Here is a 112,393-nt window from a genome sequence, read left to right as displayed (position 1 = left end):
TTATGTTCCACTTAATGCTATTAATTCTGCACCATGCCCATTGTAGTTTGCAGCTGATGGATGGGTTCAGCTGGTGGTACTTCCCCTTTCTCCTGAAACCAAGCCCGCTTCCCCATACCAGCTCACAGAACAGCATATCCTGTGTGGAGCCCAAGTGCTTGTCTCTGTCCTCCTCCCCACCTAGCAGCCTGTCAGCAGAAGCATTTGTTGCATGGAGAAAGCACATTCCACATGGTCATGTGATACAGAGGAAACAGTTACATGAATTTTTTCATAAAGATAACAGTGCTTTGGGAGCCTAATTACCACTGATTTTCAATAGGATTTTGGCTCCTAAGTCTCTTAAGTGCTTTTGAAAGTTTTACTTTTAATGAAGAATGAAGATCAAATTTCATAAAGAAGAAACAAAACGATGGAAAACTCAATCAGTAGAAAGAGCCGAAGATAGAAATCATTAGGGACAGCATGCGGTACATTACACTCTATGCGTCGCTTGGCTATGCACATCCAGGGAAGCTTCACAGACTTCAGCAAAGTTAGACTGGATTTACAATGGACTAAATAAGGGCAGCAGAATTTGTCCATTTGTTTTCAATTAAATAACCTCCTGTGGGGTTGGAAGATGCGGAAGGTCTGAAGCATAGTTCATGAGGAGGGTTCATGTCTCTCATACAGTCCAGCCCAACACTATCAATTAAATTTTCAACATTATCAATTAAATGTATTTGTGGAGCACTTTACTCATAACAGATCACATTCTGTCCTCAGTTATACCTGTGCAACCCCTATTTGTAACACAGAGGCCTGTAGCTCTGACCCCAGCAGGATAGCCTGTCTAAAATATGGTAGAATTCCACTGTAATATCTAGGACCAACTTTTCCAGTCTAATTGACGCCACCATATATTTCAAATGATTGTCTGCTCAAAACATGCCGACCTGATCAGGACTGAAGTTCACTGATAGTGCTATGAGGGAGAGTTGGCACAGCATTAAAGCCGAGCCATTTTTCAGTGGCCAAAACAAATTTGTTTGGGTTGAACAAAAAGTTTCAAACATCATTTCGAAATGACATTTTTTAAACAAAATGTAGATTAAAAAAATATTGACATTTCTAAAAAAAAAAAAGTCGTCATATTTTTTTCAACTGAAATTATTCACTGAATTCAACCTGAACTCACAAATAGTTTAGATTCCTTGAAAAAATGCATTTTTTGGCAAATTTACTATTAGCCAAAATAAATTTGCCCAGCTATGCATGGCACCAACATGCACTGTACTTGTATCTAGTCAGTAATATCACTTTGTGCCTTAATATGCTCTAAAAATAACATTCTTCCAGAAAATAGTGTTTTTGAAAGATATAAGAATATGTTTTGTCATGTGACTGAAGGTCGAGGGCTATATCCTGTTCAGATCGGCTCTGAGAGGAGAAATGAATCAAAACAAATCCTGTTGTCCAGAGTAGAATTGAATAGGTATGCTAGGGAGAAGATTTGCCTCCATCGTTAAATATATACAAATAGGTATGTGTCTGGATCTGGATTTGCCTTGACTCTTAGATATATACAAATAGGTATATGTGTCCATGTGAAGTTTAAAGGCTACAGAATTTATACAACATAAGCAGTTTTTAATGCTTTTATACATTCACCGTCCTCCTTTGTACATGTCTACCTTGCATATCACATACCTAGCAAATACATCTGTACCCCAATATAACGCGACCTGATATAACAGGATGCAGCACACGAGCTGATTTTCAGTGGCATTCACACTGCCTGAGTCCTGGCCACCGGTCCGGGGGGCTCTGCATTTTAATTTAATTTTAAATGAAGCTTCTGAAACATTTTGAAACCTTATTTACTTTACATATAACAATTGTTTAGTTATATGTTATTGACTTATAGAAAGAGACCTTCTAAAAAGGTTAAAATGCATTACTGGTGCGCAAAACCATAAATTAGAGTGAATAAATGAAGACTCAGCACACCACTTTTGAAAGGTTGCCGACCCTTGTTTTATAATGTGCTGTCTTGGTGACTATTAAATAAATAGTTGTGATATTCTAGAGAATCTTAGTTTGCATTTTTGCTATTTGTTTCAATTTGATACTATTTCATTTTACTTCTGTGCCATACAAATGTTCCTCTAGATGGTGCTCCATAATCAAGAATTACATTTAATACTATCCCATTCTAAAGACTCCCGAGAAATAGTCTTAGTCAAGGAGACAGTCTCCTTTGTCTCTAAATTCTGTATTATAATAATTCCATCTGTATTGCAATTTACAGACTTCTGATTCAGTAAAATAGAAATACATTATTTATTGCTCTTGCAAATCTTAAAACCTAGGCACCATAACACAAAATGCCATCTGTGTGGAATAATATCATCTGATCCGCTGTGGACTGATCCATATCTCATATCTGTTATGGCAGCCATTAAGTGGTGTGAGCTGTTCAGTGTCCTGTTGAGCTGCTAGATGGTATGTATGTCATTGATTTAATATTGATAATTTTTATTTACAAAGGTCACAGATAATATAATTATCTCTCTAAATATGTAATACACACACATGTAGGTGCAAGTGTTTACACTGGATGTAGCGTATAAGAAAACAAGTAATTCTAACAACAGTGGTAATGTGTGTCCATATATGTACATGCAGATATAGAAATATATGTTGGAGACCAAGATAAATAATTTTACCATTTAATTAATATATGTATCACAACATTGCTGAGACAAAATGTATACAGGAAAACTCACAAGTTATTCATTTCTTTTCAAACTAGGAAAAAGCAGAATAGGTCCTAACTGACTGTCTAATTTTCATTATTTTTGGTATTAAAATTCTCCTTTTACACATCCATGTTTAAGGGCCTGATCCATCGTCAGGAGTCTTTCCATTGACTTCAGTGAGTTTTGGATTGGGCCCTGAATGTTCACACATCTTCTAATTCATGAGTTCTCAACCTTTTTCTTGCTGAGGCCCTCTTAACATGCTATAAAAATGCCGGGGCCCAGTGGGGGCAGGAAGGGGAACTTGGGGCTCCGGGCCGGGGGGGACCCTTGGGCATAGGCATAGTTTTACTTCTAGTTGTGGGTGGGGGTAAGGGCTGGCAGGGATCAACCCAGCTCCGCACAGCGGGGTCCAGGGAGGGAGCGCCACCTCCGCCCCATGACTTACTCAGGAGGCCACCGAGCCTGTCTGGGCTGTGGGGGGACACAGCCAAAAAATATAACTCAGAGGGGACTCAGTTCAAAAAGTTTGAAAACCACTCAGAGTGCAGGGAGAGGGTAGCTAGGGTCTGTGTGTGGGCAGGAGGGTAGTTCAGTGCATGGAGGGGGTAGCTAGGAGCTGTGTGCAGGCAGGGGTAGCTCAGGGTGCAGCGAGAGGGATAGCTAGGGGCTGTGTTCAGGCACGATGGTAGCTCAGGGTGCAGGGAGAGAGGTAGCTAGGGGCTGTGAGCAGGCAGGGGGTAGCTCAGTGCAGGGAGAGGGGTAGCTAGGGGCGGTGTGCAGGCAGGGGTAGCTCAGGGTGCAGGGAGAGAGGTAGCTTGGGGCTGTGTATGGGCAGGGGGTAGCTCAGAGTGCAGGGAGGGAGTAGCTAGGGGCTGTGTATGGATGGGGGGCGCTCCCAGTGTGTCTTCCACCTTCCAGCTTCAGCCTGTTGCTGCTCCTGGCTTGGGGAGGGAGGTTTGCCAGCTTAAGCCCCACGCTGCTCCCAGCTTCAAGGGTTTGAGGAGGGACCATTGGCTTCAGTCCCGTGCCGCTCTCAGCTTCGGCACTGGGGCTCGGGGCACTGGGTTTCAGCCACAGGGCTCTGCAGCCCCCGAAAGGGCTCGTGGACCCCTAGGGGGCCGTGGATCCCCAGTTGAGAACCGCTGCTCTAGTTAGCTAAGACATTTCTTCTCATGCAAATTGCTACCATTATAGCTTTAGCTCCAATTCTAGGAAGTTGACAGTGCCCAGAAGGGTGCTTACTCCTAGAAACAGTAATAACATTTCCTTGGTAAGGTACTTGGACAGCTGCAAACCTTAAAAATTGGATCCCTTTTTAAAGGCTAATCCGGTGTACCCTCAACTTCCACTGCAGTAAATAGGAGCTGAAGGCACTCCGTACCTTTCAGGACTGGACCGTTAGCACCTGAATATGTGACTCAGAGTATCTCTGTAGCAATGTCACTGTATTTACAAACCTTACTTTAATTTTAATAGAATAATGGATCTAGCTCAGGAGTTGGCAACCTTTCAGAAGTGAGGTGCCAAGTCTTCATTTATTCACTCTAATTTAAGGTTTTCATGCCAGCAATACATTTTAACATTTTTAGAAGGTCTCTTTCTATAAGTCTATAATATATAACTAAACTATTGTTGTATGTAAAGTAAATAAGGTTTTTAAACTGTTTAAGAAGCTTCATTTAAAAATAAATTAAAATGCAGAGCCCCCCAGACTGGTGGCCAGGACCTGGGCAGTGTGAGTGCCACTGAAAATCAGCTCAGGTGCCGCTTTTGGCACACGTGCTATAGGTTGCCTAACCCTGATCTAGCTAATAGTTATGTTGTGCTAAATATTGCCTGTTTTTTTCCCCTTTCTTAGATTAAGTGTTGAGGATTTTAAAAAATCATTTAGTTTTTGTGTATCATCTGTACCAGAATGATACAATGAGCTATTTTTGTTAAGGTGCCCAGGGGCTAGGGTGACCAGATGTCCCGATTGTATAGGGACAGTCACGATTTTTGAGTCTTTTTCTTAGATAGGCTCCTATTACCCCCCACCCTGTCCCAATTTTTAACACTTACCATCTGGTCACCCTACCAGGAGCCTTCATGATTGGCTGTCTAAAATGGTGTTATAATGGGTACCTAAAAGTGTGTTACCTTCATTTACTGAAATAAAATGATGCACCTGCCATACCCTCTCCTTTTTCCAATACACTTATTAGTTTATTGAAAGAGCCTTTAATAAGCATTACTTTTAAATGTTCTCCTCCTCCACCTCCATGCTGGATCTCCTACAGTCTGGCTTCTGCCCGCTGCACACCTAAACTGCTCTCACCAAAGTTTCTGACACCCTCCTCTTAGCCAAATCTAAGTGCCTCTCCTTCAGCCTCATTCTCCTGGATGTCTCTGCTGCTTTTAACACTCCCAATCACTTCCTCTCCCTCATGGCATTGTCCTCTCCAGGTTCTCCTTCTACCTCTCTGTTCACTCCTTCAGCATCTCCTTGGAGGGTCCTTTTCTACTCATTTTTGTGAGGGTTCCACATAGAGTGACCAGACAGCAAATGGAAAAAATCGGGATGGGGTGGGGGGTAATAGGAGCCTATATAAGAAAAAGACCCTAAAATCGAGACATCTGGTCACCCTAGTTCCACAGGGCTCTGTTCTTGGGGCCTTTTTCTTTTCTCCTTCTGCAGTCTCTCTTTGGATGATTTCATCTGTTCACTATAGCCCATAAGGTCAGTCAGCTAGTTGCTATCTTGTATAATGTGTTTTCTTCATTGGTTTGGTTGATTATATCGTTATTTTCTTGGGTTTTGTTTATGCTGAATTTCAGTATATGTTACTCATAATAGTTGGCTGTAATGCAAGGAACCTACAGGGCTGTATTCTGTATGATTAACTCGAGTAAGTTAGTATTAAGTGTTTTTAACCTTTGGCATAGATAAATGGTGTACCGGTTACCCCTTTTGACTTTGGGGAACTGAGTGTGGAACCAAACAAAGAACTGAATGTGTTTACCATAAGTCTGGAACAGACCGGTAACCACAGGGTACACCACAGAACATGGAAGTCATGATTTAGGCCAAAGGTAACAGTTTCGGGGATGAGATAATTGATATTAATACGTATGAATACATGTCATAATGTTAACCTATAAAGTAAGTGTACCCAAAGATTTATCTGGGTGAGGAAACAGGATTTGGGCATGATAGGTTGGGCCCTGATTAAGGCAGGGCCGGGACCCTGTAAGAGGATAAACAACCAAGCAGGAGATCACTCTTTCCTAGCTTCTATCAAGCTATCAACTCAGCTTTGCAGTATAGCTTAGCTACTCAACACTCGAGCCTGATCCCTACCAACTTGGGAAGCCTGGACCATCGAATTCATCAGGTATGCCAGAGATAAGGCTGGTCCTCTGTCTCCCACTACCAGGTCTTCAGGGAAGGGTTTGAGTATGTTAGTTTAGGTAGTCTTTTAGAACAGAAATGTTAGGACCCTGGGCCATAGAATTGTATTACTGCTTTTTGACTCGGTGTTTTATATCTTTGATTATTCTTTCATTCATTTTAATAAAGATCTTAACATTTTGGTATTATCCTCCATAGAAGTGTCCTTGCCACATAACCTGAGGGTCCTCTCACGGCGTTGAACTCTCTGAGTTTTCTAACCCTGTAGCCTGAAATGGGATAAGAACCTAAATATTTTCTGGCCAGATCATTGGCAAGCCATAATAAACTAGTCCATAAATTCAGGTCAACATCACACAGTTTCAGCTACCATCTCTTTGTTCCTCATTTAACTCTCACCATCCAATCCTGCATCCCAAAAGTGTCCTGCATCTCAGATTGTCTCTCTGACATCTGGCTGCCGCACTGGCAAGTTAAAATTAACAGGGCCAAAACTGCATTCCTAATCTGTTCTCCAAACCCCTCTCTTCTCCACCCTTTGTCACTGTTCTTCATTAATCTAACCAAGTCAGCCCCCGCCCATCCCATCTCTATCCCCATGTTAAGTCTAAACTTCTTGTCCTTGCTACAACCCTATCCTGGGATGATCCTGGAGTGGCACAGCAATGCAGCAGCATCCTGTGCTTATGGGATACAGTCTAGCTTTAAGAGAGGCATTATCAGCTCCTTTCAAAGAACCCAACCTCTCACCACAGACTTTTATTAGTAACCAACTTTTGCTTAATTCATAGGTGGTTGAGTAAAAATTTTGTCTGCACATTTAGAACTTCCATCCAGTAATTTGAATGAACCTCAGAGATAAAGTGGGAAATGAGCAGTGCAGACAAAGAACATCAGAAGTATGAGGCCTCTGTCTGTGGAGGAGGGCTGTGGTGGTATAGCATAGATTGCAGCACAGATGATTCTTTGATTCTCCCTGCTCTGACACAGTGTCCATCTCATCAGACAGACTACCAAGGGTCTAGTTCAGTAGTGCCCAACCTTATTACACAGGAGGACCACATAAATATAAGCAGGGGTGGCTCTTTCTTTATTGCCGCCCCAAGCACGGCAGGCAGACGGCTTTCGGTGGTGCGCCTGTGCACGGTCCACCGGTCGCACGGATTCAGTGGTGCGCCTGCAGGAGGTCCACCGGTGCCAGGCCATCGGCCTCCCCACTGCCGAATTGCCGTCGAAGCCACAGGACCGGCGGACCTCCTGCAGGCGTGCCACCAAAAGCCGCCTGCCTGCCACCGTCACGGCAACTGGCAGACTGCCCCCTGCGGCTTGCTGCCCCAAACACGCGCTTGGTGCGCTGGTGCCTGGAGCCACCCCTGAATATAAGCACAACCTTGTATGGGCCAAACAGATTCTACATACTCACCTCACCTATATTGATTTATATTTTAAGTTCAGCTTGTTTTGTATGTATTTAGATAGGTTGTTTCTATGTTCAATATTGTCTGTTTACACACTTGTGTAAATTAAAATGATATAAACATGATGACAAAATGCTAATAAATCAGCCATTAGTGTATTATGTTGAAGCAGGCCACGGGCCTCATGAAATGCTCTGGTAGACTATGTATGGTCCCCTGGTCTAGTTGATATTATCTGTCAAGTAGTTAGCTAACTTTTCGTTTGTTTTTCCATTTAAACCAAAATGTTTCAGCATAGCCACAACCATATAAGGAGACAACACATTCTATTAAGCTGCATTTTGCTGGAAATATTCATACCTTGCTCCTGAAAAACATACTGAGTAGGATTTTTCAGAAGCTTCCAAGTCATTTAGGAGCACAAGTTTCTAAGACACGTAGGTGCTTTTAAAAATCCCACCCTCAAATCCCATTGACTTTCTACAGGACTTACGTTCATGAGTCACTTAAGGAGCTTTGAAAATCATACCCTGTGCTGCTAACTACACTGTGTATATCAGTGGTTCTCAAACTTTTGTTCTGGTGACCCCTTTCACATAGCAAGCCTTTGAGTGCAACCCCCCCCCCCTTATAAATTAAAAACACTTTTTAATATATTTAACACCATTATAAATACTGGAGGCAAAGGGGGGTTTGGGGTGGAGGCTGACAGCTTGCAACCCCCCATGTAATAACCTCGTGACCCCCTGAGGAGTCCCGACCCCCAGTTTGAGAGCCCCTGGTGTATATTGATAGCATAAGAGAGTATCCCACTTGTGTAATTTAAAGAGAAGGCTGTAGATGAAGTTCTTGTAGGAAGTTTCTTCTTCCTCGTTTTTTTCTTAAATATTTGTTATTTCAGCCATCATCCATCTAAAGGCAAAAAGTTTGCTTTTCAGCCACATTGTATGAGCTCCAGGGAAAAGTCCTGTCTGGCAAGGGTGGTTTAGCAGCATTCAAAAAGGCAAACTTCACTGGAGTCATGAAAATCCTCTTCGCCCTCTCATGGTTCCATGCTATTATTTTAACAGCTGGCTCCTGGGAGCCCATCCATTGTATCGCTGAGGAACCTCAATGGAATTCCTCATTCTGAGAAATGTTCCTGTTTGTAATTTATTATTATAATGACTTGCAAATAGAATATGAGCTTCCTTAATCCTAAATAGTTACAGCAGCAAAGAGACCTGACCATAAATGGGGTGGGTATTTTTTATGTTTTGCTTTGGTTTTTGGCAATATGAATGGTATGAATAGGGTGCTTACCAGAGTAAACAATTTGCCTTGAATGGAGATGATGGGACATTTTCCAGTGAAGTGCTGCAACTCCCCGAGCACCATTATGAAATTCACAGACACAAGATAAAGTGACTGTATTAAGTAAGGCTTAGGAGGATTATGGAATTAAATTGGTTGCCCCCCTTTCACCCTTCCCCAATCAAAGAAATTAGAAATTTAAATACAAAAAAGGGTGTTAAAATAATACAAAGGATTTGACTGAAACGTATAAAAGCAAAGAAACTCAGTGTTAAGACTGCTGCTTTATTCTGGACTCCTAATGTGTTTAGACTTGTCATGTTATTTTAATAGCTTGTGTATTTAATTCCTTTTGCTTTTTAAAAATTTTGCAACATAACTGTTTACAGACCAATACTGTTGCCTTGAGGTTTAACCACCAAATTATTCTTATTCCATATTAGTTTCCTACTCAGTGTTACTATCCGTTGTACTTACCTATATAAGTGTTACTCAGTGTTACTATCCGTTGTACTTACCTATTTCACAGTGAGAACAATGCAAGCCTCCTATTCATTTCAATGAGAGTTTGGATAATGAAAGCTATACAGTCAGACTTGATTAATCTATGCTGGATTTATCCAGATGTCTGAATATCTGAAAGGCTTAAATGGATACCCGTCTTCTGCTACATGCACGTACCCTTGATTTGTTAATCTGAAAACGTTTTACTCTCAGTAAAATTTTAAAAAATAGACTTTCTAAACTGATTTACATTAATCAGTTCTGATTGTGTAGTGAAACAACTGGCACAAGTGCACCATGGTCTGATCATATAATAGGACACATACACACTATCTTTCAAGATGCTCTGCAACATACCTTTCATATTACAGTCAGTGGCAAAAGTGCCTTAATAACTGAAATGAAGCACAGAAAAGATAATTAAAAATAACACTTCTCACTTAAATGACTAGAGAAGTAGTTCTAACCAGGGGCTCTTTTTTTCCCCCGTATCTTTCTCTGTGCTATTACTGTGTCTTCCCATTCAAATCAGTGGTGAGGTTCTTGAAAGTCTTTATATTTAGAACAGTTTTCTCAATAACAGAATACATTTATAACACCAGCTAAACCCAGCCAGGGGCATAGGGAACAGTAGGAAGGTATCCTATTAATATTAACAGGATTTATTCAGATTGTAAGCTCTTTGAGGGCAGCGACTGCCTTTTTTATTATGTGTATGTGAAGCATCTCCTTGCCTGGGAAATTTGATGCTGTGGGAAAGCTTGTATGTTCCACTGACCCTGTGAGCTATGCTGGCATGTGTCTTAACTCCTGGTAAGGCCACCCAAGCTGGACAGGTCAAAGAGTAGGAACCAGATGAAAAGCAGACCACTGGTTCTCCAGTTGGAGGGCTGAGCCATAGACCAACAATCTATCTTCATGAAAGAGTTAGTTATAAAAACAAGAAGGTAGCCAATCCAGCAAACAGCATGATAGATGGGTGGAGGAGCCTTGTTTGTGCCCTAAATGACATCTGACAGTGCAACAAGGATTCAGATTTAGTGTAAAGTGTCTAGCCCAATGAGCCCTTGACTGAGGACTCTGAGCACTACAGCAGTACAAATAAATAATAATAAGTAAGACTGTCAATTAATTGCAGTTAACTGACACGATTAACTCAAACAATTAATCATGATTAAAGCAATCATGATTAATTGCTGTTTTAATCACACTGTTAAACAATAGAATACCAATTGAAATGTATTAAATATTTTTGGATGTTTTTCTACATTTTCAAATAAATTGACTTCAGTTACAGCTCAGAATTCAAAGTATACAGTATTTTATATTTTTATTTTTATTACAAATATTTGCACTGTAAAAATGATAAAAGAAATAGTAATTTTCAATTCACCTCGTACAAGTACTGTAGTGCAATCTCTTTACCATAAAAGTGCAATTTACAAATGTAGATTTTTTTTATTACATAACTGCACTGAAAAACAAAATTGTAAAACTTTAGAGCCTACAAGTCCACTCAGTCCTACTTCTTGTTCAGCCAACCTCTAAGACAAACAAGTTTGTTAACATTTACGGGAGATAACGCTGACTGCTTCTTATTTACAATGTCACCTGAAAGTGAGAACAGGCGTTCGCATGGCACTTTTGTAGTCGGCATTGCAAGGTATTTACATGCCAGATATGCTAAACATTCCTATGCCCCTTCACGCTTCAGCCGCCGTTTCAGAGGACCTGCTTCCATGCTGATGATGCCCGTTAAAAAAGAATGCGTTAATTAAATTAGTGACTGAACTCCTTCGGGGAGAATTGTATGTGCCTTGCTCTGTTTTACCTGTATTCTGCAATATATTTCATGTTAAAAGCAGTCTCGGATGATGACCCATCACTTGTTCTTCATTTTAAGAACACTTTCACTTCAGATCTGACAAAACACAAAGAAGGTACCTATGTGAGATTTCTAAGAATAGATAAAGCACTCAACCCAAGGTTGAAGACTCTAAATTGCCTTCCAAAGTCTGAGAAGGACAAGGTGTGGAGCATACTTTCAGATGTCTTAAAAGAGCAACACTCCCATGTGGAAACTGCAGAATCTGACTACCAAAAAAGAAAATCAACCTTCTGCTGGTGGCATCTGACTCAGATAAGGAAAATGAACATGCATGGTCTGCACTGTTTTGAATCATTATCGAGCAGAACCCATCATCAGCATGAATGCATGTTCTCTGGAATGGTGGTTGAAGCATGAAAAGACATACTAATCTTTAGCGCATCTGGCATATAAATATCTTGCAATGCTGGCTACAACAGTGCCATGTGAATGCCTTTTCTCACTTTCAGGTGATACTGTAAACAAGAAGCGGGCAGCATTATCTCCTGCAAATGTAAACAAACTTGTTTGTCTGAGCAATTGGCTGAACAAGAAATAGGACTCAGAGGACACGTAGGCTCTAAAGTTTTACATTGCTTTATTTTTGAATGCAGATTTTTTGTACGTAATTCTACATTTGTAAGTTCAACTTTCACGATAAAGAGATTTGACTCCAGAACTTGGAATTGGGGAATTGAAAAATACTACTACTTTTGTTTTTTTACAGTGCAAATATTTGTAATAAAAATAAATAGGAAGTGAGCACTGTACATCTTGTATTCTGTGTTGTAATTAAAATCCATATATTTGAAAATGTAGAAAACATCCAAAAATATTTAATTAAATGGTATTCTATTAGTGTTTAACAGCGTGATTAATCACAATTAATTATTGTAATCGCTTAACTGCCCTAATAATAAGTAATACAATTTACTAAACATATTGGGCTATGTTCAACATTGGTGTGACTCCACTGAAGTCAGCCAAATCATCTCTTGTGAAGGAAAAATTGGGGAAAGGGACAAGAAATGAAACGTGCAGAGCTATTGACAAATCATCCTTTGAGAGGATAAGGATGAAAAGGAACAGAGCTCGTGGCCTCAGCACACCGCTAGGAATTTAGGGAGAGCCATGAGTGCTCCCTGGGATACTCTGCATAGCAGGACAGGACTCAAAAAACAAATCAGAGAAAGAATTTTCTGAGGTTTTTTCCCCAGCTTTACTCAGCCCTAGCAGCCCATAGTTGACTGTGAATAGCTCATTTGCTTCTGCATTCTGTGTTTAGCAAAGACATTTGAGTATGAATCCTACAGATTCAAACTGAAGTTTTAAGGTATTTGCAACACTATGTAATACACATCAACAGGAAGTGACTTGGGATGACTGACTGTGACAGGTGTAGCCTAAAGGAAAACAAATATAACATTTTTGGATGGGAGCATTTTACTATGGCAACAAAAAAAACTTACCTTCAAAGTTTTCACAAAGCAAGGAAAAGTGCTCAGTATTCCAGCTGTTAAGGGAAACAGATACTACCATTTTTTAACTGATTTCTGAATTCTTGATCTGTTTACTAGAAGCTAACTCAGAAAAGAAAAATACCTTCTCTATGACAAATGAAGTGTGAACTGAACGCAACTGAAAGCTCCTCTGCTAGGAGAAGTCTTAAAATAATGCAATCCCCGTTCCAAAAATGATGATCTCACAAATGAAACCAGGGAATGTGACCTTAAAGAATGAAGATATTTTCTTTCAGAATTTCTAGTGTGACAGGTAGTTTTGGACTGTAATTTGGAACTGCAGCTGGGATTGAGATGAGCATCCAAACAGTCAAATAACTTTTCTAAGCAACTTGAATGTATTGAGGGCCCTGATAGGCAAGCCCCAGGAGCCTCAATCTTTATGCAACTTTCAAAGTGCTGGTTTTCAGTCCCATGTCGAAGCTTCCACAACTTCCACTGACTTCACTTGTTGTTGGGGCTGTCAAGCGATTAAAAAAATTAATTGCGTGATTAATCACACTGTTAAACAATAATAAAATACCATTTATTTAAATATTTTGGATGTTTTCTACATTTTCAAATAAATTGATTTCAGTTACAACACAGAACACAAAGTGTACAATGCTCACTTTATAGTTATCTTTGATTACAAATATTTGCACTGTAAAAATCAAAAGAAATAATATATTTCAATTCACCTTATACAACAACTGTAGTGCAATCTCTTTATAATTAAAGTTGAACTTACAAACGTAGAATTATGTACAAAAAAAACTGCATTCAAAAATAAAACAATGTAAAACTTTAGAACTACAAGTCCACTCAGTCCTACTTCAGCCAATTGCTCAGACAAACAAGTTTGGTTACAATTTGCAGGAGATAATGCTGCCCATGTCTTGGTTACGATGTCACCTGAAAGTGAGAACAGGCGTTCGCATAACACTGTTGTGGCCGGCATTGCAAGTTATTTACATGCCAGATGCGTTGAAGAGTCATATGTCCTTTCATGTTTCAACCACCATTCCAGAATATATGTGTCCGTGCTGATGATGGGTTCTGCTCGATAACAATCCAAAGCAGAGCAGACCGACGCAAGTTCATTTTCATCATCTGAGTCAGATGCCGCCAGCAGAAGGTTGATTTTCTTTTTTTGGTAGTTCGGATTCTGTAGTTTCCGCATCGGAGTGTTGCTCTTTCAAGACTTGTGAAAACATTCCCCACACCAGTTTTTCCTCCCATCTCCCCCACACCTCATCCCTCCCAGATTTTGAAAGGCACTTCAGATTCTTAAACCCTGGGTCAAGTGCTGTATCTATCCTTAGAAATCTCACATTGGTACCTTCTTTGTGTTTTGTCAAATCTGCTGTGAAAGCGTTCTTAAAACGAACACATGCTGGGTCATTATCCGAGACTGCTTTAACATGAAATATATAGCAGAATGTGGGTAAAACAGAACAGGAGACATACAATTCTCCCTCAAGGAGTTCAGTCACAAATTTAATCAATGCATTATTTTTTTAACGAGCATCATCAGCATGGAAACATATCCTCTGGAATGGTGACCGAAGCATGAAGGGGCATATGAATGTTTAGCATATCTGGCATGTAAATACCTTGCAATGCCGGCTACAAAAGTGCCATGCAAATGCCTGTTCTCACCTTCAGGTGACATTGTAAATAAGAAGCAGCCAGCAATATCTCCTGTAAATGTAAACAAACTTGTTTGTCTTAGAGGTTGGCTGAACAAGAAGTAGGACTGAGTGGACTTGTAGGCTCTAAAGTTTTACATTATTTTGTTTTTGAGTGCAGTTATGTAATAAAAAAATCCGTTGTAAGTTACACTTTCACGATAAAGAGATTGCACTACAGTACTTGGATGAGGTGAACTGAAAAATACTATTTCTTTTGTTTATTATTTTTACAGTGCAAATATTTGTAATAAAAAATAATACTATAAAATGAGCATTATATACTGTGTATTCTGTGTTATAATAGAAATCAATATATTTGAAAATGTAGAAAAACATCCAAAAATATTTAATAAATTTCAATTGGTATTCTATTGTTTAACAGTGCGATTAATTGTGATTAATTTTTTTAATTGCAGTTAATTTTTTTGAGTTAATTGCGTGAGTTGACTGTGATTAATTGACAGCCCTAATTGTAATGGCAGATGTTTCTGAAAATCAGGTCCTAACTGTGTCAAGCTGGGCACCTGAAAACAGAGGCAGCTAGAATCAGCGGCCTTTTTTGAAAATAGGGGATTCAATCGCAGAATACCTCCCTTTTCATGGGCATAATGCTACTAGCCTAATTCATAGGGGCATTGTGAGATAACTGTATTAATATGTGTAAGATGCTCTGAGATTCTATAGGCAGAAGGCATTGGGCCAGATCCTTGGGGCTGCCCAAGCCTGATTGGTACAGAAGCCCAGTAGAACAGTAAAGGTGGCTGGAAGCCACCTTGTGCTCTCCTGGGCCTGGCAGGGAGCCAATTTGTCCCTATTACTGCCATTTCAGGTATGCACTAACTCATGTGTTATCCACTTAGGCATTGCAGAACCCAAAGGTACAGAGAGATGCAAACAGGTGCAGACATGTCAAAATTATCCTCCCTTTCTTTAGAGTTAGACAAGAGGTGGTCCCAAATCTCTTGAGGAAGGGCAGTCCTGAAACTTTTCTGTGTTGTAACATGCAGTAATACTATGAAAAAAGTTGAGAACCATTGTTCTAACCTATGTAGTTCTGCCAGCGCTGGATTACCCCAACCACATGTCTCCAGTATAAGGACCATTCTGGGGAAGGAGTAGATTGCATAGAGCTGGCTACACCAACTGTATGCCTCTCAAGGATTCCCCTACAAAGGGGAATCTATCTACAGTTTTCCAGCCCCTTTGGTCCACCAGAACAAAGTATTTTGACTTTTTGATAATTATTGATTAGAACTGATCATAGAATATTAGGATTGGAAGAAACCTCAGGAGGTCATCTAGTCCAATCCCCTGCTCAAAGCAGGGCCAACTAAATCATCCCAGCCAGGGCTTTGGCAAGCCAGGCCTTAAAAACTTCTAAGAATGGAGATTCCACCACCTGCCTAGTAACCCATTCCATTGCCACACCCCTCTCCTAGTGAAATATTGTTTCCTAATATCCAGTCTAGGCCTCCCTCACTGCAACTTGAGACCATTGCTTCTTATTCTGTCATCTGCCACCACTGAGAACAGCCTAGCTCAAGAAATGTTTTTTTGTTCCAATGAACATTTTTGACAGAAAAAAGTTCTAATGTTCTTAGAAATGTTTCTGTGAAAGTTTTTGGGTGTTCTTTTTTTTAAAAAAGTCTGAGGGTCAGGTCAAAATATTTTGGGTTTTTGCAGCCAAAAGAAAAGGAGGGGGGAAGGGGGCTGGTTGTCAGCTGAATGCTTTCAGTTTTCAGCCATCAAAAAAATCTTCCATTTTCAGTTTTTTCAATAAAACTGTTGAAAATGGCTATTTCCATTTTGATTAAAAAGCCTTGTTGGGGGGAAAAAGAGAAAAAAAAAAAGAAAAATTTCTTTATTATTAATAATATCAAGAGTTGTATGTATAAATTCCTGGGCAGAGCAATGAAACTTTAGCATTAAGGGCCAGATTTTCAAAAATATTTAGGTGCCTAAAGATGCAGATAGGCACCTAGTGGGATTTCCTGAAGCACTTAAGCAGGTTAGGTGTCCGTGTCCTTGAAATCATTGGGTGTTAATCACCTAACCAGCTTAGGCACTTTTGAAACTAGGCACCAATTTGCATGTTTAGTACCTCTGGAAATCTGGCCCTAAGAGATGTGTACCTGTGCCAGGACCAGGCTGAGTCTAGACTGTTAGAAAGACACATCACAGGAGAGTCAGGTTTAGACACAAAAACCTCTGTATGTGGTTTTTGAGTAGTTGGAGAAGATCTTCACACACTTGACAAAAGTCGGTGGGTGCTGCATTCCAGCCATGGTGCATTACAGCCAGTAAATTCCAAACCAGAAAACACATACACACGTTAGTGAAAAACTCACTCCTCAGTTTTCCTAGCACTTCTTGCTTCTGGTTAGCAAGAGCCTTGTTTCTCTCTCCCATGGAAGTAACCCAGTCCCTCTTTATAGTGCTGAATTTAAATACCTCTCAGCTGGAATTGCATTAATGAGCTGACTTTGAACCTTGCTGGGCTGTTCCCCTCACCCCTAAAAATAAGGTCACACTGGGTATGTCTACACTAAATAAAAGACCCACGGCACAGCTGCAGCTGGTCCAAGTCAGCTGACTTGAGCTCATGGCCTTGGGCTGTGAAACTATAAAATTGCAGTATAGATATTTGCGTCAAGCAAGAGCTAGGGCTCTGAGACCTTGCAAGGGGAGAGAGTCTCAAGTCCAAATGTCTACACTACTATTTTTAATCCCACAGCCCAAGCCAGCTGACCCACGCTCTGAGGCTTGGTGCCACTGTTTTTTTATCATAGTGTAGACATGCCCTCTCTGGGGCTCCTAGAGAAACGATTGGGTGGGGATGTGGCAGGGTTGCATGATCCTCTCCAGGGGCCACTGAGGAACCTGGACACTCTGTCATGGGAGCCAACTGAGGAGCTCTTGAAGTGCTAATCCTGTTCCCATTAAAAATGTAACCATACCAACAGCAAATTGCGGCATTTTTCAATTTATATAAATGCAAGAGGAAGAAGATCAGCCATGCTCCTGTGTTTCTACAGGGCGGTTGTGTTTTCAAATAGAACTGGGTGGGAAATGATGTTCCTGTCCTCTGAAAGTCTGAGAGATTTTGAAAAAATTTGGCATCTTGAATCAGAGCTGAAAGTCAAAATCTTAAACATTTTTCAGGAACCAAAAATCCCCCCAAAAGTTTAGTTTTGTGTTCAGCCATTTTTCTTACTATAATTAGCTTACATTTCACACCAAAAAGTTATTTCACAGTGGAAAAGTGAAATTTGTCATTTAGAAAATGACAAAATAAAATGTTTTGACCATTTACAAACTAAATCTCAACATTTTTCAGTCGAAAAATTCATCAAAACTGACCTCTTCAGCAGAAACCAAATTATGACTTCAGTTGGGCCCTGTGTGTATGTAAAAAGTATTGCTATATGGGTCAGAAACCTGGACTGTCTTCCAGGCAGACTTGGAGTAGCTAGAGGCATTCTGTATGTGTTGTCAGCGCCAAATCCTGAGCTCTCAAACTCTCCATCAACACACAAAGAGGTGCACGCCCTGACCCTACCTAGCATTGCCTGTGAGGCTTCCTCAGAGAGTCGTGGATTCACATGGATTCACACAGTGCCTGGTGTGAGGCCATCAGCTGTGGTCAAATGTGCTCAGTTCACTATGTTTGCTCCTGTCTTAAAGACTGTGGCATACTGAAGAGACTTTTTTCTTAAAATCTTGTTGCAAGGTTGGTTCCTGAATCCAAAACATACAACTCACAGCCTCTGGTATTTGGGAAGAACCTTGGGACCCTTTAGGTATGACATGTCTTCTAGAAAACAAAATCTAAATGTGCTTCCTAGAATGGTGGGACCTGGGTGCAAACCTGACAAGACATTATTCACAGGTCTGACTCCATGCCAGGCTCACACTGTTCAGCATAGACCCTTTTTTTATTTTCTCTAGTGTATTTCATAAATCTTCAGTTCCTTCTGGACAACATATGGTCTCAGTGACTCTTTAAACAGGATGATGCTAAGAAGGAAATAGTGTTCTTTCAAAGGATATTAGCATTCTTTTTAAGAGTACAGGTCTGTCACATCTTACGCGCATTTAACATGCACAATTTCAGCTTTACGCGGTCGGAAAAACAAAAAAACAAACAAAAGAGAAAAAATAACAATTTTAATACTGTAACTGTAGTGCGGGCGATTCTGCCCACCATTCAACTTAATGTAATTTTGACTATACGCAGTTTTCACTTTATGCGCTAACCGTGGAACAGAACCCCCGCGTAAGATGAGACTCGCCTGTATGTCTTTTGTTATAAAGTTATAATCAAAACTGGTTACCGTGCATAAAATTACAGTAAAAGTTCAACTCTCCTTTAATTGTGATTTTAACATTTTGACTAAAATTTTAAGCCTCGTGAACCTCTCTTCACACAGCTATTGTTAGCTATACTCTGTGGGTCTGAATCACACGCCCTGCCTCTGCTAAAGCCAGAGTTATTGTAGAGTCTCAGCTAGAGCGGATGTACACTGAGGTTGGAGCTTATTGGTGTCCTTATGCGTAACCACACTCCAAAAAGTCATTTGTTTAAAACTAAATTATAGGGCTTGGATCTGACCTCATGAGTTTTACTGTCACCAGCCATGGCCACCACTGCTGTTGTCTATCTTGTCTACACTGGAGTTACTCCTAATTTACACTGAGTCCAAGAGATCCCCTTTTATTGTGGAGAAGGTGAATCAGGCTGAGTGCGGTTTTCCCAGTTTTCTCCTCCACTGGGGAGGGGGGAGCATTTATTTCTGAAAGGACCCTAGTTTTCAGGCAGTAGAGGTGGAGTCAGACTAGGAAAGGCCTCCCTTCTGGAATTAAAGAATTGAAGAGTATGGAGAATAGTTGTCGGAATTTTTTAACTGCCCTTATTAAGAGCTGAACTGATTTAAAATCTATACCTACAGAAATCTACACACCTGGTGCAGAGATGCAGAACTGAAAGAGTGAGCAACTAGAGTTTCTCTCTCATGGAGACTTTATATTTATTCTTTCTTTTCTATTTTCTTTAATCTGAAATAAAAGCCACTGAGATGAAAGAGTGTTTCCTTTGTGTATGGGGAACCATAATGCCTGCCATTTCTCTTCAGCAACGGTGAAGCAACATGGCCATGGAAAACAGCCCTACTTTCCACACTTATGGATCTGGGATGATTAAATGAGTTTTCCTTTGTATCTCAGGAGCAGGAGGCATGCTTGAGGTAGAGGAAATCATATGTTGAGGGTTATGCACCTCCTCAGGATGTCTCCCTCTGCATCACCATAATTCTGCTCTCCATCTATTGAGCTGGAAAGACAACCACCAAAGCATCCCCTCAAACATCTCCTAGAACAGAGTCAAATGGTGCAGGTCACCTCATATGTATCAACCTGTATTCCGCCACTGATGATATGCAGAAACCATCAGGCTTAGAAGAGCATCAGAGAAAACAAACTTGCATATTGCAATAAACTATTTCATTTAGGAGGATGGCCAAAATCAAGTAAAGTTTCCATCAATTAATGTTTAATTACAATGGAGTAAATGTAGCATATGGAAGTTCATGAAGCATTCACATGACTACCAAGTAAAATTTTAATGATGAGATATGCAGGGCACTCAGGGTCCATTCTCTCTCAAGTAAGCTAAAATGACATGAAAATCTGTCCATGTAAATTATGCAACAGTGAGATTCATTTATATGTGTTTTCACCAAATAATGAAATACCTGGCTCATACACGGTTGGGGGGGGAAAGGGGAAGAACTGGCACAGTTCCTCTCCTCCTTTAGCCCCAGCCGAGCAAACTAAAAATTAATTGACAAAAGCACTCAGAAATGGTGGATGCCTAGTTGGCCGAGGGAAGCAAGTCCTTACACTCAGCTGATTGTATTTCTCCGTTTGTCTGTCTGTTTGTAACATGGTAACTTTTGAAGGCCACATCCAATCAATTCCAAAATTTCAAGGAGTGTTCTAGGCAATAATGGGTATCATCGTACTGATTTTGGTGAAAAATTGGAAAGCCAGAAAAGCCTGATTTCTATTCGTGTAAGTGAGAAGAAAATCAGGCCCCCAGAATGCCCATTCAGTACTGTATGGAAAGGGATCTCCTTGGACCCTCCCATGCTGTTCTCTATACATATCACAGCTTAATATGCTACTCTCTCTCACTAGGAGTACAGCTCAGCTTATCTAAGCAATGAAGTGTGTAACCCTCTAGTTTAGACCATCACCTTTCCATCCCAGGCAGCACGGCCCTGTTTGGTCAATACTTACAGTACATAACGCCTAATACTAATATCAATTAACTATAGCATCAATAGTAGTAATAATTAATTAAAGGCATGGGTAAGAGTGGGAATCTAGCACTGAGAGGAACAGCACATTTTACACGGTACTGGAGAAATGTGCACAATGCTAGCCTTGCTTAATCCCACTGCCTCACTAAATGGCCTCAACACTGATTTGAAGGAGGCTATTTCTCCAATGAAATGGTTTAGCTCTTGGTCTCTGTGCTGACACAGATAGTGCCTACAAAGCTGAGAGTTACTGCAGGTTTTGTGACGTGTACTGAACACTTGTCTGCTCGTAACTGAATCAAGGCCACTACCTCATTCCACAAAGGCCACTGAACAGCCAACATATTTAGATTTTATTACCATCAAATGACATAAAACGTTTGCACATTTTGATTCTCAGCTGGCGTAAAACAGCATTGCTCCATTGAAGTCAAATGGAACCATGTTGTTTTACATGTGTTGAGATCTCAATAAACAGAGGCCCATTCGATTCCCTGCCTTATATCCAGAGCACTGGTAAATTTTCTCCTGTTTTTGTCTCTTAATGCTTCAGATTAACTTTCCTCACGAGAACTCATTTAAGTCAAGACTTGTGCCAATATAGGTTTTCCTACAGCACACCAGTTCCTTCAGATTTGTATATTCCATCTTTAATTACATGCATATTGAAGGACTTACCATTTTGCATGCCCAGCTTGCTCCAAACGGCATCTTGCTTTGCTTGTGCCTAAACCCAATCCTTCCTTTATTACTGGTTTATGTAGAGTTGTCTCCACACAAGGAGATACATTGTTTTCTGACATCAGACTGCAGCTGCTCAACAAAATTTAAGAAGGAAAAAGCACAGTTTGCATTCTTAAGGCACAATTTTCATCATATGTTAATAATTCAGTAATTTTATAATGTAGGTAGCTTAGCTTAGCATGGGGTGATTTTGCTTCCATAAAGCACTGTATTAAGCCAAGGTGGCCAAGGTACCTGGTAAGCAAGGGAATATGAAAGAGAAGATGTGTGTTTTTATTCACTGAGTATATAGCAAAAACTGAGTTCCTCAGAACAGAGGTTCTCAAACTGTGGTCCAGGTGGTACATGAGCTCCATTCAGGTGGTCCGCAGATAGTTCCCTCTAAGGTACGCACCTGGGCGGCAGCACACAAGAGAATGGAGGGCCACCCACCTAATTAGTGGAGCTGCGCAGGTGTGGCTCCACTAATTAGGTGCCTGGACCCTGGAGAAGACGCACATGTAAGATGAGGTGGTGGCCTTGGAGGGAATAGGCGGTAGGTGGGAGGGGAAAGTGGGGTGAGAAGAGGGGGTGGGGGGAATTTGGGACGTGCAGGGCTGCGGCGGCCAGAGAAAGGCAACTTTCCCCAGCTCCAGGGCTGCGGCTTCCAGGGAGAAAGAGTCCTCCTTCTCAGCCTCAGCTTTGTGGCTGCTGTGGCAGGAGAGAGACCCCCCTCCTTTCTAGCCCCAGCTCTGGGGCTGCCGTGGCGGGGAGAGAGGGCACATCCCCCACATTAGAAAGGTAAAACTACTGATATTAAAATATGAGTTGTGTGCTTTTATTTGTAGATCAATTTTTTTTAATTACTACGGTTTTTTATATAGCACTTTTATCCAAAGCGCTTTACAATAGTTAGCTAACAGTACAAACAATGTTTGGAAAGATCATTAAGTGGTCCGCCAAGACCCTCAGCAATTTTCAAGTGGTCCACGAAAAAAAAAGTTTCAGAACCACTGCCTTAGAACCAAATAAAACTAGGGCCATAATTTCCATTTTCACTTTGTTCCGACAAAGTCCAGAGTGAGTGTACATTTGTACATTGATGTGTGCAATCAAGGGTTTGTGCATATGCTTCAGAGTTTCACATACTTTGAACATCTGGCTCTGAATCCATAGTGTGCCCATAAGAGATGTTTTGTGCCTTAAACACAGTGAGAGAGTGTTGCTTAGTGAATATAACAAGGCACTGAGAATGAAGACTCCTGGATTCTCATCCTCAATCTGCAGCTGATTCTTTGTTTGATCTTGAGCAACTCACTTCACCTCTTTTAGATTTTAGATGTTGAAAAAATGAGCATGTAGAACTTCAGCAGGGAATTTTTCTAATTTGGACCTCTGAGAAATGACAATCAAAACAACAGCCATTATGTTTCGTGGAATGAGTGATACAGCCAATTGCTGTGTTTATAGGGCTAGATTGTGACTAGCCCTAACTCCTCCACGCAGGGAGTAAGAGCCATAGTAGGGCTTCCCCAATCTAAGGGAAGTACAGGGGCTGCTGGTTCTGTGGCAAGGAAGTAAGCTTCACCCTCAAATAGGCTATAACAAATTACTTCCCCACACAGTCTACAGTGCACCCCATGGTGTCTCCTGGGCCAGCGAAACAAGGTTGTGCATAAAATGCAGTTTAGCCCGTACTGGAGATTTGATGTTGTGGGTCTTTCTTTCTTTTAATCCTTACACATTCTAGGATCAAGGAATGGCGAAAATACGGTAATGACACTACGTCACAAAACACTGAGACCAAAATTGTGCTTCCCTGTTGTAAGATCAAGAAAGGGTAGAATAATAACAGGAAAGGCATTAAAGACACAAGACTTTCAGAGCACATCAGCTTACCTGTTATCCGAGTCTATCAACCTCTTTTCTTTCTTTATTCATGGATGTTTCAGATAATAGATTCTGCCCATGTTTACCACAAAGTACAGCTAATCTTACCTCATTGCATCCCTGGGATAACATTGAACATAAGATTCACATTGACAGCTCTAGCTGTACCTTAGGTTTCTTTTTCATTTGTTATAAAATAATTTTTGAAAGATTATTTTTTTTAAAAAAAAAACCCTACCTTTGATTTCTGATGTATTTCTCACCCATTTCTTCATGCTGTAATGATGGCACTGTTTTTACAGTTTATGTTTGGCATTAGCCTTCAATTATACTCAAAATCTTATGTTAAATCCTTTTTGTATACTAAATGAGCTTATCATACAGGGTGAAGGGGGTGGTCCTATTCAGCTGGAAGAGAAAGAGCCCACTCATCTGACTTAACTTACTGAGATTCTCTATTTTAGCAACTGAAATAAATCAGACTATTAACATCATTAGTAGCAGATGTACACTGCTTTACAAATACCAAAGACTTGCCCACATGCTATCCTTCCATCTGATGTATTAAATTCAGTTCATACAGTTATTACTAGTATAAATCTCTTTTTCTTTATTTCTTTTCTATTTTCTCTTTATTCTCTTGTAATAAGAACTTATAAGTACTGTTCAAGACAGAATTTAAAATATATTAATTATGGAATGATGAGAATACTGTACAGTAGAGATATGTTACTTGTAACTAAAAATAAAATCATAATATTTCTGACATAGAAATGAAGGGCAAACTTTAAAAATTTAAGGGAATTAGTTAGGGACGCAGACAGACTGAAGAATTCAAGGATCTGAATGAAGAGGAGGCTTGGAATTACTTTAAGTCAGTGTTTCCCAAACTTGGGACACTGCTTGTGTAGGGAAAGCCCCTGGTGGGCCAGGCCGGTTTGTTTACCTGCTGCATCCACAGGTTCAGCCAATTGCAGCTCCCACTGTCTGCAGTTTGCCATTCCAGGCCAGTGGGAACTCTTGGAAGCAGCGCGGGCCAAGGGACATACTGGCCGCCACTTCCAGCAGCTCCCATTAGCCTGGAGCAGTGAACCACGGCCACTGGGAGCCGCAATCGGCCGAACCTGCAGACACGGCAGGTAAACAAACCAGCCTGGCCCACCAGGGGCTTTCCCTAAGCAAGCAGCATCCGAAGTTTGGGAAACACTGCTTTAAGTCAAAGTTGCAGAATCTTTTTGAAGCCTGCATCCCAAGGGGAAAAAATTCATAGGGAAGTGTTGTAGACAAAGTGGGATGAGCAAGCATCTCAAACAGATTGTGATGGTGTCTTCATCTCTATACCTGCCCTGAAAGAGTTAATATAGGTGATGAAGGGGGCCAATTAATCAGACAGGCCACAGCTGAAGGGAACCAAGTGGTCCCTCATTGAATGAGGGGGCCCAACTGAGGAGGACCCAGTTGGGCTGGCTTTATAAAGGCAGGAAGCCGATAGCAGAAGAGTCTGCAGTCATTTGTTGGGAGAAGGAAAGTGTGTTTGGAGACCACAGAGGCAGGTAGTCTATGCCTACTCTCTGGGAGTTGGGATGCTGGCAAACCCAGAGTTGGGGAGAAGCCAGCCAAGTAGAAAAGGACAGGAAAAGTGGCAGCAAGGTTCAGGAGGGAATAGACTTTGTCTGCTGATTAGATGGTCTGTGAGCTGGAATGCGGAATAGAGTGTAGGCCATTGCTCCACCATGTGGCACATACTAGCTCTGATTACACCAAATGCCATGCTTTCATTGAGTTCAGCAGGATGATGCACATGCTTAACATTAAGCGCATACTTACCTGCTTTGCTGGATCAATGCTGAAGAGTGTGTACAACACCTTGCAGATCAAACGCTCAGATGAGTTTATTTTATTCTATATAGCTGTCCTCGTGTTTTTCAGGGGTATAATGTAGCTGTGGTTAACGTGCACCCTGTGAACATGGTGCATGGTATAATGGAAACCACGATTACTCTGTGGTAAGTTTCTGATATAAATAAATCCATTCATTCATCAAGTCAAGTTATGCTTTAAACAACTTTTGATGGGTATTCCAGCTGGAAGGCAGTGAACTGTGTGGGTTTGATTTCCTGATCATTCTGATATGCTGAAGGATGCTCCAGGATATGCTGAGATTTATTGGATTTACCCTTTGGTAAATGAGTAAGATAAAGACATGTACACAATGCACTGATAAAGTCCAGGATGTTTCTTTCATCATAAAGTGCGCAATCATTCTAGTTTAACAGCTGTAATCCCCAGTAGGAATTTCCAGCAGTAACAATAAGTCTAAACCTTACTTTTTTTAATAACTCCCTTTTCTCCCCAGCATAACGAGGGACTCCCTCGATATTTTACTTCCTCAGTCAGTAGTTCCCTGGGAAAAATAGTAAGATGATCTTGCCCCCAAGGCTTCCTCCAATTTAATACTTTCCTTCCCCCATGGTAATTTCACTAGTCATCTTTTTTCCCTCCCCGCCTGAAAATAAATCCTCCCTTGCACCCAAATCCATCAATCCTTCTAACTCTATTCAACTAACTGTATATCCCCTTTCCCATCACTCATGGAAATTCTGTCTGTGATTCCCCTACCTGACAGCTGTTCCTCACATCTACAGTGATGGTGGCAGCAGTGTGTGGGACACATGCTGATAATGGTGGTGTCAGGTCAGGAGCACCGGAACAGGGGCAGCCAAAGGGCCATGGCCCCATCACTTTTAGAAGTGGGAGGGTGGTCGTAGGGTGAGCAACTGAAGGTGGAGAGGAGCAGGGGGCGGAGCCTGAGAAGAAGAGGTGATGTGTGGGCAGGGCCTCGGGGGAAGGGATGTCATGAAGGCCCTTGTTAACTTATTAATAACAAATCCTTCTAGGCAAGATCAAGTAATATCCAAAGCAGAACATATATTTAATTTTTTCTTGGGAAGGCTTCAAAATGAATTAATGGGCTGGAAGGTTTTCATTCCTCTCACCTTTAATCTATTTTAATTTTTAATCCTCCATTTTGGTTTCCTAAAACTCCAGCAGATTACCTTTTGTATTGGGCCATGGTAAGCTGTTTAATATCCTTTGATAAGGAATATTCTTGTGAAATGCTGAATCGCAGTGCCTCCTCTTCCACCCCCTCCCCCACATTTTCAGAGCGCTTCTACCACTCCTGTGTCAAGGAGGTGTGCAACATGACTCATTCTCTCAATTTTGTTGTGCATCTCATGATATTTGGCGTTAAAGCCCCAGCTTCTGGAGTCCGTTGCTTTAGTTGAGAACATGAACTTTCATTTTAAAAGTGTTTCTAGTCTTCATGAGAGGGGAGGAAAAACTGGAAAACATGACCAGTCTGCACTACAAGGGCTTGGAAACCAGGGGGCAAACAAAAAGAACCTGGCATATAATAAATCACTAAACTTTAGAAAAATATATATATTTTTAAGGCAAAGTTATGACTTTTGTTGGCTGACTCGTGGCTTTTGAACACGTGGGGTTGGCAATAGTGGGTGTGACTCTTAGGGGTGGGGGGTGTCTCCCTTACGGTGATGTGGGGGTTCAGGTGAGGGAGTAAATATTCCATAGAAGGTAGTGGGGAATTGGAGCCCCTTCTCCCCCTGGTGTTCTTCCTAAGGGTGCTGGTGGGGGACACAGGAAGAGATTTCCTTTCGCAGCACTGTTGTCAGTGGCAGGCACCCCCATGGTGTAGTAGCAGTTGCTGAATCCCAGCCTCTGAGGACTGACCTCTTTAACGCACAGACATGGCTTTAGCATATTTGGGACTGGGCCTGTGAGCCAATTTGTTGCCATCTTTCCCCTCCCCCAGCACAATTCCTATCCACCATTATCATAGCACTAGGTGCAGGCCCAGTCTCGGGACTGTAGTGAGATCAGTGATTTGGGCTGACCTTTTATATTAAAAAATGTGGGGCAGAGGCTCTTAAGGGTGTTCATCAGCCTTCTGCTGTGGAAATATAGTCCAGCTGCTGTATCCTGTCAACCCTAGTGATTAGTTTACATTTCAAACTGCTTTCACAAAGCAAAGGGCTAGTAACTTACCACCCCCTGCCTGTTGTTGTTTTTAAATGAAAATTGAGATTCTGCTGCAATGAGCCCAAACCAGGTTGGTTATCCAGGTGATGGTCCCAGCCACTTGCAAAGCTTGCAGGTGGACAGATGTGAAGACATGGTACCCTTGTGAGGCTACTTGCAAAAAACAGTAGTGGGAAGAGAGTGAGAACTTGTGTGTGGTGTCTGCTTGGAAGAGGCTAGGGGAGAATTTACTAAGCACCAGGGATGTTACTTAGACTAGGATAGTAGCTAGAATCCACTTTCAAGCTGCAAGTATCTGAACAGGAGGGAAATCTGTAGCATGTAACCTAGTGGCAAAAACACTAGCTGCTGGATCGAATGCTCCCACACTGTTGCTGGCACTGGTAGAGCAGCAGTGGTGCTAGAATAACAGTGGGAGATGATTATTTTTTCACACACATACACAAAAGCCAAGTACATACAGCCATTGTGTAACAAGATTCAGATAGCTTGCCTCGTGTCTCCTCCTGCATTCATCTGATCTCACACATATCACACAGTTTCCTCTTGTATGCAGACACCAAACATCTGCCATGAAGCCTGAAATTGGATCCCAGATACTACAGGGGCCATGGGCGTTCCTATAATATAAATATTAACACTATTAATTCAGTCTTATTACATGTATCTTCCGAATCCAAAGAGAAAGCAAGAGCAAGATGGTTCCTCAAAGGCGCTCGCAAATTTATTTGGCGCAACTCTCTCCTTCATGAATCCTATCTGCTCTCCATGAGTGAAGTTTAGAGTCCAGTTTAAGGCCAGAAGGGACCACCAGACCATCCACACTGACTTCCTCACAAGCCGTTAACACCACCCAACTACCTGTGCACTAAACCCAAAAACTAGAACTACTCCAAAGTAGGAGAGCTCTCAGAAGACTAAACTACTGTATAATATAATTCAGCTGTGGTGCTGCCATATGTTGTATGACAATCTTACATTTTTTGATTAGCACTGGAATAAACTGGAAATTTCCTCAACTCGTCCCTTTTTCTTTATAAGGTAATCATGGCAGTTCTCATGTCTCAAAACAGGACAGCCAAGGTCAAGGGTTCTTTTGCTGTGTTGATAGCCAGCTTCAAGAGGTTTCATCAGAAGGTAGCTGTAAAGCTATCTAACATCTTCTGCACAGTCCAATGATACTGACTACATACATGCATAGCACACAGAAGTGCCTGTGCTCATAACCAGCAGTATATGCACAATTAATACAAGTATAAGTGGGTAGCGAGTAAGTTTTAAAGCCAGCTATCTAGCTTACCTGTCAAGTGACAAAGTGCTATGCAATCAAATTTATATAGAATAGAATCAAAACAAAGCATCACCTATGTCATTTCAAATCAGTAGAGGTTCTGCTCCGTTATCCCAGATGGTTCTCAAACTAATGTAGTTACACTGAATAGTTTAATAATGCTTTTGATATTTAACCCCGTAAATAACATACTGGGAAAAGTTAGGATCAAGACAATCTACTCAGGCAAAGTTCCATGTGGGCAGAATTATTCACGGATACCAGTGCAACCCTACTCTCTTTGCTATGGCTTTACTGTGTAATGTTGTGGCACTGGTGTAATGGAGAGGAAAATTTGCGTGAGTATGTTTTGAGTAAAGACAACAAGATTTGGCCCAGTAATTATTTGAATAAAGTAGCCCCTTATACCTCCAAAGTGCACACAGCACTTTACAGAAAACCCAGTGGAATAAAAATCTTAACATCCCAAAATATAAAATTAATTCAAACACAAAATAAAACCGTAGATCAGGAGGACACATTGCATTAAGTGCAAAGGAACACCAATATGATGTCACATGATGGAATTTCTGTGGTTTCGGTTTGGTTTTAAAATAATCCCTAGGAAATTACACACACAAGTACACTAAAAGACCGCTATTACAGCTGCAAAGTCACATACTCAAAAGTTAGGAAATGTCAGAACTAAGTTTGCTTGTGAAACCTTAACTCAGCCCCCTGGTATGTATACATTATGATAGTCTTCAATTGTTTGAGCGCATACTATTTTTTCCAAAGACCCACTTCCTCTTAGGGTGCACAGCATGGACCTGCTCTGGGGATGAATCAGGATGGTGTGGTGCAGGAGGCTGTTGTCCGTAGAAGCCCTGTGTCATTTCCTGCAGAAGTTGGAAGGTGTGTTGTGAAAGAGGCAAGGGAGTGCAGGAAGAGAAAGAATGATCTCATGGTTAAAGCAGTTGACTGCTGCCCTGGAGAACTGGATTCTCTTCTTGCCTCTGACATAGAGTTCCCATGTCATCCTTGACCAGGCATGTAAATGAGACTGTTCACAGGTGACCACTAACTGTGTGTTCCCTGTTTTAGGGGTGACCAATTTGAGACCCTAAGGCTGAGCACCCATAGCTGCAATTGAAGTTGCTGCTATGTAAAGCGAAGTGTTCTGAAAAATCAGGCCCTAGGCATCTCAAATTGGGCACCTGAAGTTAGTGGACACCTTTGACATTAATCTCTGTGTATCTCCATTCCCCATCTGTAAAAAGGGAATAAAAGCCACTCACCTCACAGAGGTGTTTTGAAGATATATTTGTTGATGTTTATGAAGCACTCATACTATAGTGAAGAGCACCATAGAAAAGCCCATAAGGAAATTAATAATTCTGTATTCACAGCAGGGTTGGAATAGTGTGCAGTAAATAAAGCCTAGACTAGAGCGACACATTGAACAATGAGGAGAAAACAAAATTTTGAATAACTGCCCATTAAGTGAGCACCATCCATTGGGAACTGAATGAGGCAGGGGTGGCCAGGGAAAAAAATATCATGTTACCACGTAATTAAAGCCTATTATAATGCATATGCACACGGGAGTTAAGTTAAGCATGCACAGGGAACCTTAATTCTGGCATTTCCTTACTTCTGAGTGCTCGACTTTGCAACCTTAGCATTCTTATAGCATAAGGTTTTTTTGTATATTATGTTATATAAATTTAATTGTAATACCTTTCTGTGCATTACACATTTTAGTGATGAACTCATGGCTTGTGAATTATGGGAATATTTGACTAATTCATCTTATTTTATAAAAGATATGGTTCACTTAAAGAAAAGCCAGATGGATGCCATCTCTTCAAAATGTTGTGTCCTATTATGAGACACCCAGATTCAGAAACAGAGTTGAACCACTGGCTTTGACTTGTGAGACCTTAGAGGCATTGTAGAGAGGGTAAATGTAATACTTAGCATGTATTGCCTCTACCTTCTCTATCACAGAAACACCCACACTGCTCAGTCACAGGAAAGCATTGAAGATTTTTCCCTAATTTCTTTCTGTCCAAAGAAGAAAGGAAAGGTATTGCCAGGTTAAACACAGTAAAGGAGCGAGGTCCCAGTCATGCTACAGGCTGCAGTGGGTTCCAGGTAGGGTACAGGTCAGATAGGGTACAGCTGTAACCATCCCATCAGCACAGTCTGTGAGCCTGCTGTCAAATGTTTGAACTGAGGAATACTTTGATTTTCCTGGCAGAATTAGGTACTGTTACAACTTTGTAACCTGCTGGAGACCAAAGGTGAGGTGTATGTCTATTTAATACAGTATATGAGAAGTTCTTAGAGGCAGGGTCTCTGGGGCAGATCCTCTGCTGGTGTTGATTGTTATAGCTCTACAATTCATGCCAGCTGAGGATCTGCCTCACGTCTTCATTTATGCTAGTAGAGTGCCTAGCACTGATCCTGACTGAAGCCTGTGAAGTCTATTGTAATAATAATAATAATAATTAATCATAATAGACAGCAAACTCCAAATATTAAGGAATTAATTTTGTCTTAGTAGTAGAAGAGCATTTTTCTTTCTGTTTATAAATGTATTCTTTTGTGTGTGGTGGTCTCTAACCATTTCAAAGGTAACCAAAACAATTCCGTTCAAATCATTCAGTTTCTTATCAAAATCAGGGGGAACTGGATCCAAAAAGTGAATCTTTGCTGCATGATGGGATGATCAGAAAAGGATGGTGAGGAGAAAAGAGGGTTAAAACTGCAGGCTGATTTAAGCAAATTCATTAAAAAGCTAGACACCCTAGCAATACTAAATGATTTAGAACTGCAGCAAATGTTAATTTCTTAACATGTTCTAATGTCATAACTATAGAAGCCAGACACTGCCTGTCACAATTCCCTTGCGATAGTCTGTTATTCCCTAATATAAAGCCTGTGTTCATTTATAAAACAACAAAATTGCCTTTTTTGGTTTGGTTGTTCCCTGAGAGGGCAGGAGTTCTTGGCTGTAATTAAAATGATATCTCAGAATTAAATATGTGGCTATATCAGCCATGTGCTATGAAAAGCACTTGGACTGCCTGGCACACTAAAAAAACCATCTGCCTCAAGTGCAGACCATTCATATGCACAAAGCCATGGATATTCAAAGGAAGGAAACAGGATGTGAGGCACTGGCACTCCTGTCTGCCGCAGTTTTTCTCTGTATAAACCTAGAGTGCGGTGCCTCTGCTCATTGAAGAAAAGTAATAGTTTTCCTCACCTCCAGTTTAATTACTCTCTGCTACTCAACCAATTAATATCATGGTCCATTCTGAGGTCAGAAATTGAACAAATGTTTCCGAGCTTGACCCCTCCCTACTTTCTTTGTGCCATCTGCCATTGCCATGACACTGGGCTTTGCTTTTCATGCTTCACTAGATATGCAGGGTAATGGGGCTATTTTCCCCCCGTAGGTCTTTTTGGAAGGGAAATAAAAAAATGAATGGATAAAACTGCTGTGTGCCGCCCTTTTCATTTTCACTTCTTTTAAAGCCTTTTAGCATACAGTTTTCAGCAATTTAAAGGAAAATTGCCCTGAAAGAAAGAAATCAAAATCTGTCTTGTTTTTTTTTAAACAAAACCCATCACACAACACAAGCAGCTGCAGAGAATTTCTGTTCCAAATGGATGATGTAATGGGTTTTGTCAGCCAATGCTGTAACGAATAAAAACTGAGACCCTAAAATCATTCCAGCTTTTGATGAAACTCATACACTTTCTGGTGCAAGTGATCACTAAAATGAACTTTAGCTTGCAGTTGTATAGTGCGGTTCTTGATTTTAAGTGAAACTGAGATTAAAATACTCTAATCGGGTAACAGCTAAAGCTGCTATGTCTTTCACTGTTTATCTGTTCAGCCAATCTCACCGAGTGAAAGAGAAATCATGCATGCTATACCATTTAACCAGAAATCTGCCACTCTTAACATTATGCATAAATATATTCTCATTCCATATTTCCTGGCATTGTAATACTTAGTACTGAGGCTTTTGTGTACTGTTATTACATTATTGAGGGGTGGAGAGAGAGGGATTGTGGTACCCAAATAAGCATTATAAAATATATAGACTAAAGAAGAGGTAGTAAATGCATAATATTAAAAGTATGTTTCTGGTTAAATGGCATAGAATGCACAAAGAGAGATATATATACATTCATGCAGAACAGGTGTATGAAGTAAATAGAAAATATGGATGATTTATACATAAACTCTGTACTGTGTATCTATTTTGTTTTCAAATAAATCATTAATTATAAGCATGCTAGTCAGAGAAAATAGTCACTCACTGTTGAGTAGTAAATGTGGGGGTATATATATATATTTATATATATATCATTTTAAATGGCATAGTTATATGATCATATTGTCAGCCTTAGGAGGTTAAGTATCCTAAAGTCTTCAGCATTTTGGTTATGTGCCAGCACTCTTCTGCATTACAAACAAGGTAGTTGTTGCTGGGGGTGTTTATAATCAGTCAGGAATCAAAAGCAAAATACTGGACTAGCCCAGTGGCCTGATGCGGTAACACTCCCCTGGGAGAAACAGCCATTTTCCTAGTCTTAGTAGCTGGGCCAGGAGGGGTTGGTGTTACTTTGGAGGCAGCCACTCACACCTGCTGGAGATAAGAAATGTCTGTGAATGCTAAGTGGTAACCGTGCCAGCTAATTCCAGACATCAAAGGGAGCCCTCTGCCTCTGGAGGGATGGTGGTTGAGTACCTGAAGGATGAAAGGTTGGGAAGGGGAACAGTGGAGGCTTGAGATGAGTGGTGAATCAGGGAATAATGAGGCTTCAGGGAAGTGGAAGGTCTCTTTGTGGGCAGAAGGAACTCTTTAAACATTGAAATACATGTAAGTTTGGTTTACGTATTGACCAATGAATGTCCAGCATTAGTCAAGGAGTGAGCCAGCTGCCTTGTGCCAGAAAGCCACTATACTGAAGGATGTAAGCCTCTGATTTTTCAAGGGGGTCATGTGTTTATTTCAGGACTCCTGCTATGAGCAGAAGCAAAACCCAGGGGTGATTGAGATCCAGTCCCCATTTTCTGAATGTTTTGGGGGTAGATAAGTTTATCAGTGGTTCTAGTTCTGGCCCAGCTATGATTAGGAGCAAGCAGACAGACAGGCTGTGTGCAGCTTATTTAGTATCTCTCTCTCTCATTCTCTCCTGTTTACATCAACAACCTCATAGCTCCTCTCCTCTCCTCCACTCCAAGCCAATGCCACAGTAGCTATAGCTCCCCTCACAAGTTCTGTCAGTGCAAAACTTCCCTCTGACATAGCAGTTCTACCTACATCGGGGAAATTTGCTTATTCAAGCTTCTGCTGTTTGGTTTTCCCAATGTGTCCCAGCAGTGCAGGCTCATTCATTTTTCATTGTAACAGCAAGGCTGAAAGACCAAAAGTTCTACTTTCATAACAAAACTCCTTACAGGGACCAGAAATGTAAAAGTGGCCTTCCCCACCTCCTCCCCAGCTGCACTGGTGAACTGTTTTTTGCAGTGGTAATTCACTATAAAATTACTTAATTGCTAACCAAATTATCCCCACTTCCTCTGATGCAGAAAAGTTAAAAACCCAGTGGGATCTGTTTATATGGCAATATACCCCTTCCCCAATCCCACAGAAGTTCCTCCAAGAGGTGTCCACAGGCATTGACTTCCACTGGGTGGGAGAGGTTGAGACTGGGAACCTCCCTCCGCCCCCACAGGAAATTAGTGCTAACTATAGAGAGAGGATGCATGGTATAGTGGTTGGAGTGCTAGCCTGGGATTTGGCAAATCCAGCTTCCCTGCTTTGTCACAAACTTTCTGTGTAACTGTTGGCAAGTCACAGTCTGTTTTGCCTCAGTTCCCCATCTGTAAAATGTGAGTAACAACACTTCCCTTTCTCACAGGGGTCTTGTGAGGATAATACATTAAAGATTGTGAGGCACTTGCATATGGTAACAGGGCCGTATAAGGATCTAAGATAAATAGAGAGACATCAGCATTAAGGCTTGAGTTCAGCAAGGCACTCACATTAGACTCACATTTAACCTTAAGCATGAATAGCCCTGTGACGGGTTAGACCCCCTTTTGGGGTGCCACAGGAGGTGCTGGGGTCCCACTGAGCCCACCTGTCCCACCAGCCTGGGTTTTCCTTGGCTTGTGCTGCTCTCAAGCCCCTTTCCAGCACACACACAGGCAGGGACACACTCAGCTGTATAATCACAGAGTCTGCAATTAGCTCTTTGTGGGATGGCTCAGCTAGGGGAATGCCCAGCTGTCCTGCGCACACACCCTCTGGAGTGTAAAGCCAACATTATATTGTCTTGCATTGTATAGAGATCTATATAGCGTAAGCTCATAAAAATTGCCCCCTCCTTCAAAGTGGAGGGAGATATGCACAGCTCTTTCCCCCCAGTTATGAATTGCACAAACTAGGTTTTGGAATAAACAACAAATACATTTATTAATTACAAAAGGTAAATTTTAAATAAGGGATAGCAAGCAGAACAATGCACACAACACACAACATAAGCTGAATTCACTAAAGAAACTGGTTACAAATAGTAATTTTTCATCCTAAATGTTGTTTTAGGCATGTTGCAGAGTTTCTGCAGCTTAGAGTTCCAGTTATTTCTCTTCATAGGTTAGACCTCTATCTCAGCCTGGACTCAGCTCTTGCTTTTCCCCAGCTTAGTTCCTTTGTTTCTTCAGGTGCATTAGGAAGTCTTCCTTCTTGGGCAGGGAGGCAATGGCGGAGAGCCCTGATTGACTCACTTCCCAGCCTTAAATTGGATTTACGTAAAAATTTGTTTCCAGTGCAGAAATACCAGCAGTGTCCAAGGTGGTACTCTAAACCAAGTGACATTATCACATGACCTTGCAGTGTTAAAGCCACCATGGGACAAGGTTTATTTGTAATGTCCACAGAAAAGAACTCCAGGAAGATGAGAGCGCAGCATCTTCAAAGACCCATTATATTGTCTTTCCTAATTGCCCACTCAGGCTGATTGCCTACTGTCTGGCGGGCATTACCCAAGTGCACATACAGTTGTAATTGTTACATAGTCAATATTCCGAACTTCAGATACAGAGCTGATATATGCATACAAATTGATACATGCACACATTCACCAAATCATAACCTTTCCAATGATACCTCACACGACCCACCTCACAGAAAACATATCTTAGTTATGCCATATTCATATTACAACAATATTTTTACGAAGAACATGAGGTGCAGTGTCACAAGCCCCATTGACTTCCATGCTTAAAGTTTAGCCTGTGTGTAAATGTTTTGCTGAAGTGGGGCCTATATTTCCTTCAGCGATGTGGAAATTCCACTGAGAGAAATACTGAGGGAGTAGCAGCTGCTTGGGGAGTCCTTGGCGGCGCAACTCCTCTAAAAGTCCTGCTACCAAGGATTGAAGAGGAAATGGGGGGAGCCATGTAATTGACCTCAGCAGAACCTCTGAGATCTGTTGGTTTTGGAGGCTGACTCCTTCCCTCACCTGTTTCTGACGTGTTGAGGAGCAAACTACACAGACCTTATGAAAGAACGTGAAGGAATCTCCCCATGTGCAAACTCGCTGAGATTCCTGTCTACTACATGGAAGGAGGCCCCACAGGAAAGGTTATGGTTCTTTACACTTATTAGAGCACAGCATATACTGTAATTAAATTCAAAATGCAACACAATCAAAATTAGGCAGAGGGAATGTTTAACATTATTACCACTCCTCTGACTAGCTCACACCAATTAGCTATACAAACCTATATCATCATTGCTCACTCGGATAGTAAAAGGCAGGTAATAGGCACAGCCCCTTTGCCGGGCATGAACCTCACAGACAGGCAGCCTGTATCTCTGTTCTTCAAGCTGCACTATAGCTTACATTTCCATGTCTATGTGGCTGTTAGGCAAATAATTATGCAGTCCCTTTGCTACTGACTGAATCTTTTCCCTTTGAGCATGCCCAGAAACCTTCAGTGTGTTCTTACGTAAAAGTAAGCCTAAGTTTTAACCAAGTTCAAAGCAACAGCTAACTGACGCTAGTGGCTCAACGTTTCCTTGGCTTCCTTGCTACAGCGATAACAGCATCTGTTAGAGGCACATGACATCAATGATAGGATCTGCCAAATCTCTGCATTTCTTCTCACAGCAGGGTCATAAAGCACCGTACACTAAGCACACTGTTTTTTTCTGGAACCCTAATTGATCGAGTTCCATTTGTATGCTTTATTTAACCAATAAAAACCTTAGCTAAGGAGCACTAGCCCCATCTAACTGCACCAAGTAGCAGCACAGCATTTTCTGCCCCCATGTAGGAAACCTCAAAAGAGTCCAACATCAAAAGCCAAAGGAAACAGAATACTGCTACCCTTGCCCCTTCTTTTGTTAGCCTTTTCGATACTTTCCAGGCAAACACTGAAAAAGGAGGGACTGGAGTGAGGGAAGTTAAATCGCTGAATCTCAGGTGAGAAATTACAGCTTCCTCTTTTAGTGCTAAATACGAGTTGTACAATTATAATTACAAAAAGAGAGAGAGAGAAAAAAAATATGTCTCTTTAGCCCACACCTCACATGATTTCTTCAATGACAACAAATCCCTTCAGAGCCTGACTCTTCACTGCCTTGCACCATATATATTCATTGACACCTGTTCAACTTTATTTCTGAACTCTATTTCTTGTTTATACAGGGTCTGAGGTGCCCACAATTCTTCACTACTCCTCCTGGTCCATGACATGGGTTCATAGATCTTGGAGTTTGTGATGGAGTGGGCACTCTGCCACTGGCCCTGAGAGGTTGAATTAGGACAGGCAGGCCCAATCAACCAATTAAGCAGTAAACAGGGGAGAGATTTACACTATGAGGAGGCTGCTAATTGGAAGCAAGGTCACCTATGAGGGAACAGGTGGGATTTACATAAACCCAAGAGACTGGAAACAAAGAAAGGTGGAAGAGTGGTAGTCACTCTCTCTGAGGGATAGGAATCGCTGAGAACTAGGAGAGAGGATCTGACTAGGAAGAGGGGAAGCATGATAGGCAGTAGTCCACTGGCAAGAGCAATAAGGGGAAGGAAGCTGCATGCCTTCACTGCTTGGTAAAGGGCCCTGGACTAGAACCCAGAGTTCCAGAGGGCAGGCCTGGGTACCCCACCAACCAGTGCCAAATGGTACTACCAGGAGCAATGAACTAGCAGACTGAGTCACAGCAGGAGTCAGGGTAGCGGGCGTCAGGACTGTTGAATACTGCTTATCCAGAGAAGCTTGCAAAGTATCCTATCTTGGAAGGGGAAAACACTTAGTGACCTGGCCAGTTGGTTGAGACACACAGAGGAAGCAGCACCTGCTGGAGCAAGACAGGAGGGTGCAGACAGAGAGGGATGAAGTCCAACTGCTGGAAAGGGGTGTTGGCCAAGCAGAACTAATCCCCAGAATTGCCCAAAGGGGGCATCACCTAACAGTAAGCAGAGCACCCTGTGACACAGTTCCAATCCTTTTCCCTTCAAACTTCTCTTGACACACTTTCCATTATATCTTCAGTCTTACAAATGCTGTTTTGCTGTCCTCTTCCACCCATGCTTTCTTTGCTGGTCATTTTACACCCAACTTGCACAGGTGTCAATGCTATCAGTGTATGGGAAAGCAATATAAGTTTGGAATGTGCCATACAGTATAACATCAGAGTTATGGACACCTTGGGAATGGAGGTTGTCCATAACACTGAAATGTTCATAACTCTAAACAAAGCGCAGTTAGGGCTCCAGATCCAGCAGCTAACACCAAGCAACCCCTAGGCACAGGGGCAGCCAGGGAAGTTCTAGGCACTGCCCCCGCCTTGAGCACCAGCTTCACAGCTCCCATTGGCCAGGAACTGTGGCCAATGGGAGCTGCAGGGGTGGCGCCTATGGGTGTGGGCAGTACACACCGTGCAGATCCACTGTCACATCTCTGCTTAGGGGCTGGACATGCTGGCCAATTTCAGGAGCAGTGTGGAGCCAGGGCAGGCAGGGAGCCTGCCTTAGCCCCGTGGTGCCACCGACTAGGAGCCACCTGAAGTAAATGCCGCCTAGGCAGAGCCCACACCCTGAACCCCCTGCCCTACATCAGAACCCCCTCCCACACCCTAACTCCCTCCCAGACCTCACACCCCAACCCTCTGCCTACGCCCTGAGCCTCACCCTCTGAGCCTGCAGCATGCACCCCTTCCTACAGCCCAACCTCTTATCCTATCCCTGAGGCCCCCCTCCCCGCACTCCAAACCCCTCAGCCCCAGCCTAGAGCCCACACCCCCAGCCAGAGCCCACACCCCCACTTACGTACTTATGTTTTCAAAAGTAATATCTAAAGTCAATGGCATAGCTTGTACAGCTAGGTAAGCAATGAAAATGTTTGAAATAACATTTGCATTCCTTGGTTTGTTTTTTCTCCCTCAAGAGATATAAGATCATAGGTTGCACAACTGCTTGGCTGGCTAGACAAAGATAAGTGAATGCGTTTGACTCTACAGTATGTGACAGACCCAGACCAGTGGGATACAGGAGTCTGGTCCTATTGGTATCCAGGAGGTGAACGGGCAAAGCCCACCCACTTCTAAAGGACCTCCCCCCAGCCTAAGGGGAGGATCCACAGGTCTGTGACACCAACTAATTCCGTGGGACAACTAATGAAAAAGCAGGATCAGGAGTGAGGTCACAAGGCTAAATGAAGGAAACCTGATGGGGACACCAAGCAGAGAACCCCGGACAATGCCCACCGCTCCTCGAAGGCATCAAGGGAGCTAGCGGACGCCGCCCAGAGGAACTCTGCCCTGATGCGTGAACGTACAGAGGAGCAGAAATAGGCCCCACAGTCGCAGGAAATCCCGTCAGCCAACCTCCTCTCCCTGGTTTTGTAGATGGCTAGTTTGGCCAGGGCCAAGAGGAGGTTGACAAGGAGATCCCGCGACTTGGTGGGGCCATGAACAGGGAGTGCATAGATAAACAAGTGAGGGGAAAAGTGCAACCAAAAATGCAACATAAGATTCAAGAGGAGCCAGAACAAGGGCTGCAATCGGCGCACTCTAAATAAATGTGCGCCAGGGTCTTCCATGCCACAAAAAGGGCAGGTGTTGGGGACAGGGGTAAACCGTGCCAAGTACACGCCCATGCTTATGGCCCCATGAAGGAGCCGACAACTGACATCCCCGGCAGGCCTCGGGACCAGGGCAGAGTATAAGCTGGTCCACCAGGGCCTCTCACTCTCGAGAGGTGGCAGGAGGTCCAGCCATTTGGTATCGGGGCGGGACATGAGGGTGAGGTAGTGGAGAGTGTGGAGCACGAGCGTGTACAGATGTTTCCTTAGCGCGGCCTGGAACAGAACCGGCTGCAGATCGTGGAGCTGGCTCACAGTGAAAGGGTGAGGGGGCCGATTGGGTCCACAGGGCGGGGACCCAATAAAAAGGTCCATGGGGCCTGGGGTGGAGGGTGGGCGGAGCATGCCCTCTCACAGGACCCGGTCGAGGTAGGCCTAAGCAGTGGGCAGTAAAGCGGCCTTCACCTCCTGAAGTACGCGCCGGGGAGTACGAGGTCTGGAGAGCCCCATGCGCTGAGCAAGTGTCAGGGGATCCAGCTAGTCTCACCGGTCGTAGTCCAGGAGGTCTCTGACCCTGGTGACTCTCACCAAGACCAGCCTCTGGCACACCGTGGGGGACTCCGCCACCTGCACACGAAGCTGGGGGTTGTGTAGAAGGGGCTCCGCGAGGAGATCAACCCCCACGATGGCCACCATGGACCTGGTCATTGAAAAGAGCTTCCAGGTCCGGATGAAGTCTTGGTAAAAGACCGGCAGCCCGGAGAAGTCTAGCGGAAGACCTCTCGGATGGAGGTAAAAGAGCTGCCAGTTGTATCGGAGCCCTCGGAAGCGGCGGAGGAAGGCGTGCGCCAATACGCTTCACGCCGGACTACCTGCACCATACAGGAGCATCTGCAGGGCCTGGAGGCGGAAGACATGGACCTGAGTCTATAGGCACTTCAGGCCCTCCCCCACCTCCTCCAGGGCATGCCTGGAGATTTATTGGTGGGCATGCGATGGAGGGCTTCCGAGAACTCGGCCAGAGTGAAAGGCAGCTCTAACCAGTCCCGGTCGCCTGTGCTGACCGTTGGGAGTCCATCCCAGAGCACTCTGCAAGCGTTAGGATCAGTCGGATCCAGGGAGAAAAGAGTCATGTAGAAGGCCCTGGCCCTCTCGCACATCTCTGCCGGATCCGTGAGGGGGGTGCTGTCCTCTGCCAGGAGGCAGGTGACATGCTTCTTGGTCCCCCTCCTTTTCTCCAGGGCGTAGAAGAAGCGAGAGCCACGATCCATCTCCTGAAGGAGGCGGATGTGGGATCGAACAAAGGCACCCCAGGCCCGATGATCTTTGAGGGCCCAGAGCTCCTCCCGCTTCTCCCAGCACGCTCCGCAGAGGGATGGATCCTCGGGGCTGGCAGCCTGATGCCTCCCCAGCTCCAAGACTTCCTGTTCCAACTGCCCTATCGCCGCATCCCTCCATCGGCTGGCGCCCTGAGTGTAATCATGGCAGAAGAGCTGGGCGCGCACCTTCCCCAGGTTCCACCACCGCCGCGCTGAGGGAAAGGCGCGCCTCTGCCCTCACCAGGCCTGCCAGAACTCCCGGAAGGACACCACGAAGCCCACATCCTCCAGCAATTATTATTAAAGTGCCAATAGGCTGGCCCCGGCCTCTCCGCACAGAGAGAGGCTGTCATGGTGGCAAGGAGGTGATCTGAAAAGGGGGCCGGCCGAACACTGGAAGAGTAGGCCCATGAAAGGTGGAAACGCGACAGGTAAATACGGTCCAGCTGGGAGTGACGCGACCGATGGGCCTCCACTCGGACGAAGGTGAACGTCGAGACATCGTCCAGCTGGTGGTCGCGCCAGATGTCCACCAGGGAGTGGCGATCGACGATCTCTCAGAGGACGTCCGCGGCAGCTGGGCACTGCTCAGTCCCCGAGCGGTCTCATTCCTCGAGGGTGGTGTTAAAGTCCTCGCCCAGGACCAGGCACTCACGGGGATCCAGGGAGCCGAGGAAGGCGGACGCCTGCTGATAAAAACGCAACCTCTCCGGGCTCAATGTCAGGGCGTAAACATTGACAAGATTAATCACAAGCCCCTTCATGTGGACCCAGAGGTGTAGCAGGCGCCCCGACACAGCCTCGGCGATCCCTAGCACCTCGGGCCATAGGTGGCTCTCCGAACCGAGAGGTGGCTAAAATAGACCCAGTCCCCCCACTCCAGCCACCAGCTAGCTTCAGCGGCCAGATCCATATGGGTCTCCTGCAGGAAAACCACAGAGTATCCCCCCTCCCGAGGAAGGAGAGCACCTGGCTCCTGCAGAGACCCATCCTACATCCTCGGGTGTTTAATGTGGCAAAGATGATTGGTGCCATGAGGAGGGCTGGGGGGGGATTCCTCACCAGCAGACATGCCCACGGCCTCCGTCGGGCCGCGCAGCAATCCGTGACCTACCCTGAAGGTGAATAAAGAGTCACAGAAGAGGTGGACCCGCTGGTAGGCTGCGGCGGCCTGCTTCCCGGTCCTCTTACCCTCCCCCATGAGGGCCCTCGCGGCCCAGAGGATCTGATGGAAATCCCCCCACCGCTGAAGCTCAAGTTGGACTTTGTTACGGGAGCCACGGACGTCCTCAAGGAACTCCCGCAGCTCCTCCCTCAGCGCATGGGGGGGTGGAGTCACTGATCTACGACCCCATCCGAGGCGGGCTGGCAGGGAGCAGACCCCCGACATGGCGTCCAATGGGTTGACGCCACGCGACCTGCCCCACTCCTCGGTTCAACAGGGGGCAGCGGAAGGAAAACAGCAGCCCCTGATGGGTCAGGACAGGGAAAAACTTCTAAAGCTGCTCCCTGGGGGGCATCTCCAGGGACGGCAATGACATCACGGGAGATGGAAGGGACAAGGACAGGGCTGGCATCAGGGATAGGGCAGGGGACAGGAGCAGGGCGGGGATTAGGAAGAGAATCGGGGAGGGGGGCAGACGTAGGATCCTGACCCTCAGTAGTCGGGCAGCTGGAAGGCGGCCTCTCCAGTTAGGCTCAGGGATCTGGGGAGTGGGAAGGGAACCCCTGACGATGCCTGGCTCAGCCACCATAGTTCGTGCGGCAGCCCCGGCATCCGGAGATAGATAGTCATCAATGGGGTCCCTGCCCAGGAAGAAGGTCGGGTGCTCCACACCCAAGAGGGACACCCCCTGGGAACTGGGTCCCAGCAGCGGGGCACCGGCCTTCGCCCCAGTGGGCTCAGTGGCCGTCAGCAGGGTGCCACCTGCAGCCGGGCTGATGGAAGATTCCAGGGGACCCTCAGAGGCAGGAGCAGAAGCAGTAGTTAGGGGAAGGGAACACGGGGACAAGGGAACCGGGGTGAGGTCACCCAGATCAAGGCCCGCCAGCAGAGGGTCGTCCTCCCCCTACGTGACCAGGGTCAGACCCAGGGCCTCGATCTCCTCGTAGATGGAAGGGAGATCACCGTCCACCACCCCAGGGCCCTCCCCGCCAGCATCCGAGGCGACGCCCACCTTGGCGCTCGCAGGGGCCTCGGATGGGAAGGGGGTGAAAGAGGCTCCCCCAGGGGCTTCCACAGGAAGGGACCCTGGAGGAGGGGCGATATCACCTTCTGGTGCTGCCACGGTATCCCCAGCCAGCAACACAGAACAGGAGTCATCAGGGGGCAAAGCGGAAGGCTCATCATTGCTGCGTCCCTTCCTGCTCTTCTGGGTACGGGTCTCCGAATCTAAAGGATGTAACGGCCTGAGCCTTCCACTTGCCCCACTTCCTCTGCACTAAGGACCAGCCCTCCCTGGCATCATCAGGGGGCTGGCTAACAGGGGTTGGGTTGGGGGGCAAGGACAATGGCTCAGGGACTCGGGGAGGCAATGGTGGGGTAGCAGGAATGAGGGAGGATTCCCCCTGGGGCGAGCCCTCTCCCAAGCCTGACGGTATCTCTGCCGCACCCTCCTCCACAGTAGTGGACCGAGAAGGAGGAGGGGCAGCTTCGGGTGCTGGGCAGCCAGGGGTATCGGCGGTGACAGGGCCGGCGCCTTGCCAGGGCTCAGGGGTCCCGGACACTCCTCCGTGCCGGGCCAAGTGGCAGTCTCTCCAGACGTGCCCCATCACCCAGCAGAGGTAGCACTGGGCCTCCCCCGTTGAATAAGGCACCCGGTAGTGGGCTCCCTGGTAGGGGACCAGAAAAGACCCCTCGAGTGCCTCTCCGCCACGCACCACCGATGGCAGTTGAAGCTGCACTTGCTGGCGGAACGAGAGGACGTGACGGAGGGCGGGGTCCTTGCAGCCCAACAGGAGAAGGCTGATGATGGAAATAGGGCACCCCAGGGCAGAAAGGGCGGGCAGCAGGGCGGCATGGGCAGGAAGGGAGGGACGGAGGTCAGGATCAAGCAGATCCCCAGGTCTTCTAACAGCTCCAGGGGGACAAACATGCCCCCCACCGCCAGGCCCATCTCTACCGCCTTCTGGGTGGCGGCCTCCGATGCTAGGAAGAAGACCACCCTCCCGTACATTTTGGAGGCCGCCACGATGGCCGTGGGCCACACCACCCTTGCCAACGCCCGCACGTGGGCAGGGCCGGCTTTAGGAAGTGCGAGGCCCAATTTGAACATTTTCAGTGGGGCCCTGGCAGGGATGACTTAAAAAAAAAGTGGAAAAAAAAGCCTCTCATTTCTTTCATGTATTATTTACTTTCCATAACTATATGAATAATAAAATTATATACATTGCATCATATATGCTGTTGATTGGCTATTAATGACCGCCGTTTCACATGTGTGGGTGTCCGCCACTCCCTGGGGGTGTGCACATGTGTTGGTCCCAGCTGCTCCCTGCCCCCTCATTGAAGCAGGCATGCAGGGTTAATGTCCTGGAAACTGCAGGGCAGCAGTGGACATGGGAATGGCTGGAGGCAGGGCAGGGGCTGACTGGAGGTAGAGTCTGGCTGCAGGTAGGGCAAGGGATGTGGGACTGGTTGGAAACAAGGGGTGTGGGGTGGGCTGGCTTCAGGCAGGGCTGCAGGGGGGTGCAGCAGGAGTTTGCAGGGCTGGAGACAGAGGAGTGTGGGATTGGCTGGCTTCAGGCAGTGGGGTGCAGCAGGGGTTGACTGGAGACAGGGCAGGTGGCGGTGCGGTGCTGGGCAGAGTGTGCAGGGCTGGTGCGGGCAGAAGTGTGTAGGGGGTGGCTGGCTTTTGGGCAGGACTGCAGGGGTGTGTGGCAGGGGTTGGCTGGAGACAGGAAAGGGGGTTTGGCAGGGTGGCTGTGGGCAAGCGGTGCAGAGCTGGCTGCAGGCAGCGGTGCCGGGACTGGTGTGGAGGTCACGGGGTGCAGCAGATGGCAGCTGGAACCCCAGTCCTTTAAGTAGTCCCCAAACCCCTTCTACCTCAGGGACCTTTTAAATAGCCGCGGGGAGTGGGGAATGCATGGGGAGGCGGGGCTCCGGCGGCTATTTGAAGGACCAGGGTGGAGGGAGGGCAGGCTGGAGCCCGGGCCCTTTAATAGCTCCCCCCACCCGAGCCCTCACTGCCCAGGGCTCGGGGGCTATCTAAAGGGCCAGAGCTCCAGGGGAAGCGGGGCTTGCCGTGATCTTGGCCGGAGCCGCATATGCCGGGCTTGCAGCATTCCCGTCGATGCGCAAGCAAAGCCCGTCCGCCCCCGCTCTCCCGGCTGGAGCCCCGGCCGGAGCGCGACAAGCCCCGCCGCCTCCGCTGGAGCTCTAGCTGGGAGAGTGGGGCCACGCTGCTCTCCCGCTGGCGCTTCACTCAAAGGAGCGGGACCATGAAGCAGACCACAGCCGGGGACCGGGGTAAGTTAAAAAAAAAAAAGATTAAAAAGGTGCCTAAGGCACGGGGCCCTCTTAGGCGCGGGACCCGATTCCCCAGAATCGGCCGAATCGGCCTAAAGCCGGCCCTGCACATGGGGCGAGGCAGGCACCAGGAGGCAACGGACACTGTGCTTCCTGGTCAAGGTGGGGAAGGGGCCCTGGACGCTATAGATGGTAGCGGAAGCAGCGGTCGAAGGAGCAGCAGCAGGCAGGGGGGCCGCTGCCACCTGGGCGTATGCCTTGGGGGCCGGGGGAGGGACACCCACAGAGCTGGTGGAGGGAGCAGCGGGGAGGGGTGCCACGGCCAGTAGCAGAGCTGTGGCAGCGGCGGCAGTCTCTACCATGGAGGACCTGGCCATTTTAGCAGGGCCCTTACCCTTTTTCCCACTCCAACCTTTCCCACCGGCTGGGGGGGGCTCCCCCTGAATAGGAAGGAGCGAGGGACATGACAGCAATGGAGGTCTCTCCGGTACTCGCCACCGCTGGTGCCTCAGCGAGGGCGGTAGCAGGTGGACTGGCAGCGGCGGTCAAGGTAGAGGCCTGGGGAAGGGACACAGGGGTAGGTGGAGGAGGGGCGGTGGGAGCATCATGAGGGGTCTCCCCCGCTGCATCCCCTGCCATAATGAGAGCAGGGAGGGGGACAAACAGCGAGGGGAGGGGAAGGAGAGCAGGCGACCACCCCTCCCCACTAGGCTGCAGGCAAGGGAGGAGGGTGCCAAAAAGGGAAGGCTAAAGGGGCCTGGGAAGCAACCAAGGACCTAGGGGCGGGAGGGTGTCAGGTCACCGATTCAGAGAGGATTCTGGCTCCTCCAGTTGCACTAGAGGATATGGGGGGCCAACGGCATAGGGGAGTGCAGTGAACAAGGGCAAACTCAAATGGGGGAAGGGCACAAGCACATGGGAGGAGGCATGGGCGCATGAGGGAAGGGACCAAACAGGGCTGGGAGATCACAGGGTGGGAGGGGTGACGGGCAAGCTGGGAATGGGATGGAGGGACCATGGGCTAGCTGCAGAGCTGGGGCAGGATTATCAGGGCCGCAGAGGGAAACAGGTGGGGTGGACAAATGTGGCAAAGGAAAGGGCATCAGTCCAGGGGGCGGGGGGAAGTGGTGCGCCCACGGGCACTTGTGCCAAAAAGTCAATGCTTGGCTGCTGCTGCTGCAGGCCGAAATGATGGAAGCGGGCGTGGTGAGCCAGACAAGCAGCTCAGTCCCAGACGCAGGAGGCCGAAGCAGAAGGAAAACAGCCAGCGGGGGTGGTGGAGGGGGCAACAATGGTGGTGGGGGCAAAGGGGGACACGGATGGACCAGGGGCAGGCTCCACGCCACACCCCTAGTGTCCCAACAAACACAGTCCAAACCCCCACCACAAGAGCACAGTTCAAAAAAGACTCAGTCCAGTAAAGCCCGCTCCACAGCAGTCCTCACGTGGTCTTCCAGCAGCAGGTGGTCCTCTTCTCCTCCTCCTCCTCCTCGGGGCTCCAACAGCTCCCCAGCAACAGCCACAGTAGTTCCGGAAGCTCCAGGAGGTGGTGGTCTGGTGTCCAGGCAGGGGGGACCCCGCTCAGATGGTGACCTCAGCAACAAGAGCTAGGGCCCCTCTCTTGCCTTCTTCTCTGGGAAACAAACCAGCAGACTTCCTCCCCCGCCCTCAGGGCTGTAGGTGGAGCAACAGCAACAGTTGGGGATGAGGGGATCAGCAGCCAGCCAACTAGAGGGTAGCAGAGAAGGGGGGAGGCAGGGATGGAAGTGGTGGTGTCCAGCCCAGCCAAGGGAGCAGCAGGAAGAGCAGCAGCAGCAGCGAGGGCCCAGTGCTCAGCAAGAACAGCAGCAGCCGCCCTCTCCCTCCTTCCCTCTACAGCAGAGAAATAGAAGGGAGATCCACTACTGGCCATAGGAGAAGCAGGTTTCTGTTCCCTGAGTGACCAGAGCAGGGGTTGCACTAGAGTAATCAGGAATCTGCTAGAACCAATTAAGGCAGACAGGCTGATTAGATCACCTGCAGCCAATCAAGGCAGGCTTGTCATGGTATAATTCCCCACTCTGAACCTTAGCGTCCAAGAGATGGGGTACCAGCATGAATTCCTCTAAGCTTAATTGCCAGCTTAGAACCTGTAGCACTGCCACCAACCAGGAATTCCAGTGCCTGGTACACTCTGGTTCCCCCAAAACCTTGCCTGGGGGACCCTCCAGGACCCAGACCCTCTGGGGATTCCTAATCCAGGAAAAGTAAACTTTTCCCTCACCGTTGCCTCTCCAGGGTTCCCCTCCCTGGGTTACCCTGGAAGGCTTCGCTGTGAGTTTCAACTCCTTGGAACTCTTTAAAACGGAGGGACAATTCAACCTCCTCCATCCTTCTCTTTCCCCTCAGGACTCTTTCCTGGAGAAGACACAGTAATTCTTTAACACAGAGAGATTTAGCCTCTCTCCCCCTCTTCCCTCCCTTTCTCCCCACAATCCTTGGTGTTGCCAGACCAGCGTTCTCCTGAGGGGTCTCACACCGAAATAAAAAAACAATCAGGCTCTTAAACAAGAAAACTTTTTAATTAATAGAGAGAAAACAGTTAAAATTATCTTTGTAAATTTAAAATGGAATAGGTACAGGGTCTGTCAGCTATAGACACTGGGAATACCCTCCCAGCCTACGTATACAAGTACAAATTAAAATCCTTTCAGCAAAATACAAATTTGAACTCCTTCCAGCCAAATACACATTTGCAAATAAAGAAAGCAAACATAAGCCTAACTCGCCTTATCTACCTAGTGCTCACTAATCTGAATTTATAAGAGCCTGTATCGGAGAGATTGGAGAGAAACCTGGTTGCACGTCTGAGCCCCCAGGGTGAACAACCACCAAAAACTAACGGCACATACAAAACTTCCCTCCCTCAAGATTTGAAAGTATCCTGTCCCCTGATTGGTCCTCTGGTCAGGTGACAGCCAGGCCTACTGAACTTGTTAACCCTTTATAGTCAAAGAGATATAAAGTACTTCTGTGCTATTAACTTCTACTATCTGTTTATGACAAGGCTAATCAAGGCACCTGGGTTTAAAAAGGAGCTCACTCCAGTCAGATGGGGGTAGGGGTGTGCAGAGGAGAGGAAGTGTGTGAGAGGCGCTGGGAGCAAGAGGTACAAGGAGCTGAGAGGGAGTGGGAGTGCTGCTGGAGGACTAAGGAGTACAAGTGTTATCAAACACCAGGAGGAAGGTCCTGTGGTGAGGATAAAGAAGGTGTTTGGAGGAGGCCATGGGGAAGTAGCCCAGGGAGTTGTAGCTGTGATGCAGCTGTTACAAGAGGCACTATAGACAGCTGCGATCCACAGGGCTCTGGGCTGGAACCCGGAGTAGAGAGTGGGCCCACATTCCCCTCAAACCTCCCAACTCCTGATCAGACACAGGAGGAGTTGACCCAGACTGTGGGGAAGATCACTGAGGTGAGCAAATCTGCCAATAAGTGCAGGACCCACCAAGACAGAGGAGGAACTTTGTCACAACTGGCAAATACAATCTTCCTAATTGTTTGAGATACTGTCACCCTCCAGAGGAACTTCACTATCCCACTCAAAACCAATATCTGATTCTGTACTGAGGTGGGTTACCTTTACACATGTCCTTTTTTGAATGTTGCTGTTGACATTTGTCATAAGGAGGTTTTATCTTGCAAAAATATCTGAAGTTCTGAGGCTTATGTATATAAACTATAAATGTCCTGTTATCTTATTTAGTCTTTTGCACTAGCATGTCCCTCAAAAGTTGCACCACTCCATGGGCATCCATCACCAGAGTGAGAAAATAGAAGTTTGCATTATTAGCCTGGTCTCTAATTTAACAAAGAAGGATACTCTGCAGTGTACTTTTTTCTCATTAGACTGAGAGGGATCATGCAAACTGCTGTAGGCTTGTTGAATTTGGAAATAAATTAGAAATTCTCTGCTCACTTCCATCTACTGAGGGCAATAGGATGGGACTAGAACTTTAAGAGTAATATCAGCACTATAAATCCTCATGGCCAAGAATCACAACAGCGGAGTAGGAACTTGGATATGTGACTAAAAAATGATGCAAGTAGAAGATTTTTCAGTTCCTGTGGCACTTAAATTCTTTATGAAATAGATCAATTTCAAACAGGTGGGGTTCCCTACATCTAAACAGTAGGCTCGCCAGAGTACTGGCTCAGAGAACGTAAATTAGAGCTGGGCACAAAATAGCGGGGGGTTCTTTCTCTGGAAATTTTCAACTGAACAAACTGAATTTCTTTGAGGAATGCGGACACTTCCTGCATAATAATAATAATAAAATAAAGTTTTTAAATGAAAAAAACAATTTTCTGTCAAAAACCAAATTATGATGGAAATTTTTCAGTCAACCCTAATGTAAATCAGTCTGTAAGAAGAAGGGACAAGCATTCAGGCAATTGTACAGCACCAGTGAAATATTTGGAAACAGCCCCCTTCTATAAGCAGATGGGGAACTGATAGGAAAGAGTATTAGTGAAAATTATAATATAGGCTGGGGTGCAGGGGCCCAAAGGAAAATATTTATAAGAGTTCAAATGGTGGTTGGGTAAAGAGTCTGTCTTCTCCCTCGTACACAGAGGCAAAGGTCAAGTACAATGGCCATCCTTGCACTGTCCTGAGCATCAGAACTGGTATTAGTCCACCTCTCTAGTGTGTCTCACTGAGCCACAATACTTCTGTGCTGAGCTAGTTTCTTTGCACTGCCACTTACTGTGAGTTTTCTCCAACTGGGATAATGTAGTTCACCAAAAGTAACAGAAACCCAAATACTGAGTGGGATTAGGGTCATTATAGATTGGGATTGGAATAAAGACAATAAAGGAAACATTGCACAAGATGAGATGAACTACAAAAACTATTTAAAGCACAAAATCAATGAGGCCCAGCCCAGGAAAGACAGGCCTCCAAAACTTGGCTTGGGTAATACATTAACAGGAACATTAGAGATTACTGAAATAATTAACTGAGTGTTATGCCTCAGAGGCCACAAAGGCTAATGGAGAACAGATGACTAAATAAACATTTTCCCATAAGAAGGAGGAAAAATACTGGAAGAAGCCAGGGAAGAAATCAGTAAACCAGAAAGCTCTGTGATCACTGACAGAACCCAGGCAAGACTCCTCCCAGAAACCAGATTGAACAGGGCAGGCGATGGAGGGAGTTGGAGAGAGAGACATTTTATTAAAAAAATCACTGGACACTGCTCACAGATTACAAACTTGAGAGAGGGTGGTGGTTAATTAGCGAAAGAGTAAAGTGAGACTAGTTATTGGCCCAAGATCTCTGCCAGTAAGACATATGATCTCTGTAGGTGAAGTTCTAATGTTAATGTGAGGAGCACAAATGAAAGCTGGATGCAGCAGGGTACCCAGATGAGGGCAGGGCACCTAACATGCCTGGATATTGTGTGCATGTAAGTAATTCTAATGGTGGTACAACTCCTGTGCATAAAGGTAAGCAATTCTTGTAGAATATGTTGCAGTCAAAGCCTGCTCTGCTGTGATCCTAATCTTGCTGTCACATTCTCACAGATAAACAGTTGCTTTCACTACTTGCTCTTTGTGCCCCCCTGCCAGAGGCGAATTACCGTTTTGTGGTGTAGCCCTAAAGTTTAATCTGCTTGCTTGCATAGATATATCTTTTCTTAGAAATTTGAGTATTTGATGTAATAGGTTTATAGATTTATATTAAAAATAAGTTTGGCTGTAATGCAAGAGACCTACAGGCCAAAACCCTGTATGTTAAGCTAAGGCAAAGTTAGCATATTTTGGGACCCTTTTCCTAGGAAAGTAAAGATGACGTATATTTGTTAACCAAATAGATAAAACACCTATGCAGATGTCTAGAGACCTTTATCTAAACCAATAGACAATGAAGGATGGCAAAGGGGATTTTTCAACGTTGTACCCACAGACTTAACAAGTATACCACAAGTGCGTACATATCTGTCATCCATACGCACATACATACTAGCCTATGGGGTAAATGTACCCTAACACTTCTGTGGGGGAAGGATGAAATTTGGGCATAAGAGGAAGGATTTCTGACCAATGCCCTATAAAATGGCGATTCATCTTGCTATTTGAGAGGCAATCTGTCCATCTATCTACTCTTCACTGTCTCCATCTTCAACAATGTATCGATGCTACCCATCTACAATGGCTATTAACTATTAATAGGCCGTACTTTGTTTCTTTTCAAACTTTAAGTTTTAAGGGGACTAGGCTAAGCTTGGTTTCCCTACACTTTATTTCAGTTTAAGGTTTAGTGAGTTTAGTTATAGAGTAAACAGCTTCAACACCTCTGCATTAGCTTCCTTTGCTAGAGGTGTGAAGTCGGAACTGCCAGAGGCGTGATCCCGTATCTTCCAACACCAGGTTATTAAAAAAGAGTCTGAGTATTAACCAAAGTTTGCAGCACATAATATTGTATTATCATATGTATCTCTTGAATAACAGTAATACAATTGTAATTCTAAAAAAAGAACAGGAGTACTTGTGGCACCTTAGAGACTAACAAATTTATTTAAGCATAGGCTTTCGTGGGCTACAGCTCACTTCTTCGGATGCATAGAGTAGAAGACACAGACAGAAGATATTTGTGCATACAGAGAACATGAAAAGGTGGAAGTACCCACTATTGATTGGACTCTTACAGTTGGTATGGGTATAGCTACTTCCACCTTTTCATGTTCTCTATATGTATAAATATCTTCTGTGTGTTCCACTCTGTGCATTCGAAGAAGTGAGCTGTAACCCACGAAAGCTCATGCTGAAATAAATTTGTTAGTCTCTAAGGTGCCACAAGTACTCCTGTTCTTTTTGCGGATACAGACTAACACGGCTGCTACTCTGAACATTGTAACTCTGTAATTCTAACTGTTTTTTTACCATTTGCTTACTATTTCACTGATTTTAATAAAAGGTCTTAGTGTGAGCTTCCTATCATACCCCTGAAGGTCCTTTTATAAACTCCGTGAAGCCTGATTCAGGACGAACTTTATCTTCTGATCAAACAAACTGATGAACCTAAACCCATACTAATGAATACCATAATAATAATTATTAATATATTAAAATTAATTACAATTAAATTAAGTGGATAAATTAAATCAACACTATTAACACACCCCAAATCAGGCTACAGTGGGGCCCTGGGCAAGGACAAGTGGGGGCCCCTCACCACCTCTTCCACTTGCAGTACCCACCTCCCCATCCGTCCCTGCTCCTGCTAGGGAAATGGGGTCGGGGCACAGGGGCTTGCCCTGCTCTGCCTGCCTGGTGCTAGTGCCAGGGAGCAGGGCACAGGGCTGCCCATTTTTCCATGGCCCCCAATTGCCCTGTCAGCCCAGTGGCTAATCCACCACTGCCCCTGGCCAAACATTATACTTACTCACTTACAGTCTCCTGCTAACTATGTGCAGGAAAATTGGTGCTTAACATCAGTTAATAGATCTTAAATCAAAAGGAACTAGGGATTTGCTGTGAAAAATGGACTTTCAAAATTATATTATTACACTTGCTACCATGCGCTGAACCTCTGTGCACTGAATACCATTGGGCTCACTACCTGCAAATGAACCTTGCTACAGTAACTTCTTGGTCACCTGAAAATCTACATTTCCCTTACAAATCAGAACTTAGTCCAAATAACAAAGATCAGATCCAGCTATGCACCTTTCCAAAGTACAGAAGTATTTGGATGAAGATTTTGATTTGATCAGTTCTAGAGAAAGTGGGCAGTTGTAGGGTTTGGATCTGAACTCAAGCTTTCCCAAAGTTTTATGGTCCTGTGATCCAAAATACAGGAGCCTTATTTTCTACATCTGTAAAAAAACAGGGAGACTAATGGCATGACTATATGGGAATTTAGTGCGTGGCAAGCTGGGTTGTAAATCTATAACACTAACCTGGCACACACAAAGTTCCATAGCAGTAGATCAAAGTGCACGATGGACCCAGTGTGCAGCAGCAGAGTCCATATGTCACTTAGCGTGCAGGGGGTTAGTGCACTGTAGATTTTTATACCCCAGCTTGCCATGCACTAAATTGCCACGTAGAGGAGACCTAACACTTTGTAAAGCACTGAACTTTATGGATGAAAAGCACTATCTAAGTGATGAGTATTATTATTCATTTAAACTATATTAAAGTTTTGTACCATTGGACAAGGATATTCAAATATGTATCATCAGTTCCTTCTTAATATGAAACAGTGATCTAAGACCAGAACAGTTCAAAATGAGGCCTATTGACACTGTAGATTGTAACTGGCTAGTCTCGCAAATATGTACATTAATCATGGAGTTGGTAAAACAAACGTTATTCATTTGCTCTCCTGTAGTAGCTGTAAGGTAAATTGTACTTCCGTCTGTTTAAACATTTATTTAGATAATTTTTAAAATGTGTATAATTTATTCCATACATTGTAAAACGTATATGGAGCAATTGCTATCGGTAGTGTAATGTTTATTTGATTTTTTTTAAAACATATCAAATAAATTTTGAGATTCATCTTGATTTATCATCTAAATTGTAATTAAATCCCTGATCTAACTTCATTAAAATCAATGGAAAGACTCCCATTGGCTTCAGTAGGAATTCATTCAGATTCTTAGGGTTTGCCTATGCAAACATTTCATCACTGCAAGTTGGGGTGTAAATTTACCTCACATTAGCCTGCCATGGACTAATTGTCCATGTGCACCCTGCTGGCACCCATTAACCAACTGCTAATGCATGTCAGCAAGGTACACACAGACAGTCAGTGGCAGGCTTGTGCGAGGTAGATTCACATCCCAGCATGCTATGAACTAAATGTTTGCATAGACAAGCCGTAGACAATTTTTATTGACTTCATCAGCAGCCTTGTGGTTCCCTAAATAAATAATAACGACAGACAGCTTTTAGACATTGATGTGGGTCACAAAATCCTTATTAAATGGTTACTTCTAAGTATCCCAGGTATTATAGAGTATTTTCAAAATTCCACAAAGGGTCAAATGCGCTGGGCTTAGCTGCTTGACAAAGGCCAGTACGATATGATCCATCCAACATAAATGAAGCTAGGGACTGAATACAGGCCAAATTATCTTTATGAAAAAATATATTTTTCTAACTACCAGAACACCAAAATTTCCAATACTTTCTGGGTTGAGTTAGAGGTAGCTTTTCTCCTGGTATTTCAGGACAGTACCTCCATTTCCAGCCATGTTTTACATCAAGAAGGACCTGATGTCATGTAAAACTGAGTTTCCAGCCTCCTGTAATTACAAGTGTAAATGCTGTTATTTAGACATCTGGCTACCTGACCTGCATGTACAAATCAAGTAGCTGGATCAGGGCCAGTGCAACCATTTAGGCAACCTAGATGGTTGCCTACGGCGCTAGGATTTGAGGGGTGGCATTTTCTTCGGCAGCGACCGTGGTGGCCGGATCTTCAGCTGCCCCGGTCACCACCGGCATTTAGGTGGAGGGAGCTGGGGCAGGAAAGCACGGGGAAGGCTGCCTACAGCAAGTAAGGGGGGGAGGGCGGCGGCACACAGAGGAACTCCCCGCCCCAGGTCACCCCTGCCCCACCTCCTCCCCAAGCATGATGTGGCTGTTTCACTTCTCCCGCCTCCCAGGCTTGCAGTACCTAAGCTGATTGGCGCCACAAGGCTGGGAGGTGGGAGAAGTGAAGTGGCAACGGCATTCTCGGAGTGGAGGCAGAGCAGGGGTGAGCTGGAGCAGGGGGGGTGCTTCAGGGTGGAGGGTGAGGGTGGGGAGCTGCCACGGGGGGATTCATAAGGGTGGAAGGGAGGAGCTGCCGTGGGGGGCGGCGCCTCAGGGTGGAGGTGGGGAGCTGCCGCCCAGGGGCCTCAGGGCGGGGGTTTGGGGATGGGGGAGGGTGAAAGGTGGAAGTTTCACCTAGGGTGTGAAACATCCTTCCACCGGCCCTGAGCTGGATTCCTTCATTCTTGGGTTTGTATCCACAGTTAACTGCAGACACAAAACTGGAGGTTAGGTTGAGGTTCCTTTAAAAATCAACCCTGAGAGGTCTAGCAGTTAGAGTGAATCTCTGCAGGTTTGCCCCAGCAATTAATTTGAAGCCAGGCTGATGACCAGTAAAGTTATTTAGCCATTAATACAGAGCTATCCCAGACTGTTCTATTCTATCTTGTTCTGTATAGGTTCTTATACTGTGCTCCTCACCATAGTATGCGAGTGCCTTCCAGTTTCACATTGAGCAACTTGACTATATATCAGTCACATCCATGTGCAGTGGAAGCATGTGCAGTGGAGTCCCTTGTTTTGGGAGAGTCTGGGTGGGGGAGGGAGATTTAAAAAAAAAAACGTGTATATGTTGCTATATATTCATAATTTTCACTGAGGCACAATACTTCCATGAAGAGGTGGTTTGTCTCTGCACAGCCACTTACTGTGGGTGTTCTTGTACTGGAACAATGTCGTTCATAGACAATGAGGGGAAGAGCAATACTGAGTGGGGTTAGGGTAACTGTAGATAGGGATAAAAACCTTAAGGAGAACAAGATAACAGAAAAGGAAATAGTGCATAAAATGTTGGGGTGGCTGGACACCTCATCAGGCAGAAAGGGGACTTGAACTTGTGGTTTTTTGCATCCCAGGTGAGTGCACTAATCACTCAGCTGTAAGGAAGGACCTCTCTTCTTTTGTGTGGAGTTAGGTGTCCTCTAAGAATCCCTACTAGATTGGGCCCTACACAGGAGACAGGGAGTGAACATCTCCCTTTCCATGGTTCATGGATTGCTCCTTGGGGCTTAGGCAGGCAATAGGTACCTAGAGGGAGGCAGCAGTGCTTATGCTCAGAGGCAGGAACTTAGGCACCTTGGTAACTAGTACTGCGAAAATGTAGGCACTGAGCAAGTTTAGGCACCTATGGGGATAGGCAGCAGCCAAACAGCAGTTTTGTGGATCACAGTGACACCTTAAAACAATGTGAGTCTTAGGTGCATCAGTACCTTTGTGGAGCCATACCTGGGACCTTGATCTTGATTCAAAATTCTGTGGGAAGTCCATGTGGAGAGGAGAGGACAGGAGTGATGTGTTCATAGGAGCCTGTGTTGCTGAGGAGATGTGCTGCAGTATTCTGTACTAGTTGGAGTTTCCTAACTGTTGAAAGCTTCATGCCCAGGTGTATTACATTGCTGTAATCTATCTGAGAAGTGACAAAGGTGTGGGTAACAGAGACCATGTTATCATCATCAGCCTATAAAAGAAGCAGAGTGTATGGTTTAGAGGAATGAGTGTGGTGGTGCAAACAGGACTGTCTCAGTTTTCATCCCAGTTCTGCTAGTGATTCCCTGCACTGGGCAAGTCATTTAGAATGGAATTTTTCAAAAGTGCCTAAGTGACTTAGGAGCACATGGCCCATTTCAACTTGTATAGGGAACATCAATGGGTGTTGTGCTTCTAAGACAGTTAGGTGATTTAGAAAATCCCACTCTGTCTCATATTCTCCATCTGTAAATTGAGGATAATAATAATTATCCTCACATAGCTGAAATGAGTCTGTCACGGGCTGACTGGCCCTTTGAGTAGGGTAACCAGATGTCCTGATTTTTATAGGGATAGTCTCGATATTTGGGGCTTTTTCTTGTATAGGGTCCTATTACACCCCACCACCTCCTCCTCCTGTCCTGATTTTTCACACTTGATATCTGGTCACCCTATCTTTGAGGCAAGTTAAGCTCAGCCTGACTTGCCATGATCAGCTAACCAGTCCGTAGCTGATCCTGATTGTCTGAGGATCAGATGGCTCAATTCAATTATCAGGCACAGCTGAGGAAGAGTTGAGTAACTTCCATAAAGGACTGGAAAAGCTCTGGGAAAGTAGCCCTGCAGGTTAGTGGTTTGGGTAAGAGATGGGCTTTCAGGAAGAAACTAGAGGGTCGGTGCTCTACAAGTGAGTGGAGTGGAAGGGCACCTCAAGAGAGGTGGAAGATGCTTTTGTTTTATGCTGTTTGTACTAGAGGCTGCTACTAGAGAGGGCTTCCTTGTGGGATGGTAGGACTATTGTTGGGACTCAGAGGGAAACAGAAGTGAAGCCATGACTGTTCCATGCCACAGCAGGCAGGGAGTGGGTGCTTTCCTAGGCTCTTAGGAGTATTCATTACTTATGCTTATACGATACTTTGAAGATGTAAACCACAGTACTATTCACAGAAACTGAAGTAAGTGTTTATCCATTTCATATCACTCATTTAAAGGAACAAGTCCTCATTCAGGCCAATCAAGGGGCATTTTTTTTTTTTTTTTTTTTTTTTTTTAAGAACTAACACCGAAACTGCATACCCAATAGATATATCTTATGAGTGTAGCATAAAACTAGTTCATGGCCAAAAATACATACTGTACAAGGTGCCCAAAAAGTCATGCTACTTCTAGCTGCCAAACAAGAGGCTTTATGTTATACAAAAGACACTGCTTGAATCTTGCAACAGAACAAATGGACTGTAAAGAAAACACACTCCGCAGCTGTCTGAGGATTTTTCTGTTATTTCCAACCTTCTGAACTTCATTTAAAAGAGAGAGGAAGTCATCTGTGATAAAGTATGACCATGAAACACAAATAAGTATTGCAGAGAAAATCCTATGCGTACCATGTGACTATATAGAATGAGGAAAGGAAAGTGACCCCACTCACAGTCCATGCTATGGCACCAGAAAGGCTGATTCAGTGGAGAGAATCTGATCAAGAGACAAATAAAACCCTGGCTCAAGTTAGTAGATGCTGCTGTACCTTACATATTTATACTGAACCATTAAATATAGCCCTTTTTTGTGGTATTTTGATGAGCAATGTGGGGGATACAAAATTCCTATTAATGAAAATGGTGAGGTGAAAAGAAGTGAATAGAGAGTAATGTTAAAAGTAAACCCAGTGATGTAAGACCCAGAAAGCTAGTACCCCTTGCCTCCTGCAGCATATGAATTATTTTAGATTTTCTTACTGGCAGTTTTTCGGTGGTTGTGCCTGATTATTACTTTTATTACAGAATTGCTTAGGGGCCCCAGCCATAGACCAGGACTCCACTGTGCTAGATGCTGTACAAAGACAGAACAATGAGATGGTCCCTGCCCCGATACGGTTGCAATCCAAGTATAAGAACAGAGACAAAAGGTAGGTGCAACCAGCAGATGGGAAGCATAAGAACATCATGTGTCAGTACAGGTCAACAAGGTAAGTCGAGGTCACAGTACACCAGCTGCCTAGCCATTGCCAAGTTTTTTGTCAATATCACAGCAGGTGTGGGTGGGGGAAGTGGGTGTAATTCCACCAGTCTCAGATAAATGGTTCCTCTTAAAGAACAGAATCTGTACCATTTAAACAGGCAATCGTAGTTGGGAGTCTTACACTGTATAGCTGTTAAATGTTTATTAGATAGCAGATATTTTAAAATAATATCTTGGAGCCTGAAATAAATGGACAAATGGGTTTCTATTGACTTCAACGAGCACTGGATATTCTTGTCCTTAACATTATTCTCCATCAACACATTTGGTAAACTTCAGGTTGTTACCTTTCCCAGGCCTTTTCTGGGGGTGATTAATTGGGGAGCTTGGTTGGGGTAATATTATTTGGAGTTGGGAAGTTGTAGGTGGCCTTTATTAAGATCTAGTGTTATAGCCTTGTTTGGGCACCCTAGTTTCTTAATATATTAAAGAAGCCTCTTTTATATAAAACCTAGAGTATAAATGAGGCACAGTAAATAAATGCAAATGACTAAATAAATTTTACCATGGTTACATGATTATCAGTTACTGTGATCCTTCCATGGCCATAAAATATTGACTAAAGAGCTTGACATTACAAAAGTTTAAATGCTGATGTCTTTATAGAGATCTACAGGATCAAGTTTTCTGCCTTGCCACTGTAGTAATTACAACTGATTATCAGGACTGGGGGAATGAAAGAACAAAGAAATCTATCTGCCCATTGTGTTTATAAATGAAAATTGTCTTTACATATAAGAACGCTACATTGTAGTTGGACTATATAAATGCAGTTAGACTATAATCTGAGAGGCAGCTCAGCCAAATTAGTTTTAGATAGCTGAAAATTGCAGAAGATATGCTGCAGACATGGTACATACATGATCCTACACTCGCATAACATGAAAATAGACCCTTAGCATTACTTACAGTCAGCTAAGAATAGGCTATATGAATGCTATATGCTGTTTCCAGCACAGGTATGCCATTGAATGTAACAAAAGGGTGAAATCCAGGCCCTATTTGAAATAATGGGAGTTTTTCCATTGACTTCAGTGGAGGCAAGGTTTCAACCAAAGTAACTGCGTTCTTTTGTGGTGATACAAATATGTTCTGCTATGGTGTCAACTATAATAAATTACTCTAGGAAATTCACTTTTGGTTTAATCCAGCAAGAGAAGGAAACTTCAAAGCAGAGGTTACCTGAGTAATGTTACACTCATCCAAGTGCTGTAGGAGTCTCTGAGGTACGGATTACGTTATACTAGGCTCAATGAAGAGTTAAGGATGTGGTGTAGCCTAATTTAGGAATTTCCTTGCTCTTCTGGGTTTGATATAGAGCCTTATCTCAGTGTGGAACTACATAGGAGTGACTCTTCATGCATCAAAGCACAAATAAATCCCATAATGTAACTGGAAAGTATGTACTATGTAAAATATATCATACTGCTGGGGAGGGAAATTTCTTGTTTAAAATTTAAAATTAATGTCTCTCTCCTGGAAGAGGCCGGAATGACTGACACCTCTGGAGTCCAAAGTCCTCTTTTATCCACATGTAGCAATTACTGCATACCTGGCAGCAGCAGTGCAAGCTTCCCCACTCCCTGCCTGTTACCACTTCCCAGTCCCACCCAGCTGATGTATCTCATCCTGGACCTTGAGGACCCCACCTCTACATGATGAGAGAGTATTTTAGTCTTCATGCCAATTTGTTCTTTTACCTCCCTACTAAGGCTACCAAGGGTTTTAGTTAGTGTAAGTTGTGGCACTGGTTTTTGCGATGTAGATCCCTGGACTGAGACCATTAACTCATTTTACATAGGCCACTGAACAGCCATCAGATGGGAACAACTTTCAGATACCACCCAACTAAGCCAGATTCAACCAAGTGACTTGCTGATGCCAGGCTCCTGTTCAATACCATTTTTGTGAGATACCCAGTCCCATTCCTTATGTGTTTTTTAATAGAATTTTTGTTAAATGATGAGGCGCTCAACTATGGACTCAGAGTTCAGGTTGTAGCAAACTGCAGCAGCTGAATTACAAACCTCTCGAAAAATTAAATGATAATGGAAGTGCTTTACTGTCCCTTAATGATAATATCAACCTGGGGAGACACTAATAATACTGTGGTACTGCAGGCAGAATTATAAAATACAGTAAATAAAACTTCCATACAGTACAAAGTGCACATAGGGTTTCTATGCTAAGTTAATGGTTTTAGTGAATTCCTAGTAAGGCTAATAGTCTTTCAAGTAATTTGGAATATTAATTTATGATTTATTAATCATTTTGACTTATACAGCACTCTAAGTATACATAGACACAGAGTGAAATCCTGACCATACTGAAGTCAATAGCAAAACTCTCTTTGACTTGAATGGGGCCAGGATTTCACCTACAGTATTGTTACCCACTTTGACCTGAATAGTTAGCCAAAATTCAGGGCCTTGTGGGTTGTTTCCATTAGGAGGAGAAATTGATGATGGAGTCGGGTATTCTTTGATACAATCCTATTCATTTACAAAGAATGAACTGATAGTTCTGTTTCCCTCTACACAGAAGGAATCAAACAGCAGGAGACAGGTTTTTTTTCTCACACTCCCAAGCATCTTTCCAACCAGTGTTTTACGCAAAAGTTCTCTTAACTTTTCTCAGAGTCATGCTGCAAGTGCATTTCACTCTGGCTATGCCCTTGGCTTTCTGCCGTTTCTCTGTCAGCTTCTCTGGTGTTTCTACTGCCTCTCACCCACATAGAGACACAGTTGTAATCAAATCAATCCCCTTCCCGTCAGCTTCTCTGGTGTTTCTGTTGCTTCTCTCCCACACAGACACACAGCTGTAATCAAATCAATCCCCTTCCCCTGCATTTATCAGACTCTTGGGAAACCCAGTGGACCAAATGGCCCAGCTACTCCTCAGGTTAGCCAGCAATCTGGTCTTTGGATGGTGGCTTTCCATTATTTCAACAAAGGAGTATTTAATTGTTCCTTGTTTAAGCTGAATGGAAGCTAGCTGTCACACCCAGGAGCCTCCGGGGGATGTGTGATTCCCCAACCTCAAGTGTAACAGTATGTAGTTGGATTTTTAAAAAGTCCTTTTGCCTTAAAGCTGATGTCCATTAAAATATGAACAGCTCATACAGATTAAACCAAACAGAACTTTCCTCGCCCTGTGTTCTCTCTGGATTTTTAAATATGACCAGGCCTTTAAAAAACCTGCAAACTCCTAGTCCACCCCTTTCTGGGAAACCTTAAAAATAGATAAAGCTTGTAGGGGTCCTGCTAGTCATCAGCCTTGGACTCTGTTGGATCAAGGAGGAAATCAAATTCCAGAGTTGAGGACACATCATGGAAAATGTGGCATCATGTAGCACCTTTTGATTATACTGGCAGTAAGTGTTTAAGAACATAAGAACGGCCATACTGGGTCAGAACAAAGGTCCATCTAGCCCAGTATCCTGTCTTCTGACAATGGCCAATGCCAGGTGCCCCAGAGGAAATGAACAGAACAGGTAATCAAGTGATCCATCCCCTATCGCCCATTCCCAGCTTCCGGCAAACAGAGGCTAGGGACACCATCCCTGCCCATCCTGGCTAATGGCCATTTTTGGACCTATCCTCCATGAACTTATTTAGTTCTTTTTCAAACCCTGTTATAGTCTTGGCCTTCACAACATCCTCTGGCAAGGAGTTCCACAGGTTGACTGTTTAGTGCAGACAGATCACGGGTTCTATTGACAAAGGGCTTAAAATCCAAAGGCAAAGCAAAACAAGTCAAGACAGGACAAGGCATACACAGAACGTGGTGTGGCCATTTTCTCCTTCAGTGCTGTTTTCTGGCACAGCTTCTCTGCAGCAGTTGAATGCAGTGGCCTGCCTTTGAAATGTTCTACAGAAGTGCTGGCACTTCAGAATGACATCCTTCCTATGCCCCAGAGTTTGTATTTTGCTTCACATCAGAGGAGCACTCAATGTCCCTGACTGTAGAGAAATCTCCATAGTTGTCCTAGCACCAGTGCAACTACACTGGTTCGAGTGCTACTTTAGGTAGAACATAGGTGTGTGTTTGCCACTGTTGTATCTGAAGTTGCTCAGAGATAGGTTAGAAGACATGGTGGTAAATACACCTATGCCCTGTCTACACTAGTTCTCCCACTCTGTTGCCACTACCCCTGGAGTTGCACTGGTGCTGGAGTAGTAGTGAGAGACTTCTTTCCAACCTGAAAGGCAGCTAATTGTTATCTGACACCACCTGATGATTGAATTTTTTACTCACAATGTCCTATGTGACTACTGAGTTAAACTTACACTGCAGTTATACAAGAATACTCAGACATGAACACCACCTAGAGGCAAGATAATAAATTAAACTATAAAGATTTATAGTTGAGAGAACCAAACTTGTGTCAACCATTTTGGCCTACCTCCAGCCACTGTGAAGCTGAGACCCCCAGTGTAAGCTGAATATTTTTGGCAACTTTGCTTCAAACTAATCCTTCTAGGAAAGAGACGACATCTGCCAACGATGACTGGAGGCTAACATGTCACTCCAGAGGCAATATGGTGTCCTCCTCCTCTTGTATACCCCTGACATTGGGAAGATATTTGCTGGGATACTCACTGGTAACTGAGTGAATCAGGTAATTCAGTTGTGATCCACTTCTATTTTTCCTTTCTTTATTTTAGTGGATATTAGATAAAATAAGGGTCCAAATGAATCAAAGGGATTGTTAGTTAAAGCTTTATTGAATGTGAGCTATGAGACCTGTGCACCGCATACCAACAGTTTGAGGGATGTCCGCCATTTCCAAGTTTTCAATGATCAGTTGTGACTCCTAAAATGCACCAATACACTCCCTTTCCCTTTAACTCTTACTATGATTTGTATTACCATAGTACCTAGGAGCCTTGTTGTGACAGGTGCTGTACAAACACAGAACAAAAAGATAGTCTCTGCCCCAAGAGTTTACAATCTAACAATTCTTACTTTGCTTCTATGACTACAAGGGCAATGAAATGTAAGAACCGTGCAAGCCTTGATTTAGCTCTGCCTTTCTCTCCCCTCATGGAAATCGCTGTGGGAAGAGGTTTGGGGGAGCTGGACTGGTAAAACTCCACAAAAATCTCCTTGCCAAATTTTCATTGGATTGTTTGATCTATACAAAGGTTGAGGTTCTGTACCCAGGTCCCATACTAAAGGGTCCCCCCACCTAAAATGCCCCAAGCTTCTGCCCTCAGAACCATGATCCCTGGAGGGGGGCACAGGAGACCAGGACCTTCCCAGTGCAATTCATCCTTGTGCAGAGGGGGAACACAAGGCTCATGCACCCTTAAGCTGTCTATTTCAAGGGCTTAAAGAATTTTTTAAGTGCTCCATAGATCTTGTGCTGGCCCCACTGCACATGGCTCCTTTGGTCACAGTGTTGCACTGGGAGCTTCAGTTCAACGGATTATCCACCATGACCCCCAAATCTCTGTCAGAGTCAACCCTTCCTCAGTTGTGACTTTTGGAGCATCTAGTAAAGTGTTCTTAAACTATTCACATTTATCGTTCACATTTTTCTGACTACATTCAGCTGATTTGTATCATAGCGGTTTTCAGCTTTGTGAAATTGGCCCCTTTAAAGCACAAAAGTATAGATAGCTCTGGTCTGGAGTCAATTCTGTTTGCATATTATAAATGTGATCAATTCATGATAATTTGTACTTACATTACATTAATTTATAGTTCTGTGATCAGTTTATCTTTATCTGTCAAGGCAAGATCTAATATAGAATTCAAGAGTAAGTGATGTGCATTGGGGAACTGTGGGATATTTTGAAGTGGGCCTCCCTTGATCTCTCCTGTTGAAGCTGTTTCACTGTGGATAAATAATGAAAGAATGAGTCCTTCCAGATAGGTGCCTAATCACTGGACCATAGTCATTCTTGCTCTCTCTCCTTTCCTCCTCCCCCTCAACATTCAGAGACAGAAAGTCATGCACTCAATATGTGCAATACTTTACTTTTTTCATTTAAGTACACATCTGAGTGTGATGCACCAAACATCCCTTTATTTAGCTATACAATCATAAAAGACAAGAGGCAGTTTGCACCTGGCAATCTTTCAGATTTGGAGATCATTCTGAAATTTAAATTTACATGCCATCTAAAGAGATTAGAAATTTTACTCTGGGTGAACGACACCCTTTATAATAACAACCATTCCCAGCGTTTCACTGTCTGTGCAGTGGTATGTTAAACATTCAAGCTAATGGCATGATGTTCTGATATTACCAAGATATTTATACATCCCAGAATGCATTTATTATAGGAGTTGCAATAAATTGCATTTGAAGGGACAGCAACTGCATGCTTGAAAACAGATGGTTTTAGTACTCTGAATAGGCCTGATCCTGTCTGTCAAAGTTAAGCAGATTTGAGTCTGGTTGTCTTTTAGGTTTGCTGTTTCTCTGTGATCGTAATGGTAAAGAATTTACATTAATCTGCATGTGCATGTATACACATATAGATAGAGATTACACCACATGTGTATCTCTGATAAATTGAAGTGTCATGTGATAAAACTGCATTTATACCCTATGCTCATCTCCCCTACACTCCACCCACACTACCTGGTGCACTCCAAACTTCTGATCAGCTTTCAGACAATTGATGCTTGAACACATCAATCAAATCCGTAGAAATGTTTCCTTCTTTCTTCACATGATGTGGAACTCCCTCCCCCCTCAAAATTGCATTGGCTAAAATGGTTAATATTCAGTGCTGGACAAGAAACAGGATGAAGTTTTTGATCTCTTCTGAGTTCTAGAGGCTAGAAACAGGAGCTGTGTAGTGTTAGAAGATAAGGAATCCCCTCTTCCTTTCTGGTGGGATTAAAGCTTTCATTTCTAACTGATTTGTGAAACACTGGAGCTTAAAGCAGTGATGTTCTGATCTATGGAAAAGCTAACTTAGGTAATATTTAAAGTTTTATAAAATGTATTGGATTTTATTATTCCCTCCCTTTAAGGCCTTTTTTAAGTGAATGAGTGGCCTGATTTCCATTATTGCCATAGATGGTGTCTAACATGTCCCCATTACAAACTGCGGTCAATGGGAGGAGTTACAAAGAGTAACCTTACACCGGTTGGTAAAATCAGTTATTACTTTTCTCAGAACTTTTTTTTTAATGTGATGTTTGTCAGTTGTAGGGAAGGGTGCTGTCTTATTTGAATCTCAGGAGAGTGGGTCTAAGCTAACCTAGGATATAACAACTTCTGCCCTACTCAATAAAAGAAGGGGCCACAGAGCTCAGAAATCAAATAAATATGTGGCTCAAATGATAGAGCAGGAAGAGAAATGAAGATAAAAGGTTTAAAATGAGGAAAGTGGATGGGAAACAGAGAACAGGGAAAGGTGCTGGCCTGTTTGAATTCTGGGAGGGGGGCCTTGGTCCACCCAGAATGAAAGCTCCACCTCTCAATCAAGGGGAGAGGCCACAGAACACAATAGATTAAAAACAAATGAAACAGGGATGGATGTAGCATCATAAGAGTGGCCATACTGGGTCAGACCAAAGGTGCACCTAGCCCAGTATCCTGTCTTTCGACAGTGGCCAATGCCAGCTGCCCCAGAGGGAATGAACAGAACAAGTAATCATTAAGTGATCCACCCCTGTCACCCATTCCCAGCTTCTGGCAAATAGTCTGGAGACACCATCCATGCCCATCCTAATAGCCATTGATGGACCTATCCTCCATGAACTTATCTAGCTATTTTTGAACCCTGTTATAGTCTTGGCCTTCACAACATCCTCTGCAAAGAGTTCCACAGACTGACTGTGCGTTGTGTGAAAAAATACTTCCTTGTGTTTGTTTTAAACCTGCTGCCTATTAATTTCATTTGGTGACCCCTAGTTCTTGTGTTATGAGAAGGAATAAATAACACTTCCTTATTTACTCTCTCCACATCAGTCATGATTTTATAGACTTCTGTCACAGGGTTTCTCAAACAGGGGTCGCTGCTTGTGTAGGGAAAGCCCCTAGCGAGCCGGGCCGGTATGTTTACCTGCCCCATCCACAGGTACGGCTGATCGCAGCTCCCACTGGCCGTGGATCGCTGCTCCAGCAGCTCCCATTGGCCTCGAGCAGCGATCCGCGGCCAGTGGGAGCCACGATCAGCCGGACCTTAGTCATCTCTTTTCCAAGCTGGAAAGTCCCAGTCTTATTAATCGCTCCTAATCTGGAAACCCTTCCATACCCCTAATAATTTTTGTTGCCCTTTTCTGAATCTTTTCCAATTCCATTATATCTTTTTTGAGATGGGGTGACCACATCTGCATGCAATCTACTAGAATTCTTTGAGGGGATCAACAAGCATGTGGACAAGGGAAAACAGTGTACTTTGATTTTTAGAAAGCCTTCTAAAAATCACACATTCAAGGTGTGAGTGTACCATGGATTTATATAGAGGCAATATGATATTTTCTGTCTTATTATCTATCCTTTTCTTAATGATTCTCAATATTCTTTTTGCCTTTTTGACTGCGCCTGCACACTGAGTGGATCTTTTCATAGAACTATGCACAATGACGCCAAATATCTTTTTCTTGAGTGGTAACAGCTAATTTAGACCCCATCAGTTTATATGTATAGTTGGGATTATGTTTTCTAATGTGCATTACTTCACATTTATCAACATTGAATTTCATCTGCCATTTTGTTGCATAGTCACCCAGTTTTGTGAGATCCTTTTGTAGCTTTTCACAGTCTGCCTGGGACTTAACTATCTTGAATAGTTTTATATCATCTGCAGATTTTTCCACCTCACTGTTTACCCCTATTTTCCTCTCTCCATTCTGAAAACTGACCATTTATTCCTACCCTTTGTTTCCTGTCTTTTAACCAGTTACCAATCCATGAGAGGACCTTCCCTCTTATCCCATGATAGTTTACTTTGCTTAAGAGCCTTTGGTGAGGGACCTTGTCAAAGGCTTTCTAAAAATCAAAGTACACTGTTTTCCCTTGTCCACATGCTTGTTGATCCCCTCAAAGAATTCTAGTAGATTGGTGAGGCATGATTTCCCTTTACAAAAACCATGTTGACTCTTCCAAATTATGTTCATCTGTATCTGACAATTTTGTTCTTTACTATATTTCAAAGATCCAAAGATTCTAAACAAGGATGTCGGATGAGGACCCCGAGCACAGGGGAAAGTGCTGAACTAACAAGTGTCAACACTTAAGTCCTCTGGTTTTCTATAGAATAGATGCAATATGGGCAGCAGCAACAATAATGCAAGCTTCCCCTTCCCTATCAATGTGCCAGAGGAACCTCCACTAGCCGTGAGATGGCAGTTTAGTCTGTCTTCAGACATATTTAGTTCTTAATATCCCTCCCAAGAATGCTTGTAGGAGTACCATTTGTGGTAGTGATTTGTGTGATGTGGAAATCTGACTGTGATCTGAATGGAGAGGATCAAATTCTGAGACTAACTGAAAAGCTATCAAATAATAACTTACAGCCACTACTACACTGGGTTCACACCAGCAGCTTGTATATTTCTGCTCCATATTATCAATCCCCAGAGCCATCTAGTCTCCTCCTCTGAAAACAATCATCACAAATTATATTTAACTTTTACCAATGAAATGGTTCAATATTGCCTCTATTCCTTAATTTTACATTTCACTGCTGTATAGTTATCTCCTTTTTATTTGTATTGTTCTCCAGATTGTCTGGAAACGTTGAAGATGAGTCCACCCTTAAGTGAAGGTGTCTTTATGGGTGTTAGGTTTCACCTTGATTTCTATTCTTTTGCAGTACAACTTTCTAACTTCAGATTTTTGTTTGTTTTGTTTTGCTAAATACTTGTCAGATATTGTCTGAGTCATAAATGTACACCACCATTTTCACCTACGAATTTCCATGACACACTAACTGTTTAAAGTAGCTTATCCACCTATAGCATTCAATACTCTGGAGATTCAATAACAAACTCTCATGGGATCCCTTACTAAAGCACCACATTGTCATCCCCTATTTCCACTGGCTAAGAAGAACTAAATGGGGAAGATTTGGAGTGGGTCGAACAACATGCTGTTTCCTTCCCTCCTTCATGCCAGAAGTCTGTAAAGTCAAGCCCCACCGTTGTGAAGGGCACTGGAGCCAGGACAGTAGGGGGCACAGCTGAGAGACTGACACACTTCCTCATATTGTCCTTACTCCATCCTTCAAACTCAGGGGATTTCAGTAGTGTAAGATACTGATGACTCCTTCATCCACCCTACTACCTTGTTATGACCTGGTCCCCTCTCACCTTCAGGGAGTTGGGACAGCAGTTGGCAGGAAGACCACAGTGGCATGGCGCTCTCATGAAATGTGAGGGGCTCCTGGCTAGACAATAGGCCTCCATGGATGTTCCAAGATCTGTGGAATACCCCCATGGGTCTCAAGCTACCTGCAAGTTTCAAGGTCCACATCCTGAGAAGCTCCATGGGAGGCAACACCACCAATGGGACATTTGAAAGAAACTCCATCATTTTCAACTCCTGGACACACATTTCTTCTTTCACCAGGTTTACACGGGTATAACTCTGTTAACTACATAGGAGCTATTTTTGATTTGAGTATAGAATCGGGCTAATCTAATTTCCTCATTCCTATGTAGTCTTTTCCCACAAAGGGGACAATATGGCCCTAAGAATGTAGCAACTCCCAAAAGCATTCCTTGTTTTCTGCCTTTTTTTAATCAATTAGTTCTGTATTCACTTTCCTTTCTTGTCATGGATCCTTCCTCATGGTCAGAGTGAACACACATCCCGAAAGACTTCAGTGAAAGGTTACTGAAGCACCATGAGAGTCCCTTGTGTGTTGTTACAATTGACTTTTATAGTAAAAAAAAGAGAGACTGTGGTTAAGCACCATCTACTTCAAAATTTGTGGGCCTTGTCTCGTGTGGTGATTGTACCCTACTTTCCTAACTGCCCCATTTGTAGAGTTCTAGAACTCTGCCACTAACAGACACCAGGAAGACAAGTCTGTGGTTCCTTTCTCCCATTTTTAAAATACCACCTCCAGAACTCAGAGCAGTGCTGAGCCATGGCCCATACTCTTTTTGGCTGTTCTGACTGCATGCCTCCAAAGTGACCAAAGAAACTTCTGTTTTCCCCATTTGGACGGATTCTGTTGAAAAACAACACATTAAGGGAAGGTTTAGAATATGGAAATTCCCAGCTAATCTTTCTCCTACAATATTATCAGATCACCTTGAAGTAAATTCACTACTACACTGCAGTTACATCCCCAGTCACATTATTATTTGAAAGGCAAAATACAAATAGTAATGTGGAACAAGCACATTGTCTAAAAATTGTTATTAAACGAAGCCATCTGATGGCTCTCCCTAGAAAGGCGATGGGGAGTCTGAACTGGTACCATGCTCGCTACAGACTTGCACTGAAATTGTTTTGCTGTCCTCTTGATATAGTAACACTTTTTCTCTAGATTGGTGCTGACAGTGTTTCGTTTTGACTCAGTAATGTAGCCACCACCACTGAGTTGCATCGGAAGCACTTTGCCGCCATCTTGACATTATGTCATTTCTCTAGACCTAGGGTGACCAGATGTCCTGTTTTTAAGCCCTTCTGCAGGTGTCCTGACTTTTTCTTTAAAATGGGCAAATTTTCCTGTATTTTCTGTTCCCCTCTCCCCGCATCAGTACTGGCATGTCCTGCTGATGGCCAGATCCCTGTTCGCCAGATGCCCGTGCACCAGTGGTGAATGGGGGGGTCCAATAGTGAACAATGGGGGTGGGGGTGCAAGGCTGGTGATGGGGCAAAACTGCAGCTTTTGGGGCTGGCCACTTCCCCTGCTGGTCCATCAGCACAACCCCACCCCCATCCCGTTTTTGCCCAGGAGTGACTGCGAGCTGCATTGGCTGGTGAGTATGGACAGGTGCCAGGTGGCAGCTAGTTGCCTGTCACCCCTGCTGACCACCCATCAGCCCTTTATGTGCTCCCCTTCTTGCTGTCCTTTCCCTGCTTTGCCCCTTCACCCCCCTTCAACCATGCTGCTCCTCCATATCCCCTCGGTGGGGCACGTCCCGCTCCCGGCACTGGGTGGAGAACCAGCCCCTGGCCAGAACACTCAGCTCACTAGCAGCCTGGCCAACAGGTTCCTTCCTTCCTCCACTGCCTCTGGCTGGGCCAGCACCCTAGAGAGCCCAAGACCCATTGGCCTGGGGCACTGGCCAGGAAGAGCCAAGCCCTGCATGTGCCAAAGCCCTGCCGAGCGCTGGCACGGGGAAGCCTCCTGCTCCTCAGCTAAGTTCTGGAGTGATGGGAGGGGAACGATTTCCAGCCTGTTTGTGCCCTGACCCTGCAGGATCCATAGCAGCCCTCCAGGCAGGGGCTTAGCACCCTCTTCACGCACCCTGAATCCTGCCCCCAGGGAGCACAGGGCTGCTCTGTCCCCTAGGCATCTTCTCCTGCTGAGCAACCTCTCTGGCCGGGTTTGCTGAAGCTCCTGCAGTCAGGTTCCCTGGGCCCTGGTGCACAATGCATCCTTAGGGCATAACCCCTTCCTGCCTGTGTTGTAGTTGGGGGGACAGGAGGCGGCTGGGTTATGTCGGTGGCCAGCAGCAGCCTGGAGGTGTTAGCTGCTTTTTGACACTGTGCGGGCAGGACAGGACAAGCTGCTTCTAGCCATGTGGGGAGGAGAAGAAATGAGCTCTGCAAAGACACAGGCCAGGTCATCCCTTCTCCTTCCCCTCCTCCCCTGTGGCTGGAAGCAGCTCTCCTCCCTTCCCTCCTGCACAGTGCACAAAGGCTGCTGCTGGCTAGTCTGGTTTGAACCCTGGCAGGAACCTAGGGAAGGGTGACATGTGACCTGCGTGCCCCCCCACGTGTTGCCTTGGGAAGACTCAGCACCAGGTAGCAGGGGAGGCAGGTCCATCCCAGGGGCTCAGCAAGTATGAATGGTGGAAAGCATCGGGCAGGGTGGGTTGGTCACCCCGTGTGAGAGAGATGTATGGCAATGTGTGTGTGAGGGGGAGTGGATTAGGAGTTTGTGTGTTACTTTTCCCCATGTGAACCCCTAAAGTCTTAGAAGGTCAATAAAAAGAATCCAGCTACACCGTATTTCTTTTTAACATGGGCTCAGTCAACTCAATGTTAATTTGAATGTTTGTACTGCACAGTTCTGATTGATTGCCATTGAACTTGCTTGAATATGAGTAATTTTACCAGGTGTCCTGTATTCAGCATAGGGAAGTATGGTCACCCTAGCTAGACCTGAATTGACACCCTTTCATCCTCACACCACATCATCTCCACAACCTCGTACGCACAATGCAGATGTGCTATCGTACCTAGACGAAACAGAATTTGCTAAGTACGTGGTGGCAGCCTTAATTCAGAAGTTTTCTTTAAATCTCAACCTTAATGTTTCAGAGGTTTTATGTTTATTAAATGAAAACATCAATAGCTGCTAGTTTTTGTGTTTACAAGGAATTGATTCTTGTCAAACCGTGCCTGACACTGATTAATATCTAAAATATTACATTCTGCTATTCTGCATTTACTGTTTCATTTTAAAATCCAAGTCCATACTTACTCTTATACACATCTTGTATAATAATTCAAGTGCTATAATGGCATTTTAGCACTGTAAATTGCTGCCAACCTGACTTTAAATCTATCCTGCTGGCTAACATTAACCACAACGCTTCAGAACTGTCACTGTACGTAGCCTCATGCATCCATTCATTACATCATATTTTTTTCTAAGATCTTTATTTTTAATAACAATAACTGAACTCCCACATGTTCCATTATTGCTGGCAACTCCGTGACTCTTTCTTAACAGACGTTAAAGACGCAACATCAAATTCTTTTTGCTCTGGGTATTGCAAAACTAAATCAATCCTCTACACCTATGGAAATAAGACTCATTAAAAAAAAACACAAATCACAATAAAAGGTAATGATTGTCTTCTCCTTGCATTCCTGCTGACCCATCATACTTGAATTTATTGCCACCAGTCTTTTCCATATAATAAAAAAATGTGTATCCATCTGATTGTCAGTTTAAAGACTTTCTTTCCCTTTGGACCTGATCTATATATACCATAAACCAATCAAGAAAGCTCTAGATGTCAAAGTGGTGTTTGCTTTTCAAATCAGTCAACCAGTGTCAAAATGGTAGGACCAACTAGGGATGAGGATTTGTTAGGAGAAAAGTAATGTTTACTTTGTGCAACTCCTCTTGAGTGCAAGTTTCTATAGCAAAGCCATGAATAACACACAAGGAGATTTTTCTGTAAAAATTCTCAAGCAATTTTCTTTATTTGTTGGAAACATGGAATCTGATGCTTGCTATTACTATAGAACCAAGAACAACTCTTACATTAGCACCAAATAGGAGGAAAGGTACAATACCAAACACACACAATAGCGCTGTAACAGTCTGGATATTGAAATGCAGAAATATGACTTGACATAGAATGACCATAACTAGCACATGTACACGCTGGCATATGAATGGGCCCTAACCTAGAATGAAAATATTATATTCTTTATGCCTACAATTATTTAGATCACAAGACTTGAAAGCACTTCACTGTAAGCAAATACAGGTTAAATGTGAAGGGAAAAGTTTGTGTTTTGGTTTGAAGAAACATCTTGTATTTCTAGCAAATCCAGTCCAGATATTTTAAGTTAATTTTAGAAGAAATAATCTCGTAAGATATATTGCATACATGGTACTATATTACTGTTTTTTCAGATGTGGATAAGAACATAGTAGATTTTCCTCTTACGGAATTCTGGTCCTGCTCCAGAGCCCACTGAAATCAATGGGAGTCTTTCCATTTAGAATGGAGTCTTTGGATCAGGTCCTATGTGACATGGGTTCATCCAAAGAATAGGCCACCCAGAACTGTGGTAGAACTTTACTCATTCAAAAATAGACTCAATTCAGAAAACATTTTTCATTTGTAAAATTGTAATGAATTATCTTCTGGCTGGTTATCACTTCTTAAATTTAAACACATACTTCCACTGACAAAGATAAAAATTAAAAGTATTCTATTATGTTCATCTAAGTATCTAGTATTCATCTAGTATTTGTCATGTACCCAATATCCTTTTATGAGAGTGCCATTTATGAAATACTATTTTGCAATAAGTTTGGAAAACTAGTAGCTATCACTGGAACCATTCCTTGAAATGAGAAAGATAATTAGTGTAATTTATTTATCTTTCTCCAAATAAATATTCTATGGTCCAGCCAAATATCTGTAGAATGAGACAGCAACATTTTTGGCAAACATTGAGGGTGTTTTTTAATTTATAAGGTAGTTCACAATATAGTCTGACCTATAAAGCACCTGGAATCTTTACCCCTCTCCCCATACCATACTGCTGCCATTTGAGATCAGCAAGAATGCTTGAGTTGGATCTGCCTTAGAATAAAAGGTGACCAGGCATTCTCTGTAAGGGTCTCTTTCCTTTGCAATATTCTCTCCTCAACCTGTTCCAAAACAACCCAAATATATTGACAGGCACACATAAAAAGTCCATCTGTTTCAGTGGGCACTTGTGGAAGACTGAGGCAACAGTGGGTGGGATTTTTCTGGTGGGGTGTTGGTGGTTAAAACCCTATTATAGGTCACATGACTGATCAGATGAGGTGTGATAGGGTGAAGGGAAGAACACTGCTGCCTTGATTGATGTTTGGTTACTTCTGTGTTATAGGTTTTGAAGTGTATGTATGGCTTCCCAGAGCTTTTGATAGGCACCCACTGGTATGGAGTTTCTTCTCAACTAAAATCAAAATAGTTTATAAAGATCCAAAAGACAACCCACTCCCCTCTTTCACCAACTAAATCTAGTAATATCCCTTGGCTGAGCTATTGGTGATTATCCAGTAACGAACAGGGGATATTTTGTCACTCACAGGAGTTCTGACCAATCAGTTGAGAGACATCAGCTTCTTCCCCTAGGCCATTATCACATACCTGAGGAGACAAAGTGGTGGACCAGCTGTGTTAGAAGAATAAAAACACAAGTATTCTTTCTCTTGGGAGTTTTTCCTATGGGAAGGAAAGCTCAGGTCCTAAACCATTTACAATCCTTCTTAGTAAAGTTGGGAGGATACTAAAATACTAGTGATTGAAGGTGATCTGGGGAAATTTCAACTATTCGTCTTGAAACTTAATGGTTTTAACTACTGGCTACCATTCTTTTAAGCCATTTCTACGCAACTGAACAGCTCTTTGGGGCAGGACCCATGACTATGTGTTATAAAGATCCTTTGGACAATACTGCAATACAAACCAAATAATAATGACATCAGATAAATGGGTTAAAAATCATGGACATTCCAAGGCTTGTATTGACATATAGGAAAAAGTTAAATTTTGTCTACAGCATTTACTTTTAAGAGTGACCTGGCAACACACATGAATTGGAGCTGTCTATATGGTTTGGCTGCTGTTGCTTCTTTATGATTCAGAAAGAAGCTCAAGAGGTTGTCTCTCTCTGACCACAACCTCACTCATTCTCTGGTCGGTTAGACAAAAATTGAATTTATAATGCAGAAAAGGCAAGGAATAGCACAAGCCCCATTCCTGCTAAATATCACTTCTAACTGTTGACACTTGGGTATAATGGTAATGTAAATGGGAACCCTGAGAACAAGAATGAGGAGGAGGAAGGAGGGAAATACTAACAAGTTCTGCAATTTATATGCAGTGTAGTAAAACAGGTTAGTCATGTAAATATCCAGTAAAGATTCTGTTTAGAGAGCTGCAACTTATTTATTTACTAAACACACCTAACACATCCGTTTGTTTGCAGTTCTGACTTTGCACACTAAGGGCCAAATTCACAAATCCTCATTTTGTCCTTTCCATCCCTTATAAAAATAAATCTAGAAGTGCAGAACATATTCTGTTCTCATAAGCTGTATGCTTTTATCTGTTTCTTTTTCTGCTGTACCTTCCTATACCAAACCTAGCATTTTCAAAGGCTTATATTAAAATGTATCATGTCAAGTAATTTCTTGTATTTAAAAAACAACAATACAAGCACATAGTATTTTGTGCCTCTGCTTGCTAGATTGTCTTATACAGTAACGGTTTTAAATTCTGCACTGCCAGTCATTTTGCTTCTGACTAAATATGATATCTGGCCAACTGTGTGAAATGAGCCTTTTGAATAAAAGGAAACTTTAGGAGGATAATTTAAAACATCTTTGATATAAAGTCACATGCATAAAATTAGGTAGAAAACTATTATTACTCCATACAAACCCTGGCCCTGAGCCTAGTTACTGGTTTCCAATTTTATGAGGCTGACACTAATCAGGAAGAGTGTTGCATTAATGGAAAACAATTTTTTGCACCTGTGCGCCTCCTACTAGAGGAGAGTAAAGGGGCTTATAAAAGAATATCATAAGTACACAATACATTTTTAAATAAGTAAATTATAAACAATTGTGAAAGTTCATAATTTTATCTAGTGCTATAGAATATTCCCCTAGCACTACAGAAAGCCCTTTCTTACCATTGAGGGTTTGAGTTAAACCGTTTAAGCCTCTATGCAGAAGCTTGTGCAATGGTCTTACAGCAAGGAGGACCTGAGAAAACATACCAGAGGGATAGGCAGGTTTAAGTTAAATAGGTTCTGCTCTTTAAATTTGGGAAGATTAATCATCCTAACTTCTAAAATGGTTATGCCATATATTTTAATAATGCCAAATACATCATCTTTGCTTAAATGATAGAAGTAGCTCACAAGCATTAGCATTTGTGAAATAGGATATAAATCTTCATGTGAAGACGTAGAACCAGATATGCTGATTTACACCAGAACTCCATAAAAACCAATGTAGCTATGCCAGCTCCACCAACTGAGGGTATGGTCCATAAAGTGGTGTTTGTCTACACAGCTGGAGAAAATGGCTTAGAGGCCCAAGCATTGATCATATTGTGAATTCAAGCTCATCACCTATATGTTTTTCAAGATAACGCATTGTGCTACTGACCACCTTTAGGAGACTTATTACTTTTCCAGCAATACAAGTTTACAGCACAAGCAACAAACCACAATCAACTTTCGAGGAGTCTTTTTTATTAAGATAAATCCAGCAAAATTCCTAACAGTGGGTACGTACAACCAACCTGCCCTTTTAAAAGAAATGTTTGTATTTCATTTAAAAACATGATTACACTTTATTTTTTTCTCCAAAACTGACAAAATAAAGTTACATTTGGGAAACAGATTTCCAGCTCCTAGGATTTTCATGAAAATATCTCACCTTCTTTATAAAAGCAACCCACAGAACCACTGGAATGTTTAACGCAGTTATTTGTTTTGAGACCTCCCCACTTTAAGAAACCATACAACACATACAAGGGTAAAATTAAAATCTGAAATCTGTAAGCATGACTTACACAAAAAGGGACACACTGACAGAAGTCGAAAGCTACCACCACTTATTCTTTCCATGTACCATACAAACTATTACAATCACAAAATTTAAAAACAATGATTTTTTTTTGTTTTGTTTTGTTAGGGATTTAATTCCCAAGTAACCGAGATGAAGATGTTCCATAATTAAATTCATGCTAAAAAAACCTGCATTTATAAAATAGTTGATAAAAATATTCCTCTCTGTTAACAATACAGCATGGAGGTATGGATACCAGATGATGGAGATATAGGGCAAGGTTAACATTACTCGGACTTGGCTTCCTTATCATCGGATGCTTCAGCAGCTGGTGCCTAAAAGTGTTTGGGAAGAACAGAAATATTACATTTTCACTCTAGAAAAGCCCCATTCTAACCTGCCTGCTGAACAGGTTAGTTTGCAAAAAACATACTTAACTAGAGATACAAAATTATTCAGGGAGATATAAATACACCGGAATCTTGGTAGACAAACGTTACAAATTTTAAAACAGGACTGATGCTGCAGTTAACACTGCAATATTAAGTTAAATCCAAACAGGTGGAGATTTGGAATATTTTTGAGAGTCACATCAACCATATGCTGGTGGCAGGATACAAGACCTCATTTCTATAGATCAGAAAGGAAATCTGAAATGTGTATGTAAAACTGCAGTCCAACTTTTTCAAATATAGTTCTTTCAACTGGTTTTCAAAAATGTTCTTACTGCAGAACAAACTTAGCTAAAAACAGATTGCACCTGCCCCTTAAAAAAATACTCACAGCCTTTGAAAGACACTTCTGCACATACTGCTCCAATATTCACTTTTTATCATATAGGCTGTTGAGTCAAAAAGTCATTTTCTTTAAAGGTATTAAACAATACAAAGATGTTCAAGACTTGAAGAGAGACCTTTTTGAACTGAAATCTTGTATACTAGAAGCAGCATGCTGGGAGAGCGGGGGAAGAGGGAGAGAGAAGAATCACCCACACATGATATCTATTCCACATCCCTCTTTCTCCTCCACTCCCAGCCCAGAATAAATTTCTGCACAGAAACAAACCTGCAATAGGCCCAACAGAGTGGAACCAGCATAACAGGATTCAGAGAGGCTGCACAGAGTATGCATATACCCTGCACAAAGCCCAGCTCAGGGTGGGTGAGGGAACACATCAGGGGAGCTGCAGCTACCTAGGTCCTCTGGTTTCCTTTCTCCCTGACCCAATGGCATGAGGCCACAGAGCAGATGTGTGTTTGAAGGAAAAGTTCTCTCACTGCTTCCAGAAAGAGGCCCTTATTGCCATTATCGCTGCTGGCCCTTACCCAATAGATATCAATTAATTATGCCACCCTCCGAAAGGTGAAAGGAATCCTTTGTCTCTGCAGCTGCAATAAAAACAAAGTTGTTGTGACTATGTTTTTTAATATATTCACTCACTGCTGTTAAGGTACCTCATTAGTTTTGGTATCTCCATTTTCAGAGTGGTTTTCTTCTTTAGCATCATCTTGCTTAGTTTCATCTTTGCCTTTGGCTCCCTTCTTCCCTTTTGCTGCTGCCTTTTTGTCCTCCTTTTTATCATTTGCTGCCTTCTCTTTCTGTTAATCACATGAACAAAAATGTATGATAGATGCACACAAAACTGGAGATTGCATTAAAGCATCAATATTTTCAAGTCTAAAGTTTGTATAACTTACTACTACTTATCGGAAATACAATTAACGAAGGTGAGGTGTACCAGATGAAAATTTCTATCAAGAAATCCTTTATTCTCTATCCTGTCCTTGATATACTACTGGGAATGAATAATCTAGAGAAACAAGGTCAAAGGTAGCTACGTCTGGGGTTAAAGGAATTCCCTTTTTAAACATACATTTTATTAAGTTAGCTAAAAATGTTGGTGAGCTTGCATTTTGGCTGTTGAGCTGCCTGCCAAAAGACATTAAAAAAAAAAAAAAAAAGACTAATCTAAGAGCATGCACAGTCAATGGAAACACTAGAATTCTTCAGAGATTTTCTAAATATAAATTAGGAGAGAGAGAGAGAAAAGCTGAAGTCACCAAAGAATATTGCAGAGGAACAACAAGGAATACAAGCAATATATATCATGTATGAGTTGGGTAAATTCAACAATCACTACAGCTATAAAGAAAAGACATTGAAATTAAGTTTTAATGCATATTACAATAATTGCAACTTTTTACATGGGAGACTCAATTAAATCAAAAGAAGGAAAAAAGTCCTGTGACACCATAACTTTGAAGTACAGTAACTTCTCACTTAAAGATGTCCTGGTTAACGTTCTTTCATTGTTACATTGCTGAACAATTAGGGAACATGCTCATTTAAAGTTGTGCAATGCTCCCTTCTAACGTCGTTTGGCAGCCACCTGCATTGTCCACTGCTTGCAGGAAGAGCAGCCCGTTGGAGCTAGCTGGTGGGGGCTTGCAACCAGGGTGGACTGGCTTCCCCCCTATCAGCTCCACGCTCCCCTAAGTTCTCTGAGCTGCAGCTGCCCAGTAGGCCAGCAATTGCTGCCATTGAGCTGTCCCTCCCGCACCGCTATGTGCTGCTCCCGCCCTCCGCCTTGGAGCTGCTCCCAGAGACTCCTGCTTGCTGTACGGGGGGAAGAGAGGAAGTGGGAGGCTAATGTCAGGGTGTCCCCCTCCCCCCTGTTCCTGCACCCCGCTTACCCCATTTCCATAGAGCAGGGGGGGACACGACAGGGCTCAGGATGGAGGGAGCTTCCAGGAGCAGCTGCGTCTCAGCAAGCTGATCTAATTAACAAGGCAGTGTACTTAAGACTGGGGTCAGCTACTTAAAGAGGAAATGTGCATCTCTCGCTCTCATGTCTTTGTCTTCTGTGCTCTCTCCCCTCCCTCTATGCCTACTCCCTTGTACATGAACAACCAGTTAACCCTTGAGGGCTCAGCCAAATGCTAGTTCAACATTTAGCAGTACGGCATTCCCTGGGAAATATCCCATCCTCTGACTTCACCTCAACCCAGCTTCACAATCATCATCGCTGTGTACCAGTATTAAATTGTTTGTTTAAAACTTATACTGCGTGTGTGTGTGTGTGTATATATGTATATATATAGTTTTGTTTGTTGAAAAAAATTTCCCTGGAACCTAACCCCCTCATTAACATGAAATCTTAAGGGGAAATTGGATTCACTTAACATCATTTCACTTAAAGTTGCATTTTTCAGGAACATAACTACACCGTTAAGTGAGGAGTTCCTGTAACAGCCTCTATACTTTTGGATCAAACCACTGCTTCATAATAGTAAATACCAAGACTGCCACTGATTTCAATTCCAAGGATTTGCACCTGAGTGCCAAAACTTCTGATTATACTAACCCTAACATCATCTTCCACTCCAAAAGACAGAGGAACCATGAATCTTTGGAAAATTACTGCTCATTAGAAATCCTTTAAAGAAGGTGTGGTCTCAGAGATTACAATTGATGAAAATATCTATTTCTTCAAGAGATAACGTGAGTGAGGTAATACCTTTTATTGGACCAATTACCTCACCCATCTTGTCTCTCTAATATCCTGGGACTGACACAGTTACAACCATACCTATTTCTTCAACACTTTTAGCTTAGCAGTGTATGGCAATTACTTTATACTAACGTGACAAAACTCACTAAATGGGACCATTTGTATAAACCCTCAAAAGAGACCTTCATAAAGGTTAATAGGCTAAAACATTTGCCCAGAACTAGAGGTGTGGAGGGTCCGCTTCATGGTATCTCTTCCTCCCACCGCTTCCCAAACAAAAGAATGGTAGTGGTGATCTACCTTCATAGGACCTTCCTTGTGGAGTCCCTTCCATAGGATTGGGGATTGATGGCTGAAGAAAGGAATCCATTCCTGTCTCTCTCCCACAGAAAACTAATGGAGATTTATTAACCGTTCCACAGCTCCCTCTTTACTGAGAAAGCACCATCTTAAAAGAGGTTCCAGGAGCAGCCAATGACTGGGGATTCCTTGGTTGCACAACTCTTATGGAGCCATGCTGTCAGGGAATCTGACTGGAGACAAAGGATCTCTGGAGACAAAGGATCTCTACACAGAAAGCCATAGCCTGCTAGAGTCCCACGACATCAGTGTCAATCCCTGGCTTCTGGGGACAAAACTACTGGCGATTCTGCAACATTGGTGTGTGATATCTCTCTCCACAGAACAGAATGATCCCACACAAGGGAATCCAGATGGAGTTTTTCATTCCCAGGCTGCCTCCTGCAGCTGTTTCCATGGGAGGAGGGACAATGTCATTTTACTAATTTTTCCTGAATGGATGGGAAGTACAAAGATGGCAACACCAGCTGATTAATACATCATGATTTTTTTTCAGCCCTACTTTATTTAATATGGATATATTTAAGAGGATGAAAGTTATTCTTATAATTACAAACAAAAAGCTGTTAAAAGAATGTTTAGGATGCAAAGTTAAGCACAGTTAAGGATGCAAAGTTAAAATTGGACAGTGCCAGAATTACAGTAGCCTCTGCAGCCTACATTTCATTCCCTTGTGTGTACATATTGATAGCCTTGCCCAGCATCTCCTCGGAGTCTCAGAGAGCCACGAACAGAACCCAGCTCTTCTGGGTCCAAGTCCAGTGCCTTACAAGAGAACATGCTCTTTTTCCTTGCAACCACTTCTTCATTCACTGTGCAATGAATGAGGCACTACTCTGGGAGAACAAATAGTATGTGATCATTTAATTAGACTGCATCACGATGCAGGAAAAAAATAGATAGTTTTGCTAACTTCATTCTCAGAAAAGGTATATTTGCTTAACATTTAAAAAAAAATATCTAGCCTGAGAAGGAGATAAAGCATGGAAAATTTTAATCCCAGTGGTTGAAGTCTGACAAATTAATAAGCAACTGAAAATAGGGCCTTATTATGTAAGTGTAAAGCACACTTACTTACTCATAGGCATAGCTACCAGCATTGCCTACAATTATGGTTCTGTGGTCTCTATTCCACACCTATTGTTAGGAGAATGGTGCTTTGAACAGTCTCCCATGGCAAACAGTGAAAGAATCATCGCACTTTGTTTAAAATTTCATCAGACAAATCACTCAAGAATTTACCATAGGCAATATTCCTGCACTAGCAGTAGGACAAAAAAAGAACACTCAATAGCTCTTTGCCATCTGTAATTTCTAAGATACTGATGGAGATTTCTCTAACTGGGCAAAATACATAATCTCATTAAAAATATTAAAAAGCTAGTTGACCTGCTATGTGCTTTATTCCTGTAAATACATTTTGAAAAAGAAAACTGCTGTATTAAAGAGGTCTTAAATATTTACCTTAGGTGCTGCCTTTTTGGGCTTTGGCTCCGGTTTAGGTGGAGCAGGTTTCTGTACAAAAAGCATATAGTAAAATAAGAAATATACCACCTGAAGAGCACTACAGTGGTCGTATTAACAACCTCAACATACTTACTCTGTACGCAAATTTAAAACATATGAAAAGCATACATGCAGGGCCATGCTCCCCTGTACATAAAGGACCAGAAAAGAATATGAACCATAATCATTTACAAGACTTTGATATATAAATTAATATTTCAGAGTAGCAGCTGTGTTAGTCTGTATCCGCAAAAAGAACAGGAGTACCTGATTAACATCTTATACAGCAAACAGGGAAAGATTAAGACTGAGCTCTCATGTAGCCCACGAAAGCTTATGCTCAAATGAATTTGTTAGTCTCTAAGGTGTCACAAGTACTCCTGTTCTTTTTATAAATTAGTATGTCATTTCACTCAAATACATGAGGAAAAAATGAAGTATGTGGAAGTGGTTATGGCTAAAATATTTAGTAAGTATATGTACTGTGTCGGGAGAAATGAGAGTCCTGCATTATTACACGTGACAGCATTTTAAGTCAAGATCCACAGGATGTGGAAATGGACACTAAACTTTTCTCAAGTCTCTTGCTGTCTGAGATGACGTTTACCTCTATCCTTTGCAGAGGGTTCCTGGTATGCATAGGTATCTTCTGTTTTACCACAATGAGGTGCAACTTTTCACCAATGTGGCAGCATTCATTTACATCTCTACCCCGATATAATGCGACCTGATATAGCATGGGTTCACATATAGTGTGGTAACCCAAGGGCTCTGGCTGCTGCAGGGAGCCCCGGGCCCTTTAAATCACCGCTGCAGCCCTGCCTCTGCTACCCCAGAGCTGTGGCAGCAGGGCTCAGAGCTCTGGCCGCTGTAGGGAGCCCGGGGCTCTTTAAATCACCGTCAGAGCCCTGCCGCCGCTACCCCAGGTCTCCGGCAGCAGAGCTCGGGTGGTGATTTAAAGGGCCCGGGGCTCCCCACAGCCGGAACCTTGGGCTCTTTAAATCACTGCTGGACCCCTGCCACCACTACCCCGATATAACGGGATTTCACCTGTAACGCAGTCGAGATTCTTGGCTCCGCAGGACCGCGTTATATCGGGGTAGAGGTGTACTTTGTTTCCTGTTGTAATCTCCTTGGTAGCATACATTGATCCCAATCCTTTGAGTGTTCCGCACATGGAAGAAGACTCCCAGGCATAAAGCACTTACAGGACTGGGCTTATATAGTACTTTGGCTTTGCCCTTAACCGTCCTGTATTCAAACTGCAAGCCCTCTTTGGTATTTGCAGATCTTGGGCCTCCAATCTGCAGTTCTTGTTCCCAAGAGCTGTGCTGCTGAAATCAATGGGACTACACCTGTGAGTAAGGATTGCAGGATCCAGCCATTCCTGAATGTGATGTTTTTTGTGTCAAACTAGCATAGCGGCTTTATCTCACATGTAAAATCTGCAAATAGGTTCTGCAGTGTGTTGGTACACAAGCCATGGAATCATGGAGTGTGATTTTATTTTTAAATGTAAGTGTGAACACATATCTACCTATATAGATATACTCTGCTCATCAGCATGAGGTTCTTCCTACTCCAATCTTCCTGAATTGTCATCATCACATACATCACAAATTCAATTAAAAAAAAAAAAAGATACTCACAGCTGATAATCTAGCTGACCTTCTTTTTGGCTGCATAAAAGAAAGAGGTGTCACTAAAATTTAAAGAAAGAGCCATACGTTCTCAGAATTATATCATCATCATCATCAAATAATTTGATGCAACCATTATTTAATGAAGCATTAAAACAAATACCAAGATCATTTATAGAGCTATGGATGTAATAGGTTTGCCTTTTTTTAAAAAGCAAAACAGAATTACTATTTCTTTCACCATTTCCCCCCTTTTCACCAAACCCAGGTAAATAGTAAGGAACCAATACAGTAAACTCTTATGCACAGTTACATCTCTGTGCCTAAGAGAAACAGCCTTCAAGACTGTAGCCTAAGGACCACATTTAATCTGAAACTGATGGTCTTTGGCTGTGGAACTGCAAATTCTCCTGTACCAGGAACAGCTCTCTCTAAACCTCTGCATGTTAGATCATCAAAGCTCCCAGTTTCAGACAGCTTAACAACTGGGATAGGCAGTGGATTCTCCAAAATGTCTCTCATGTTATAGTCCAATGGACTGGACCCAAGGTTTCATATCACCTGATATTTCATTCCTGACACCCAGAACCTGCATCAAAATCTGCTAGCACAGACCCATGGGACTGTGCATACAGACAAGGGGCTGTGCAAGCAGATACCTCTATGGAAGTTGGGGGCCTCAGTTAGTAATTTCTTTTAAACCAGTGGTCTCTAACCTTTATAGGCACAAGATCACTTTTTGAATTTAAGAGCAACCCAGGATCTACGCCACCCCTTCCGAGGCACTGCCCTGCCCACTCCATCCCCTCTCCTTCCCCTGCTCACTCTCCCCCACCCTCACTCACTTTTACCAGGCTGGGGAAAGGGGTTGGGATGCAGGCTCTGGGCTGGGGTCAAGGGTTTGGAGTGTGGGAGGGGGCTCCGGATTGAGCCTGGGGCAGGAGGTTGGTGTGCAGGAGGGGGTGAGGGGTGCAAGCTCTGGGAGTTTGGGTGCAGGAGGGGGCTCCGGGGTGGGGCACAGTGTTCAGGTGCAACAGTGGTTATGGGGTGCTGGCTCTGGGATGGGGCTCAGGGCTGATGCAGGGGGTTGAGGTGCAGGAGGGGGTACAGAGTGCTGGCTCCGGGAGGGGGCTCAGGGCTGGGATGTGAGAGGGGTGCAGGCTCCTGCCAGATGGCACTCACCTCAGGTGGCTCCCCGTCAGCAGTGCAGTGGGGCTAAGGCAGGCTCCCTGGCTGTTCTGGCCCATGCCACTCCCAGAGGCAGCCAGCACGCCCCTGCAGGGAGGAGGTCATGTGGCTCCATGCGCTGCCCCTCCCTGCAAGCACCACCCTACAGCTCCCATTGGCTGCAGTTCACCGTTCCTGGCCAATGGGAGCTGCTGGGGCAGTGCTTTCAGGCAGGAGCAGCACAGAGACAAATCCCCCACCCCCAGGGGTATGCTGGCCATTTCCGTGGCACAGGGCCAGGGCAGGCAGGGACCCTGCCTTAGCCCTCCTATGCTGCTGGATTTTTAGATCATGATCAACTGTCAGAAACTCCAGGATTGACCAGTCGATTGTGATCTACCCATTGGTGATCAATGTTTTAAACTGTTTACCACCACACAAGTTCTGAGAGAAATAAGTTTGCTTTATTAAAATTTTATAAACCTACCTCCTCCTTCATCTCGCCTTCAGCTGCAGCCTACATAAAAAATTTAAAAGAGGAAAACATAAAAGATTTGCATTTTTTACAGTCATGAAGGGGAAATTTTGCCAAATGCTAGCAAACAGGCATTTGAAAATTATAGCAGTGACCAGAAAAAAAATCTGTAAAAATGGAATTAATGCTGGACCTATTTTAAGTGTGAGGTTGGAAAATACTAACATGCCATTTTCTCTAATTAAGTCTACATGCAGCATGGAGAGACCTACTAAAAAGTAAACTCACGAATTTCAAATATATCACAGTCAATTTTATCTTTATGTCCGAGTTCACCACTTAAAACAGCTCTCCTTGGTTTCATATCCTTGCTGTTTCTCATATTACCAGCTTTTCTCCTTGCCCTTCTACCTTTTAGTCATACTATCCTTAGCAGTAAATAAAGTTTGCAAAGTGATCAAGCAAAAAAAAAAAAGGTGTAACTTCTCCTCCACCCTTCCCACAGCTAAAAACGTGCAGCTGTGCTTACAAGTCAGATCAGTGCAAGAGCCTAAGCTCACTTGAGAGTTCCCAGACAAAAGACTACAACTCCCAGAATGCCTCGGACTCCCACTTTTGTTAAACGTCATTGCGTCAAAGCGTCCCCACATTTAAAAAGTTCCCGCCAAATTACCTGCAACAACAAGGTCGTTGTCAGCGTTATGCAAGGACAAGGCTCTACTAGCTTCGCCCAGAGGCATTCCACTTACATTAAGGGGAAGAGACAGTAGCAGTTGGATGGATGGGGACCTGCTTTAGTTCCCTCAGGATTAGTGGGAGGAAGGGAGGCGTTTCAGATATTGCAGCACGGGCTACACCCAATTCCAGCACACCCAGGGAAATAAGAGCCCTCAGCAAGTGTATTTCTCAGAGGGCAGGGAATGCCCGTATCGTCACTTAATAGCCGAATGCTTTCAAAATGCCAGCATGCAACACAGATAAATGAAGGGGAGATGCTGAGATAACCAAATGTTTCACCCTTAAAATGCACACTCAGGCAAAGCTGTACTGCCGTCTGCTAGGCGGCAACATTTTAGCTGTTGCAATTTTAGGAGGCAGGCTGCCCCTTTGCAAACAGCTCTCGGCTTGCTGAAGAGCGAGCTAGGGAAGTCCAGCTGCTGAGCAGAGCCAAAGTTACTAATTCTGGTTGTGAATCCTTCCCAGCCCCTCTTCCCTTCAAGGACAGTTTCAAACTCTGCGCCGCCTAATGGCTCCAAATTACCATTGCACAGCCATCTGGTATGACAAGAAGTGGGAGAGAAAAAAAAAGGGAGAACAAAGGCAAACGCAGGAGAAAGAGGCACCGTTTAGACTCAAATTCTCCCAGGCAATGGCCTAATCAACACTAAAATGCCCCCGGCGATTAATGGGAAGGTTCTGGCTGTCCAGCCGTGCGCTTTTCGGGGCGCTTGGAGAAGCACAGCCTTCCGTGGCTAGCTCTGCCTGCCTGTATTCTCCATAGGGGCAGCAGCAGCACTATGGCTGTTTGTAATCCAGCATGGAGACACTGCTTAGCCTTCTCCTTGCAAACAAAACAGCCCAAAGTGAACTCAGACGCTCCCCTGCTCCCACAGATGAGCCCGACCGCACATTCTAATCATCGCCCTTCAGTTCCAGCTCCACTTTAGGACATGCACAAAAAATTAATATGCAAAAACTCTACATACACACGCATAAATTATAGATATTTTTGCAAACGCTCCTCTAATCTCTCCCCTTCATTCCCCATTTATCTTCCCCCCCTATTTTTGTACTTACCTTTCTTTTGGGCATAGTTGCACCTTAATAGTTGATTGCAAAATAGATAAGAGATCTATTAAAAAATAAATGCAATCACAAAACAAAAAACTGTTTCAACCGTTCTTCAAAATTGCCAAAAAAAACGTATAAGGGACGAAGAGTTAATTGCAGCAGAAACTGAACAAAAAAAAAAAATCCCCCCCTCTTTATTGCAAACAGTAAAATACACCAACACGCAACCAAACTGCATGAATGGGGAGCGCGAGATGGGTCCAGCCTGAGAGTGACGCACCAGCTGGCCAATGCAAGACTCAGGCAAGAGCAAGGGAGGCGGGGCCGGAGCCTTAGCCCGAGAGAGACTCGCAGCGCACGCAAGGGGAAGCTGCTGGCTTTACGCTGTCTGCGCAGGGGAGCCGGCCTAAAGCGCTCGCTGAATAAGGCTCCCGTTCCCAGCCCGATGGGGGAGGTAGCGCAGCGGTGGCCTGCCCGCCTGTGCTGACGGGGGTGCCTAGTGTCGGCAGACAGGGGCTCGTTGGGTGGCGGGAGGGGGTCTCCAGGCCGTGTGCGCCGCGCTAGGGAGCCGCGGCGAGCCCCTTCCCTCCTCCCCCTCGCCCGCATCCCCCCAGAGGCTGTGACAGAAACTTCCCTGAAAGTTACCACGGGCAGCAGGACTGTGTCTGCTCGTCCCCGAGTCCAACAACATGGCTGCCTAGCCAGCTGCACCTTCCCTCCCCCGCAGGGCCTGGAGCCCAGCAGAGGGGGGGCAGCAAGGCCCTCGCTCCGTGCCATGGGCTTGGGGGCCATGCAGGAAAGAGAAATAATGGGCTGTCTCATGCCATTGGCTTTGAGGCAGGGCTCCCTCCACACCAGCTCCCATGGGGGCTTCTGCTTCCACTCTCCTGGCACGACATGGCAGGGCTCCCCTGCCAATATGTGTTACTAGGATGGAGGCAGTCTGTGGCTTTGCACACGGTGCTTTATGCTGGTAGAATGAACCCTGGTGACCCTGCCCTGCCAGCCTAATAAGCCTACCTGTTGAAAAGCATTGTCACATAGTTTCATTGCTGTGGGAATATGTATATAGTGCATGCCATACCCTCCTGCAGGTATGCTGAATCCTTTTCAGGTCCAGGACTGGCACCAGTTACATTAGTAAGGTGTTGGGGGGGTGTTAATTATATTTTGAGGTGTGCTTTCTAGATCACAAGGAATTGCATATTAAGTTGACAAATGCCTATATTTGGGGTGTGGCAAGTCCCCTGCCTCTCCTCTGACTCCTGAAAAAAGCAGTTGCTTTGTTTAAGACATGCAAAATCTTTTGTATCTTCCTCTAACGTTGGAGAGTATGGTAGAGCAGCCGTCGCCATGAAGGATTCAAAAGCAATTCACAATCTACTGAAATTTGGAATATTGTTCCAAGCACACTTCTGGAGTGGAAGGGCCAGGTATTTAAGGTGGGTCCTGTGGTGAAGTCTCAGATACAGGTTGTTGCTGTGGTTAAGTTCCACTGATGATTCCACAATAGCTAATTGACACCATTCACTTCAGGATTTCTGCCCATCCAACCTGCATCCTTCAGTGGTAAAAGCATGCAGGCACAGGCCCAGGTCTTCAAATGTATTTAGGCTCCTAACTTCCATTGAAACCAACCTAAGATCCTCTGGGGTAGCTTGTGAATATCCTAATAACTTTAAACTGGGACCCACAATCATATGAGGCTTCCTGTGAACATCTTTGTGTGGTTGAGTGTTTTAGAAACTATAACACATGGGGTTAGTTCCACAACTAACTTTTACATTATGTTTATTATGCTTTTCTTTTCACCTTGTTTTACAAAATATTTTGATTTTTCTGAAAATGTTCATGGAACAAATTGATTTTAATCACTAGGAAATTACTTTTCCCTAGATACTTCTTCAGTCTATTGTTATTCTGGAATGTGTTAATGGCTGTCATGAAATGGGGCTTTGATCTATAGACAATCACAGACCTCATTAATACTGGTGGGTCTGCTAAGCACCCTTCCTTCAAACTAAATAAAAAGAACAATTAAATATCCCTTGAAGATAGTGATAGCTGCAAACAATCAGAAGCCACCTCCCAAGGCAATGGACAACATAGCAAAGTAATCAAGCAGTATGGCCTAAGGGGTTTTCCTGAGGCTAGTTGCAAGTGTACAGGTGAGGGGATTGATTGGTAGTAGCAGTATGCAATTTTGTGTGCTAGAGACAGAAAGTGTGGCTATTGTAGTTGGAGTTGACAGTACCTTAGGTCGAGTTAGCGCAAGGTTTGCACTGTCCAGGGAGGGGTGGTGGGGGGGGCGATGGGAGAAAATCTCCCGTCGACTTACCTTACTCTCATCAGGGGTAGAGTACAGGGGTCAACTGGAGAGTGATCTGTGCTCGATTTGGCAGATCTTTACTAGAGCCGCTAAATTGACTGCCGGTGGCTTGATCTCAGAGCCTGGATCCCTTCTGTAGTGTAGATCTGCCCTGAGAGAAGCAATTGTGAGTGTTGTGACAGACATTGCAACCACATGCAATATCTTTGTGGATTGTATTGTATTAAGTGTATGAGTGTTTTTATGTATCACTGTGGGCCAGGGAATGTATACAATTCTGGAGGGCTTGGGGAATTGCCACAGTTTTGCTAAGAGCCAAGAAAAATGGGGGGTTATTAAGGTGAATCACTTAGATTATAAACACGTCCAGAGAGGTATCACCTCTGGAGGAAGCTTGCATAAACTGGTTTCTTGAGAAACCAACAGAGAAAGAAAGGCCTTTTAATATAAAAACACTATGTTTAAGCTGACTTCAGTCTTCTCTCCGATCCAGCAAACAAATGGGACCTCCTGGCCAAAGGCCCCAAGCCTTGCCGTAGGGTTGGAAAGACTTTGGCTTACCAGAGTCCCATAAGACTGATAGGTGACCTTTGGTAAACTTTTAACGTGTATTGTTTTTATTTATTTTTGTATGTTTTCTCTGTAATGCTTTTTACCTTAATAATAAATAGGCTTGCTTAGAAAGAGCTGTGTGGTAATTTGTAACTGCTGGCAATACGCTGTTCATAGCTGTTGGAGAGCAAGTGTTGGCCTTTAGACAGACTGACTTGCTGGAGATATTGCAGCATAAGGCAGGGAACAGTGCAGGTTTAAAATCTACCAGTCAGAAGGGAATGGAACAAGGGTCCCTGCCCAGAAACGGGTGACAGCTGGAGACCTGAGAGCAAACTAGAAACTCCTGGAGAGGATCATGGAGGAAAGGAATACAGGTGCAATTACCCTGAAATTGTGACAAAGCGTGTCCCTGAGAGGAAGATGAGACAGAGCTTCTTTTGGACACACTGCTTGTGGGAAAAGCAGACTTGGGTTGCCTGCTGTTATTTATTTCTACTATGATCATGGAAACAGGACTTTGTGTACATTCTTTGTAAATAAACACATTTGCACCAAAGAAGTACCTGAGTTGTAGTGTCAATTTCTCGTTCCAGCGGAAGCAGCCTGGCAAGTCCCCAAATATTGCCTGATCACTTGGGCCAAAAGGGGCAACAATATGATTGTGCTATACTCAATGCATTTTGAGTCAGCCATTGGCCAAAGACGGTTTCAGATTAAAGAGTGCCAGGTGTAAGAGTAAGTGTCCCAGCACACTCAGGCCCTGATTCACAAAGGGACTTGGTGTTGTGACTCTCAGCATCGCAACGCCTAATTTGTAGCATCCAGAAAATCACAGGAACAATTCTGTGATCCACAAAGGCACCCTATACAATGGAAAGAGATAAGTGTCTTACAACGTGATTCACAAGACCAGTATACTAGGTGGGGAGCCACCTAGCTAATGGGAGATCCCAATGACACAAGCATGTGCTAAGCTCTGCCCCTCTCTCATAGGGGCTTCCCTGCAGCCCAGCTTACGTGCCTATCTCTGCTAACGATTCATGAACTGGGGAAAGATAAGCGCTACTCCATCTAACTCGTGTGTGGGGCCCAATCTGGTAGGCATGCTCTCAGACCAACTAACTCCACGTGCAACAGCTGTGGCAGTGGTAGATCTCCCTTACAAACTTTAGTCCAAAGGAGGCGCACTCAACCAGAATGCAGAAAACCACTGTTGAGTTCCCAACTCTGATGATAAGGACAAAAGCATTTGAACAAGGATCTGCCACCTCTGAGGGCTTGGCTACACTGGAGAGTTGCAGCGCTGGTGGTGGCTTTACTGCGCTGCAACTTACTCACCGTCCACACTTGCAAGGCACATACAGTGCTGTATCTCCCTGGCTACAGCGCTGCATGTACTCCAGCTCTGCCTGGGGAATAATGACTGCAGCGCTGGTGATGCAACGCTGCTCTGCCAGTGTGGCCACCAAAAGCGCTGTTATTGGCCTCCAGAGGTATTCGGAGGTATCCCAGAATGCCTGTTCAGCCACTCTGCTCATCTGTTTGAACTCTACTGCCCTGGCCTCAGGTGACCCGCACTTTAAATGCCCTGGGAATTTTAAAAATCCCCTTCCTGTTTACTCAGCCAGGTGTGGAGTGCAATCAGTGAATCTTTCCAGGTGACCATGCCTCCACGTGCCAAACAAGCCCCAGCATGGAGCATAATGGCGAGTTTGCTGGACCTCATCAGTGTTTGTGGGGAGGAAGCTGTGCAGTCCCGTGCTGCTCCCGCGTTGGAATTATAATACCTATGAGCAATATCAAGGGCCATGCTTGGAAAGGAAGCCATGACCAGGACGCGCTGCAGTGCAGGGTTAAAGTGAAGGAGCGCGGAGTGCCTATTGCAAGCCCGCAGAGGAAACCGCCGCTCCGGCACTGCCCCCCATGACCTGCCGTTTTTACAAAGAGCCTGGATGCAATACTTGGGAGTGACCCCACCGCCAATCCAGAGGACCATGATGGACACTTCAGAGCAGGGGGGGAGGAGGAGAAACCGAGAGTGGGGGGAGACACCCTGGATCCAGGAGAGCATGCTGCCAGAAGCTTCTTCTCAAGCCAGGTAGGAAGGCAGCCAGTCGCAACAGCCGGTACTTGGTGAAGGACACAGAGAGGCGGGTTCCCGGTAAGCGGCTTTTATTTTCAGGAATGGAATTGTTTCGGAGAGGAGGAGGGTAGCGCTGCATGCATGCTGCCTAGATGTGGAATAGCCCATTGTTATGGTCTATCACGTTGCAAGTTAAATTGGTCCGGTCGGTAATCTCTTCAGAAGTTTCAGCCAGAGCGTGGGCAATGCGTTGCGCAAGTTTATAGGGAGAGCCACTGTGGTCCTTGTCCAGCAGGCGCTAATGTCGGTCCGTGCCACTGTGCCGCGAAGGCTGAGACTATTGCTGCAACGCAGGCAAGCTGTATAGGGGCCAGGGCGGAATCCGCATTGCTGTAGAAGACCCTCCGCTCTCCCAGGTAACCTGCTGCAGCAGATATCTTCCAGGATCAACCCTGTGGAAAATGTTGGGAGAGGGGTAGAACCCAGTACAGCCTGCTGAAGAAATCAGTCCCCCTTACTCACCATTTCAGGCTCCTGTGGGTTATGTGCGCTCTCTTTGTGGGAAAATTATGCTAAAGTGAACGTGTAAACTCCTTCACTGTGTGGAATAACTGTCTACGGATATAAACAATGCTGCATCTTGTACAGTGTTGCCTTTTTATGCCTTTCACAAGCAACCTTGATTCTCGGCTGCCCATGTTATCAAACAGCTCAGAGACTCCAAAACCTCCAGAAGAGCCGTGAAAAAAGCAAAGAAGACCTGCTGCAAGCAGTATGGATCACTCTGCCAGAGAGAATCAAAAAGTGCAGGATGAAGGGAAAGGAAAGCAGGATCCGCCAGAGAAAGCAGCGGCCAGGAGAAAAGCACAAAGTAGCTGATAAGCATCCTGGCGCATCAAGCGGACTCTATCCAGGCGCTTGTAGCAGCCATGCAGCAGAGACTACCGCGCGGCCCCCCCCTCGTCCCAAAGCTCTTCCCTGTGCCCCAATGTGCAGCTCCAAACCCCTTCTCAGATCCAGATTGTCTACCACCACCAGCTGCCTCCACACCTGTCGTTCACCAACCAAGCCCTTGAGACTCACGACCTTACCTCGCATCCACCCCTCACCTCAGATATAGGCATCTCTAGAGTGCCAGCAGTCATTGTGCACAGCGCTCCAGAAGGACCTATTCAAACTTGTGGATGTACAGTCCCCACACACCCCCTGCCCTTTTAGGTTCCCAAAATTGTGTGTGTCTGTCAAGAAGTTATTTTTTTGTCATAAAATGAATTCTTGGCTTGAAAGCATTCTTTATTATTGCAGAAGTCAAAGAAGCTTAACTCCAGGAAGAAAACAGGCACTGCAAATCAGCTTAGGAAAAACAAGATTCCTACTACATATGTAACCACCTCACTTCACTCTCACTCCTGTGCAAGGCACCAAACATTACTGTTGGTTTTCAGCCCTAATCCTCCCTCAAGGCATGCCTTAATCCTGAAAGCCCGTGCCGTGCCTCTCTTCAGATAGCCCTGCTCTCCTGGCTGTTGTCAAATCAGCCTCCAGGCGTTTGAACTCGGATGTCCGCATTGCCTGACTGAAATGTTCCTCCTTACACAAATATATTGGAGGTATCAGGCAGACGGGATATAACTGCAGGATTTTTGCTAACATCCCCATGACGAGAGCTGACCAGCAGCCTCTTGTAAGAATGCCAAACAGCACACCACAGTCAATTCGCACCGACTCAGCCCTGTAGTTGACACACCGCTCCTTGCTTCCTGTCAAGCTCGCTGTAACCTTCAATGAGCCAAAGGCATTTAACGGGTTAAGCAGGGTCCTCCAAAGGATCACATAATGGACATTTCAAACGTCCCCTCTGTGATTCTCCGTCTGGGGAACAAAGTCTCTGCCTGCCAAGTTTCCTGACAGCCAGTTTTCCGAAAGATGCGTGCAATCATGCACCTTTCCGAGGCCAGCCGTGTTAATGTCAATGATAGCCCGCGTGATCCACAACCACGAAACCATAGGAACTACCTCTTACGCTTTAATGAATACTCTCGATGGCAGGTGAGGGTTGTTCCAGTAATAGCGATATGTCCCCACCGTCTATCGCTCCTCCACAGTTAGAAAACCATTTGTCAAGCCTCCACAATGTCGCGCAGTTCCCAGAATCGACGTGGTTCTTCTTGAGCCAGGCATGCGATTAATGGCTCTCCAAAACTTGCAAAAATTCCACAACGTTGATTCCCCTCCAAACTGTTTGACGTTCCAGCGTCCCTCAACTTGTTCGACCATCGTTAGCTGCTGGAGTTGCCAGCTTCCAATTGCAATAGTCCCACTCATAGTCACCGCTTCTCCACGCGCGGGCAGACTCCAATTCGTGCCTTGCAGGGATGGGGGCAAGCTTCGCTCACTAACCAATGAACAGTGGCTTTTCTTCCAGAAAAGTTCTGGACCCCTCGCATCCCAGACTTTCCATGACGTATTGTATCCACACTCACAGTGCTGTTTCCCGACGACCCAAAAGCCACACTGTACTCGTGCTAGCATCCATTGATGCCAGAATTCGTGTTTGTGTACCGCATCAACGACTCGCCTGTCATCTTCGTGATTTCCTCAAATTCACTTTTGGATCTTTAAGAATAGGTTCAACTTGCCAAAACTGATTGTTGCTTGGGCCTTGTCAGAATTTTACGCCTTTCAGCATTTTCAGGCTCATTTTCACACAGGAAATTCGCGCGTGCACGTAACCGTGTGGGAGTTCAAGATGTGCCAAACGTGGAACGGAAAAAAAAAAACAGGCGGATGCTGGGATGTGAAGCGATGCATCATGGGGCGTTGGGACAGGAAGCAGAATGACCTGCACCCTCCGCCCCCTTCCCACAACCCATGGCGCCAAAATGGGACCAGGTGCTCTGGGGATAGCTGCCCATAATGCACCACTCCCAACACTGCTGCAAATTCTGCTAATGTGGCCACAGTGGTAGCTGTCAGTGTGGCCACACTCCAGTGCTTTCCCTACACAGCTGTACGAAGACAGCTATAACTCCCAGCACTGCACACCTGCAAGTGTAGTCAAGCCCTCAGGAAAGTGCCCTAACCCCTGAGCTAAAGAATGAACTGATGTGGGGTTCCCTCAATCTTGCCTGTTGAAGATGCTTCACTTTAATTAAACGTTAATTGGGCCAGAAAGAGTGAGACTGACTCTAATCAAGTGGTTAGAGAACTCTTCCATGAGGTAGTAGATCCCTGTTCAAATCCCTTCTTATGGGGCAGAGGAGGACTTGAAGCAGTGGTCTGCCACAGACTGGGTGAGTGCACAAACCCCAGGACTAAAGGAATGACTTGTTGTGTTGAGGAGTTAGACAGCTTCTAAGCAAGCCTACCATATCAGGCCCCATATGTGAGGCGAGTGCCTATCTTCACCTGGTTTGTGAATCACTCTGAGGCATAGGCAGGAGTGAGGTGTTTGGGCGCCTAGAGTGAGGGAGCAGTCTGTATGCCCAGAGGCAGAAACATGGCTGCCTTTGCTGCAAAAATTTAGGCTCTGACCAAGTTTAGATGTCTGCAGAGTTAGGCCGCAACTGAATGGGAGTTTTATGAATCACAGTGGTGCCCTAAGAATGAGAGTTAGACACCTAATTGTAGAGATTAGTCATCTAAGTACTGTTGTGAATTTGTGAATCAAAGATTGTTCTTAGACTGTAGAGCCAGAAGGGACCATTGTGATCATAAAATCTAATCTGACCTCCTGTATTTTAGGAATGTTGTCCTGCCCACATCATCTTTCTGGCAAAGGCCCCTACTAAGTCTAGTCATTCCCGTAGACTGAGGACATACTGAGTTACATTCTGGGCCTCAGTACTTTGGTCATGCCAGGATTCTTCCAAGAGGTCTAAGATACCCCTGGCCCTGGGCTGTCTCCCATATAGTAACTTGAATGTCAAGAACCCCACAGAAGACTGTGGGACTTCTCAGACTACAAACAATAGGTACAATAGCATCTTATCCCAATTTCAGGATTCAGTAGTCACAAATGTTCATAGCATTCCCTTAAATTCCCTGCTAACGCATTCTACTAGCCTGTCTGTTTGTGGGTGGTAAACAGAGGTTCTTTCTAATCATATATTAAGGGGGGAACATACCTCCTGGATTAGCTGGGACATGAATGCACTCTCCATAACAATTAATATCATATACAGGACCCTTTTCTGGAAAATACTTTAAATAGCTCATTAGTTATGGCCTGTGACATTGCCAAGTGCAAGGGCACAACTTCCAGGTATCAAGTGGCATAGTCCACAATTACTAAGATAAACCCACAGCTACTGGAATTTGGATCTCTGTGTCGCAACCAGCCCTACCTTAATCCATTTGAACAGAGCATCCAATAGCAGGAGACGGACTAATGGAGACTTGTGACAGGCCTATAATTACCCAGATTGTCCCATTTATCCTTTTTAAATATTGGCACAACATTAGCTTTCTTCCAGTACTCTAGAACTTCCTCAGTGTTCCAAGACTCAATGAAATCAACATTAACAGTCCAGAAAACTCCTCAGCCAGCTCTTGGAAAACACTTGGATGAAAGTTATCTGGACCTGCTGATTTTAAAATGTCTTTTTTAGTCACCGCTGTTTAACATCTTTAGGTTTTGTTGGAATGGAAAATATTTCATCATAACATAATCAACATGATATGGCTGCATCACCTGGGTTTATCCCAAATACAGAACAGAAATATTTTTGAATACATTTGTCTTTTGTGCATTTTTGTTGAGAATTGAACCATTTCCATCTCTTAATGGACCAATACCATTGTTAGAATTCCTAATATATTTAAATCCATTATTATCCTTAGCTTTACTGGCCACAGATTTCCTCTTGTGTCCTTTTACTTCCCTTATCAATTTTCTACAATCTCTAGCTTTTGATTTTATATTTATTACTATCAGTTTCCCTTTCTTACATTTGTTATATATATTTATAGCTGTTTTCACTTCCCATCTAAGCTAGGTTGGTTTTTTTCAAATCAGTGTGGTCTTCTTTCTAGACTGTGGAATTTTGGTTTTTGGGCATCTACTAATATGTTCCTAAATAGATAGAATTTTAAACAGAAGAATGTGAATGATAATAGTTTATCCCAGCTCATTTGGCTCATAATTCTTTTCCCCTTTGAGAAACTGGCTGTTTTAAAGTGCCAAGTATATATATTACTGTTTTGCACTTTATTCTGTGTGCATACAACAAATGTAATCACATCATGATTATTGTATCTCATGTGAACTAGTAACATTAACCAAATTTTCTGTTGACTAATACATGCTGGTTAGCATAATATCATATTAATAATATGTATTATTTGCACACTCACTAATATACATATATATTAGGATTCCAATAACATTAAGCACAAATATCCTTATCGATAAACTAGGCAAATACAATTTAGATGGGGCTACTATAAGTGGATGCATAACTGGCTGGATAACCGTACCCAGAGAGTAGTTATTAATGGCTCCCAATCCTGCTGGAAAGGTATAACAAGTGGGGTTCCGCAGGGGTCTGTTTTGGGACCGGCTCTGTTCAATATCTTCATCAACGACTTAGATGTTGGCATAGAAAGTACGCTTATTAAGTTTGCGGACGATACCAAACTGGGAGGGATTGCAACTGCTTTGGAGGACAGGGTCAAAATTCAAAATGATCTGGACAAATTGGAGAAATGGTCTGAGGTAAGTTCAATAAAGACAAATGCAAAGTGCTCCACTTAGGAAGGAACAATCAGTTTCACACATACAGAATGGGAAGAGACTGTCTAGGAAGGAGTATGGCAGAAAGAGATCTAGGGGTCATAGTGGACCACAAGCTAAATATGAGTCAACAGTGTGATACTGTTGCAAAAAAAGCAAACGTGATTCTGGGATGCATTAACAGGTGTGTTGTAAACAAGACACAAGAAGTCATTCTTCCGCTCTACTCTGCGCTGGTTAGGCCTCAACTGGAGTATTGTGTCCAGTTCTGGGCACCGCATTTCAAGAAAGATGTGGAGAAATTGGAGAGGGTCCAGAGAAGAGCAACAAGAATGATTAAAGGTCTTGAGAACATGACCTATGAAGGAAGGCTGAAAGAATTGGGTTTATTTAGTTTGGAAAAGAGAAGACTGAGAGGGGACATGATAGCAATTTTCAGGTATCTAAAAGGGTGTCATCAGGAGGAGGGAGAAAACTTGTTCACCTTAGCCTCTAATGATAGAACAAGAAGCAATGGGCTTAAACTGCAGCAAGGGAGATTTAGGTTGGACATTAGGAAAAAGTTCCTAACTGTCAGGGTAGTTAAACACTGGAATAAATTGCCTAGGGAGGTTGTGGAATCTCCATCTCTGGAGATATTTAAGAGTAGGTTAGATAAATGTCTATCAGGGATGGTCTAGACAGTATTTGGTCCTGCCATGAGGGCAGGGGACTGGACTCGATGATCTCTCGAGGTCCCTTCCAGTCCTAGAGTCTATGAATCTATGAAATATTGTAAAAGTAATATAGCCTAAACTGGCCTTTACCATTACACAAACCTTTGACATAAATCATGTTCACTTATGCTATGTATCTCGTAACACCTTGCATTTTTTGAAGTAAACATTTGGCATAAACAAATAGGAAACTTGTCAAAAATCAAGGTATGTTCATTCTATGACTTAACACAAATGAGGGAAGTATCTTCATCGACCAGTACCTGTAGTGCTAGTATCCCAAACAAAGATAAGGAAGATTAGGGAACTGGGACAAACTAGTGGGCTGGATTTTAATGATGTGTAAAGAAATGTGTAATTTGTTAAATCTCATAAATGATACCATCTGAAGTGTGTAACTTTGGGAGCCCACCTTCTGTGTAAGGTGAATGTAACATCACTGTGTGAGACAGCTTCCCAGAGACTGGTATCACATTGAACCTTTTTCCTGCACTATATTATTAAACCTGACTGACATTGATTATTTGGCCTCTTGAATATATTTCATAACAAACCAAAATGTGGTCAAGCAACTGACTATACAATTTATCAACAAACAACTGTTTGAATAAACAATGGACAGCTCACGGATTATGTCCTTTTGTCCCATGTTTCAATGCATTTTCTCCTGAGCCACTTGCTCTTTCTCCAGCTCCACTCAACATCCTGGTCATGACCCCTCATGAACATCCACTTTGTAATGTCCACAAAAACACCTTGATTCTGTTGGCTGGACCCAAGAGTTTCATGAACCGATGCTTCTCCCCAGATGGCGATAAGATCCAGGGTCTCATCACTGCTCCAGGCGGCTGCACGAGGCATGTTGTGTGGCTTCTGGGATGCAATTGTGGTTGTATTGCAAGAACGATGAACTGGGAACCAGAAGCAAATGGGAAAATCTGGCTCTGTGTCAGCTTTTAAAGGGATGAGGATGTCATCCTGGGAGCATGGGGAGGGCACACAGGTAAATGGACAGTTCGGTAATAGTCGAACTGCGATGCACCATGGGATAGCCGGAAGCAGTCCTGGGGAAGCTGTTGCCCGATGACCCCTGGCAGCGGTCCTGGGGCAGCCCCTGGCAGCCGCTGCCTAGTGACCCCTGGCAACTGGCACCTCTGGCCTCAGCCCCCCACCCCCAGCAGCAGCCCTCCCCTAGCATTGCCCCTCCCCACAAAATGTAGTCAGGGGTATTTATAGTATAAGTTCTGGACAGATCACAGACCCTGAATTTTTTGTTTATTACCTGTGACTTGTCCATGGCTTTTTACTAAAAATACCCATGACTAAATTGTAGCCTTAGTTATCACACAGTGATGGGATGCATTGTGTGTACGCAAATGTTTTCAAACTGTATTAACTTGATTTGATGTGGTTTATAATCTCAGTTTAGTCAAGCCCTAACTACCACTAGCTTTTAGTCCTGTGATCTGTTCCTCATTAGCTGTCTAGATGAGATCTAACAGAGAATTCCCATGTGTGGGATCCAGTACTTTTTGAGTTAGGAACTTCTTGTATATAATTTTTAGAAATTAAAGTGGGCCATTCCTTCCTTGTATCATTCTCATTGATAAAATTAAAACAAAGTTATAGATATCATATCATCTTTGCTAAATGAAAAAGGACATTTAAAGGTGAATTGCAAAGAGTTTGAGAAACATACATTCCTACATTATGGTAGCTATATATTTTATTTCAAAATGCAACTAGCATGATATTGTAACTAAATGTGGTGTAAATACTAACATGGATAAAAGAAATTGGCAATTTGAATTATGGAGAATTTTTTTAAAGTAGTGAATCAAGTTTTAAATGTTTCATTGAAACATAGGCAACACAATCATCAATAAAAGGGATAGCCTAGGACTTCAGGAATCATAACATTCAAAAACCAGTGGGAGAACACTTCAACCTCTCTAACCACTCAGTGACAGACTTGAAGGTGGCAATTTTGCAACAAAAAAACTTCAAAAACAGACTCCAAAGAGAGACTGCTGAATTCGAATTAATATGCAAATTAGATACAATTAACTCAGGCCTAAACAGAGACTGGGAATGGTTGGGTCATTACACTAATTGAATCTATTTCCCTATGTTAAGTTCTCCTCACACCTTCTATGGGTCATCTTAATTATCACTTCAAAAGTTTTTTTTCTCCTGCTGATGATAGCTCATCTCAATTGATTAGACTCTTCCTGTTGGTATGCATACTTCCACCTTTTCATGTTCTCTGTACGTATAAATATCTCCTGTCTGTGTGTTCCATTCTATGCATCCGAAGAAGTGGGCTGTAGCTCACGAAAGCTCATGATGAAATAAATTTGTTAGTCTCTAAGGTGACACAAGTACTCCTGTTCTTTTTGCAAATACAGACTAACGCGGCTGCTACTCTGAAACCTGTCACTAGCCTTTGATCATTTTCTTGGGTAAAATCTATGAAACAGAGTTGGTGACCTCCTGGACTTTTGTACATAGGGTTCTCCCTCAACTGCCTTGCACCCAACTCCCTACCATTGTCCACGATAGAACTTTCTGAAGTCAGCTTCCCAAACACCATTCCTCCCTTTTAATAGAGGCCATTCTGTTTTCTGCTATCTTGCTGGTTAAGCCATGGCTGAGATGTGTCATATGTATACAGTGTTACAGTTGAAATCAATAAGACAAATTGGTGACCTTTTTGTGACCTCTGATGGAAAGGCCAAATATCAAAGTTCAAATAGGGCATTTTTCCCTATTGTCAGTAGCCCATAATGAATGAGAATTGTGATTATTTTACCAAATTTTAATATTGTATCAGTGCAAGCACTTGGTCACAGCAGCTTCACCATTCCCTGAATCCTACCTGTTCCACGAAGATTGCAATCTCCAGGATGGGGGCAACTTAAAATAGCTGCAGCTTTTATCAACATCTTCAGCCTATGACACCATCCGGCACAAGGGCCTGCTGCCGAAGCTACCCAACCTGTTTCAGTGTGACCTGCCATTTTGTGTCATTAGGTCAATGCTTTTGAACAGAATGTTCTGTGTCCATCTAGAAAGTCAGGTTAGCAAAAAGCAGAGTCTGTACAATGGCCTCTCACAGGGATCAATACTAGTAACGTCTCTTTTTAACTTATACATAAGTCATGTACCTGAAATGACATGCCACAAGTTCATCTACGCTGATGACCTGGCATGAACAACACAGGCTACAACACTCGTGGAAGCAGAAGACACCCTAAATGTTGATCTGAAGAGGATGGAAGACTACTTTCTGCAGTGATGACTCAAACCCAATCCATCAAACACATAGAATCATAGAAGCATAGACTTTAAGGTCAGAAGGGACCATGATGATCATCTAGTGACTCTGCATATAGAGGTCAGATCTCACCCACCCTTATAAAACTGTGTTGAGCCATGAAGTCTTCAAATCATGGGTTTAAAGACTTCAAGGTGAGCAACTTCCAGCAAGTGAGCCGTGCCACTGCAGAGGAAGGCGAAAAACCCCAGGGCTTTCACGGCCAATCATGCTCCTCTGGATGGAAGATTCCTTCCCAACCCCATAGTTTATGTTCGATCGAGCATAACCCTGAAGTCATTGTGGCAAGATACTTCAGCCAGACATGCCAGGAAGAATTCGGTGTAGTAACCAGATCACCCATCTATCCCATCACAAGCCTTTGTGCATATTTACTACTAGTAGTGTCAAGACTAATTATGCCAAATTTAGGCTATCCTATTATACATCCCCTCCATAAATTATAAGCTGTCTTGAAGCCAGATATGTGTTTTGCCTATCATTGGAAGGCGGTTGACGACTTCACTCCTTGATGGTCAAAACTTTCATTAATTTCAAGTATAAACTTCCTGATGAGTTATATATCATTTGTTCTTGTGCCACATAGCAACTGGATCTTATTCCTCTCCTTTGGTATTTATTCTTATATATTTATAAAGATTTCAATCATATCTCCTTCAGCTCTTTGGTTAGCAAACGAGCTAAGCCTCTTTGAGTCTCTTTCATATGAAGGTTTCCCATTCTTGGATATCCTAGTAGCCTTCTATGAAATTGTTCAGTTTGAATTCACCTCTTTTACACATGGGAGACAAAGACTTGCACAGTATTCAAGATGAGGTCAGCAGTGCCTTGTAAATAACGCGTACTAACAAATCTTATTTACTGGAAATACCTCCGCCTGATTGCATCAAGAACTTTAGCTTTTTTCACAGCATATCACATTGGTGGGTCATAAGTCATCCTGTGATCAACAGTACTTCCAGGTCTTTCTCTTTGTTACTCTCATGTGCTTCAGTTATACAATAAGTCTGTTTTAATCCTAATGCATGACTTGCACTTTTCACTATTATTTAATTCTAATTACTATTATTCAGTTTAAAGGTCATCCAGATTTCGTATGATATCGGTCTTTCTGTATTGGAATACTTCCCAGCTTTGTGTCATCCGAAACTTTATTAGCACATTTCCATTTTGTGCAAGGTAGTAATAAAAAGATATAATAAGATTGGTCGTAAACTGATCCCTGAAGATAATCTACTAGTACTCCTCAGCTATATTCACTTTCAGTAAACCATTGTAGTCCCTTTAGCTAGTTCCTTATTCCATTTCAATTTCATATTGATCCCATCTTTTCCAATTTAGCTAATAATTCCCATTTGGAACGTATCAAATGCTTACTGAATTGAGAATTAGATTCCTGCATTTACTTTGTATAAAAAATCTGTTACCTTCTCAAAGAAGGAGATCAGGTTGGTTTGGCACAATCTGCCTTTTGTAAAACCATGTTGTATTTTGTCCCAATTACCATTGACCTCAATGTCCTTGACCACTTTTTCCTTCAAAATTTTTTCCAAGACCTTGCATACTACAGATGTCAAACTGACAGGCCTGTAGTTGCCCAGATCACTTTTTTCCCCTTTAAAGATAGGAACTGTGTTAGCAATTCTCCAGTCATACGGTACAACCCCTGAGTTTACAGATTCATTTAAAATTCTTGCTAATGTGCTTGCAATTTCATGTGCCAGTTTCTTTAATATTCTTGGATGGAGATTATCCGGGCCCCCTGATTTTGTCCCATTAAGCTGTTCAAGCTTGGCTTCTGCCTTGGATGTGGTAATATCTACCTCCATATCCTCATTCCTATTTGTCATCCTACCATTGTCCCTAAGCTCCTCATTAGCTTCATTAAAGACTGAGGCAAAGTATTTGTTTAGATATTGGGCCATGCCTAGATTATCTTTAACCTCCACTCCATGCTCAGTGTTTAGTGGTTCCACTTCTTTCTTTATTTTCTTCTTATTTATATGGCTATCGAACCTTGTACTATTGGTTTTAATTCCCTTTGCATTTTTGTCAGCTTTCCATCTGAGCAGTTCTGAAGCTAAGAAGATGCAGAATGTAAACTTTTGTAGCAAGGCAATCACCCATGATCCTAACCTCTGCTACCTAGGAGTCATCCTTGATTGCATAAACAACATCTGAAGCAGGTGAGCCATAAAATAAAGAGTTGCATCAATATCATCCAAAAGCTAGCAGGCTCTAGCTGGGCTCAAAGGCTAAAAATGGCAACACTGGCTTTAGTTTATTCCTTGGCTGAGTACTGCACACCTATCTGGGGAAGAAGTTTGTACACTGTCCCTTGATATTCAATTAATTGCAACTTTGAGACTTGTGACTGGTACCCTGAAGTCCACTGTCTTGGCTTGCAGTCCTTGCAAATATCCTTCCTCCAACATCCTTGCTAAACAAAACTTCCCACACCAAGAGAAACTTGTTAATTTGCCTTATACTCACCTTACGTTACACTGACCTTTCTGGGCAGCTGGACAAGTTGTTCTGTCACCCAACTTCAACCCAGAAAACACTTACTGGATGCCTTATAGATTATCCCACCAGCAGCTGCCTGGTTTCTTGCTCTGCCAAAGACAGCGGATGACCATAACTGTATTAGGATATTATATGGAATATGCATGCATCTAATGCACAAATGGAGAATCAAGGATTCACCACAGTGTGAGTATGGAGACCTCCAAACTATTGAACATCTTATGAACAAGTACCCCCATCTTTTCATTTTCATGAGCATAGCAAAGCTGACTGCTGCATCCTCCTGAAGCCCACAAATGGATTTCAAACCTTTCTATGAATTTGTAAATGTCGCTACTTCCATACGAAAGAAGGATATTGTATCTAATGAGAACCTGGAAATTAGTTGTTTCAGTCAGAATTCTATCTGTACTATATACATTGGAGTTTAACTATTTGACAATTGCTTAATGTACCAGGCAAATGGGGCAAAAACATAGCTCCAATTCTGTCCAAGACACCTCAGCAAATCTCAAGAAAACAAGGATTAGTTCCATCTCTGGTAGTGCCCCATACCAGTTATGAACAGCCAGGACAACGTCCATAGAAAAACTGAGAAGCTGGTTTCTCACTTGAGTTGCTGTTTTCATTATCATGAGGCATAGTACCTGTTTATGTACAAAGAATGTACAAACTCCTGTTTCCCTGAATACAGGAGGAATCAAACACAGGAGCTAGTTTCTTAGCTTGCAGATTCTAGCCCCCTTCAGCCAACACATGGCCCCATAAGCTGTCTCTAGGCTTTCCTCAGGGCCATGTTACCTGTGCTTGTTCAGGCTGCGTCTGGTCCTTCTATCCTGTTCTCAGTTCTTATACTGTGCTCATCACCATAGTATCTGACCACCTTCCTTGCTGCCTTCCCTCTCAGCATCTGTGGTCTTTCTACTGTCTCTCTCACAGACACATGAACCTTCACAAAACAATAGCTAGCGAAACCCCTCCTGAGATGGGACTTTGTCTTTGGCAGTGACATGCCTGTGTTTGGGCTGGAGGATGTTATTGTCTCACCACCTGGTTCCACAAAGGAGCTTAATGGCAAATGAAGTGTGGTGGTTACACACTGTGAAGTGGTCAGATAGGGCATAGCAGTCTCCATTCTTTTCTGGTGCCCTCAACTGACAGTCATTCCAGCCCTGCAGTAGTCTGCCCTTTCCATGATTCAGCCCTACAACCAGGCCATATATTGTTGTCCACCCCTTTGACGTTATACAAGGAGGCCAGTAACGGGATAGCCCTCTGGGATAGGTGAGGGGCTCTGGGCCTCCCTATGGTCAGGGGTCTCGGGATCTTGACCCTTCTGTTTTTAGGGCTTTCTCTCATCTACATTCCCCATATCATGGGTTGACTTATACCTTTGGCTACCCTAGAGGTACATAGGGGGACTAGGGCCCACCCTCTCCACTGGGTTCCAATCTAGGGCAGAGTGGTAAGCAGCCAAGTTTTACACCCCAAAGTGCTATCCTGTTGCCTCCCTGGATCATTTCCTACCAGTCCCCTCTTTTCACAATACATAAAGTTAAGCCTTTAAATAACTGAAATCAAAGATAAACAGTCAGTCCTTCCAACAAGAGTCACCAGTCTCTTCTCTGTGGGTTTGCCAAAGTCACTATAGCCAGGTCTCAAGCAGCAGAAACTCCTGTAGTGCTCCTTCCCAGTGCTCAGAGTGTAGGTCAGTACGTGTACACTGTCTGTCAGCTACTCAGCTGCTCCACTTTCCTTTTAAGCTCCTTCTCCCTCCTATACATGCTTTGCAGGTGTGGCAGGATGGGACTGCCTGGGTCCAAAGTAATTATTTAACCTCTTCCTTTCTAGTATGGGGTTTGTACATCCCATTTCTCTCTCTCTCTCTCTTTCTTTTTCTGTCTCTCTCACACATACCAGTTTCAAAGCAGTTTAATCCAACTCATACCTGTACCAGCACTGAATGGTGCTCTATTGGCACCTCCCCCACAAGAAGAGAATCCCGCCACCTGTTGTGTTTAAAAGAATTCTGTTACTTTGAACTATGAAGAAGGGAATGCACCAGGCCAGCATGGCACAACTGGCCTCAAGTTATGGTGGTTTTTTTTCAAATTTAAATGACCAAGCTCCAGATTAGTAGCAACATAAGTCTCATGCCTCACAACACATTCAGGGTATGCACCAATAATCTATTATTGCACACCAGAAAGTGCCCAGTTAAGGTCTCCCCATATATCCCAGAAAGGAATTTTAGTGTTACAAAAACAGGAAATGCATGGTTAAGGTGATGCTTCACACACAATACAGCAACATCCAGGTCTTGGCAAATGTGCTCAAGTGTGCCAATCAGTTTAGTGGGTAATCAAGCAAATTAATTGAACAATGATGTTATAAATATGCAGATTAAAATCTGTAAATCACCTTTGTGCAAAAAGAAAGTTATAATCTTGCAATTCTTCTAAAATGATAAAACTGTCTGACATTTTTAATGTACTTTGACAGTTGGTCCTGAATCTAGGCTAACATAAATTCTTAAGAAAAACAGCCACTGTAATATGATGACTATCAAAAGGTAATGAGCACAGAGTGTAATAATGAATTAAAATACCAAAAAGAAATTAAGTTCTGTCGGTAGTTTAATTTTTTTAAAATTCAGTGACAATAACAAATTCATGGCTAGAAGATGCAAAGGTATATCTCAAAGCACTGAAAGGTGAAATGTTGCACCTGTGGTAAGCATGTCTATCGAAAGTCACAAAATGGTGGGTAGTCCAAACAAGATGGCCTACTCAGAAGATTGTAGTGGTGACGGATAAAGAGGATAATTGGAGCAGAGACTCTGTCATTGCTTTATGAAGTATTAACACTTTCACAAGGAGAGTAGTTTGAAAAGGACTCTATGATGAGTCAAGGAAATGAGATGGTGAAGTGACAAGGCTGCCCCAGCCTCTTTACAAGTCAATTAACATTGATAACCTCTTTCCACTCATTCAGTAACCTGAACTAGTCTTAAAATATTGTAAATTATAAAAAGTAACTAGTTAAGTATACCCTACAGGTATTGTATTCATAATTAACATTTCATACATTCAGCATAATGGCATATATATATATATATATAAAAATTCCCCTCTCACCCCTATGGGTGGTATGTGTCTCCTCAATGTTGGTCCTCTACCAGAGAGCCTGGGAGTTTGAGGGTTCTGCGCAGTATCTTAGCTTTCCTAGCACTGCACTCTTCTGGACAAGGAGCTCTGATGTTGTTCCTGGGATCTGTTGGAGCCACTCACCCAGCTAGGAGTCACAGCCCGAGGTCCTACCACCACTGGACCACTTTGGCCTTCACTTTCCCATGCCTCTCTGATTCCTCTTTCAGGCCCGGGTACGTTCTCCAGGCTTCTCAATTCCTTCTTCCTGATGTTAGCGTGTCACTTGGCACTGCTAGTATCTAGTCACCACTGCTGTCTTCTGGCCCTTCTGATTAGCCACGATGTCTGGTTGGTATGGCAGTACCTCCCTGTCCGTCTGGATCTGGAAGTCCCACAGAATCTTAGCCCTGCTATTCTCCACAACCTTCTGTGGAATCTCCCATCTGGTCTAGGAGGTCTAGGCCGCATACGCTTTGAGATTGTTCCTTGTTAAAACCCCCCAAAACATTGCCAGCCACTGTTGTGCCATCAGTGTATGCTGTTCCTGCCTGCATCTTACATCCTGCCAAAACTATGTGTTGGACTGTCTCTGCAGGCCTCTCTGCCACAGTCTGCACCTGGGTTCTCTCTAGTGTGGTAGACCCCGGCTTCAATGGATCTGGTGCTCAGTGCCTGTTCCGGGGTGCTGCTAATGATCAGTGGCCTCATGCTGTCTTTTAGTCCAGCCCTTTCCAGGCCACTGTAGGATTTCCCAGTGTTCAGCCACCTCAGCTATCTGTCGATGGTACCATCCCATGGCAGGGTCTCTGTCTGCCATGCCACTTCTTGTGCTTGGTCTTCTTCCCATGTCTGCGCTGCCTCAGCATTCTATCGCAGCAGCTCCTTTGGGGGCCATTCTTACTCGATTACTCTGGAGTTCCGGGTTTCACCCATGTATATATATATATATATATATATATATATATATACTGTCCTCTGTAGAGCTGAACAAATAAGTATTGTGAATTTTCTATTTACATAATTGTACCTCTTCTCCTTATCTTGGATATTCCATAATCTTATAGTTTTCTAAAATGTATTTCGCATTTGATCTTTTGCTTAAAAGTTCCTACAAATAATTCTTGTGGTCCACAAATTGTTTGTGAGCAGTTCATTATGAGTACAGTATTCAAAATTTGAGCTGTTTTGATTAATTAGTTGGACATAGTGATATGGTTTGTTCCTGTTCCCAGATTGGATTAATTTAACTCTGAGAATCAGGAAGGATCCTTGCGTTTATGAATTCAAGATTCACTTTTGGTGAACATTTTCTGATATTGGCTTAAAATTAATTGTTTCCATGATCATCTCTGTAGTGTGAGGATATAAACACAAAGAAGAGCCATGCTTTAAGCAGCAAGTAGAGAACTCCCTAACCAGAAAGTTCCTATGTTTATTAAGCTTCCTGCTACAACACATCCTGTTCTCTCTTTACTGATAATTGTAGAGGATCAGGAACTCTATAACCACTCCACATTTCCCTTTCTTTACAATAAAAGATTTAAACTTAAATTATAAACCAATGTATATATGCACAACAGTTCAAAATAAACTTCACATTTCTTAGAACTATTTACAGTTTTTACGTTATGTCTCCTTATCAAGTCTGTAGTCTTCCAAACCATGTTCTCACTTTTGCACTTCTGATACCGTGTAGTGTGAAGACATAGACACAAAGAGCCATGCTTTAAGCAGCAACCTGAGAGCTCCCTAACCAGGAAGTTCCTTCGTTGATTAAGCTCCCCACTGCAACACTCTATGGCAGTGGTGTATTATTGCCTAGGCCAACAAGGCCTAGGCCTAGGGTGGCAAATTTGCAGGGGCGGCAAATTTGCTCACGTCTCCTCCCCAACTCCACCCCTTCCCCAAATCCCCAGCCCGCCTCCTCCCCCAGGCATACTGTGCTTCCCTCCTTCCACCTCCCTCCCAGGTTTGCCACGCGAAAGTGCTGGGAGGGAGAAGTGACTAGCAGCACTCGGAGGAGGTGGAGCAGAGGTGAGCTGTGGCCCGCGGGCGCAAGGAGTAACCTGCAGAGGGGGCCGGGAACCGCTCCCCGCTCCAGCTCACCTCCGCTCCACCGCCGCCATCCCCCGAGTGCACCGCAACTCCCCTTCTCCCCACTCCCTCCCACGCTCGCTGCGCAAAAGCTCTGGGAGGGAGCAAGGGAGAAGCAAGTAGCGGCGTGATCGGAGGAGCCGGAGCAAAGGTGAGCTGGGGACAGCGGGCGCGGTAAGTGACTCTTGGAGGTGTGGGGAGCAGGGAACTTCTCCCTGCTCCAGCTCATCTCCACTCCACCGCTGCCATCCCCTGAGCACGTCACAACTCTCCTTTTCCCTCCTCCCTCCTAGGCTTACCATGGGGGAGCAGAGATGAGCTGGCAGGGTGAGGGGGGCAATTTTTTGAGGGCCTAGGGGCGCCAAATTTGTTAATCCGCCACTGCTCTTTGGTAACCGTAGTTGATCAGGAACTCCATAACCACTCCACAATTCCTGTTAGTAAACTAAGCTTCTAGAATATTTGTGGACATCAAACCCAAAAGGGGAATGAACACATCTGAAGTAAATTTGTGTAAATATTAGAACAAATATTTTCAGAATTTATTTGCAGTATTGTGGTTTTTAGATGTTGTTTGTGATTATTAGAACTGGGAGCACTGGCTGTTGGGAGTCTGAAAGGACAGGAAACAGGAAGGAGGGGGAGGAGTTGAGGAGGCAGAGTGAGAGTTACAGAGGGTGCAGCAGCAGCTTGTTAAAGAAGTTTCCACTTTAAAAATAAAGTCCTGTTGACGTTTGTTAGTACCTTGCTTGGTTGATACAACAAGTATTCACCTTGCTCTAGTATATTACACATTTTAAATAAAATTTGAGTTAAAAGAAGTCTTTCAATGTACAACTATTGATAATATCACAGCTACAAAAAACAGTACAGGGAATACTACAGAGGAGGTTCAGATGCTATGATTGTTTGAAGGATTCAGATAAAATCTTGAACTCATATCTTGTCAGGCAAGTAACACAGAAATTGATTTTTTCTTTTTAAAAAGTGTGATCATATCGTCATAATTCAGCACTTATAGGGTCAGCCCTGGTGCAATTACACTGGGAAGTAATTGGCCTATATGGATTATGGGCCAATCCTATCCTTCTCTTGAGTTAGTCTACCTGGAGTGAAAGTGGCCGCACTGCAAAATAACATTATCAGTATGTCTGAAAATCATGAGCCCCCACTAATAATCACTGAAAAGTATGAAATTTCACCACAGTGTTCAGCTATGCAGTCATTTGACTTCCATTAACATTGGAGCAGCAAGGGCTAAAAACTGCTTTGCATCTCTGGTCATCCAAGGGTAAATCATGCCCACCTGTCAGAAGGGAAGGGATAGGATTGGCCCATAACCAAATACAGGCCAAATTACTTCCCAGTGTGATTGCACCAAGGATGAACTCAAGTCTTGGCAGGTAAGTGAAGGAGGAAGTGCTTTTAAAATATATTTTAAATGTCCTTGTGATTTTTACCTTGGCATGCCATTCTATTAGCTGGATCAGGTTTTTTTTTCCTCTTTTTCTTTTCCTTTGTAAAACCTCTGCTGTTCACCTTCAGTGTCAGCTGTCTAGCTGAAACTCTGTGCAGCAAGTCAAAAATATTCCCATAATAATTTGTAGGAAATCAAGATAAGCTGAAGTAGACCCTGGCTAGTAAAATGATGGCTTGATACTAGTTGCAATGAAGACTCATCAGTTTTTAAGAGTATACTACCTAGCTTTTATATTTTGAATTAAAGTGCAATTAAACTGTTTCCCTTGCCTAGAAGTTTTTGAAGGTCTCTATCTGCTCCAGTAGGTGTCTCTATTTAGTTGTAAAGTTTTTCCTCTACTGTAATGATCAAATCCACCAATTTCTGACTTCAACTATTCAGAATTTTATTTCACTCCAAACTAGATATTGCGGCCTGATTCATTCCTTAGGTTATGACAGGCCATTAACCTTTCCCTCTAGCCCCTTTAAAAGATTTAGAATAGAGGCAGAACTTCATTCCGCATTTCTCAACTATCAACCTGCCAGCCAAGAGCTACAGTTCAGTGATCCTTTCTGCTTCTTTATTACAGTAAGGGGAGAGAAACATAAATTAGTATTGGGTCATCAACTTCAAAGGAACTACTCTAGTGTACATCAGGATTTCTG

At 43.8% G+C, this 112,393-nt stretch overlaps 1 protein-coding gene and 1 long non-coding RNA gene across 3 annotated transcripts; one reads left to right on the top strand and one right to left on the bottom strand.

The window, feature by feature from the left end:
• The first annotated feature begins 2,233 nt into the window (after positions 1–2,233).
• On the top strand, positions 2,234–69,134 carry LOC142047244 (uncharacterized). Its single transcript, XR_012656436.1, has 4 exons — positions 2,234–2,487; positions 58,640–58,764; positions 65,917–65,990; positions 68,573–69,134. It is a non-coding gene; the product is annotated as an uncharacterized LOC142047244 (long non-coding RNA).
• Positions 69,135–76,954: 7,820 nt separating this feature from the next.
• On the bottom strand, positions 76,955–88,033 carry HMGN5 (high mobility group nucleosome binding domain 5). Of its 2 annotated transcripts, none has more exons than XM_032796958.2 (6): positions 87,750–88,033; positions 85,965–85,994; positions 84,320–84,349; positions 82,629–82,679; positions 78,734–78,891; positions 76,955–77,628 (listed from the first exon to the last, which is right to left on the bottom strand). In XM_032796958.2, exons 1-5 carry the CDS (start codon positions 87,762–87,764, stop codon positions 78,739–78,741), a joined length of 279 nt encoding a protein of 92 aa, XP_032652849.1. In that variant the 5' UTR covers positions 87,765–88,033; the 3' UTR covers positions 76,955–77,628; positions 78,734–78,738. The 2 variants fall into 2 exon arrangements, with proteins under 2 accessions (XP_032652849.1, XP_032652846.1); XM_032796955.2 differs by having other exon boundaries at positions 78,748–78,891; positions 87,750–88,028.
• Between the last annotated feature and the right edge of the window lie 24,360 nt (positions 88,034–112,393).

The sequence above is a fragment of the Chelonoidis abingdonii genome, chromosome 8, assembly GCF_003597395.2.
Source record: "Chelonoidis abingdonii isolate Lonesome George chromosome 8, CheloAbing_2.0, whole genome shotgun sequence".
NCBI lineage: Eukaryota > Metazoa > Chordata > Testudines > Testudinidae > Chelonoidis > Chelonoidis abingdonii.
This window is presented reverse-complemented; position numbering and strand designations above follow the sequence as displayed.

Bases quoted from the DNA above. Each gene is read 5' to 3' on its own strand.
- HMGN5 (XM_032796955.2), bottom strand. The intron at 84,350-85,964 runs GTAGGTTTATAA...TCTTTTATGCAG, and splicing joins AAGGCGAGATGAAGGAGGAG to CCAAAAAGAAGGTCAGCTAG. The intron at 82,680-84,319 runs GTGAGTATCTTT...CTTTTTGTACAG, and splicing joins GGTCAGCTAGATTATCAGCT to AAACCTGCTCCACCTAAACC.